This window comes from Falco rusticolus, chromosome 2 (assembly GCF_015220075.1).
Source record: "Falco rusticolus isolate bFalRus1 chromosome 2, bFalRus1.pri, whole genome shotgun sequence".
NCBI lineage: Eukaryota > Metazoa > Chordata > Aves > Falconiformes > Falconidae > Falco > Falco rusticolus.
In genome coordinates this window covers 72,532,337-72,676,113 of record NC_051188.1, presented here as the reverse complement: position 1 = coordinate 72,676,113, position 143,777 = coordinate 72,532,337, and the positions used below count along the sequence as shown (strand labels likewise).

The 143,777-nt window shown below is 42.8% G+C and overlaps 3 protein-coding genes and 1 long non-coding RNA gene across 6 annotated transcripts; 1 reads left to right on the top strand and 3 right to left on the bottom strand.

Annotated features, from left to right (window-relative positions):
- Positions 1 to 3,883: 3,883 nt before the first annotated feature.
- Positions 3,884 to 19,756, bottom strand: RP2 (RP2 activator of ARL3 GTPase). Its single transcript, XM_037377977.1, has 5 exons — positions 19,562 to 19,756; positions 10,534 to 11,199; positions 8,812 to 8,926; positions 7,543 to 7,628; positions 3,884 to 4,309 (listed from the first exon to the last, which is right to left on the bottom strand). The coding sequence occupies exons 1-5, from the start codon at positions 19,694 to 19,696 to the stop codon at positions 4,226 to 4,228; spliced, it is 1,086 nt and encodes a 361-aa protein (XP_037233874.1). The 5' UTR covers positions 19,697 to 19,756; the 3' UTR covers positions 3,884 to 4,225.
- Positions 19,757 to 27,161: 7,405 nt separating this feature from the next.
- On the bottom strand, positions 27,162 to 39,580 carry LOC119142930. The gene is made up of 3 exons (XR_005102511.1): positions 39,503 to 39,580; positions 35,885 to 35,992; positions 27,162 to 27,328 (listed from the first exon to the last, which is right to left on the bottom strand). It is a non-coding gene; the product is annotated as an uncharacterized LOC119142930 (long non-coding RNA).
- Positions 39,201 to 120,277, top strand: SLC9A7 (solute carrier family 9 member A7). Of its 3 annotated transcripts, XM_037376513.1 has the most exons (17): positions 39,204 to 39,567; positions 72,649 to 72,848; positions 74,167 to 74,244; positions 74,945 to 75,021; positions 76,019 to 76,131; positions 77,491 to 77,596; positions 77,886 to 78,027; positions 81,883 to 81,988; positions 82,345 to 82,433; positions 82,545 to 82,658; positions 85,289 to 85,400; positions 86,731 to 86,884; positions 93,844 to 93,903; positions 98,794 to 98,857; positions 101,390 to 101,472; positions 104,867 to 104,972; positions 110,017 to 120,277. In XM_037376513.1, the coding sequence occupies exons 1-17, from the start codon at positions 39,303 to 39,305 to the stop codon at positions 110,263 to 110,265; spliced, it is 2,118 nt and encodes a 705-aa protein (XP_037232410.1). In that variant the 5' UTR covers positions 39,204 to 39,302; the 3' UTR covers positions 110,266 to 120,277. The 3 variants fall into 3 exon arrangements, with proteins under 3 accessions (XP_037232412.1, XP_037232410.1, XP_037232411.1); XM_037376514.1 differs by lacking the exon at positions 93,844 to 93,903 and having other exon boundaries at positions 110,017 to 110,436; XM_037376515.1 differs by lacking the exons at positions 98,794 to 98,857; positions 110,017 to 120,277 and having other exon boundaries at positions 39,201 to 39,567.
- Positions 120,278 to 127,493: 7,216 nt separating this feature from the next.
- Positions 127,494 to 134,208, bottom strand: CHST7 (carbohydrate sulfotransferase 7). Its single transcript, XM_037377218.1, has one exon. It carries the CDS (start codon positions 133,966 to 133,968, stop codon positions 132,571 to 132,573), a length of 1,398 nt encoding a protein of 465 aa, XP_037233115.1. The 5' UTR covers positions 133,969 to 134,208; the 3' UTR covers positions 127,494 to 132,570.
- Between the last annotated feature and the right edge of the window lie 9,569 nt (positions 134,209 to 143,777).

Here is a 143,777-nt window from a genome sequence, read left to right as displayed (position 1 = left end):
TGTCATAGTGGCTTTTACTAAATCTTTAAGAAAAAAGCCTGGGGAATCAACACCTAGAAGATATTATCAGCAATACTAATTTAAATATGCACCAAATGCTGAATGCTTTATAAATAAAGCCTAAATTTTTAAAAGCCAGCATTTAAGAGAAGATATACAGCTACGGAGTTCTCGCTCACACTTGAGTCATTAAAACTCATTTTTGCCCCTATTAGAATGACTGAAGCACATATTCTCTAATAAAAAGCTTCAGGTTGCTTTTCAGAATTAAAAAAAATAACAAAATCTGTCCCGGTTATGTAAATGCAGCCTGGTATGTGGATTACTTTTAAATCCATGCATTTTATGCATGACTATTAGATACAAAAAAAGAAAGTGGGTAAGTTCCTAGCAATTGGGGCACAGATACAAAGCTTCTGCATGTTAGTATTTGAGGATGCGACTGGTGAAAATTGTGGAAATACTTAAGGGCAGCTTTGCTGTGACTTAGATACTACAAAAAAAAAAAAAGATTACTAGGCTACTCAGATCCAACTAGGGTACAAGATTTCTTTTTTAAACAGTAAAATTGTACAATAATAGCTAACTGTAAACCAAAAGCTTTAGTTCTTTAAGGCTTCAAAGTTAACTCAAAAGAAAATTATATGGATACAGTACGTCATGTCCTTAGCAAACATTTACACTTCATGAAAGTTACCCCCTACACCATGTTTAGTTGGAAGATTTTCATTTCTGGCCAGTTTAAAGCTGAGTTTGGAAATTTATTAAATATATACCTGTTTTCAGGAGGTTTTGCCTGTTTTCAGATGTTTAACGGGATATACAAATAAATTGCTTTCTAAATGAACAATTTATTAGTATAACCACCACAATCTTGTTTTTGCTGTAAGCACATCACTAGCATGCATCTAGTACCTAAAGAGGTAAGCACAGTTAAAAGGCACAAAACTTTTCCAAGATAAAATACAAAACAAAAAAACAACCACAGGCACCCATACATCAGGGAGAAGTACTTTGTCTCCATCCTGGAACCTCTGTACAACTTGATACATGAATAACTTCTTCCATATTTTACTAGGAAAACTGCAGTACAGAGTTAATCATATTCTCAGTGACTCTGGGGAAAAATCCCTGCTGTCAAAAATTCACCTTTCTTCAGTTAGATGTAAGTATCTAAAGTCCCCGTCTAAACACTGAGTTCAGTTTTTATACTTAATATAACATAATCATGTTTTGCAATATTTGATAATTTTAAAAAGTCTTCCAGAATCCAGAGTGTAGATTTTCAATGTTTATTATGAATCACATTCACAGTGCAATACAAATTACATAAAAAGCTATACAACAAACATACAAAGACTACATGAAGCACGTACCATTCTGTAATGCATACAGTACCTGATGCTTAGGCTGGAAGTGTTCTTAACACCTGTTAGCAAGAAATGGAAGTCAAAAGATAAATAACCAGACTGAGAAACTCCTTCATTATTTAGGGTTTTTTTTAAGTAAAAAACTCTTCATTGATAGCCTGCTTACTAACATTTAAAAAAAAAGCAACACACTGCTCTTTCCCCTAGCATGTAGAAAAGTTCTTCCACTGTTTCAAGACTACATTAATTTTCAATTAATCATCCTGTCCTCCAGTAAAACTAGTCACAAAAAAATCAATTTAGCACTTTGTTTCCAGAGCAGGTTGGTCATGCGAAAAATAAACTATTAAACATACATATAATCATATGTCAGCACATAAGTTTGGAAATATATAGAAGTTTAGAGACCAAGATGGTCCAATATATGCACTGCTTAGATAAATTACACAATGACAGTTCTGAAGTACATTACAAAATTTTAATGTATTTTTGTGGTATGGACAGTACATTTACTGTATGTGTTTGGAATAATTTCATTGACGAGTTGCACTAGTACTTTGGAGACTGATCTAAGGTTTCATAGCCTCTCCTCACACATATATAAAAAAAAAAAATGCTGGCTGGCTAAGTGCAGATAAGTGGCAATTTCCACTACCAGTCAGATTCTGGTGGCAGTTTGATTTCATTTCACTTTGTCAAATAAAAACATTTCACAGAAGTGACATTTTTCTTACTTTCTATACACCAGTGGCTGAGTAACTTCAGGAGATATTTTTCTTATTTTAACTATGCATAACCTTAACAAGAGGTCCTAAGGATGTATTCTTGATACATAGTTTAAACTAAGGGCAAGCATTTGCCTAGTAGCAACAAAATGACAGCTCAGAATATCTTTTGGGCATGACAGAATTCTGAATTTCAGGAGAACGGATTCTTTCATGTGCTAATTCTAAAAAATTAGGAAAAGATGTGTTTTTAGCCACCCACTTTGGGAGCTCCAGAGCTATGAAACTGATGACTCATTTTCAGTTAAGGTGCACAAAATCTTCCCTTTTGACAGATGACCATAATGGGGAAATTACTGCTTTAGCCCCTCAACACAGCCCCAGTACATTCAATGGATTGTAAATGCTAAACTGGCATGCCACAATTTTAATTAAGAAATTTGGTTTTCTGTGTCTGCATGCACAGCCTGTTCAAGTATTACAGAGGGCTTGTAAACCTGGACATAAGTTTAAGTTCACGTAGAAAAATCATTAAGTATGCAATATGCAAAAATAAATCAATAATGTATTTAATATCCATCCATATATATTCGCATTTTACCATGCACTATATAGCAATAAGCATCCTTACTGATCACTATTCAAATGCATCTCCCAAAATGCTAGTAGCACTTCTTCAGTCTGTTTTTAGAATTAATCCAAAATAAACCCTATAGCAGTATAGTACTTTACAGATTAATTTTCACTACTACTACTGAGTGTAAAACCCTTCTCCTGGGGTCTAGTAAAGAACAGGGTTTTTCCATGCCATCAGAGACCTTCTCTGACTCCTGCCTGGTTGCTGTACAGCCCTTCTAGCAAACAACAAAGGTGCCAGAGACCTATTGCTCCAAATCCAAGGGAACTTAATGTATATCCCATCCATGACTTGGGAATACCAGAGACAGCTGCATCACCGCAGACCCTGAAAGAACCTTAAAGCATCTTCAGCAGAGCACTCATGCTCAGAATTCACCTCAAAGCAGAAGAGCCTGGCGAGTACTCACTTACCAGAATGGTGTTACAATTAGCATAACAGCAGTTATGCTTGCTGCTGCAAACAACTCTGTTCAAAAAGATGCTGAAGCAGAATAAGCCAGATGTGCATTTTAGAAGTCATGCATTATTGCTGAAAGCATGCTATAAGAATTCATTTCAGACTAGGCTTTTGAAACAGAACAAGGTCTTAAAAGAAAAAGATTAGTTAGGATGAGTTTGGTACAGTTCTCTGGATGATGCTCTGTTTGTGTTGAGAATGTACTCTGAATAATTAGAAAAGATAAGGTGGGCACCTGAAGGAGATAAGGAGACCATCGAGTCAGGAAATTGTTGAACAAAGAAAATTGAAAGGTCTACTCCACTTAGATCCCACCTATTGTGAATGGAATGATTAGGTGTCAAAATCAAATGAGTACATATGTAAAGACATTGTGTAACCTCTCATGAAAACTGTATAAAATACCTAACACTTCACTGAAAACTTGGGAGCTAGTTGTCCCATGCAAATCGGCTAGCTCCCCAGCGTTGCACAAAAATGCCTTTGCTGCTTAAAGACAAAATTAGTCTCTGAGCAGTTACTCTGTGCTGTTTTGGCATCACTTTCAGAAAAAGTCAACGACTACAGCTTCCTCTCTGGCCCCCAATGAAGACATATTTGCATGTGGGAAAGTTTTGAACAGCAAGTTTCGCATAAATGCACTTTCTAAACAATGTGTCTGAGTTAAAGATAACAATTGCTACTGCAGCAAATTTGAATCAGCATTGCACTTTTCAAATATGTATTACCATGAGATGTCGACAAGAAACATTCAAGTATCAACAGAAGTATAGAAATCACTGGAAAAAGTTAGTAGAAAACCTCCATTGTTTCTGGAATTGAAATACAAGTTTTAAACACAACATATGTGGGGATCTATGCCATTTACCCCAGTTCAGGTAATATGGTATTAAAACCACCAATAGCTTTACAAAAGGGATATATGAGGAATACAAAACCAAATGACAAAACTTCTCACATACTACAGCCATATTCAAGCCAAGTGTCATCCAAGCGCCAAGATAAACTGTGTGTGAACACCTTCATATTAAACTTCACATTCCCATCTGCATGTCAGCGAAGTTGTAGAAATTGTCTACATCTTGAGATGCTGATGCCTTGCTCTCCGATACAAAAACCTGTTTTATTAAACAAGGAAATAGTTATGCATCACTAGTAAAGAAATTCAAGTAGTCTTTGTTCATTTGGAGCCAGTAATGGTTATTTTTATTTTTGGATTTCATGAGAGGCACATCTCTGTTAGTTTCCACTGTGTGACAGATTAGTCCTAGAATTCTCTCGGCTCTGATGCACCCTTTGTTACCATCATCTGTCCTTATCAGACCTGCTTGCTTCAGTAACCCTTCCAGAAATGGGAAATAAAAGTCCTGGGCTCAATTATACAGGGGTCACACCTTAAGCTAGTGTCCATTTAGATGTGTTTTGCTTGGTATCATAAAGCCCTGTCCAGGGGAGGGGAGGAAAACAAACATGCAAAAACCTTAGACTACCATTTAAGTTTTCCTTTAGCAGAAAGGCAGAATTTGTAAAAATTACTCCCTTGCACTATATTGCCCTCAAAAAAATTAGTTGCTTCTTCAGCAGATGATTTTTTTAAAAAAAACCCTTCAATTACATTTGCATTTTGCAAAATGGATCAACACATGTGAAAGTCCAAGCTCTAGGACAGTCAACTTTGAAAGCTTTCACAAGTCAACTATTAATGCCCTAGGCAATGCCCCAATAATTCAGTAACAGACGGTGTTGTGGCTGTTCATCAGTCTCAACATGCAAGTGATAGTCTCAAAAGCTTAGAGTTCTTACTATCTTACATTTTCTATACCTCAAGAGGATACCATCATTATCTCAGCACATGTGTTGGCACAGCCAACTGAGCTATTCTAGGACTGTAGGAATGGGTTATTCCAGATGACTGTGCTCTTACAGTCACCACTTTTCTGCTTCAGCTCAGAATACCACATGGATGTAAACTATCACAGTTCCTTGAATTGGTTTACTTAAGCTATGTATTAAGATTAGTACCCTGTTATCCAGTAAATTTCCAATTAAAAAAAATAATTATATCATCACTTTGTAGTTTCCTAGACTGCTGTTTGGATGCATGGTAGACTTCTGTTTGAAGGGACTTAAGACCATCTACTAATTATTTGGCAGTTGTTTGGTGCAACAGCAATAGGTACCACAGCCACAACAGCTGAATCTTCTTTCAGCATCCTTCCCTACCAAGATATTACCATTTAAATTTTGCACAGTATTTTATGAATAAGTGATGATACAGAAGAACAACACTAGAAAGCATCCAAAAAAAAAAAGTGCAGAAGGTCACACCAGAAAGAATGTCAGAGGTAAAGAGTGCAGATGTACCTAGTCCACACAAATAGGGAGTCTAACTTAAGTGCACAGCATAGAGCTCTCCTTGTAACATGCTGTTTCTACCAAACAGCTCAAAAAACTCTGGTGGTACTGTTGCTGAAGAGCTTTTCTACCCTTACTATAGTATCCAGAGTTGTTTATCAGATTTATATCAGAAACAAAAACTTGGTGAAATTATGGCTGTTAACAGACAAATTTCATAATTTTTAACTCTGGTTTTCAAACACAAATGTAGCTAGCTGCTTAAAAGCAGATTAATCTTCTGCAAAGTCTTACAGGATACATGTTTTCCTAAGAGCTTTGCTTACTGTTTCTTGATCAGGGATACCTATAATTCTTTCTGAGCACTATAACAACTCTCAAACATGATAAGGGTAGCCAACAACGAAGCAAAAACATTTTACAGAGCATTCCTGAACCTTCTGGAGTAATAAGTATGAAGTTTGTTACTCCCTAAATTGCTTCTAAACTATGACCAAAGAAACACATTTTCTAAAAAAAGAATATGCATGATATTCAATCATCTAGGGATCTATGCACAAAGCCAGTGTTTATCAGAATTCTGGAGTTACATTTTATCTGAATAAAGATATATACTTCTCAGGAAGCCCAAAGTTCTGCTTCCTACTTCAGAGCAGCAAGTATTTAGTAAGCGATGTAGATTTTACTATGGAACCAGGCTGTAAACAGAAGTTTAAAATCCAGATGCAGTAAGTAATTCCGTATTCGGAACTGAACCCAAACCCTACAGATTCTCTCCAAGAGCAATGCTTACTTCACAGCATGGAGTGCACAGTCTGAAGTTTCTGGATACATCTCAGATCAGGGCATTCATAGAATTATAGTAACAGACGTCAGTCATTTTAGTGAGGAAAACAAAATTTTATTTGTTCTTATATTTAATATCACTTCAGTCTTTGAATAGAGAAAAAGATCTAGAAGAACCAGTGAATTACTACCCAGTATCAGCTTTGTTCTGTGTGGAAAAAAAAGTAATATGCTAACCACACTAAAAAAAGCCACTGTAAGCTCCTGGTTTTTTACATTTTTCTGGTGAAACTGGTGGTGATGACTATTGGGTCACAAGAAGAATCAGTAATATCACAACACTGCCCAGACTGTAGTTGTAGTATTCTTCAGAATGAGAGCCAAATTAAAGCCTGCTACATATCAGGTTTTCGCTGGTGCAATAAGCAAACATTAGCTGCATTTGAGATGACTTATTACAAGATAACTGTTTCTCAGAAACTGGGCAGTCTGGTTCTGAGTCAGTCTTTTGAAAGGAACTGAAAGACAGCAAGCAACTGTATGGACACTATGTCTCCAAGCCATTCTAGTCTTCATTGAGGAGCTGCTTGAAAGCAAAGGGTTTGTCATTTCCTTGTTATCAGGAGTGCTCTAATTGTTTCCAGAAAGTTTCTCAAAACCAATGTCATTCAGAGAAATGGGGACAGCAAGCAAAGAGGAAATGTGGTGTAAAGAAGCTACAGTAAAACAAACTGACAGAAGAAGGAGGAAAAAAATGCCTTTCAGGAAGACACCTGTAGTATCTTACACAGCAAAAGTAAACCTTGAAAAAAGTTGAAATCCGATCATATTACATTTATCAAGGTTTAATAGACTAGAACATGACACAGCAGAGTTTAGTATAAGACTTGAGCAGAGCTTTTCCCTACTACATTTATGGAATTTGTTTTTACTATTATATGAAATAAGAGTTTTAAGTGGAAATCTTCTACTCTTCAATGGATATGGGGATTTAGTACTCTTTCCTAGGGCAATTTTTCTTGTCTCTGACAGGCATCTTGAGTTTTTGGGTACAAAAGAAACTAAAACAACAGCAAGAAAATAGCATATCCAGATTTTACTATTCAGAAACTTTAAAAGGTTGTCTAGTACATCAATGCCACAGCTTGAGCATCAAGTATCACAGACATCCTGTATGATTTTCTGCCAATAAAGCAATACACCAGCTTACCTTGGTCCCGCTAAAAACATCATTTACAGTGCTTTGACATCCTTCCACAGCACCATCTCCACTGAACTCCAAAGCAACCACTGGACCTAGAAGAGAGTTTCATCTAGAATCAACACCACTTTCAAACTTGAAACAGTAGATTTCTCAACCCATAGAGAACTGTGAAGCTTGCAAGAAGTGTTTCATGGTTTTTGCTTGAGCAGCCATAACACTGGATAAAGAATTAAAAACACCTAACCATAGCTTCAAAGTACAGTGTTATCTGAGAAGAAAATATCTGCAATTCCATGCTCATTTTTGCAGAGATTCTGGCAGGATTCCAGTTTTACTTCTTGAAAGGCAGCAATGGCACAAAACCACTACGGAGCGCAGGGCATCATGGAAGTGAGTCAGACTACTGCTCAAATAGTGAGCCATTTCACAGACATCTGGAGCAGGACTGAGTCATTCAGGCATTTTTGCCTCAGTCCCAAGATAGAAAACGGCCTGATTTCTAGACTCGTTCTCACCCACTGTTTGCAGATCCCCTTTCTCTGGTTTCATTCTGAACACATTATTTCTTCCCACATGGGTGCAAGATAGCCCTTAAACTAGATTGTCATCTAATAGCTATAATAACTTTTGTCCTATTCTTGCAATGAGTATCACAGACCTCTTACATTACTATCAAACAAACTGCATGTTGCTACTAAGTTTGGGAGCGTGTATTGAGCTTTAGCATGTAACAGATGGCAAGACGTCAGTACTTCTGCAGGAAGAGGCAAAACCCAATTACAGTCAGATCAATAAAAAGGCTTTTGAAATACTCTGACAGTACACCAGTTATAAACAGGAATTTAACACTTGCCTGCTTTATACACATCTATACTGGATTTGCTTAAATATGTATACAGGAACACTGAACATCCAGGTGGCTGAGCAGCAATGGTGCTAAGTTAGAAACAGCCTAAAAGCTTCTTCTGACCATGCCAGACAGATCTGCATCTGCCATTGCTCCTGAGCTTTGCAGCTGGACCACTAGAGGGGGGGCAGAGCCACAAAATACGCATGGAATGGCTCATTTATGATGCCTTCAGGAGTTTCAGCTGGTTTAGGGCCTGGTTTAGGCTTTGGAAGCCTTTGGATGAGGCTTCCAAAACTCATCTCAACTGGCTTTACATTATGCCCTTCAAACACAGTCTTCTCCTTCAGTCCTCTTTGTTCTCCAGGGCTCTCAAGTGATAGCTAGGTTTCTATAGCAAGAAGAGAAAGAAAACAACACAAACTCACCTTTTTCAAGCAGTGGAATGAATTCTGATGCACGCTGCTGGAAAACTCTGTGAGCATCCTCTGCCTTCATTAAGACTTCTTTAGTCTGTACCAGCTGAAAGCCTTTACCAGTCATCTTTTAACAGAGAAAGAATTCATGTTAAAAATGCTTCCCAGGCAGAAAGTTCAACTCAAGTATCCATTTTCCCCACACACATTAAGTCACAGAGCAAAGGGACCCTTTCTGCTTTTTTCAAAGACCGTTTGCTTTTTCTACATTTCTGTTTATTTTCATTCCATTCATCCAGATTTTCTTCTCTGCCCTAGTGCACCTAGACGAGTAAACGTGAATATTTTTGTTTTATATTATGGCCCTGGGTTGTGATTTTTTTCCCCACAATCCCTCACAAGCTGAAACTAATGGGAGTTAAAAGCATTCAGCATCTGGAGTCAAGCAGTTAGTTCTCATTAGTCTGCAATAGCTCAGTCAAGGGTTAGCTCAAACTTCATCTATCCGCTGCTGAAGTTTTCCATTTTGGAAAAATAGTTACAAACTTTCAAACACACACAACTTTTTACTTCAAATCTAATGCAAAACAAAAAGCATATGAAGAAGGAGCAACAATGTATTTCCAAAGCATCGATTAATCCACAGAGCCTTAAGATTTCTACAGAATCTCACTAACTAGTCTTTTAGCATCTTCTTAACTGTAATTTCTAAGGAACTACTAACACAGGAGAACAATCCATTATCCTTTTGACTGTAGCTATTCCTTCTTCATAAAAGAACCACCCATAAGTATCATCTCCCTTCATTCCAGTAGCTGTTCCTAACTCAGTTCCACAAAAACCCAACTGGGCAGTGGGGAAGCATGGAAACACCCTATAACTTTCTTTCCTTGCAGTTAAAAACCCAAGGGAAAAAGCTCCATTAGTTCTTTTCTTGATCCTACAGCACTGGGATCAGCAGCTTTTGCAGATACCTCTCTCAGAAGCCACAGCTCATGCTTACTGGCTCTGTCATCCCTGGCACTCCAGGGTGCTAAAAGCAGCCAGCGACTCCCAGATTTTAGCTCCAGGAAAGCCCAAACTCAGCCAAGCTTAGGAGCTGCTGCCTCACCAGGGGTAGGTGGGGGTTGGGGGAGGAAAAAAACCCCACACACCACAAAACAGCTCCAGCTATTTAAGTAATCCAAGACAGCTGACCAGCCATGACCATGACAAACAAACACTGCCCCTTCCAGAAAAAGTTCCAGTACTGGGTGGCAGGGAGGATATAACGTAACAAGGTATTTTTTAAAAGTCTTTCTTAGTACTGGATAATCTTTCAGGACTGACAGTTTTGTTAGACATCACTTTTAGGGCAGTAAGCTAACAAGTTAATTGGCTATACCCCTTTCACAAGCAATTGCTTTTGCTAATCACTTACTCCACATTTGGCCAAGTTCATCCAATCAACTATGCATTTTCTTCGGAATGTAGCTTTGGTGTGCCATGATGGAAAAGCACACTGGAACCTATTAGAGGATAGACATGCCAGTCACAGGATGTCAGCTATAAACCAACTGTCTGATCAGATGATCTCCAGTCTCTCACTTTGCTTTAAGGTTTTAAACAGTGCAGTTGATCAGTATGGTTAGTAGACAAGCAGAGCCTCTGCATTTTCCTTTCAGGGAGCACCAGAGGCTGTCCAGGGGAAATTTCAATTAGAAAATCAAAAAGCTGAACACGAAGGCCACTTACCTCATCAATTAACTTCCTGGCATTTGCAGTTGTGTAGTCACCAGCAAAAAACACAGCCAAACACGATTCATCACTGCTTTTCTGTCTCCGCCCTCGAGTTACTGGTACTATGCTCCTCATAGCATCAGTAGAAATTCTGACAGCTTTCAGCTCCTCAGAAGCGGGCAAAGGAACATGATCTTGGACTACAGCATTCTCAGGCAAAAGGGCCCAATTATTTTCTCCTGACACAGGGGTAAAGTCATGGATGTTGCTCCATGTGTTATTGAAGATACTCAGTCCAGCATCTTTAAATTGTAAAGCAAGCTCAGGATAATAGTACTGGAAACATCCGAATTTCATACTTGTGGAGGACTCTATAATAGGCTGGGTGGCACAGCACAAGAATACCTCCAGCTTTCTGCAGTCCCGAGTGCGAAACTGTTGGCAGGCCACTATGCATTTACAGTCTTTGCAGTCACGGAAAAACACACTGCCTTTTACTGGTCCTAAAAAGATTCGGCAGTTTACACAGTCATCAATAGTGATTGTAGCAGAATGGTCAAATATGTAGATACTACAATTCTCACAGTCCTGAATGACAAATTGTTGCCCTGCTACTTTTCCAGGCAGTCGACCCACAGTTTCATCTTTAAGTCCGGAAAAAGTGTAATCTTTGGGGTCAATCTGAAAAAAGAAGGACGAAAAAAATAAAAAAGTTAACATCTTCACATACAGAGAATATTACAATGCTAAATGTCAACTTACATGCATTAATTGAGGTAGCACTGAACTGTACAGGATAATTTGCCAGAAAACTCTTCAGAGTGCTAAGAAATCAGAAGCAACTCTTCTAGCTAAACAACTAAACAACTCAATGCACAGTGTTGAGGTACAACAAAGAATTGAATCTACACTTCTGAGATGCTCCAGTGGAAAAAAAAGCTAACTCAGTTAGTCCTCTAATAAAGAAAGGGGGCATGAGGAGCTAGTTTTCTCTGTGGACTGTAAACAGTTCCAGCAAGGATGATGGTCCTGACTATTATCATAATAACCATAATAAATGGATTGGCCAACATACTTACAGATCCATAAAGCTACAGATACACAGTATTTCCTTTTCAAGTAGCTTCCTTGGTCATATTTTACCACAGCTCAACATGTTGTAAGGAAACCCTGCTGCTTTCAGGCAGTATCTCCTTTATTGTGTTTACAAACTACAAAGATTACTGTGATACTTATCTGCATCACAGCATTATCTTGTGCTAACAGCAGCTATGGGATTGTTTTAGCTACAACGGCAGCAGTGGTGCAGGGGGCTCTTCTCCAGCATCCCATCGCTTCTACCCCCCACCGGGGAGGGACACTTCAGAGAGACTGTGGCTTTCCCTGGACTCTCCACTGGGGAGCAGCGACACCCAGGACAGTATGAGATACAGCTGTACAGCATGAATAATACAGCCCATGCTGTCATAACACCAAAGGAATCCGAGCTGGCTCATTTCTAGATATGTGTAAGTCTCAAAATAACTGCAATTCCCCAAGCAAATTCTACTCTGCCCTCTTGTGAAAGCTTATTAAAACAGCACTTAGAAATATACAAGTACCTGAACTAGCCTAACACAAGACCACTTCACAAACCTGGTATTTGATTATCAGCCTGAGGTCCGTAAAGTTTGCTGCACCATAATCAGTGTTAATGCATTACAACAATTTCTGTATAGTCCAGTTTGTAATAAACTCCTCCTGCCCAGCACTGCATGTTTGCATGAGATTTAGAGACCCGAGAAAGGCACAACCCAGGATGGGTTAGTGCCAGACACTCACTAAACCAGCTCAGCCTAGGTAGCTTTTGTCCAGAGCAGCTAATGAAAACCGAAAGTCTCTACCAACCAATAAAAGGTACTCCTTTATATACAACATAGCTGACCTCCGGACAGGAGAGGAGGTTTGCAGCTGATGAATTTCCCACAAAATTCAAGTTGCAACAATGAAGATTGGCTTCCTAGAAATCTCCCCTCAGTCATACTTAACAGCACTAGTACACATCCAGGAAAGTTAGCTGGAAGAATTACAAATAAAACTGGGAGGCTCGAATAATAATGAACATGGAGACACAGCCACACGGTACGATTAGGATTCAAACTTCTAAGGTCTTAAGTCTCATGTAACCTTACATATTTGATCCACATATATTTATACTTATATTCTCTCAAGTTTAAGAACAGAAGTATCAAAATTGTTTTTGGACATGTTCTTCCCAGGCATCTCCTAGAATGCTTATGTGTAATATATATATAACATTTGTTTGCTTGCTTTTTAAATAACCTTGGGAGACAAGCTTACTGCCTTCACAACAGGGTATAGAAGAACAGTTACTTCTCTTCGGGAGGAGGAATTCCTAGCTTCTGGAACTTACAGCTTTTTTGAAAATAGGCACCTAAGCATGTCCTTCTAAATTGCCCTGCTCTAAAAAAGCCTCTCCAACAGCACTAGCTCATCCTACACAACAGCCTTTACAGAAAGATATGTGAAACTTCAACTTCATCTTGCAATTTCATTTAGGCCTAGGTAAAAAACATTGGTTAATCAGCTAACCCACAGCTTACAGACAATTTTAAATGAGTACACTTGAAAAAAATAGTAGTTGAATTTAAATGATTAAAAAAAATGTCAACTTATTACTAGATTCAGGAGCTCAATTTTATTTCCCTGATGTGAATCAAGAGTTCTGCCCTGACACAACTCTTACTTCTTAGTTTGTTCACCACACTAGGGAGTTGGCCAATTTCCTCTAATTTTGCTTTGCAGTTTTCCTTTTAAAGACCAAGAATATTTATTGACTAACACTTCTGTCCACACTGGAGGGACTCAACAAAATAGATTTAACACTCTCTCCTCCCACTGGGTTATTGCTCCTGTGAGGAGGGGGTAATCTAAGAGACTGTGGTAGATCTGAATGTTCTACTTCCCCTGGGTAAAAGAAGCATGCCAGAAAAAGGAGTGTGAAAGCAGAACTACAGTTTTGAGGATGCATCCAACAACTGTTAATATGCTTATCACAGAGTTCCATGCTCACCATCTCTGAAGTCTGCAGTTATCATCAACAGGTTAGTATTAAATCACTGCATCCACCTTCCTTCCCCTGACAGTCAACACTAAGTGCTGCTTAAGCTTTGTCTCAGCAAGGTAGCAAAAAATCAGGCTAGGAAAACAAAAAACAACAGAAGAAGATAACCGTACAGCCACATACAACCATTACCAGGGCTATGTAGATTTTGCTGCCTGTTCATCTGGTGCAACTTTTGCTGTAAAATCCTAAACATGTGATAGGTCAACAAAAATCAGCTGTTCAAAAGCTCATGTATTTGCATTTGGATAAAGCTTGAAAGAACTTTGTCCAAAGCCACCTATCTCACCCGGACAGATGCTCTACTCTCCATCTCTTAATACATTTTGAAATGTCTTTTTTTTCCCCCCAGACTGGTGTAAGTCCAAATGATGACAGTACAGAGACAACTTCTAATGTTTTCAGCTGAATTTGGAGTTTTTGGACCAGGTATGAGTTCTACATTAATAGATATGCATGCAGTTCAAGAGTTGAAACCTTCTAACAGAAGTGCTATGTGCAGGTTCAGGAATTACTCCATAGACAGACTGAAAATAACCAGATAGGATGAAGAAGTAATCCCTGCTTACACAATATTGTTCCTCCTCAGAGGTACAGAAGTCTCAACTTTGGTTATCAGCGATGACCAAGTCTCTTAAAAAGGACCGGAGGACAAATTGTAAGGAGCAGAGATTTTAAAGAACAAAGAAAAGAGAGAAGTGAAGGCAAACAAAAGCCTGTCATGGTTGCTTTGAACTCTAGGAAGTTCTGCTGCAACAAGTGCAAGGTGTATTAAGCAGCTTTCCTTCCTGCAAACACTTGTCTTGCAAGAAGGTCAGAGAGCAGACGTGAAGGCTGCAGATGACGTACATCTCTTCAACTACCATTATCCAGTTTACTGGCACCAAGACAAGGCAGCTCCCATCTGGAAGACGACTTAGAAGTATTAAGCCCTCACAGCTTTTAGCGGTGACCATGCCTCAAATCACCAAGGATCCCAACAGCTTCTTGAACTCTTTCTGCTATGAGTTCATATCTTAACAAGACTTTTCCCTGGGTCCATCCGGAAAAGAGTTTTTGTCAGCCACAATATCCCACCACAAATACAAGACGACACTGCTGTTCTTCATGGATCACAATTCTTCCCACGTTACCTGGGTCTAGCCTGCTGAGAAAAAAAGTAATTTATAAAGTCTTTCTAAACCACTTACACCAAGGTCTTCTCTTCTAATATAATTCTCAAAACAATCATTCCCTCTCTCTCTAAATCATAACTGATGGCAGTTCAGCTATGGGCTTAAATACAGTTGATGACATACAAGAGTCAGCTTCTGACCCAGTGACATTAAAAGCTGCAGCTATAGGGTAGGCACACAAACTTAAGAAGCTTTATGTGCTATTTCTGTCGGTAGGGAATTAACAGAAAGGAAATAAGTAAGAAAATTGCACTCCCAGGCCTAGACACTTCTGCATATTCACACTTGCATGGGTTCAGTACCCTTAAATACTGAGCTGCAACAACCACTGGAGACTTTTGAAGCTACCTCTGGCAGATGTCTAGATTCTCGGGCAACAAGAAAGTGTTGAAAGAGGGACAGTATATGCCAGTTCCAGTCACTAGCATACAGTTTTTCCCATCTTGGAGTATCTCCTGCATACCTTTACTTCAGATGTGGCCAATAAAACAGTCTGAATGCACATTTTATTCTATTCTTCGTAATCTTCCCTCTCTCCCACATACCCCCAATAGCATAAAATGGTCATTCTCACACTTTTCTGAGCAGCAAACTATTGCCAAATACTGCAGATGGAAGAGGAAGAAGAAAGGAAATTACTACATGCCTACATCTGACTTAATTGGAAATATTGTTTAGTAAGTACCTGCTGACTATCAACTATCGGTTGATAGACTACTTTTTGAGACATACAGCAGTAGTTCTGGTGTACTGGGAAGCGTAAGAGAGATGCATTGGATTTAAGGGCAAAATATTTCATTGTTTAGTTAGAGGGAAAAGTGATTTTATTTATATTCCAAACCAAAATATAAAATGACTACCTAAATGAGATCTAGATAGTTAAAGATGCCCACATCAGCTCAGACCATTCTAGCAGAATCCTCAAATCTAAGGTAACTAACGAAAGACTACGTATGATTTATGTAGAAAGCTAAACTTCGGAGGTTTTTTTTTTTTTAACTGTTTGAATACAGCCATCACTGTCTGATATATTGACGATAGGATAGCTGCATGCTGGCTATCAACTAAAACAATTAAGCTGCAAGTCTACTGACGTAAAACAAAACCCTACTTGTTCCTTTTAAAAGGAAAAAATCATCAGGGGGGGAAGGGAAGTCCCTCTTAACTTTAAATGCCATTGCGATCACAATTAATCCAATCCTACTTCTATGAAGATTAGACAATGGCAAAAAAGATAATGCAGCTTTTTATGCTTCTTTTCCTGCAGAGGTCACAGCACGTGGGTATGTCTGCTGTCACAAGACACAAAACCCCAGTTCCTGTCTATAGGGACCCATACTCAAGTTACTGCTGTGGTTATGGCTCTGGTCATGCATGTAAACAACATTAGTCACAGAAGACAGTAAGGTAAGAAAGGAAAAGGGAAACTGGGAGCAGTAATACAATCTTAAATTCCAGGTGGAAACCTGCTGAAGAAGGCCAAGGAGGACTAAGCACCACCAAGTTCCTCTCCCACACTTGGTCAGAAGGGGACTCTTATGACAGCCCAATGACATCAACACATAACAAGTCCTTAGGAGGCAGTGCAGAAATAACAGACTCAATCTGCTTACTCTCTTCGACTAAGAATCCCAAAGCAGCAAGAAACTGAATACTCATCCTTCTCCCTGTTGTTTTCAAGATAAGCTGATCCTTTGGTTCTTTTGCTGCACCGTGAGTAATCTTCACACAGTTCTCGGAAACCAAGGGTCAGCAAGCATTACAGAGATCTCAGCAGACTTACAACGCAATCTGAATTTGATTAATTTTTGCATACCTTAAAAACGCAAACTTCTGTCGTCACCTAAGTGAGGTCATGTAGGAAGTTGACAAGATCCCCAAAATTCATATACTTCCCTTATTTTTAATTCAACTATCAGTACCTTATAGTATTTTGCATTTAAAGTTTTCTACAACATGGTGCATTTTCAGGGCTATTATACAAGAGTTAGATGGCCACTAGGATACTGTCCTGTTACTCTGGCTAGGTCTACACTGGCAGACAGTACCAATACTCATCATCTGTTGCCACCAGAACATAATTAAAATAGACTACACTACTGATGCTTTCCTTCAGAAGCAGAAGAAAGTTTCACTGGAGGAACTCTTCAGGTTCAGAGCTTCTTCCAGCATGGCTGTCAGCTAGCAGTCACTTCACATCCCTAATCAGACAAGCACACACACATTTGTGTGCCCACACTTCTCTGCCTACAATGAGAGTATCAGCATGGTATTAGTTTACAGGAAGACAGCTGGAGTGTCTGAGCAGCAAGACTTACCCACCCATAACAACATACAAGGGATAGCTTACAAGAACTGCAGGCAATTGCCAAACCTGCTTGCAGAACCACACTATAACCAGAACTGCATCACCGAGTAGGAGAGCCTAACGTTAGAAACAATCCCCCAACAGAAATGGTGCATCAACACATTATTAGAAGTAACAGGAAATGAACATCAAAAGACCACCAGCCTATCTGTTGACAGAGTTGAGGTTTTCTGGGTTCAGAATACAATTCAATGCACCTGATGCACAAAAGGGAGTATTGATTTTGCAAGTTTTCCCACTGACTTCAGTCTGTGTGTGAACAAAAACTGTGAAATGGGCAAGTGTAATATACGTGATGCATCAGAAATGAGAAAGCAATAGGCAACTGGATAATATATCAGGGACAACACTTAAGGCTGCTACATTAACACTGATCTAGTACTGCTTATACAAACTGAGTTCAACCAGTTTAGCACACTAAGTGCTCAGTATTCCTTTACCTATGGCCAGGTGCCTCAATACTGCTTTCCTGGATATAATGTACTAAGCATACACCCAAAAGCCCCACGAAAGGTAAGGCTGCAAAGAGCAAGAGAAATGAGCTTAAACATTAAGTAGCTGTTCTTGAGCTGGACAGTACAAAATTATGCAGCTAAGTTGACGGCTTCTGTGGCTCAGTAGCACAGCACAAACTCACTGATTCTTCTAGTTTCTAAGAGGCTTTTATAGAAAAGGAGGAAGTTGTTGTACGTGCAATACATTACACGCTTTTTTTTCCTCCAGAGATAGATTGTTGGTGCTGCAATAGCCTCATCTGTTAGCTTGAATATACTTCCAGCACGTCAACAACAGTCAACTCCTTAGCAACAAGGCTGGCTGTTCTCTGAATCAAGTATTTCTATGTCCTGACCTTCCTCCTTTTAGTTTTAGAAGTTAGTGCCACATAAGCACTATGTAAAAAGTGCTCGTATCTGTTGAGCTTTAGCTGACGAATTTGCTCTAAAACTAAATAACATGGTTTCAAATGCTCATTTAGTAATTTACTTTTGCACAGAGCTAAGACTTGTTCTGCTACTCTAAAATGTGGTTTCAGTACAGCCCCTCTCCCTGCGAGAACAGTCTCCAAACCAGTAACAGGCTGCCACCCTCCCCTTCTCTCTCCAACGTGGCACTACAAATATCCACTAGCAAGTCAAAGCAACAAGCCCAACACAGATCAACCATCTTTATCCTCAAGGAACAGATTCCTCCAGGCCATGCACACACTCTCTCCATTTCAGCTTGTTTTAATCTACTTGGAAGACTTAAGGGACACCCTAGAGCACACAGCCAAGTTTAAAAAACAAGCAAGTTAAGCATTTAAATAAGTTCACACATTTTCTTTTCTATACTTGTAAAACATGGCCTAAAGGTTTGGGAATGTTGTTTGTTAAAACCACATCAATTGTTTACTGCCTGTCCTGTTTTCTCCTTCCCCACCCAAAGGCAGCTGGAGCGGAGGGGAGGCCTGGCAGGGCTTCAGTGTCACGACATTTTGGAAGTGAAACTTGAAATTAAGGTGGGAATAAATACATTTAATCCAACACTTCAGTGCTTTCCTGCTTGAGGCTTCATGATTGCCTTCAGCAGGTCAGGAAACAGCACTGGGAAGGATTTGTCTTCATCTGTCACTTCAGGGACTGGCAAGCTAGTTCTAGTTCCATTAGCTTTAGGAAAAAAAAAAAAGAAAAAGAAAATCCCCAAACCAAACATCTAAAAAACCGCGACTCAAAAAAAAAAAACCCTCAACAACCCCAGCAGCCAAGCGGGAAGAGCAGATACTCCTGACAGCCCGGACAGCAGCCCCAAGCGTTACCCTCCCCGCACGGCGGGTGCGGAGACCCGGGCTCAGCCCGGCACACGCCGCCAGCGGCCGCCATCCCCGGGCCGGGCCCCGGCGCGCACCCGCGGGGCTCTCAGCCGCCCCGCAAGCCCCGACGGCGGGCGGGCACACACCGCCCGCGGTGGCGGCCACGGCCAAGCCGAGGGCCACCACCTGCCTGGGCAGCGGGGGGGCGGCCCGAGGGCGCTGCCCCACCGTGAGCAGCCGCCGCCGCGGGCAGGGCACAGCCCGACCGGGCGCTGGTGCTGGCACAGGCGGCAGCCACAGGACGCGGCGTGCCGGCCCCTCCGCTGGCAGCTGCGGGCGCCTGGTAACCCCCTCGGGCCAAATACTTTTTGTTTTTTGTTAAACAAAGGCACTTCCCCGCGCGGGCCGAGCCGTCACCGCGGCACCGGAGGAAGCGGGCTCCCTGCCGGGGCGCTGCCCCCGCCCCCGCGCCGAGCCCCGCCACGGCGGCAGCCCCGCGACCGCCGGGCGGCGAAGCTGGGCAAGGCGCTGCCCCCCGCCAAGGCAGCCGAACCCCCGCCCGAGCCCCGCGGCCGCCGGGACGGTACCTTGGGTCGCTGGTCCCAGCTGTACTGCGGCGCCTTCTCCTCGCCGGCCGCCGAGTCCTGCCCGGCCGCCGCCGCCTGCTGCTGCTGCTGGCCGCCCTGGGCCGGCTTCCTACGGCGGGAGAAGAAGCAGCCCATGGCGCCGCCGCCGCCCGCCCGGCCCGCGGGGAGAGGCTGGGAGCACGGGAGCGCGCGCCAGCGCAGCGCCTCGCCGCCCCGCCCCGCCCGCTTCCGGTTTCCCCCGTCTCCCGTAACGACGGCGACACTTCCCCCCGCCCCGTCCCGCTCCAGCCCTCGCAGAGCGGCCGCCCGGCAGGGGAAGAGGCCCAGGCGGCGGCGGGAAGGGCAGGCGGCGCACCCCCGGGGCCGCGGGGAAGCGCAGAAATGCGTCTGTCGGCGACCGCCATCGCCCCCCGCCCCGAGGGTGCCCCCACGGCCGGCCCGCGGGAGCGGCCCCGGCCCCGGCCCGACTTCTCCGCCGCGGGTCGGGGGGCGGTAACTGCCCGTGAGCCGGCACCCGAGAGCGGCCCGCGGCCCCTGAACCGTGCGCGGGTTCGGCTGTGGAAGGCGCCGTCAAAATGCCAAGTGCGGCGTGCAACTGCGGACCGGCTGCACCGAGCCGGTCCCCGTAGGTGCAGCCCGCGGTGCCCTGGGCGTGCGGCACCCCCGGCACTGTCGCCTCGCTCGGCTCCGGAGGGGACCGCACCGGCAGGCGCGGCCGCCCTGGCTTCTCGCACGTGTTTCAGGGCACCGGCAGCGAGTGGCGGCACAAGAACCCACCGCGTCCTGCTGCTTTGTGCCGCCCTTCGCAAAGAGTCGGGCTTTCCGTGGGGGTTGTGTCTGGGGGTTTTGGGGGGGTTTTCTTTTGGGATTTTTTTCGCCCCAGAGTTCAGGGGGTTTTGGGTATTTCCGCCCCGCGCCAGAGGAAAAAAAGAAAACACAATTTTTAGTAGACTGTCCAACCATTCAAAGCCATTTCCCCCAAGGTTTTACAGATTCTGTTCCCGGGGGTGCGGGGGAAAGGCTTCAGAATTGTCTCCGAGGTTTTGTTACCCAGTGGTGGGCTGGCCTTGGCCAGCTGCCAGCTGCTCCTCACTGCCCCTCCTGAACAGGACAGCGGGGGAAAACATGGAAAAGCTCGTGGGTCAAGATAAAGACAGGGAGATCACTTACCGGTTACTGTCACAGGCAAAACACTTGACTTGGTAAAACTAACTTTTTTTCCCCAATTAAAAAAAAGGTTGGATGATGAGAAACAGACTAAATGAAAACAACACCTTTCCACACCCTGCCACTTTCCCTGGACCAACTTCACCCCTCCATTTCCAGCGCTCCCACTACTCCCACCGCTACTCCCAAGCAGTGCAGAGGAGCTGGGGAATGGGAGCTGCAGTCAGCCCATAACAGTTCTTCTTCGCTGCTCCTTCCTCTTCACTTTGATCCAGTGTGGGTCCTTCCGTGTGCTGCAGCCCTTCAAGAACTACTCCAGCATGGGCTCTCCAGGGACCGCAGTTCCTTCGGAAAATATCCGCCTGCTCCATTGCGGGGTCCTCCATGGGCTGCAGTGTGGGTATCTGCTCCACTGTGGTCCTCTCCATGAGCCGCAGGGAAACCCCTGCTCCAGCACCTGCAGCACTTCTACCCCCTCCTTCTTCTCTGACCTTGGTGGTCACACTGCTGTTTCTCACTTCTTCCCCTTACTCCTCTCTGTCACCCTGCTACAGAGTGGTTTTGCCCTTCCTTAAATGTGTTTTCCCAGAGGTGCCGCCGATCTGGCTGAGGGGCTCAGCCATGCCCGGTGGTGGGCCTGCTGCAGCTGTCTGGAAGTGGCTGTGTGTGGCCCTGGGCAGCCCCCGGCCTCTCCTCACAGAGGCCACCCTGGCAGCCCCCCGCTGCCAGCACCTGGCCACGTACACCCAGTATATACTCACTTACTTCAGAGCCATTTTGTGTAGAATAAAGGACAGTATTCCTGCTGTAGGAGCTGAAGAGGAAGAAAAGAGGAGAAGCCCTGGAGAAGTAGCAGGGAACTGCTCTGCCAGCTGAGCAGGCTGAAAGGCTTGCCCGGATCAGGGCCCCAGGGACAGCAGAAAGGAGGAAGCAAGACCAGTTGGTCAGAAATGGTCGCTAGGGAAGGGGGTGACACCTTTTCTGGCACCAGCTGTACTGTGAAACCTTATGCCTGGGCAGGTGTGAAGCTTGCTCTGTGGTTTTGATGCTACAGTCCAAGTGAACAGCTCAGCCAGCGCTACACACAACAACACGGAGTACAGTTTTACATCTCAGCTGCAATTTATGAGTCACTCATCTGGGTTTCGTGGGCACCAGCTGGCTGGATCCTGGTCTTTCACCAAGTCTTCTCTGCACCAGCTCTTTCCATGGTGTGTCCAGCTAGGCCGGTTGGAGACAGTTTGCAACCGCAGGCAGTCTAATACACCCTCACCTCCGCTAGCTCACTCTCTTGAATTCTTAACAGTCCTGCAAGACTGCTGTGTAATTTATACAGACTAGCAAAATTCTGAGTTCTTTTGCTAACCAGGCTCCTCTTTCTGTACATCCATTAAAAAAACCTAAAACTTTTTGATAGAAAGAATAAAAATAACGTTTGACACATTTTTGTTAAAGGCTAAAATACCATTTAATTAATCTATGCAAAACTTAAAACTACATTGCCAAAACACTGTTACCTCACGTTAATGGATTATCTGTCGTAACAGAGGACTTCACAGTCCATGTGTGTACAGAGGACTTCTCGCCTCTGCTCGGATGCAGCTGGCTCTACAATGGAAATACCTCATCACTGATGTTAGTAAAGCTTCACAAAGGTATTTAAATGCAAGAAAAGAAAGCAACTTTTACATTTCTAATGAGCAGATGCAAGGCAAGTGCAAGTTTCTGAGTTGGGATTTTTCCACGCTGCCATGATCAACAGACTTGTCTTGCAAAATTATCAGTCCCACAAAAATACAGAATTTTTATATGGCTGCAGCTGATCAGGACGGGCTGTAGGTTTTATCTCTCTGTCACAACAGAACCTCTCAAGCTCCAGGGTGTTTCCCTACACCAAAGCACCAGAATATTTATTCCAGACCAAATTAATATGACTTGTGATTTATGAGCACATGACTTAAGAAATTGCAAATGCCTAGTTCAGTTCTTCATTCCCTATTCATATGCCAGCCATACCCAACCCTCTTGGCTTCTAAGATTTGATACAATCATGGCCTGAAGTGTAGTAATACAAGACTGCAATAATATTATAGTCACTACCAACCATTATTATACTTGCCTTAATTTCAACAAACTGCTGTAATTAGTGATTTCCCTCGTGGGGCTGTTGTGAAATATATCTAATTACAGTCTAACACAAAGCTTTGTGATCCCCAGACAGTAGTTTCTAGGTAACTGAAAAATAAAACATTCTCATTGTAAAGGTTATATTCTACACTTGCCATATCCACACCTTCTGGGCTCGCAAGGAGCCTTTCAGACCTCAGCTGTCCTTCTCAGGAGGGCAGTGAGTCTGTTTCAGCAAGACAGAAGTCCCTCTCAGGCAGATGGGCCAAGTGTGTGCACGGGCTGTGTCTCAGTATGGGCTGGCTGTTATCCCTGCACAGCCTTGTAGCGCCTGCTTACCTGCAGGTAAGAAGATCCTAACTCCCTTTCCTCCTTCTCTCCTTTGACACTCTTGTGCATCACCCCAAAGGCATTGGGAGGGAGCTGCTCTCGGTAAACATGGGGACCTGGAAGTCTGCCCAGGTCTTGAACAGGGAGCACAAGGAAGTGAGAACTCACTGTATGCACATCTGCACTTCTCCTAACAGCAGGCAGAATCAGGCTCACTCTGTGCTGTTGGAAGCTTGCCAAAATGCACAAAGCCAAATTTTCACAATCTTCTTCTTAATTAGATTCATTGTATTCTCTGTGCGTGTCTCTTAGAGCTCTTGAAATCATATCTTTCTGACAAAATCTGAAGGGTGTCCTGTTTAAAGTGGATTTTTAATCCTGTTGGTTATGGAGAAGGCCTTGAAAATATCACCTCTAAGACATGAAAATCAAGAAGACAAAACAAAAGAACTTAACTCCTACTACTTTCTAAAAGCTCATTTCATGTTTTCTATCAGGAAAGGTTCTAAATCCTGTACTTCAGACCATGGCAAGTTATCTAGAATTGGTATAAAGCTTTGAAAGGGATTCCTAGGTTAATATTAGATTCATCTCTGCTCATATGAAATTGGGAATTACAGATGAGACAAATTACATCTGACAGTGGCAATTCCTTACATAGCATTCAACAGAAAGGAAGAGAAGGATACTTTACTGCTGGGTTCACTCTCTGAGGCTATGTTCTGGTGCATGTTTAAGACAGAAGTGTTACAGAAAGCATGCCTTGCCTCCAGCTGCTTATTTAAATCCCCAGCCACCTATGCAGTGGGACAGCACAGATGTTTGTACAGACATGTGGCAAACTGTGTTGGGGAACCAATGAATGTGAAAAACAACCATTTCAATTAGACGTCTGTGCATTTGAGTCTCATACAGACACTCTTTTTTTTTTTGCAGAAACAGATGACAAATATACTGAATAGTATTTTCACACAGCAGTCATCACATACTCTGAGATCATGCTGGCCTTTTTTATTTTTTTGGTCTCTAGCAGATTCTCTACTGCTGGAGACTCTTGCCAGACTGACCACCAACAGGAGCTAGTCTGGAAATTGAGACCAGGCAGAACAAATAATATGGCTAATTTTGCAATATAATGTACTAGAATCTATTTTCAATTGATATTGGTGATTTTGGACTAGTGCCCTCCTGTTTTTCAAGCAATATATGGCTTTCCAGCACCTCCTTGCATATAGAACTTAGCCCTGGCCACCAGTAACTTTGCTGAACCACACTACTACCGGTCAACAAGAGAATTCATTTTTTTGTAGCTGTCTCCGCATGAAGTCTGTTAACTGTGATATACAGCTTTAATGCTGGGGTTAGTTAAGTGGGAACAATGGACAGGTGTGCCTGTGTCCCAGGTTACTGTGAACTTATATGCTAGGACAAGGAAAAGCACAATCAGCAAAACTGAATAGTTCACAGTTGCTAACTTGTTTGTTCAGAGCTGACCTTCCACGTGTTCCCAATGTAAATTACCTTCCCTATAAGAAATTACATCGTGTCCACACATCTTTTTCTGGCACTGGTGTTTGTCACAAAGATGAGAAGGGTTCTATGTGGTGCATGAGACACAGAGAGCATGCTATTTAAAATGGTTCTTAAAAGGCACTACACGGAACTACAAGTCATTTCAGAAATGTTTTACTAGAGATCTAAATAGCCAATAATTTTAAAAAGGCAAATTAAATATTATTGGCCAAATGAAAGAAAGAATCATTTGAAAGTAGATCATAATATATTTTATCCTATATAGTTGAAGTATGTATCCTAGTATTAGCATAATGGACAGCACAATGTATGATACAAAACCCACATTAACTCTGAACTTTGCCACAAGCCATCTCTGTGCCAGAAATTCTGTAGCTGAGAGGGTCACAATCTGATTAAGGGCTGCTAATGTAGTGAGCGCACTTACTCAAACAGAGCACAATTAAGTTTTTGGCTACAAAGCATATTCTTGTTTAGCACTTACAGGTTCATAGAATTTACACAAGAGTCTAGATCCCAGATGCTTTTTCGTGATATGAAGAGAGCTGCCATAACCAGAATGTTGCCCCACATTCAGTTTGCCCAAAAAGCTTGTGTTCTACCTGAGCCTCTAGCTGAGGCAGACAGACTCTTCAGTTTAATGTTAAATGAAAATGTAATGACAATAAAGTTTATGGAGTGCACCTTTTCTGGTTTATGTTTAATAGGGCAGCAGTTCAGATAACAAGCTACAGTGCTGATTCAGCAAGGCATGTATGCACGTGCTAAAACCTACATGTTTCAGTGGGATTTAAGCAGGAGCAAAGAGTTAGGCACACAGCTGAAATTAAGATGAGCTTTAGGCTTGCTGCATCGTAGCCAGCAGCCCTTACTTTCTTCCCTAAGCTTACAGGGCTTTTTTAGTTCTAAAGAGTGTCTCCAGTTCCCTTTGTATCCTAGGTAAAATTGACATCATCTGCCAGTATCTGCCTCCAGTTACTTCTCTTCGTCCTCTATCCAGGTCTCTAGCAACCTAGTGTTGGGGTCCTCAGTGAAGCACTGTTCCAAAGGTGGCCTCTTAGAAAGTTGTGCTCAGTCACAGCCCTAATGTGGAAAAGGAAAGCCAAGGACACACTGAGTAAAGGTTGCTTGATCTCGTCACTTAATACCTTGCCATTTTTAGAGACTAGGTAACTTTTTTACTGTAGAAGAATACAGATTGTTTGGGGTTTTTTCTTGCTTAGTGTCTGCCATAGTATCAACCCTCTCACTTCTCTCACTGTTGATTTGAGCTGCTGCTGTGGCATGGGGGAGGGATAACGGAGGCCTGAGGCAGACACTGTCCTTGTAATTCTGGTACAGCAAACCATCACAGATGGGTAGTTGGAGGTAGCAACATGTTAATTTGCTTTTGCACAATTCATCAGAACTTTTCTATCTGAATCTATTGCTGCACAGTCTATTGATGCTCTTCCAATGTCAAACCCTTAACATTAATTTTGTGGGGTGGCTTTATCTATGGTGCCAACCTGCCATGCACATTGTCCTTGTGTGTGAGAACAGTGGCTGCCTGATGCTTCCAAGGAGACTGGCAAAAAGTGAGAAAAGTGGGATCTCCAACAAAAATGTAGGAGACATCACTTATCTGGACTTCGGTGGAATCCTGGCAAAATATACTGAAAGGCTGCAGCAGTGCTGGACTCTGCCTGCATTAACTTTAGGAAATTACACAGGAATCTGTAGCCCTGGATAATCCCCACACAGGTCAAGATTTTTATCAGACTTCATCAGCATCATAATGAACTGGTGAATCAGATCTAAACTACACTTTTAAATATTCAGTGTAACTGTAAATAAGTCCTGCTGTAAAAGTAAGAAAACACGGGATTCCATTTATTTTGCCTTTTCTTCCCTTTCTGTCTTTCAGCAGAACATGCAATAAACATTCTAGACACTGGTTTTGGAAATATTGCTACATCACTGTAAGACTCTGAGGAATAAATTAGTTAAACTGTTGATAACACAAAATAGCAAGGAATTCTGCAGAGACAGCAGATGGAAAGAAAATACAGAAGTAATTATTTGGAAGAGTGTGGTGGTTTGACCCTGGCTAAATGCCAGACACCCACCAAAACTGCTCTATCGCTCCCCTCCTCAACCATACAGGGGAGGAAAAATATAATGAAAGACTCGGGTGTTGAGATAAGGACAGGGAGATCCCTCAGCAATTATCATCACAGGCAAAACAGACTTGGCTTGGGGAAATTAGTTTAATTCATTACCATTCAAATCAGAAAGAAAACCCCACACCTTCCTCCACCCCTCCCTTCTTCCCAGGCTTAACTTCATTCCCGATTTCTCCATCTCCTCCCCCAAGTGCACAGGGGAACAGGGGATGGGGGTTGTGGTCAGTTCATCACAGGCTGCTTCTGCTGCTTCTTGCTCCTCACACTCTTTTCCTGCTCCAGCCTGGGGTCTCTCCTACAGGAGGCAGTTCTCCATGAACTTTTCCAACAGGAGTACTTCCCATGGGCTGCAATTCTTCACACATTGCTCCAGCATGGATCCCCCATGGGGTCACAAGTTCTGCCCACAAATCTGCTCCTGCGTGGACTCCTCTCTCCACAGGTCCTGCCAGGAAATTTACTTCAGCACAGGCTTCCCACAGGGTCACAGCCCCCTTTGGGCATCCACCTACTCTGGCATGGTGTCCCTCATGGGCTGCATGTGCATATTTGCTCCACTGTTAACCTCCATGGGGTGCAGGGGGACAGCCAGCCTCACCACGGGCTTCACCATGAGCTGCAAGGGCATCTCTGCTCTGGCACGTGGAGCACCTCCTCCCCTCCTTCATTGGCCTTAGTGTCTGCAGAGTTGTTGCTCTCACACAGTCTCACTGCTCTCTTCTGCTAGTGCAGATTTCCTCCCCCCCGCCCCTGCTTTCTTAACACACTATCCCAGTGGTGCTACCACTGTCACTGATGGGCTTGGCCTTGGCCAATGGCGGGTCCATCTCGGGCCCAGCTGGCATTGTCTCCATTGAACATGGGGGAAGCTTCTGGCATCTTCTCACAGAAGCCACCCCTGTAGCCCCCCTACTACCAAAACCTTGCCATGTGAACTGACTACAAAGAGTTTGAACTCTAAAGCTTGCTTGCATGTTAGGAAGACTTATTGCACTAAGACTGGCTTTCAAATAATATAATTTGCCCTGAAGGAGCCAAAATGTCCAGTACAGAAACTAGTAAACCAAATGGTCAGACAGAGGAACTGGGGTGGAATGAAAGATATGTTCTCTTGCAAAATAGACCCATTCACCACAGGGAGGTATGAATTAGACAACTCTGACATGTGGAAAGACCTTCCTCTAAGTCCAGACATATAGAAATACAGATTTGAATATGGTAAGGTGAAATCCCAAGGAAAGTCTGTGATCATATGTAGAAGTACGTATACTCCATGTAACCTGCATATAGTTTAGGCAAATTGATCTTGACTTAATGTCCTGGTTTCAGCTGGGATAGAGTTAATTTTCTTCTTAGTAGCTGGTGCAGTGCCATGGTTTGGATTTGGTGTGAGAACAATGTTGATAGCACATGGATGGTTTTGGTTGTTGCTGGGTGATGTTTATACTAAATCAAGGACTTTTCGGTTCCTTGGGCCCTGCCGGTGAGAAGGCTGGAGGGGCACGGGAAACTGGGAGGGGACACAGCCAGGACAGCTGACCTGAACCAGGCAAAGGGATGTTCCATACCATACGGCATCATGCTGAGTATATAAACTGGGGGAAGAAGAAGGAAGGGGGGGACGTTTGGCATTATGGTGTCTGTCTTTCTGGGTAATTGTTACGTGTGATGGAGCCCGGCTTTCCTGGGGATGGCCAAACAGCTGCCTGCCCCTGGGAAGTGGGGAATTAATTCCTTGTTTTGCTTTGCCTGTGTGTGTGTGGCTTTTGCTTTACCTATTCAATTGCTCTTATCTCAACCCTTGAATTTTACACTCCTTTCTGATCTTCCTCCCCATCCCTCTGGGTGAGGGGGAGTGAGTGAGCGGCTGCATGGTTCTGGGTTGCCGGCCCGGATTAAACCATACACTTAAAAATCTAAAGAAGGGAAGCACAGCCATATCATGTGAACCTGGTACACAGCTGGCCAATTAGCAATGGGAAAACAGGAAATGTCTTAGAGTTAAGGCAAACATTCAATCCTGTGCTGTTTTGATGCATTTCAGTCCTTCTCTTTCCAGGAACTCAGGAGTTATTCAAACTGCAGTAACCTCTCAAAAAAATTTTCAGCAAGGGAGGCATCAGGACAAGGCCAAATCCAAAACCAGAAGAACCAAAGTCTAATATCAATGGCTCACTTTGGGACTCAGACTTTGCTCTGTTTCAGACCTATTCAGCAGGATCTATGTCCCCAGAAAAACAGTCTATTAGTTGTCTCTGGTTTTAATCAGTTATGAAAAAAATTGTCTCTCCTCTACTTCTATAAGTGACTGCACATCTTCAGTACAAACTATCAAAAAGTGCCGGTTTTGTGTGTGTTCGCAGTACTCACTGGACTCCACTGCTGCCAAACAAATGAGATTTTTGGGTACGTTTCCTTAACCCTACTATAGGAGGTCTACTTAGATAGGTAACTCTGAGTTTGTCACCCAAAGCAATCTCTTTGTAGGCAGTGGAAAAAACCTTTGGGGTGGCAATTCATCTTAGATAAGCACTTTTGGATGGTAGCTAACCCAATCTACCTCAACTGTCCCTTTGTTTTTTGTTAACTATAAAGTCAATGAATGGTGATGAACACAGACTTACACATCAAAACTTCAGCTGTCTAAAGCTGTTTTAGGTAAATCACACTTTTTATGTAGAACTGTTTATTCTGGATTATTTCCAGCAGTTCTCTTTCAGTTATAGGTGCTATACATAAATGAACACACAGTCCATGCCAGAAAGGGCTTACATCTGGAAAACAGCTAAGCCGAATCAGCTCTCATGCACATTAAAGAGGTGTCTGCCAGAACAACTCAGCTTCAAACTGCTGGTTAAATCATAGTCACTTGTTAATTATGAAGGTGATGTATCTATTTAGATAAATATACTGAGTAAGTAGCTCTGGATCATACCCTGAAACAAATCCATTAAAAATCTTATACAGGCACATGAAAAGAGGTTCCAATATAAAGTTTTGTAAAATAAGGCAAACACAATGTTAATTTTCTGGATTAAATTGGTTTGTGGTCATTTTTTTCTATCACCTATTTAAAATCATTTCCTTTTAAAATAATTTCCTTTGTAGTTCCTCTATTTCACAGCTATTTACACACCAAAGGATTAAAGAGCAAATAACAGAAGCCCAAAAGCAAATAATTAGAAAACATCAAAAGTACAGCCAGGTGCCATGAATGTAAAAGAACTGCACTGGAGAAAGGCCTCAAACCCCAGGATGTGAGTGAAACTGAACTTAAGTGCAAACAAAACAAAATATGTCTTCCATAATGAGCAGTTGCAGTTTGTCAAAATGTCTGTGCCTCTCTCCCAGTTGCGGCAGAGCACTGGAATACTCTCCACAGATGAGCTGCTGGGAACGGACTCATTGCACACTCAGCATGCCTCAGAGGCCACAGAATAGGATGGATGAGAAGGAAACCATGGGAACAGGCCCCATAACTCTAAAGAACCTAACTCATCTGTCTCGGTGTCCTGCAACCTGCTGGCTGTCCTGCCGAGAGGCTGCACCAGCACCTCCCCTGTGAGAACGCTGGTCTCCTCCTAGCTAAACCCTGTGGGAAAGCCTCGTTTCCAAATCACATAGTCACATTCAGTGTTTTCTGTTGCTACGTTCGTTGCCATTTCCACCTCATCTGTGTGCCAGTAGCTTCTTTCTGACAGCCCTGGTCCTACCTCTCCCTGCTACCAAAGTCAGTGTCCCAGGCAGTGGGGTCATTCCTAGCCTCCTTCTCTTGTTGTGGAGACCCTGGACCTTCTAAGGGGATATAGGCAATGACAGCGTCACCTCTTCAAGGGACTAGGACCCACAAAAGCAGGGAAACAGAACATTATTCTTCTTCTGATGTTAAAAGAAAGTGTTACTCCTCCTTGACTTTCTGAGTTGCTGCAGGGAAGACATTGCCAAATTTACCTGCTGGTTCTCATTGCCATTCTGGCTTGCACTTGGTTCCTTATTATGTGTTGGTTTTGGCTGGGATAGAGTTAATTTTCTTCATAGTAGCTAGTATGAGGCTGTGTTTTGGATTTGTGCCAAAAACCAGTGATGATAACACCGGGATGATTTTGTTGTTGCTGAGTAGCACTTACACAGAGTCAATGTCTTTTCTGCTTCTCATCCCACCCCAGCAGCCAGGAGGCTGGGGGTGCACAAGGAGATGGGAGGGGGCACAGCTGGGACAGCTGACCCCAGCTGACCACAAGGATATTCCATACCATATGGGGCCATGCTCAGCAATAAAAGCTGGGGGAAAGAAAAGGGTGTGTGTGTGTCTGTGTGTACGTTTGGACTGATGGCTTTTGTCTTCCCACGTAACTGTTATGTGTGATGGAGCCCGGCTTCCCTGGGGACGGCTGAACACCTGCCTGCCCATGGGAAGCAGTGAATGAATTCCTTGTTTTGCTTTGCTTGGATGCATGGCTTTTGCTTTACCTGTTAAGCTGTCTTTATCTCAATCCATGAGTTTTCTTACTCTTCTGCAACAATTCTCTCCCCCGTCCTACTGTGTGGGGAGTGAGTGAGAGGCTGGGTGGGGCTTAGTTGCTGGCTGGGGTTAAAGCACGACAGCAGGAAAGATTAATGACCATGTGTGATTAGTTGATGATGAAAGCATTGCTGCAAGACATTAGCTCTGCTCGGTGTTCGCAATTTCTGCTGAACTAAAAACTTTTCTCAATCTTATCTTGGCAGTGAGACAAAATTTGGGCCAGCATAAAGCCGGCAATAAGGGGGGGTAACAGTAGCATAAGACTAGCATGTATGTGATAGTTCCTCTGTAACCTCAGCTCTTCCCCAACCGCATCAGACCACGGGTGTCTTTGACGGTGCCTTGGGCTTAATACCACTAGAGGTCATGCAATGTACTTATTATCTAAGCTGCTTTTGAAAAAATGCTTTAGTACTTCACACCTAATAGAGGTATTTGTATTGACTGCGTTTGCAGACACTGCTTTGGTGTCTACATGTCCCTGCTTTGTACACCTGTAATAACCATGCCACAATAAATACCCCGTTTATTCTGTTACCCAACTTGAAACTTACCTCAAATAGCACATAACTGGAGAAGGATGAGGAACTGGGAATATGCAAATAGTATTATCATGAAAAGCCTTCTCTATAGAATGAAATATCCTATCCACTAAAATAAGGAATAAGCAGGGAAGACATTGCAGTGTAACATCAAATCCTTTATTACAATAGCGCAAGAGGTGGCTTGTGTCTGACCCAACTACTGTGACGCTGATTCTGCTAACGCATCTGCCTTGGACTTTTCCTATCTTGCGGGTACAGCTTCAGATAATATTGATTGCATCTTGAAGCAGCTGACAACTGCTCTCTGTCTTTTGATTTCAAACCTTTTGCTGTCTTTCTCCTCTTTGCCTTTGGCCAGCAGCCTAGCAGTCAACCAAGTAACAAACACCCCTATCTGTATCATCCATATCCAGCTCCACCTCAAATAGGCACGCTTTTAGGGAGCTGCCAGACTTCACATTCTGTCACAACTTGGCCCAGCCCTACTATCACAATTTTTCCAGTAGATGCAGATCTGTTGTGAGAGGGCTCAGCTGTTGCAGCCAGCATGTTTTCCCTTAGAGATTGCCATCGATATTAGCCAGGGTCCATCAGAAGCTAAAACTTGCCCTGTGGCACTGCCCTTACCAGTCCAAGTTTGCTTATTCTTGGAAAAGAACAACCAGCTCTCAGGCATCATCTGTTCCTGTTCTGCACTTATGTTTGATCCTCATCCTTCAGCTACGCAGCCCCTTCTGCCTCCTGACTCAGGGTTCTCCCAGGTTGTAGAGAACTGGCTGCTTGCATAACCTTTTGAGAAACATGTCTCCAAATTTCCTACATGATTTAGCAGACCCTATAAAAAGAGAGCAGTAATAGCCTATCAGTTGTTTCGTTTCTACAGTAATAAAAATTCACAATTAAATTGTTCTCATCCTTTCACAGCACCATTTTCTTCCGCCAGTCTGGAAAACTCTGGAGGTAAGTATTGTTACTAAACTAGGTATTACATTCATAATCTCATCATTGATGATCTAATCTCATTTTATCATACATTGATAATCTCATCAATGTGTATAAATACCGAAAGGGAGGATCTAAAGAGGATGGAGCCAGACTCTTTTCAGTGGTGCCCAGTGGCAGGCAATGGGCATAAACTGAAACACAAGACGTTCCCTCTGAACATCAGGAAACACTTTTTCACTGTGAGGGTGACTGAGCACTGGCACTGGTTGCCCAGAGAGTTTATGGAGTCTCCATCCATGAAGATGTTTAAAAGCCATGCAGGCATGGTCCTGGGCAACTGGCTTTAGGTGGCCCTGCTTGAGCAGGGGGGTTGGACCAGATGACCTGCAGAGGTGACTTCCAACCTCAGCCATCCTGTGATTACTGGCCAGTTATCTGACATTGTCACTCTCTTAGTACGTTTTTTATTATCTGTGTAGGAGGTTGCTTAGATTATACAAACTGACTGTATTAGTATGTTTTTAATAATTCAGCCCTTTCAACGAAGACCCTATGAAAAGATGGCAGGCAAAGTTAGACCTTCTTACCAAACCACTATGATTCTTCCAAAATGCACAGCACAGTATCCAACATGATGGGAGCCATGTATCACTCAAGCCCGCTTCTCTGCGGATGTTTTAGGATCTAATATTTATAAGAGTTTGTTCTCCTATAGAAGAAACTAGAAGTTTCCTGATTTTTTCCAGAATAAAAGCAAAAATAAGTACCTTCAGACATAACTTCCCAAGATAGATCTAATCTTTTTCTTTCATATGTCTAGCCATGCCTCTGGGCTGCCTAATTCAGATGAAGCCAAGAGACTCAACATAACTTTACTTGCAAAGATTTACTTTCTAGCCTACGCAGTGCCTACGGGCACAGCATATTGAGCACAATCAAGATCTAATCAAATGTAATTTTGACTTTCTGTTTCTCTATCAAGAACAGAACAGTGGGCTTTTCCAGGAGATCTTTGTCAAAAGGTTTGGTATAATTGTACAAGTATAGAATAGAAATATTTTATAACCAATTCGAATGCCACAACACTGTACCTGTATTTTTTTCTCCTTTGCACTTTATAACTACATTTGAGGAAACCTTCCACAGGCCACTGTTTCTTGTAGTGGCCAACTGACAGCTGACAGTAACAGGGCATCCATGTGCATGCCTGCAGTTTCAAATGATGTCCACATAACTCCTCATGGGGCTAGACAAGATTAATTTTGTGCAGGTCAAATTGTAATTCACATGCCTCAATCAAGGCTCACTTGCTCTTCTCCAGAACTTTTTCAGACTCTTCTGGCACAAGTTGAGCTGTGGCACCAGGATATTCACTTGTTTAAATATTTATGGACAATGTGGTGGGGAGTGATGAGTGATGTGTATCACTTAGCTACTTTTTTGAGCAATTATAACATTGAAAGCCATAACTATGATTTGCACCTGCAAAGGGTAATGAACTGCTGCCTTCTGAGGAGTAAGAGAAAACCTCCTTTGTCCCTAGTAGAATGACACTTCCTAGTATCACATACAGCTAGAAGGGCAAAGCAATCCATTTGGGTATGAGGGAGATGGCAGAGCACCCTTCCATAGATAAAATTTCAAGTCATATCCCTCTCTGACACTCTGAAAGTTTACCATGGCACAAAAGCTGCAAGATGTGGCTGCACAGTGAGTGACTCTTGTACCTTCCAAATAGCACAGAACAACTTTTACACTAGCTAGACTTCTGTCTACTGGAAAGGCTAATGTTGATTTCTGCATTTGCACTGATGGAAAATGGCAGTTCTGACATGTTCTTGGATATATGACTCCTCTGCAGAACTGGTACCAACAGAGACACGTGTCACAATTGTTAGCGCTTCAAACAAACTGGGGATTCAAACAAATTTGTTTTTCAGTAAAACCTTGACATGTTCTTCAGAATTTAATTGCAGAACACTTGGTTTTCTTTAATTCATGTCTGCAGTAGGGCATGCTTTATGGGGTCCTGGGGTGTGGGGATACCTTACACACACAGGAAGGTAGCTCACAAGGTGATCCCACTATTGCCAGAAGTTGGCTGTAGGTTCAAAATGGGTTGCCATTTTAAAGCACTGTGATGGGAGGTTTTGGCTTAAAGAGGAAGAAGGGGAGGTGGTGAGGAGAGTGGGTGATGTGCTAGCTGCTCTGCAAGACTGACCTGCTTGCTAATCACTTAATACTGCATCCTGGATTAATGTGCTAGAAAATTTGAGCGTGCAAGGGAAGTTGCATAAACATGCCACATATTAAGACAAAGATTTGTTTGGTTTTCCAGTTTGTTAAAAGCAGAGGCAACCGTGAGGCCTTTTTCTATCAGAGGCAGTCCAACATCATGTTACATCAGTGAAAATCTCAAAACTGCTGCTTTTGTCAGCAAAAAGGGTCAGCCTCAACAGACTTGCATAATACAGAAAAGGTCTCAATAGAGTGCAAGCTCTTCAGTGCTGTTGACAGAGAGTGGACAATGTTACTGCCAACAGCTTACAGAGAGAGCAGGGCTTGAAAATAGGGCTTTGCATTTGCCTCACATAACTTTCAAACTCTGGGAATAAGAATAAACCTGAAGTGCGTATCAGTTCATGTGATAACAATGACTTTCCTAACAAAGGAATTTATAAAAATGCTGAATGGCTATTTGATGGTGATTCTGGCATGGTGAACTTTTTAGTAAGAGAAGACTGTAGGCCAAAGGTAATGGGGTAAGCTGATCCATATCTATCTCAACAGTGTTTTGGTCAGACTCATGTGAATCAATCCTACAAGTCAATCAACAGCTACGTGCAAATGCACACATTTATTAGCATTTAATATCAAAATCCTTCTGCATCCCTCCAGGTATGACTGAACTCTGTTGAATGGCTAGATTTTGTCCTTTGCTCTATTTCAGTGTGAACTCATAGCTTTAGTTTTAAGTCTTTGATACCTCTGTTGTGATCCCACTTGGCTATTGCCTTCCATCTCCCGAAGCACACATCACTGTTTCTGCCTGAGGCGTGGCCTCTCAAACAGCAAGCAGATCAAAGACCTCTACCTGGGACCAGAGAGAAAATAACAAATGGAAAGAAAGTGGGTACAGAACAAAATGATAGTTTTGCTAAGCAGGCAGGCTGACTTCTGCAACATACACGGTGGCCTGGTGGCAGAGGTAACATTCAGGTCCCACCTGTAGAGAACATGAAGGAGGTTTAGAGCAGAACAGCTTGGGAAGGCAAGTGGAGGCCTGCCAGAAAAAGTTTGGTACACAAACCATACCCGCAGCATTATTACAGTGATGGAGCTACACCTTGACATGAGATTACTGATGTTCCTAATGGACTGAAAACACCACAGCAATCTGCTAGCTACACCATTGTAAGGAATTGATGTGTGTGAATACAGCTCTCTTAGAAGGATGCAGCCTGGTTTATAGTGCTGTATAGACAAGCTTGACTTGATACCTTTTTTCATATTTGATGTTATATGCTCCAGATGATCCTGTTTAAATCAGTCAACCTATTCATGCACCATGATACCGATCCACGAGTGTAAAGAGACAGCAAACTTTGGCCTCTGTGAACCAAATATACTGTACATATCAAATTCTCTGGCAACCACATCTTGGACAGACACTGAGTTGAGGAGAACTTATTACATCACTATTAAACTTTCACACCCTAAACAGACAGAAACAATCATACTCCCATCTCCAGTTTGTGTATGGGATTTAGTAACATCCATATAGTCCAGAGTAAGGATGAGATGTGTCTGATTGTGGTGAACACACTTTTTTAAACTCAGTAAAAGTATTTTGGGACAGTACCTACCGATGTATTGATTTCAGTGGAGGTGTTCCTAGGATAAGGTGGCACCTGTGCAGAGGCTATAGGGCAAAGCAGCAGTGAAAACACTCGTAAATGTGAATGTGGTGGTTTAAAGCTTGTGCTGATGGTAGCACTGACATGTCAAACTATGGATGAATGCTTTCCTCCACAAACAACATAGTTCAGCTGGGGGGGTGGGGGTCGGGGGGAAAGGTAACACTGAGCTATTATGCTTAACTATTAAAAGAACTGCCTGGATATTTCTCATTGTTGCCTGGAGAGCAAGAGGCGTAGTGCATAGTGACCTGTGTGAATGTTGAAGGGTAAACCCCAGGTTATTGGTGGAACACTTTGCAGAAAGTAACTTAAGACCCTGACTGCAGCTCAGCTGAGAGGTAGATGAAATTACAATATACATGGAAATTGTCTTCTTCAAAAGAGCCACCATACACTTAGTGACAGACTTTACTCAGCACTATGCAGCACACAATAAAAAATCAGAAACAGTAGAGAGCCTGTTACCGCCATTCAGCCTTTTATTTTACAACTTTATCAGCATTACACATACTTAGCACTGCTTCGCATACCTGTAGTCTGCTCTGAGGCCTTTAGGTTGTTATATCCTAAAGATACATATTATGTTCCATGCAGATTGTATATCCTAAAGATACACAATAAACATTTAGCAGCATAATGCTTTCATTACACCAGAAATGTTAATTTTGAATGTGAGATTTAATGTAAGGCAGTCTTGAGGCAATAATTTTTAATGGTTCATGTAGGTTTAAGAGCTAGGTCTTCAGGGCAAATTAATGCTTTTCATCTCTAAGAGGTTTACAAATGATGGCACTATCAATGCAAACTTTCAACCCTGCACAGTCAAATATTTAAAAGTAATTGCACATAATTATACCGGATTCTGAGGGCTGTTGAGAAGTCTGCATAAATACTATACTTAATATTGAGAAGTCTGCATAAATACTATATTTAAAAGGACAACATATAAACAAAAATGTGGATTTACATAGCTGTCATGTTGAAGTGTTTCTAAAAAGGAGTGTCCTAAACAAAAGCGTATGTGACAAGAGACAATTCCTGATCCACTGGCCAGAGGCGAGAAAGTTTGGAAGAGAGACTCTTGTAACTAGAGCACACCAATAAATACCATCTGAAACGGCCAGGCAGCAACGTTAAGAAAGAGGACAGCACTAAAAAAGATAGGATCTGCCGTATAACTAATTAAACATGTGGCCAAAGGTATTCTGCTTTCTTTTTATGCAAAACAATGTCTAAAATACCTGTTAGAAGTTGTATTTGAAAATAATTCTGGGAGAAATGTTACAGGAGTAGAAATGTCAGCGCTGCTCACAGCACCACTGGGAACTGGGAGGGAATTCCTCTGGTAGACAAAGCACACTCCTGCTGAAACTGATAAAAACAAACAAAAAAACCCTCACAAAGACGAGTTTTACAGTGTTCCATATTTCTTTAAACCCAAACATTTTCACTACTCAGAATTCCTTGGTTTTTCTTTCTCTCTTTTTTGAAAGGTCTGCAATTCATTAAAGAAAAAAGCTAAAGGAGAAAGTTCTGATGTTGCTTTGTTTGTAAAAAGCAGAAGTGACTTTTCTTTCCCTCCCCCGATTCGAGATGATTTTAAAACAGTAAGCATATGCTTTGGGTTTTGGTTGTTTTTTTCAATTTCAAATGAAAAATACTAACTAGCTGTATTAATTTCCTACAATTGTCTTGCTTCCTAGAAGCAAATCTCCAGTAGGATGTATTTGGATGGAAACCCCCAAGTTAGCAATTTGTGTTCAGTAAGTTTTCCTGTATCTGAGGAAGGAAAAAAATAATAAATAAAATAATACAAAAATAATAAAGAAAAAGACAAGAAGAAACCCCGCGTGGGAAAACACTAGAGTGAGTATATTCTCACTCTTTTGGGAGGACTTTTGCAAGTTCAGGGACCCCGAGCGACCAGTGCCTGCATTTGTTCCTTACTAGGTCCAAGGGAGACCACCAGCCGCTGGCCCGGCTCGGTCCCGGACAGGGTCAGAGCGGGCTCCAGGACCGTGATTTTCAACACGGCACTGTGTAACAGCTGCTCACCGGCTCACGGTGCAACGGTCCGGCACCGGGACCGGCACCGACCCCACAGCGCTGCCGGCGCTGCTGGCGCCGCCGGGGCGTCACCCGGGGCTCCTGCAGCAAAACCGGCCCCGCGGCGGGATGGGGCGGGCCGGCTCCCACCCCCTCGTCGCTTCACCCCCGCCGGGCAGGGACGGCCGGGCCGGGCCCGGGGCAGGGAGGACATCGAGCCCTCAGGGCGGGCGAGCCCACGCTGCCCGGCCGAGGCCGCCGCCGGCGAGGCTGCGCCTTTAAGGGGCCGGGGGAGGCGACGGCGGGCGGGTTCCTGTGCACCGGGGCCGCTCCCTCCCGCCGTCCCTCCTCCCTCCCCCGCCGGCCGGGCGGTGGGCAGTGCCCGCGGGCCGTCGCCGCGGGTGTGGGACGGGGAGCCGCGGCAGCCCGCCCGCCGCCATGGCTCTGTCCCTGCGCCGCCGGCTGCCGCTGCTCGCCCTTCTGCTGGCAGCCGGCGGGCTGCGGGCGGCGGAGCGGAGCAGCGGCAGCAGCAGCGCCATGGAGGAGCTCGCCACCGAGAAGGAGGCGGAGGAGAGCCACCGGCAGGACAGCGTGAGCCTGCTAACCTTCATCCTGCTCCTCACCCTCACCATCCTCACCATCTGGCTTTTCAAGCATCGTCGCGTCCGCTTCCTCCACGAGACCGGCCTGGCCATGATCTACGGTGAGTCCCGCCGGGGCCCCGGCACCGCGCCTCGGCCAGCGCCGCCCGCCCGCGCCTCAGCCCCGCTACACCCCTCCTCCCCGGGCGGGCGGCCCTTTCTGAGGGCCGCTGAAGAGGCCGCTGTCACCGCGGCAGGTGCCCGGAGGAGCCGGGGGCGGCGGCCCGGAGGCGGCGGCGGGCCCGGGTGCTCGGCCGCGCCCCGCCGTGTCGCCGCGCCCCCGCTGCCTGAGGCGAGGCGAGGTGCGGTGGCGCTGCGGCCTCGCGGCCCCCTCACGGCTGGCGGGTGGCAGCGCAGGGGTAGGCCGCGCCCCGCGGGGAGGGGGAGCCCCGCCGCGCCACAGCCCGCCCGTGCCGGCGCCCCTGCAGCCCCCGCCCTCGCCGGCGCCTTTCCTCGGGCCGGGGGCGTGGAGGGGGGGTGGGTACGGCCCGCTGCCTCCCGTGCGGCGGCGGAGTGGTGTCCTGCGCCAAGGTGCGCCCTGCCGCCGTGCGCCGGGGCTGGAGCGGCCGCGCTGGCAGGGCACGGCGGCTGGGCAGCCCCCCGCCGCGGAAAGCCGCCGTGCTGGGGCGCTGCCAGCGAGCGGCGTACCGGGCCGCGCGGGTGTCGCAGCGGTGCCTTTGGGAAGCGCTATCTGGACGCCCTCGCCGTGCTGTGACACACCGTGTGAAACGTAGCGTGTTTAAACTTTCATGCTCTGGGGCTGGCTGCTGGCGTGCGGCTGTCACCGGTGCCCTGAGCCTGCTGGTTACCGGCTGGCCGCAGTGACACCCGGCGCCCTGGGCAGCGCCTACCGCTCAGCCTATGCTCACCTGGCGGAGCAAGGGCTGTACCGAGCTGGGTTTGTCCTCTGCGGCCCCTCTCCCCCCGGTGGATGCGGGTGAAGGGACAGCGAACCGCGCGGCAGAAGCCGTGCTGTCCCCGCGTTGGCGGGGCGGGTGGCGCGGAGGAGCCGGGCTGTGTCGGTGCCGCTCACGGAGCCGGGGCCGGGCTCCGCTGCCAAGTCGCGCAGTTGCATTTCGTGCGCGCTTTGCCAGGCAGACGATAAGCACTTGCGGTGAGGAGCGGCCATCCATTTTAAAAAACGATTTGTCTGCCGGCGATTGGCTGCTGCTGCGGCGCCGGGGGCGCTTTGTCTCCTCCGTGAGTTGAATCGGTTCCTGCTGAAACACCTACCCCGTGTCGGTCAGCATCAGCACATTGAGGGTAACCACGGATAAGAAACTCGGCCCTGAAGGGGAGGGGGGGAAAAGCGAACAGTTTCCTCCCTGATGAGTACTACAGCGCTTGAGAGCTATGTGATTGCTTGCAGAACACTGGAATTTTCCTCTGCTGATGCTTCTGCTAAACCATCCCGATTTGCTCTTAGTCACCGATCTCTTTGCTGCATTGCTGTGTGTTTCACATATGCTTGTTGCTGAAAACGGACAGATTAACAGTTGGGCATGTATGTTAGTTATGCACTAGTGTGGTGATGCTTAGCAGCTGAATAGTGCTCAGGAGGTCGTAGATTAACTGTATATGTGCTGGTTGGAAGAGACAGGGTAAGGTGGTATTGAAAGTGTTGTTTAGGTATTACCCTGGTGTTGTCACCTTCAGAAAGTTCATTTGTGTCGTGACCATTTCAGTGATTTAGGTGGCTTAGTTTATGGTGGAAATCTTGTGTATGTGGGAGTGCTACTGTATGCAATACAAGTACCAGAGCATCAAGGGCATTTGGGTATGCATTTTGATAAGCTGTGTGGGAAACAAGAATTTGTTCAACGGCACAACTTCTGCCGCCTCTCATTAAACTCAAGTTAGTTGACTCTAATATCCAGTTCCTGATCCATGAAATGGATGCTATGTTCTCAATTTGACATAAAAGTGCTAAAATTGTGTATTAGGAAAAGCACTATACCATATCCCTTTCCACCCCACAGGCAGCACTGCCAAAAGAATGATTGGCTCAAGCCATTGCATGTTCTTGGTGTGCTCTTGCTTAAATAATTTTGTTTTCATAAATCATTCCTCAATACACTCACCTTCTAAATTAACCCCTTTAGTATACCAAAAATGTGCTCTTCTCCCTCCCGAACAAACTGACTCTTGCTGTGTCATGTTGAACATCTGAGGAAACATGTTTAGTGAGTTCAGTTTCTTTCTAGCCTGGTTAGCCTTCATGCTAGTAAAGCTCTGCTGAGACCTGGCTTCACTTAGGCATTTTGCAGACTTTCTTTAGAGCAAAGAAAACAACATAGCAAGTGTCATGGTAACTGTCTGCTATACTTCTGATAGCCAGGCTTTATTCTTCAAATAGGGAGTTTCTCCTCTTCCTTCTTTGTCACTTAAAGGATAACAGTTAAATGGAGAGATGGCTTTCTATTTTGCTGATAACTTGGTATCTAGGAAATGCACTTTTTTCAAACTAGGTATGTGTTTGATCAGTCTGACTTAAACACAAAATCATAGCGCAATATTTCAACCAAAGAGTTTGTGGTCTTAAAAACATAAGTGTCTAGCATGAAACAGTTCTGAGTATCTAGGTGCTGTCTTAAAGATTTAATAACATGCTCTTGGTGTAGGCTCCAAACTCTGCATGCTAGGTAAATTTCACATGGTTTTATGGTCAAGTCTACAGCACTTCCACTATTTACACTCGGTTTTTCTAATGGAAGAATCAAAGTGTTTCTATCACAGCAGTTTTCAATGCTACCTGAGGAGGTGGCTTTTATTTACAGGAGAAATAAGCTAGCACTTCAGTGATGATTATTTTTTATCATGGAGACAGTGACCTGGGAAAAACTGGTTTGTTGCACCTAAAACCCCTCCAAAACCATTGGTTTCAAAGTGATGAATCTTTAGATGATTGCATTGGATCAAATACATATTTGACCTGAGCTGGTTAGAACTGTGGGTCTTGATGTCTGCTTGCTGCTTTTGCTCTTTAAGAAGAGGTAGTGGAGCTGGGTTTCTCTCTGGTTTGGTTTGGTGGTTGTTGTTTTTTTTTTTTTTTAATCTAGCCATGCTAATTTACAGTAATGTATGATGGGACCTCTTTCCTTGGGTTGTGGTAGGCATTGGGTGGCATGACAGTGGCTTGAAATGGTGAGCAGAGAAGCTGCCTCCAGGCAGAGCTTTAACCAGCATCCAGGTTTACTGTGTTTTATATAACCATCATGCTAGCTGCTTTGATTGAAGTTAAAAAGTAATTGAAATCATTGTGGAGTCTTCCTGTGTTTATTATTTCCTGTGTTGTCACTGTCTCTTCAACAGAGTCACTGCTCGTCTGTCTGTATTATTCTGGTGTGTTAAATGTCTTTCTCTGGAAACATCTGTTAACATGTGAAATAATGTGGAGTTTACATGAGTGTTTAATGACTTTCAGTGCTGCTTTTTTTTGTTTTTTGTGGTGTGCAACTTAAAATCATGCTTTTAATGAATCAGTATGAAAGTCACAGACTTCAGCAGTACATACTACTGGCAGCTGCGTACATGAAAGTGGAAGCAACCTAACTTCTTTGAGTGTCTTAAAGTACCTTGTGCCTAAAGCCTCAGGTTCAGGCGCAATGCTGATTTGAATTGATGATTCACTGTGCCATAGCACTGTGATTATCCACCCGCCATTCCACAAAGTGCATTTGGCTTGCCAAGTGCTAAACACAATTGAATTTTGGTCTTGAAACTTAAACAAGGGTGTTGCTCCGTGAAAGATGAATACCTGCAGAGGTTCTGCAGCTCCTCTGAGGGGAAAAGAAAAATCTAAAAACCAAACAACAAAACCGACAACCAAACTTTGGTGGCACACATATTCCAACTTGTGATAGCGATCATGATGCTCTCTTTTCTTTGTGCTGGTCTGAATCCCAAATGTTACATGTTGAGATTTTTTTCCTGAGGAGGTTTAACTGTGTTTGGCAGGTTTCTCCACTCTCTGTTGGGGAGCATCCCCATGCGTTAGGGAGCCACAGGACATGGACCGTTCACCTTGAGAGTTTAAGGATGGCAAATGACAGTGGCTCCCTAGCACTCTGCTTTTTAGGAAGCAGCTATTTGGATGTGTGGATATGTCCCAGCAGCTCCAGTGGTATCACTCCCGTTAGGCAGTTAGTCCCCATGAGTGATAATTTGGGTAACTGGCAACCCACACATCAGCACAGGTGTCTGTCCTACCAGGTACCTTCTTAACTGTAGAGTTGTTCCAGAGCTGTCTGGAGGGCACACATGGTAGCACGGCAGGTAAAAGTAAGAGCAGAACTGGACTTGGGTAGAGAGAAAGAATAACAATGTATGAAAAGGCATATAAAACCTCTTTTACATTTTGTGGATCAGAAATCCAAGGTGAGAGGTAAATGTTCAGGATAAAACAATCAAATTTGTTCTGAAGTACTCTGTATCAGACTAAGTTTCTGAATCCGTGGAGCAGATACAGAAAAGGCTTATTTTTAGCTTATCTGGCTGCAGTACTCTCTTACGGTTCTAGTCTCCACATATGCTAGAGATGATATAAATAATGGCAGTGTTGGTATTTAGTAAGCCACTTTCACATAAGCATTCTAATACTAGATTTAGGAGTATAACTCTAAGTATCCAGTTTTGAGAACATTATTCTTTCTCTGGCAACCTGCTTGTTCTTCCTGGATATTTTTTTTAAGTAGCTTGGTTACAGGCTTTCAAAGTGAATCTTTCTCAGTTTGTTGGCATTCAGGACATTTTAATTATATTGAAAATCTTGTCTGTAAACTTGCTTTGTGGCCTGCAACTGGATGGAACTTATAATTTTATCTTGTGAGAGATTTTGGAAGACATGCTACATCTTTGTAATTAACCTACCCGTATTTCAGATTTGCTCTTCGGGGTGGGGGGGGTGTAGCTGGATGGTTTATAAATTGTTGATGGTTCTGAAGTGTCTTTGGAGTACAATTTGGCTGTAGTTCTCAGAGCAGTGATTTTGTGTAGGGCTTCTTTTGGTGGTTGGGTTTTTGATGTGGTGGTTTTTTGTTTGGTTGTTTTTTTTTTGAGGGAGGGCAGTGGTTTTAGTAGCAATAAATTAGTTCATTTTTATTTAACTTCAGCTTCATGAGATATTCTATCAAATGGGCACCAGAATACCCTTCTGATCACCAGAATGAGCCAAAGAAGAGAGAAATGTCAGTCCCGGACTTCCTCTATGTGAGGAAGCCTTTGGTGACATAACTGGCTGTTAAAGCTGATACTGCTCTACAACACTACGTGGTTGTAGGAACCGGGCAGAGGCTGAAGGGGAAGGTGTTCCTTTGCATGTACTATAATTCTCATCTGAATTAGAAAGTTATCACAAACAGATGCCAGTTCTGTAATAACGAACAGCTTGCACACGCGCTTGCCTTCTGCTCCTGTGTGCGTGCTCAGTGACTGTTTGTGTTGATAGGAGAATGCTGAACTGAGGGTAGGTAACCTATCTGGTGTGCAAGCTGGTGGTCAGACAGTGAGGTGGTCCTGCAGTGTATGACAGATTAGCGTTGCTCTTGTCTGGGCCCTGTAGGAGCTTGAGATTTTCCTTTTCATTTCAGAAGGTTTGTTTTGCAACCATTTCCAATTTTTCTTTGCTACCTTACAATAGAAATATGACTTTAAACAGGTCCTTCAATGAATCTTCCTGAAACAACACAAGGACTGAGCTCCTCTGTAGATGCAGAGTGTCTGCAGCTACTCCAGTAGCTTCTGCTTTTGATGCAGGTAAGAAAACAGAAGGGGATGCTGAGGGAGTGTATAAAAGCTTTCAAGTCCTATAGGATGCCAGAGCTGCTTCCCAGGTACTGATGGTGTTCCCATCTCAGTGCTGCTCTACTTAGTCATTGGAGCTCTGTGTAGTTTTGGGAGGAGGTAGATGGGACAAATCAGGTCTGGGTTTTCAGCTGTCTCCTTTCCGTTTGGTAAGTTAGGCCTTTGTTTTATGGATGATCATGGAAGGGTAATAGGGAGCACTTCCTTGGCTATGGTGACAACTGGCATGTGATCTTATCTCTTGAGTTTCACAATACTGCATTGGCTTATACCTTCTGCAAAACAGAATGAACAATTCAGATAGTGTTCTTTCCAATACTTAATTAAAAAAAGTTATGCTGGACTGAAATGATTCTAGCTGTGCCTTCTATTGCAGTATGTCTTTTATAGACCTTTATCACTTTCTGTGCTATAGAAAGATTAGAGCATCTTAACACTGAAATCACCTTCACCCAAAGCAATTACCCACACAGCAGTAAGTGCCTCTGGTTCATCTAGACAACTGGTCCTGAGCAGCATTTAGGTGCAGGAGTGCAACCTGTGAAATGTATTTCTAAACTACTGCATGTCCTGGGCTCACTAACAGACGTGAAACTCTAAACTTCTGCTGCGTAGGCTCCCAGCACAACTGGAAAAAAGTATAAGCATTACCTCTGATGTGGTGGGGCCCAAACTCTCCCTTGTCAGGGCACTGGCCTTGCCTCCAAACTGGGATGGTGTTCTGTAGCACACACAAATAGCTCTGGAAGCAGGGATGGGAAAGCACGATTCCCTGTGTCAGAAGTGTCACAGTTCAGCTAGTTGTGCTCCTCTTGTGTCCTCTGTCCCCACAAACCTCAATTTGTGGGTGCATAACAGCCCTTTTCCCCCATCCTTCCTTCTGGAAGTCCCTTTACTGACCTATTCTGTAGAGCAGCTCAAGATGACATCTTGAGGAGCTGGTTGAAAACTTTCCCTTGCGTCTGGTAGGGAGATGTTTTCAACACCATGCCCTGCTATCTGAACCACCATTCTCTCCATTAGGTAGAGGTGGCAATATCTACCCCCCACTGATCTAGAAACCAGAAATCTGAAGCAGGGGCCACAGGTCAACCATGAGTAGGGAAAAAAAAAAAAAAAAAAAAAGAAAAAAGATAATCCTCAGAACTATGGTGTGCTATAGGACACTTGCTGCAGTCCAGAACTATGTATCTTGGCCTGTTAGGGGCTAGAAGCAAAAAATAGATTGCAGTTCCTGTCTAGCCCTTTAACAGGTGTTGGGTACCATGGATGCTCTTTCCTTACTCATTTGCTGACTGCTGTGAGTCCAGCATCCGGCACTGCGCTGTTGAACTGTCCCTGTGTGTTCAGGAGACAGCCTCAGTATTTAATTCAAGCCTATTGTTTCTACTCTGACAAGCCAGAAATACCACCTTGTAGGCTTAGTTTTTTCATTATTTTTTTTCAACAGTCCTTATTTGTGACTCAGGATTACTGCTTTATTCCCATTTGATACTGAATATAGCCTTTCTCCCCCTGCTTTAGACTAAATGATGCCTATACTGAAAGAATGCGATACAATTTTTTTTTCAGGATATTTCTCTTGAAGAGGTTTTCATGTTGTAAAAAATACACAGTTGTTCTCAGCAGATCAAATCTTTTCTGTGTCTACAGAGATGGGTAGTTTATCTCAAATCCACTGTAGTACCTGCCATTAAAAAGCACTTCAGCCTGCAATTAACCGAATGGAAAGGGAGAAAAGAGAAATGGTATGAAATGGCCTTCGAAAGCTGTGGTGGAAGAAGCTGGTTTGCGTTGGGTTGGTTTTTTTTTTTTGGTGTTTTTGTTTTTTTTTTTTAATCAAGGAGAAATAGTTGAAGTCTCCCTCTCAATTAGAGTAGAGGAGATGGACTGTTCTTAGCCAATGGAGGTGTGTGGTTTCTGTGCTTGCTTCCTGGCTTCAGTATTTCATGTTCATTTTCAAAGGCTGGCTTTAAGCTCTGCATTTCTCTTGATACAGCTGTGTGTGTGAGCAATGCATGGAAAAAGATTGTACCTGGTAGGTCTATCCTGGCAAAGCTCTTGTAGGTGCAGCACTGCTGCCAGGAGGTGTCTGTGGGCTTGCCTACACCACTACGCAGGATGGTCCAGCAATGGGGTAGCTGTCCTGCCCCTAATGCCATGCTTGCAGTTCTGCTGTAGTCTGGGCTACTTCTCCATAGCTGTCATTTTCTCTGCTTGTAGGTTGTTGTGGCTTTTTTCTAAGAAGAAAATTAATTCTATGCCAGCTGAAATCAGGATGTAAGTGTGGGGTTGGTTTGGTTTTTGTGTTGTTTTTTTTTTTTTTATTTTATTCTAAAATGCCCCTGTCCTGTTGAAATAGGTCTGTAGCAAATGGTTTTAAAGGCAGCTGGATGTCACTGAAATACCTGGTGCAAGCTCTAAGTGCACATAATGAATGTATTATTAGTTCCTCCTCTGTTACCTTGTAAGCCCCTTGGAAGGGGCACTTTGAACAGCAGAGCTGTGAGTCTGATGGACACCTGGGTTTGCTGGCTTTGTGAAAATGTTTAAGTAAATTATGCTTATTCTGAATGCCATGCTTCTCCATAGTTGTTTTCACTTCTCACTTATGCTTAAAAAATATAATTAGTACTGAGGAGGTTTGTGGGTTTTTTTAAAAGTAGCTGCTCTCTGACTTGTTCTGCTTTTTTGTTATGAAGTTGGGGGACTATTCTTAACAAAAAAACCACAAGGGTGGAAACAAAGGAGCATGTATAAATGTATTCTAAAATGCAATTAACATGTCTGTATAAGATGACAGTCTTCAATGTGCTGTGTGTGGATGTGCAGTGTATGCACCTGCAACTCTTACCGTCGGTAGCTAGCTGAAGAGAAAGCTGGCTTGGTGTCCCCTGTGTGTGATATTTGTTCCTGTGTCAGCTCTGCAGCAGGGCAGGCTGCGGCCATGATTAGTGCCAACGCAATGGGAGGGTAGTCATTGCTTCTGAGGCTTGGATGCTATGCCATTAGTTCAAGAATTGGAATAAGTATGAAAACTGATGTTAACCTTTTGCCATTGCTTTGAATATGAGATACTAATAGAAAGATGTTGTAACTGATGATAGTTTAAAAATATCAAGTATCCCACACGGATATGACTAGCTTCTGATTTGTTGTCTTTGAGTCCATTAGAATGGATACTCTGTTTCCACACTAATTTTGAGAAATTATTTTTTCCCCACTTAATGCTTGATATCAAGTCCTTCAGTAGTGAAAGCGGACCTGCATTTAAAGTGTCATATACCTCTCTGCTATTGTTTTTACTGCTGCACAATCCTTCCTATTTGCTCTTTCCTTCATGTCAGATTTCATTGTGCTGACTGATTGTGTAATAAGCTTTCTCCTGGGAATAGTTTCCTTATCCATGAGACAGCTTGACTGTTCTTCCTTAAATTGCTGCCTTAGTGAGTGAATCGTTAGTGTTTAGCTGCAGAATTTGCCCTTTCTTGCACCTGAGGAGCTTGCTTTATAGCCTTTGCTGAACATGCAAGTCACCTGCTATGGAGTTGGACACTTGCCCCATCCAAAAATCTGCTGAGGCTGGAGATCACATTTACATTCCCTGTATATCCAGTACTGTTATTTGCAGTCTTAGGATCTGGCTGTTTTTGTAGTTGAGTTACAAATTGTACTTCTATATACTGTGAAGTACTAAAAAAAAATAAAAAAAATTACATTTGGAGAAGTAGAGGCTTCTTCTGGGCATGTTTGAAAGTGATCGGGTTGGCTTTTTCATATAAAGACAATCATGAAAGACCTAGCTAGATTCTACCTAATTGGTACTGTATTTGCTTGTCTGTGTATAAGCAGTGAAGTTGATAACCTAAAGTATTTGAGAGAGAATACAATTCATGCTTTGTGTTTATTGGGAGATACCATATTTAAACTTGTTATTCTTGGCCTAAAATACCAACTTATTTCAGCTGGCTTTTAGCTTTGCTGTGTAATTGACTCTTTCTAAGCAGCCTTTAGAAGCTGGACTCAATAGAGGAGTTTGAACTGGCAAACAGAGAGCTCCTTGGCTAGTCGGGAGGGATGTACCACCTGCGGTGGAAGAGGGGCATTCATGGGAGATGTGAGGCAGCGCATGGAGTTGGCATCACCTGCTACACTGCAGTTCTGTAGCTGCTGGAAAATACAGGAATAAGCACGGAGGAAGAAAACTAGTGTAAAGGCTTATTCCTGTTGTGCAAGTGCCACCTGATTGATTCCTCCTGGGTTATCTTTTGATATTCTAGTTGAATATTATGTAATGTTATATATTAAGAGCAGAGGAGGGTGACTGTATGTGACCTTCTACAGACATGTCTGACAAGGTTGTCTGTAGCATCCTTTCCTGGCTCACAGAATTGAAGTGGGCACTTCTGCTTGTTTAGCTTGTCTTGAAGCTTTATACTTTAGGAGTTGTGGCTGCTGCGCAGCATAAGAGGTATGGTTTTGTCATACCTATCTGCAATACTGGTGTCTTGCAGGGAGCATATTCCCACCAGACACTGTTTACAGTGTCATTCTTGGGAAGAGGTGAGTATTTTGAAGGTGTGATGATGTGAGTGAAGTAGCCTTAATGCTGGAATAGACTTTCATATGGGCAACTGAGTGTCACTACGGTGTTTCAGCCTAACCGCTATTGCTTTCCATCTCTCTGTGGCAGTATATCTAATTTGGCAAATTTTGTTTATGAAGCTTTTTATCTCTAGAAAATATTAACCTTTTTTCAACCTTGTTCACAATGTGTTTACCTGCTCAGCCCCAGACGCGTTCTTCAGACTTCAGGAGCTTGAATGGAAACGTCGTGTTTCTCTACCAGATTTAATATTTCTCTGAAGTTCTGACTTACCAAGTTCTCAGGGAGTTTGCTACTCCCAAGTCTGTCCTTTTGGGAAGAAGGAGCCTCCTTAGAACACAGACTTCTTTGGCTTCCAAAAAATCAAGTGGGTGATCATCCTCCTAATGAACTCTTACAGAGATTCATGGACATAAAATCTTCTCCTCAGCTCTCCATGGCTGAAGAGTTAGTGAGTGATTTTCTAATGGCGACCTGCTTGTTAAGCTGCAGTGACTAAATATAATTGCAGCATACTCAGTTTTTACGTTTGCCTGTATGAAACAGAAATGTCAACATAGATACCTTGGTGACACCTAGTACTTGATTATGTCCCCCTTCCCCTCAGGGAACCATAAAAAGAGTTTGTTGTTCTTGTTTGGAAGTGCTTGAGTGCATTTATTTCAACATTTTCAGTTTTGGACCCTCATGGTTTTGGGATCTCTTCCAAAATGTAAAACATGGGACAGTTACACTTCTCATTCTTTGTACTTCAGACATAAACACTTAATCTCTTTGCATCAGGTGCTTATGATGTCGGAAGTGTTTTGTCAACAATTATCAGGGATAGGGGAAACTTTGCATTACATTTTGTGTGTACATATGACAGAGCCCCTCTCCCCTCTCCTAGAGACTGGAAGGTAGGGGCAGGAGGTGTGAGCACAATCTACTTTGTTTTTATGAACATTTTTTTTTAGCCTGTGTAAGCTAAGGTCCCGTCTGCCCATCAGGACCTCAATCTTTTAGGTACTGCTTAAACTTATAGTTATGTCCTTAAAAGCAAAACCAGACAAACAAATTAAAAAACTGCCTCTGAAGCATTTGGGTTGCTACCCTCACTGGGCAAAGTCATAAGTTGTCTCTTCTTCTCTGTTACCAGACCACATGCTGTTTTTCTGTTAGATGCTACCTGTTCCACAGCTCCGAGAGAAACTAGACTTCCCCAGAAATTTGGAGGATGGAAAGGAGGTTACCAGAATTCATATAGATACCCTCTTACATGGGGGTGAGGGGTCCCCCTTACTTCATATGTGAGGTGTTGATACAGATAAATCTTGCGCTCCAGTGGTTCCTGTGGCTTTGAGTATTCTTTTCTGGTTTTGTCTTTTAGCTCTCCTGAAAGAAGTACTTTACTTTTTCTGTGAGAATCACCTAAAATTCCTTCCTTGTTTTTTCTCTGCTTCTCTCCAAGGTGCATCCAATAGCTTATCTTAGCACTGACAACCTGGATTCCTTTCTATGTATCAGACCTACCGTTCTTTTTCTTTCCCCAGTCTAAACTAAAAATCTTTGCTTGCTTCTCTACCTCTTGGGAACATGTCGGAATGGGCTTAAGCTCAGAATGGTTGAAATAACTTGTCGTACTTGTCTTCCTGCTACTGCAGTCTTCTCCATTATTTAGGCAGGTTCCCGGAGCACTGTTGAAATTACCTGTACCTTGTCTTCACCTGTGAGCTATTTAAGCTGTGCAGGTTCTTTCTAGGTAACATATATGGAAGATATGAATTCCTATCTCTTTTTACACACCCACAGTCCAGGCTTTCATTGCAACATTGATTCCTTTGACATTCTGCTTCTCAAGGCATGTGAGAAGTATTGCATTCAGATTAAACTTTTGCTGTTTGTTATAAGTAACTCTTCCCTCAACCCTCTCCTGCTTTGTTGCTGTGTTCTCAGCTGTCCTCCTCATTCTGTGGGTATTGGTTTAGATTTTTTTTTTTTAATTAATGCTATATGAATTGGTGGTTTTGTGAAGTGAAAGGTAAAGATGCCACTGTCTCCAGGAATACTTAATTATAAAAAGAATTAAAGTAACATTGTTTAAATTGCTAATAGGCTCTGTCAAAAGCAAGATTTACTTTTCAGTCCCTGGGCTTCCAAAGAAGGCTTAAAGTTTTACTCATGGGCAAAGTACAGATTGCTCGGCTATAAGAAGAAAGTTTGGACCACTGATGACTATTTACTACCAGGACTATGTTACAGCATTTTCTTGAAATGGTAACTGAGGAAATTTGAGTTAATCTGTAACACTGATATAATGAGTTTGTAAAAAATAGTCTTTTAGTGAATCTAATCTTCTGAGATTTTCAGAACCCTTAATTACAGAAAATGGCAATACTTAAGAACAAAAGTTGGCAGCTTTTGTAATGATGGCAAAGTGCCAGAACCCAAATGATGCAATATCTGCATGGTGTTTTCTGAATGCTGGGATCCTTGAACTGGTCACATTTCTGTGCACGTGTGTGCACCCACATACAACATGCACGCCTCAGAGCTGAAATACTGGCTTTCCAGAATAGCCTGTTCTTGTGTAATACTCTGTATCTGAGCATGGGAACAGTTTTCTGATGCTTCACTTGATTTGAAACAGTATTTCCTTGCATTCCATTTAGTATAGAAAATGCACCATTTCACATATGGAAATGGTAATTTTTTTCTAATGACATCACAGAAACTTGTGAACTAAAGACATTTAGGTGCCCTCTTTCTATTGTCCTGAAATATGACCTGACATGAAATATGTTTTATGGAGAACATAAAAGGTCTGTGGATCATATGTCGAAATAAATACATGGTCAATGGCAATCTGATGCATCTTAAGTAATTATTAAGTGTACTTTTAAATTTGACAATTCTCACTATAGGTGTTTACCGTTACATTGTATTTGCCTTACTGGCTGAGAAACTCAAAACAGCTGCTCATTGACAAATACAGATTTGTGAGACGTTTCTTAGCAGGAAGGGGTTTTGCGTGGTTCAGAGGCACTGGGCTAGTGTGAGCAGGGGGTGTTCTGGGGCTGTTAAAAGGGGTTGGGAAGTCCTTACTGATTCCTGTTAATAGCTGTTTGCCAGAGGTCCATTCCATAACGCTGGGCTTCAAAGTTAAGGAGAATTCAATTGAAATCAATATCCTATTTATAAAATATCTTGGAAAAAAGCTCACTATCATGCTGTAATGTGAACTGACCAAGTTCAATGGGCTTGTGGTTACAGCTGGGATGTCACATTTGCAGGACACATTCTGCTACAAGTGGCTGTATTGACCAGGAAAATCTACCTATGACTTGGGGTTTGATGTGCTTGACTATCAAGTGATTTTGTTGTAAGCTTCAGTGAAGAAATCAGCCAGTACTGAAGAAGTTGCAGAACAAATGGCTGGGGTAACAGGTATCCCAAGGAGAAATGCTTGGCTGAATTGTGTCTGTGGAGAGAGATTTAGCCAAGGAGAAAGACAGCGGATTCAGTCAAGCTTATTGAAATGGGCTGAGAGGCTGACTGTGGATGTAATAATGACTAAAATACTATGACAGAAGTATTCTGGAGGGATAATTTTTTTTTTTTTTCGGGGGTGACAACAATATCTGAAAACAGAAGCTTTCCTGCAAGGAATAAAAAGATTCTGATTACTGGTCTGAGCTTTTCATTGCTATTTGGCAGACCTTTCTACATAGTCTGTGGGTCACAGTCCAGTAACCTCAAGTCTCTGAGGTGATAAATAGGAAATCCTGAAAAAGAACACTTTCCCTCAGGAACTTAACTGGGGAGGGTGTTTCTTGCTGCAGCTGGGGTTAGTCTGTTGTTGTGGCATACATTCTCAGAAGTCGATGTCAGCTGCACCATCTCTGAACTGCTAAAACTATATTGCTGAGCCCATAAAAGTGTTTTCAGTTATGCATTTACACTGCTGCTTTTTTCTTTGTACTCCTACTTGTTCAGCACTTGTGAAGGGATGGTATGATAGCAGGGAGCAGGGGAGCGTTTGGGCCAGTGCTCCTTGTCAGACTATCATCAGTTAGGATGCAGTTTCTCTCAATACCTGTGTATATGGATGGATAAAGAAAGTGTATGTATATACAGCTCCATGAAATACCATGTTAGCATCCAAGCATTGTAAAGCCATATTTTTTGCCACTTGAAGATGGAAAATTAGTACTGCATCTGAAGCACCCAACAGAAAAGGCTTGCTCAAGGCTGCTCAGGAAACTCACTGTGGAACTTGGATTGTAAGCTGTGATTCTGTCCTTAGTGATTTCCACCAGTGTCATCTCCTCTCTCTGTGGGGGGAAAGCAGAACCCTCTGCTCTGAAGCAGTTGATGCTGTGCATGCTCTTTGCTCCTGTAATGATTGTATAGGGCCCAAACTAAACATGATCTGACTTTGCATATCTCAGCTGTGCCTGTAACATGTCCGCTATTTTTGCTTATAGTAGCTGTGCAAAGCAGGCAGTCTGCTGTGTGCCTGACCGAGCTGTGAGTGCTAGAGAGCATGTGGGTGCTGGAGTGCCCCTTCCCCATTGTTGAGTTCTAACCTGGTACAAAGGCGTGTGAGTGGCTTCTTGTGCCTTTTTTCTAGGTAACAGTTATAAGGAGACCTGATTTTTTTTCTTTTTTTTTTGGATGGATGTCTGAGTATTGACAAAATGGTTAACTGGGGGTGGGTGTGTCTTGGGCTTTTTGTGGTGTTTTTGATGTTTGTCATGATTGTCTTAGTATTGGGTATTGTGTGCATTACTCATCTCATAGGATCCGCTTAGTCCTTTACTTCAGCTTGATTCAATGCAAGATTTTTAGTTACTGTTGTGATCAGAGAATTGTGGGACTTAGACTTCTGGAAAAGATGATCTTCTGCTTAGAGAGTAACCAAAGCTGAAACCAGTGCTCAAAGCAAATATTTTAGTAGTGCCCAGTCATTATGCTGGTTTCTGAATGTAGAGATTTTATACATTTCATGATGTTACTTGCCAGATTTTTTTTAATTGTTATATTTGTGGTCTAAAACTTGGCTGACTGCAGTCTGAGGAGCGTGTTCTCAATGATCTGGCAGTTCAGTCTGTCTGCATTTAGCATGAGTAATAGGGCACACACCTTTTGCCTGTGTTTTGTTGTTAAAACCATCCAGAAGATGACACTTTCTCCTGCACCTATCTGGATCTCAACTTGAAATGTTATGGTGACAATGATAATGCTGTACTTGTCCTCAAAGTTGTTCTCTTCCAGAAGGAAATGATAGGCTAAATAGTCTGCTTGCTTCCTTATGATGATTAACTCTGATCTTGTATACCTGTGGGCCTAATAGCTAGGTAATGCTTTACTGTAAGAAGCAATTATCCAATTTGCTTTTCCATTTATTGTTGCTTAACTTGCTCATGTTTCATAACAAGTGTTTTTGCTTAAATTGATACAGCTTGTTAAAAGCCTTAAAAAAGGCAATGGATATGTATTTACTGGGTTGTATTATCTATTGTGTAATTTATTTTTAGAATTTGGAAGACAGTTTTTCACTCACACTGGGTTGTAGCAAAAGCACCTTGCAGCTGGTTTGCCTGCTGCTGAGGGAAAGGCTTGCTGAAGAGGTAAGTCTTTCGAGGTCCTTAGCGTGAATAGGCATTGCAGCAGTAATTTTTCTTTTCTCAAGATCTACTTTAATTGCTACAGCTTCAGAACATATCATTGTCAGGAGCTGACATGAACATACTTTCTGTACAGAAGCAGCAGAATGCCTCACAGTGCCTGCCACAGCATTTCAGCCTATCCATAACCTCATTTTATTTTTGTCATTCCTTCTTTCTGTGAGCTTTTGATCCCTAGACACAAAGGAGTGGGGAAAGGTAGTCTTTCTGTGTATTTGGGAGGGAGGGTGCTGTGAAACAACTTTGTACAAAAACACTGCAGGTTGTGAAATAACTGCATTTGAATGATGTAGCACTTCGTAAACCCTTTTTGACTCAGTTTCCACCATTTTCCTGTTTTGTTTTGAAGAGTGTATGTTTTCTAGCTGGCCAATTGTACAGATCAGCAAATCTTCAGTGCATGCTCAGAAAGCTTGGATTTTCTTTGGATGGATTTTCATTATGGCCCTGTTACTGTTATTTACAATCTAAAAGAAAGCTTCCATTCATAAGGATTACTGCATCTGCGAAGGATGAAGAATAAGCGGGGATGATGAACTCCAGCGGTCGTGAATGGATAGATTGTCCCTGGCATTTGTTCAGTTGTCAGTATATTGTGAAGTATTTGGGCTGGAAAAAAATGTTAGCTTTGGGTAACATACTTGTTTTATTAAAAGCACAGTAAAGTACTCGAAGAGAGTGTATTCTGAGACAGCATGTGATGTACTAGCGTATCTTCTGAAGTGTGATTGATTGATTAATTTCTCACTAAAAGCTTGTAACTTTAGACTTTAATTCTATTTTCCATTGCTAACTGCGCTTGTCTTGTCAGACAAGCCTTATCAAAAAGACCTTCTCAATTCTGAGTGGAATGCTGCTTTGTATTGTGCCGGGAGCACTGAAGAAGGAAGACCTTGCTGTACTGGCTGAAGACCAGAGTTGATTTCAGAGTCTGAAATGTTCCCTTGTGTTTGCAAATATAAATAGTACTGTGACCAAGAGTTGTGTGCCTTCAGGTTCCACTTTGTCCCTGTCATGGTATGTGGTAGAAAATGCAGGTTTTTTCCCAGGGTGTTCTGATAAAGCTCATTAGTGGTTCTATCCTCAGTGGTACTAGTCCCTTCTAAATACAGCGTTAATGAGGAGTAAATGGTCCCTGGGCAGTTGCTGTACTCTTTACCTAGCATGCAGCACTTAGCAATGCTCCAATATCACAGCAACTAAATAACATCTCACCTTACCGGTTTGCCCTTGCTAGAACAATCTGATTCAACTATTACTAACACTTTAGATAGATAAAATATTAGAAAGCTAGTACAATGTAATTTGAAATAACAAATTGGAACAGGATTGTTTGGTAAAGCATTTCGCAGGGTATGCATACCTAGTGTGGCAGGCACCGACTGCAAATCAGAACAGACATGTCTCTTGTGACTGACTGGGGCTTCTGATTCCATTGCTACTAGCTGGTCTAGCAACTGCACAAACCAAACATAACTGCTGTTAATATTGTATTAAAAAATATAACACTTGTGTGGGTGTTATTTATTGCACACAGTATTAATATTCTCGTCTGAAGATGGTTTTTGTGCCTTTTGGTTTTCACTATGGAATCTGTTTTGGTTGAGTCAACAAGCAAACCCAGGGACTTCCATACAGCTGCCAAAGCAGCAAATGTTAGTAGTGCTTTTTTGAAGACATCTACAGTTAGAGAGAACCTTTCCTGAGTGGTATTTTGCTAGTGACAGTTTGTTACAAGTGACAGGTCTTGCATAAAGAGCTTTTGAATAGCAAACTGAGCTTGAAAATAGCAGCTATTTGAGATACATTATTTAGAGGGAGGGAAGCAAGGGGGAGAAGATTTTCCCTTGATGAAGACATGGTGCTATATAAGCCATCTAGGTGCAGATTTTGAATACTGTTTTCTTCAGACTTCCAGTGAAATTATTTTGCTTGTAGTTGCCATCTTCAGGATCCTTGGTAGTAGTAGATTTGAGCACACAGTGATGTGCTTTCTTGCAGACCTGTGCTAATGTATGTGTGTTCCCTGGTTTGATGGGAATTGGTGTGACTGTTTCCTGACATGAGAACACCACTCATCAGCAAAAATCATGGATGTCAATTGACTATTTGCACTTCTGTAGGCATCAGTTGTCCAGTTATCTGTCAGGCTGAATTTGCATCGCTATAGTTATGTCACAGATTTTTTTAGTATTTTTTTTTATGTTCCTATTTTATGATTTTGGTAGGTTACATTGAAGGAACTGGCCTGTGTAGAACATTTGTACGAACCTACTTTCATGCTGCCTCTGGCACAGAAAATCGAATAACAATTTCCAATATTATTATATCCCATGGCCATGTGGACTCTTGGGGTATTTAACCAGGTGTCTTGGAAACTGCAAAAGCAATGACTATCACACTCCGAATTTGTACTGGACCAACCTGTGGTCTGCTTGTGTCCACTCTAAGAAAATGCATCATCATTTTCTTGTGTCAGTGTACCTTACCCTGCCTCAGCTTTAGCTGCGCTAGCCCACCTTGTTCTTTACCTTGGGCTTGAGGATACTGTGTTTCTAGCGGCAATTAAGGTCAATTCCTAGATACTGTTGGTAGATGGAGGGTGCCCAAAACAGAAAATGACCTCATGCAGTTGATTTGAAAGGTCTACACTAATCACAGTGTTGTCTCTACTTAGCGTCTGGAAGAGAGCTTGTATGTGTATATGCAGCTGTTACCATGTAACACATCTCTATAAAAGTTTTCTTCCTTCTTTCTATTCTTTGGGAGTATAATTGCTACTCTTGGGGGTTCACACAACTGTTAAATTCTGTGATGTGTTTGCAGGGAAGTGCTGTAACTCCATTTTGCAGGTAAGGAGTTGTGGCAAGGAACAAGATCAAAAGCATTCATTCAGTCTCTTTTAGTTGTCCCTTTTTGATGCCTGTTGTTGGGATTTTCTTCTCTTTATGCTCCCAGATATGCTTTTCCGTATCAGTGAAGCTTGGAAAGCCCACTAAAAAGCAAAAAGTCACTTGTGGTTGTTTGCATCACCCGGAAGCTCTTATAAACTCAAGCCTGGAATCTGACTCTGCAGACAGAATGGCTTTCCTTTAAGGCTTTGTCACTCTTGGAAGAGACCCACCTTGCTAATATCTCTTCCAAATTTTAATAAACTGGACATAGTCCTAGTGCTCAGCAGCTTTCTCTGAGTTGTAGCAGGTCCAATCTTAGAGTAAATCTAAGATATGTGTTGGAATGAGGCTGGATCTCATGTTTGAGCTGTCTAACCCAGTGCAATGTTCTCGTGTTCTGCCTGCTGACTTCTGGGAGCGGTGAACAATTTTCTGAAGCAAACTGAAATAAAGTTTATTGTGCTGCGTGTGCAAAGTGGAACACTTCAGTTTGCCTTAGAAAACTGTGTTCTGTGCAAATACGTATGGTTGGAGTGAAAATAAAGTAATGGTAGCAGTAATGGAGAGAAAAGACAAGTCGGGGGATGCAGCTCAGTGCAGCTTTTGTTACAGCTTCTTTGCACTTTGCTTCTTGGTGAGCATTTTTGTCTTTGCTTCTACCAGCCTGTCATCACTCAGCCTTCTTCCTCTCTTTCTGAGCTTGTCATCACCCAGCCTTCCTCTCACTCTGAGCTATGTCATGGTGCCCTCCTTGCTCCAGCATCTGTGGGCTTTCTGGTGTCCCATGAGTTTGTTTTGTAGTTTTGATCAAGGTAAATATAGAAGCCTAGGTAAATACCGAGAACTTTTTCTAATCTTTCATAACCAATGGCAGAACTGTGGTGGAAGCCTCTTTGGAGAGACTTGTAAGCTAATTCAGCTTTTTCTTTCTAGTGTAGTAAGTGATTGTTTTAACAGCTACAATACAGAGTCTTTTCTCAGTATTGTCACTTGTTTCAGAAGTCTTGACTTTGAGTTCCCTTTTAAAAAAAACTTTTATGGAGGTCTTTAGCTAGTCTTTCACAGCAAATTTATTTTAAAGTACAAGCATTAATAGGGATAGGATTTAAGCCTAGAAAAATAACTTGTCCAAATTTTATTTGACAGAACTTGCCTTGCTTTATGAGACATTTCCTCAGAAACTGGAACTGTGAAATGTGGTAGTTCTGATGGAACTATTTTCTACTCCTTGTCTGCAAAAAATGAAGTTACTTTCATGCAAACATGCTTTCTGCAAAATCTGCAGCAACATTAGATGAGGATACCACAGAGACCACTCAGTCTGTCAGTGTTGGATTGCAAAGTCTTGAGTCTGTTGACAGCTCTGCAATTTGTCTTGCCTTAATATTTAATAAGCCTGATAGTCTGCATTCTCTGGAGCAAGAGCAGTTCTTTTAAAAACCACCTTGTGCTTTGCTGGAGTTCTAGCCAGGCTCTTAAAATTTAGAGATGTGCTTGCAACACCATGTCTGGAGGGTAAAGCAATAATCATCAACTTTACAGCTCCATACTTTTGTTGTATTAAACTTTTAAGCAGTTTGCAGAAATAATATCTTATATAACAGAGCAGGACATTGGTTTTGCTCCTGATCAGTGGGAAATACTGCAAGTCTCGGGCTGCCTTTTCAGGAGGGTGAGTATTAAGAGGTAAGTGGCTTGGCAGAGGCTGCCTGTCCAGGCAGCTCTACGGTCTGTGTAGTCTGGTTGTCTGCTTGATGCAGAGTGGCTCACTGGGATCTAGATTTTTCCAGAGGGAGCTGGTTGTTGAATGCATAGGAGATGCATGAGAGGTGCAGCCCACAACAGCTGAAGCTACAGATAAAGGTCTGATGATGTGCTAGAAAAGAACATCTGGGACTGCTCCATGAAGAGAAACTTTTTTTTTTGGGGGGGGGTCTCCTGACAGAAGCTATGGGGAATCTTGGGGAAATACAGCCTGAGTAAACTGGTTTAGGCAGCATTTGTGAACATAAGGGCTCTTTCATTTCCAAACTTCTGATCTGAGCTCTGGTTTCGTTTTCAGATATGCAGGAGTCAATTTTCAGTATTGCTAACTGTCTGCAGGTTCCCACCAGCTCGACTAACTTGTGGTAGCAGAAAGTGTTCGTTCTCTGCACCTTGCATTCCAAATTTTCTAGCTTGAGTTGGAGGCTGCTGTTGAAACAGCTGCCTTTTTGGTTTTCAGGCAGTCTAAGCAAAGAAGCTGACTTCCTTCTTTCTGCAAATCCTTAGCCAGCAGAAAGTCATGTAGAACTTAATAAAATTATTTGTCACTGCATTGGCATATTTCACTGAGGAAATCCATGCTAAACATGATAAAACTTCAGATTATTTTTATGTAAGAAGCTGTATAGCTGAAATTGGAAAGCATTGCTCTAAGTTACGTGGCTTGGGAGTTTTCTAGAACCCTTCTAAAAAACCCACGGAAGTGGCTTTTTTTAGGTCTTAAAGCAGTTTTAGCATGTAACTTTCAGCTGACATCTAAAGGAAAAAATGTGATTTTTAAATTGTTTTCTCTTTCCCCTGGAGGTTTAAGTCAAATTTTGGTAATTTCTTTTTCTCCTTAGTTACATATGCAAATATCTTTAGCATATATACAAATGCTATGTAAGAACATCTCATTTCTGTCTTAAGATGTCTTTAGATTTGGAACTTGAGCTTGAACTTTAGTATTAGATTTGTTTGTCAGACTTAAGTTGGTGCTTATACTTCAACACTGTAACTTGTTTTGCTCGTGGTTGATTACTGTTCTTTTTTCCTACCCATATTGATGAACAACCTGAAAGATAAATGTGTGGGAGCTCTTGCAAACTATTAGTGGCCTTTTAAAAGGCAAGTCATTAAATCGGAACTCTATTCAAGTGCACCAGGGACTTGTAGTGTCCGTAAAAAATGAACTTAATTTATAGCACTTCTGTGGCTTTTTTAACATGAATTGCACAAAGGAGATCCAGTGTCTACCTATGGGGTGTAAATGAACTCTAATTCTTTGAGACGTACTAAAACAGCTTCTGCGACGTAGGAAGTATCCTGTTGGGCTGGAAGCCTTGAGCCGTGCGATGAAAGGGTAAGTTAGTTATCTTCTGATGTGGAGCATGGAGCAGTAATAGGAGGACAGGTAAGCCTAGGTAGGCTCAGATTTCTCGTCTTAGCTTGTAAGCTTGGTTGCTTGAAAGCCAGTGAGATAACAGCTGTGTTTCCTGCTGGCTCTGGGTAAAAGCCATTCACTTATCCCAGTGGCTTCCCTAAGTGTCAAGGTGTACAGAGTGGTGGTACAAAACCTGAGCTTGGTGGAGGCAAAACAGAAGCTTGCAATGAGTTGCCCTAGATACTTTACCTCCACCGAAGTAAATCTGCAGTCTTGATGTATTAGCTTTTGTGCTGTGAGGTATTAATAAGTGCACGTGCACTGCCATTTAACTTGCAAATTCATATGGTGACAAATCTTGAAATAAGTACTACTTAAAGTTTCAAGAGGTGTTTTTCTGTTTAGATAATCATCCATTTCTATACCACATTGTCCAAAAGCAATAGTACTAGTGTGTAATTTTTAAAAAGAAAGAGCTGCTTGTGAAGACTTGCATGCTCTGAGGGTAGCTCTCCTGATGAGCAATGTTGACAGATGTAGATTGTCTCAGCACTTAAGTGCAGGGTGGTATAACCTGCTACCTGCACAAACCAATGTCTTGGGGTTTTTTTGTGTTACTTTAAACTATTTATCTGATACCAGAGCTATAACAGCCACATTGCTATTAAATGAGGTACTCTTTAGTGGTTTGGGATGGCAGTTGTAAGCTAGACAAAATGCATTATATTGTATTGCATGTTGTTGTCATTGGCACTTGTGTTATCCTGTCAAGCATTTTCTAAGTCTAAGAAAAAAGTATCTTTGGTGAAGTGAAAGTGAAGCCAGAATTAGCTGATGCTGTATTTCACTTGAAAAATCTAAATGGAAAAGTAAAAAGAAAAAGCCATGAAGGCTACATCTGAGCAGTAATATAGCTGATTACTTAAACTCAAAAATGTATGCAAAAATGGTAAAGGATGTGAACGGTAAGCTGCAGTCCTGGGTTTCATGGCCTGATTACTTTCTGTGCTACCTCAGGTGTGTGGGTGTGAGTCCATCCCCTGTCCTCTAATTTTGTGGGAAGTGGGAGTTGTTCATGCTTCTGATGGCAAACGTTTTAAGTTTGCAGGTTTTTATGCATACCACGTGCAGTTAATTCTCTTAAAAGCAAGTTGACTTAAACAATTTTCTAACTGAACTAGTTAGACATAGTTAACTCCTTGCATTCATGAAAATCACATCCTGAGAAACAACCTAAGGAAGTTTTGAGGACATTTTGGTGACGCTTATCGGAAGCAGCCCGGAAAGCATGGGGTGAAATAGAAAGTTCCTCCTTTTGGCTTGGTATCTTCCTGAAAGGGTACGCATCCACCTTCAGATGCAAGAACTGCTTTATAGTGATTATGTACATGTCCAAACCCAAGATTTTTAGTGTGGGGCTGGGTGGTGTTGTGTTCAGACAGCTTGTGTGGGAAAACCTACTGGTTCAATCCGAGAATCTCTTATGTTCTTGAGGTTGTATTTGTTTGAGAGAATATGCAGGGGAAGAGAATGAATGGCCCAAAGACAGCATAAATAGCTTTATGCAGTTAAAATGGCTAGGATAAGAGCAAGATCATGTGCACAGTGGTTCTGCTCATGTGAGATCAGGCTTTGGAAGGATGTTGTACTCTTTACAATTTTCTGTCCTGCCAAGGGGTCTTCCACCAAGACCCTGTGATTTCAGTAGCTGCCCTGGATGTCAGTGGGTCAGATTATTCCATGTAGCATGAATTGGCTGCTCTTTACCTCTAATACATCTGATATTACTAGCGCTCAGCTGGCACCTTTGGACTAGGAAAGGACATGAAATCATAGGTTCCTAACCCTGTCTGTGCCAATAGTGAGACATGCTGGGATTAGAATTGAGGAGGGATGCAGAGGAGAGCCGAAGCAGATATGATTGCTGGGGGCCCATGCTGGCACCGCTGATGCTAAAAAGGCTGGAAGGGATGGCAAAAATGTCAGGCCAGAACAGTGCCTGAGATCTGTCAGGAACAGGCAAGGAGGCATCAGTCTATAGTGGGAGCAGGGCAAGAAGTTAAGAGACTAAGAATTGTAGAGTGAGTTTGACTGGAGTAAGATGAAGTTTGTACCATTTCAGGAGGGAAGAAGGAGAGGGGTAACAGACTGCATAGGAGGCTGGGAATTGTAGCTGCAGGACCTCTGGACAATGTACTGCTTGTGAACAGGCTGAGCTTTTGGCTGTTTTTTTCTTGTTGCAGCTCAAAGTGCAATCTTTCTTCTCTCTAGCTCATGGGAATCAGTCAGGATGACAGAAGTGTCATAAAACTGCTCGTGTATCACAAGCTGTGGCAACAGTCATTCGCCTGGCACCTGCAGTTAGTACTAAACCAACTGCTTAAATTTTACACTGTATGTGAAAGCAAGTAAAGTTGATTTCTTTGATCTTCTGTATAACTGTTCATAAGGTCTTAGAGTATTTCTTGGCTTTCTTGGTTCCTAGTGTGTAAAAGGGGGTGGATGTCAGTAGCTGGGTCAGCAGGTTAAACAGCTGTAGACTGGGACTGGAAGTTGTGGTGGCTTTGTAGGAAGGCTGTGGCCACTGAAGTCCCCATGCTCAGAGCAGTCGCCCAGAAAGGTGAAACACAGGAAACATGTGGCTTCAGCTCTGCTTTGGGAGACACCTGTAAGCAGCAGGTTCTCCCTATGAGATGGGATAGGCCTGCTGTTGAGGCTCTGTGTGTGTGTTTGGCTGTTGCAGTAACAAGACTTACATGGTCAGGCGTAATGATCACAGAAAGCCGGAGTTGTTATCTTGCCACTATTTCTGTCTTTAGGGTTGGTGCATTTCCCTACAAGCCACAAACAGTCTTGTTTACAAGTGCCAGCGGTCTTCTGCCCACAGCTACAGAGCATGGGGCTTGCCTCAGCAAAAGAGATTTCCTTGAAAATTCAGTCAACTCGAAACCTTTGTCTGTTCTACAGGTAGGAGGTTGTGTTGTTAGAAAATAGATGGGGCTTGGCACAAAAAAGACCTTTGGGAAGAGAGAAGTACTAGAAAGTTATCATTGAGACAATTGACAACTTTTCTCATGCAGATTTTAGTTCATTCACCTTGTCTAAAGTTCTTTTCTTCCTAAGACTGCTTGCTCCCCTGCCCTAATCAGAAGCTCCCAGAAACTTGTTGTGTGGTTTGGTGTGTGTTGTTTTTTTTGGGTGGGTGGGTGGGTTGGTTGGTTGGTTGGTTTGTTTGGTTTTGGGGGTGGCTGGGTGGTTTTGTTTTGTTTTTAGGATGGAGGTCTCCACACAAATCCATCACTTTAAATATCCTTCAAAGGAGCAAAGGCCTGAGGCTGGGATGCAGAATGTAGCAAGAAAACAGGCTTATCTGTAGTTAACAGCTCTTCTTGTAGCTGTTGTGGGGTTTTTGAACCCAAAGCCATACCAAGATGGATGTATTTCCTGCCCCTTCCCTCTTCATCTTTTCCTTAAGTCAAACCTTCAAAATGATATGACAGTGTCAGCAAAGAGATTGCTGCTGCTTAACGAGTTTCATTTGGGTTGCAGATTGAAGCCTGACTCCTTGCAATAACAGATTAATAGCTCCTGCTGAAGCTTTACAGCACATTTTAGGGGAGAAATAATTATTGTTTGCACTTTCTCTTTAAAACTGGGAAGCTTCATTTCTTGCTAGTACCTGAGCCAGGGGATATTACTATAGAGCTTCTTGTAACAGGCAGCTTGATGTTATTCTTTTTCAGACTCTGAGGAACTTGTGGCCACATGTTTGAGAGATGCTGAACCTTTCTAGCATGCATATGCAAATGGGGAGAAAAGCAGTAACAAAACACAATGATTAAATAGGAAGTTTTCAGCTATGTAGCCTAGAGTTGCTGCTGCTCCTGCTGCTTGTTCTTCTCAGATGCCTGCCAGTATGGTCACCAGTGTGCCTGGGGGAAAACATCTCAGTGTTTAGGGGGTTTCCTCACCTGCTTTAGAAGTTTTATGTTGAAATAAATGCTTCAGCTCAGTTCCTGCTGCAAGGGACTGGGACCAGTTGCAGCCCTATTAGAGAGTTGATTCTGCATGGGGCAAGGAAAGGAGCCATGCAGGGGTGGAGGCTAGTGTCTTTGTGGTTGCCCATTACTCTTCACGCCTCTAGGAACATGTGTGGTGTCAGTGTGTGTATGGCTTTCACTGCTTTGGGTTTTATAGCTAAGGAGGGATACTTATATTTTTGAAAGTATAAAGAATCTTTTAAAACGTTATGTATAAAATATTTAACAGCGAAAGTTTTGTTAAATCTGTGTTGCATGGAACAATGGTTATGTGGTAAATGAACTTGAAAACACGTGAGTGTAGTTGCAGACTCTGACCTTCTCTGTAATCTCTGGCAAATACCTGCGCCTTTTATAACTGTGGTATCTTATTTCTGTTGAGAGTGTCTCTTTACATTGTCTTCTGTGGCTTGTCTGAGCTTTTCCACTGAGTCACTGCTGAAGTTGGGAATTGGGTCAGAAGCCTTGACTCACAGTCCTGTGCTTGGACCAGATGCCACGTGTTCTTACCACAGGAGAACAATTTCTTCCAGGGCTGAGCCTTCAGTTTAGGCTGTTCAATATATGGTGTGGGGTTGTGGGTGTGTGGTGGTTTTTTGTGTTTGTTTGGGCTTTTTTTAAGTCTGTTTTCCAGATTTTAGATTCTAGGGGAGAATACAGGGAACAATTTTTCTTACTGGTTATTATTTTTCCATTTGTTTATGTTCGTGCTTCTGTGGGTGTCACCTTGCTAATAGTGTCTGTTCATCCCTCTGCATTACTTGGAACAAACTGTATTGATCTGGAGTTATAATAGTCCTGTGTAAATGTGAAGCTATATGTGAAACTTTAATAATTCTTCAGAAACTTAACTTGAAATTCTAAAGTAGTCTTCTGTTGAAGTCTCTTAATAGTTGAATTTTTAAATTACTTTTTTTCTACCTTAAACTCATTCTTTAAGCCCATCATCAGTAAGAATGTGCATTACAGAATAAAGCATATCTGCTTGCTTCTGTAGTTCATGATTTTTTTTTTTGACCATTTCACTGTACATATGAGTATGTGGATCACAATAATGTGATACAATCTGAAAAAGAATTAGTTTCCCTAGGAAAAACCAGAGCAGCAGTTAGAAGGCTTTTTTAACCATCACAGACAGTCTTGTGGGTTTTTTGGAACCCAGTGCTTGTGAGAAGGCAAGGGTGTGCGTGGTGCATGTGTCTGACAGCAGAGAGCCAGCAAGTTAATTTGACATTTTGTTCTGTGCAGTGTCCCAATAACTCCCCTCCCCCCCCCCCCCCCCCCCCCCGAATAATCTGTTTACTTAAGTTCAAAAATATGCTTAGTTTGGCTTAGTTAAAAAGTGAATGAAATGCTTATTACAAAGATGCCCTTTATAGCAGTATGCTGAGTTTGCCTACAAAGAAGAATTCCCAGCTTGTTTACTCTTTTAATTTCCTTATCTAAAGTAGCCCTAAGGCAATGACAAGACGTGACCTTGAATCTGTTGTTCAGCATTTTGGGTTTTGTATATCCCTAGAATTTCCTTCAGACTTCAAGTATCAGCAACACCTGCCTCCATTCCCAGTTGAAAAATGCTCCCCCCACCCCCCGAAATGCAGTGATGACTTGTGTTTACACCGATGAACATTAGCCTAGTCTTTGGCCGTTTATTTCAGACCAGGATTCCCATGTTTCAAGTCTTGCATCTTCTGCAGCAGTGTGACAGGCTGATGAATACCATGCTGGCAGCATTGCACCATTAAGAAAGGAGCTAGCAGATTAATGATGCCAAGTGTGAGACCCTAACGGAGGTCTGGAGCTCTGCAGTCACTTGCTTAACTCTTCTTCAAGGGGTCATATAGCAGAGTTCCTCTGCAATCCTGTACAGGCTGGTACAGTGAATGGCAAGCAAATCGTATAAAGACTGGGTTGCTAGCAGTTTTGGAGGTGGTGCGTAATATTTGGTCTGACTTTTCTTTTTAATGTGCAGCATTACTGGCTCAGTTCTGGATCAGAAAAAGTGCTTGAATTATTTCATAAGAAGTACTGAAATCAGTACTTTGTCATAAATCACTGTCAAATTTGAAGGTGTGGAGTGTGAGGTTCAAGGATTGACCCTGTATTAGGAAAAATACATTGTTGGTGTTTCAGGCTATTTAAAGTAAAACTTTACAACTGTGGTATCTTGATGTACAGAAATATCCCATAGTAAAACAAGTGATAAATACTGTGTATTATAAGTCTTTTGCCCTGAAAATACTTACAGGTCTTTCTTGACAAGTTGTTGTTCATCTTTGTATCTTTGCCTTCAAGCTGGTAAAAAGTTCAGTTTGGGAGCGGGGAGGAAAAATCTAGACTTTCAAATGCAAGAAATCCTTTATACATATTCTTTATGTGATTTTTTTTTTTCAAAAGCAAATGGGTATTTTAGTCACCATTGCCTTGCATCACAAGGAAGCTGGTGTCCAAGTACCGAAAATGTGCTACTGTGCCTATGTGTGGGCTGTGCTAAGGGGAGACAGGCTGTGTGCCAAGATGAGACTGGATGTCAGTTGACCGTGCTGCCCAACTTGACAAACCAGTCCATGGTTTGCTGGAATGTTGCTTTCAAATTTTGTTTTTACATTAAAAAAAAAAGACTACTAACAATGCTTTCTCTGCTGTATCATGATATCTGCTTTTCTGTATTTCTGTGGCATTCGGAGTAGCTGAACATCTCCTGGTCATCACCTCTGCCTGCTTTCCATAGGTTGAGTTGTGGCCCAGGGCAGGGGCAAGTCAGGATGGACTGAGGAAGTAAGACCCTTCCTGGTCTGCTGGATCACTTTGGCTTTATATTACCGTTTCTTCCCCTCTGACTTAATTTTAGAGTCGGCAGTGCAGTCTGTGATTTAAACAACAACAACAAAACCAACTCTGAAGCAACAGAAAACCTCAAGACTGACCCAGGAAGCAACAAAGTGCTTTTAGAGAAATATTTGCAGCATAAAGTACCTGTCTTAGGAGTCCAAATGTTCATGGGAAAGAGTATGAATTGCAGTATAATCTAGGCTGGTAAGGACCTCTGGAGGTAGTCTTGTCCAGCCCTTTGCTCACAGCAGGCCCTCACAGCTTGGGTTGCTCAGGGTCATACATGGGTTTTGGCTATATACAAGGATGGATATCATGCAGCCTCTGTGGACAACCTGTTCTGGTGCTTAGCCACTTCACTGTTTAAAAAGCAAACCTTATATATTATTCTTCCACTACATTGCATAAAGTTTGTTGCCTTTAGTCTTAATCACCATGCACTTTTTGGAAGAATCCATCCCTCTATCTTCCCAGCAGATAGCTGGAAACTGCAATAAGGTCTTTGCTGAGTCTCCTTCAGGCTGAAGTGTGGTTAATACAAACTGCACTGCCTAGGGAAGGACCCTTGGTATTTGGTGCCTGGCTTTTTACCAGGAGCACATCAAAGAAACTGTATCTAAACTGGTTTGAGTTCACAGATTGATCCAGTTCAGTGGTTCACAGTTTGAAATCACTGATTGAACTGCCTGTCATGGAGCACAAATACTTCTAGTTCCTGTAGGCTGCTGCCTGCTGAAGCTCCCTGAAACCTCAGGGCTACATCAGCAGGGAATTGGGCTGGAAACCGTGCAGAGCATGGCTCTGCCCAGGGACAGACACCTGCGGTTGTGCATGCCTATCTGAATTCATATTCTTACTTCGGTGACTTCTGTACTCAAACAAAACCAAAAGTAAATATGCCACTTTAAATGGTGTGTTGTTAGATTGACTATGTCTGAACTCTAATTTTTTTTTTTATCAGTAGTGATTTGTTTTACAAGGGAAACAACATTCCCAGCTCTTTAATACTTAATTTCCAGTAAGATGTTCTTTGTGTACCAGCTGCACAATCAGCGTCGTACAGGCAAGACACATTGAGCAGTTCCAGGTTTCTTTTCTGGTTTTGTTCTGCAGTTGCAACCTGATGTTCTGGAAATGGTTGAAATCAGGTATTCAGAGAGAATTTATAGAAGCTGCCCTAGCCTTCTGTATAACACCTGATGGCAGGCGACTTAGAAGGGCATCCTTTTTGAAGTTGTAAATTAGGCTTTTGGTCTGCCTGAAAAGTGCTTGGGTTTTTTAGTTTTTTGGGACCTTGGGGACTGACTAAATATATAAGCTTTGTTAATGTTGCTTTATCAGGTAAGCTGGGATGTAGAAATCATTTAACAAGTCCAGTAACTTTTTAGTGGGTGAAAGACTTGATATTAATTGAAAAACTGAAAATACTTCCATACAATTTTCTATAAAGATTTTTTTTTTTGAAAAGCATTAATGACTTAAAGATTTCTGCAGCTCACGTCTATGAAATGTGTCCAGCTGACACATTTTACTTTACTATTCAAAACCTGTTATTTTGGGACTATATGATAAATACAGTGGTATGCCTGTACCTTAGTAAGGTCAGGGAACTTTCCCTTCTTCTAATCCATCTTTTGAACTACTAGGTGCCTAGTATTGTTTGCTAATGACACTGGCCATGGAATTTTTGTGGCCTTCTTGGGCCCCTTATGTTTTCATACCTCTTTCCTTTAGCAGCTGAGCCATGGATAGCTTTAGCCACTTGACTGCATCTGCTGGCCTCTCGCCTCAACACTGGCCACCCTGGTCCCAGCTGCATCCTGCTGCAAGACAGCAGCCTGGCAGCACGGATCAGGTATTCCTAAACTGTGTGGTGCTTGGTGCAAAAGTCATCCAGTTTGGTATTTTATCGATAGAAGGTGTATGAAAACAGAAAATTTCCTCCCCATAGCTGTGTTAGCTGGGCTGTGGGACACTAAGGGCTGAAAAATGTTTCACTTCAAATGCTGTGTATCAGTTATGGATGTAATTGGTGTATCTTTAAAACTTGTTTTAAAATAACTGTTATATCTTGTTATGGGGGCAAAATGCATAAGTGGATTATATCCAGTTGTGTAATGCAATCACAATCTGCTCTCCAGTGCCTCTTACTAATGCAATAGCAACGGGAGTTTCCCATCTGCTTTTGGAATTAATTCACTAAAGATAGTCTCTGAGCCTATGAAGCTAGTTACATCAGTGTCTCCTTCTCTATTCTCAGTATAGTATCAATATAGATTTGGCTTTGTGCCGCTGCTGTGCATAAGCTCATCTGTACAGTTTTCATTCTGGCTTCTGATTTACTACAGGATTTCTGGCTGATGGTGATTAGGTGGGTTTTTAACATAGTCAGTCTCCCAGATACACTCTGTGAGCCTAGCCCTTCCTAGGTGGGATGGGGTGAGAGCAGCAGGAAGCTTTGGCTGCTCGCCTGGCTGGGCTGGTGAAGATATCTCTAGCCATAGCTGGTAGTGCAAGTGGCTTGGAGGTGACTGGCTGTAACCTGTCATGTCATGCAGAACTGTGTTTCTGCCGCATCCATCACGTGTAACTGTAAAATTCTCCAGGGTTCTTAAGAGCATGCTTCTATAAACCTCTGTATTTAAATTGTCAGCATCTGAAATTCCAGTAAGTAGATCTATCTTGCTGAGGGGATTTCTTCCCCTGTGTTATCTTTGAGTATGTATTTCTCTCTTTTCTAAATAAAATAAATCTTAATCTTTCAGTTACTTTTTAATGATCTTGTTGCTGCTGTGTTATCTTGATCATAGAGAAAGAGGGCCGGAGGCGAGCCACCACTAGTGTCACAGCTACTACCTGCTGTACCTTGTCTTGCATTAAAACTTTTTCCACTCTGGACTTGGAACAGAATGAGGTGTGTTCTTTTGGTTGGCTTTCTTGGGGTACAGTGTAGTTACTCTTTACACTATGCCATAAAGAGAAATCTGTCTTTTTTTTTTTTTTTGTGGTGTGTGGTAGGATATTTTTTGTTTGTTCTCTGATTTATTCTCTGGTTATTATCTGTCAATTTCATTTACCACCTGGGGAAACAGACTTGTGGATGCAGAGACACAGGGAGCAAAACCAGCATTGACTTGTCAACAAAAGGATCAAACATCCATCTTCATCTGGCAGTTGTCTGGAACAAGGATAAAAAAAAATATTGCAGCTTATCCTAAGATGACAGGGGAGCCTTTAGTTAAGTGTGTATCAGTTTGTTTACTTACCAGACCAAAACCACTTTGACTGTTCTTACACGTTCTCTGTGCAGGACTGGAGTCATCTTGTTCTCTTACTACATTGTAAAAGGAATGGTGCTCAGCTAAAACCTTGTGCTTCGGCCTCCTGGCATGGTCTTTACATTAGGTTACAAATTACTACTTGTCATTGTGTTCAATGTATCCTGTATTGATAGTGTTTTCTGGTTGGATTTTATGTAGGCTGGCTGAGTAATTCTTGTATTTCTGAATCTCGTGCCACTTATGATTGCTCATTTTTACCTTACTCTATCTTTGGTTTTGTGAAATGTGGAAAATGCTTGCAAAAGATATGTGGCTGGCTTCTTTATGTATGTAATCTGAATTTTAGTTGCGATGTTTGCAAAGTATGCAGGGGATCAAGCAGGCAAACAATGCTTGTTGCACAGAATTACTAGACCTGCATCCTTGCTGCAGCTGTAAAATATTATGGCAAACATCACTCTTTCAGCTCAGTTATGGTCACATGTTTTCAGCAGTCATTATTTGCTGAATGGTGTATCTATGATATGTATACTATGCAGTTCTGTCCTTAGGCAGGTGAAAAGTATTTGATGTGTTCTAGTGTTTACCCACTTGTGCAACTCGGGGTTTATGCGTTAGAGGTGAGAGTGAGGGTAAGGAAGACAAAAAGCCAAATGGAGTCTTGTTTGTCACTTCAAACAGATACCAGATCTTATAAATTCATCGGTAGTTCTGAACATGATCAGGGCATCTCTTCCTCTACAGGAAACGGATAGTAACGATTCACTGCAAAATGTTTATGATGCATGTACACTTGTAAGGCTCATGCATTATACCTTGGATGTTATTTGAAACTAGAAAGTTTAGTACAGGAGTAGCAAATCAGCCTCATGGATTTTTAACTCTCTTCCAGGACTCATAGTTGGGGTGATCTTGAGATACGGGACTCCCTCTACCAGTGGCCATGACAAGCCGTTCAGCTGCTCGCAGGAGGACAGGCCGTTTACAACCTTACTGGTCAACGTCAGCGGGAAGTTCTTTGAGTACACACTCAAAGGGGAAATAAGCCCTGGGAAGATCCACAACGTGGAGCAGAATGACATGTTGCGAAAGGTGGGGGTAGACTGTTTCTTGTGCTTGGTTGAGTATTTCTCATTTACCTGTGCTTCCCTCCCTCCTCTCACCTCCATCCCGTTAGAACCTGGGGTAGTATCAAGTGTCTGTATTCCTGATAGTGACAGTACTTCAATGCTTAATTCAAAAGCACCTTCTGTATTATATCACTGCTGGTGAGACTGTGCTCTGTTGCATGTATGTAGTGCTTTCCCAAAGCCCTGAATTGCTGTTTGAGCACTCAGTGCACATTTCTAATGTCTGTGGAATTCACGAAGACCAGCTGAACAAAAAAACTGTGATGCTGCCTTGTATAATAAATATAAGGAAAATGATTGCTTCTTAGTTAAAAGTGATTGTTTCTTAGCATTTTTTTGTCTAGGATTTTTAAAATCTGTTTATTGTCAGGAAATAGTTACTGCTTACATCCTTATAATCCACAAAGTGAGACAGTCTGGTATTGGAAGTGAAATTTGGCTGTCTCCTGTTACTCAGATCTGCTAATTGGCTTCTTACTCTATTCAGTGTCAGGGGTTAACCACCTTTTATGCGTATCAAAGCTAGACTTTGAAGTACAGGATTGAGACATAAAGATTTGTAACCTAAAAAGACTTCTTTCTGTGACTATAAAGATAGCTTAGTTGTCTGTCTATATGTACGTGTCTACTATAGATTTTTAAAGTTTGCTGAAATTAATCCTGTTCTGGAATGCACACCTGGGTTTGTATTCTAACCTGTGCTTAGACAGGAGGTGAGGACAGCCTAGTTATTCACACGTATGCAGGTCTTCTGTTTTGGATTTTAAATGTTGTTTTTCATTCCTTACTGTAGTGTAGTCTTTCATGGGATATCTGGAGCTTCTACTGAAATAGATGGAGGTGATGTATGAACCAAATTCCTGAAAACCAGTTTCACATCTGACTTGCTTGGCTAACAGTAACTGTGCAGTGGCTAGACTCGCAAAAAAACATAAGCTAAAATAGCATTTCATCTTCAGGATACATGACTATCACTTACCACAATAAGAGAGATCTTCTCCAGTGTAATTTCTGTTAGGATTCTTTAATTTAAAAAAGGAAACTGGGACTATTGCAATATTTATCATTGGTGATGGATATAGTGCCTGTTTTTTCCAGATGCTGTTTACCAAGAAGAGCAGCAGCTTTTTGCTGCTGCTTATGTATAAGGCTGGCTAGTATTCTGGAGTATCAACTTAGCTATTTCAACGACCAAAAGTAGTAGTTGTCAGAAAATAAAAAAAGACCTTACAATTTGTGTATATCTATTTCTAATTAAAGTTTCATATTTTTTTTTTTAGGTAACATTTGACCCAGAAGTTTTTTTCAACATTCTGTTGCCTCCCATTATTTTTCATGCTGGTTATAGCCTGAAGAAAGTAAGTGTAATAATTTCTGAGGAGAATGGCTGCTTTTTTTTTTTTTTTAACACGAGACTACTGATTTGTTCAGGAATGCAGTCTCCATTTCAAGCATTTTTATTTTTTTTTAATGGCAGTAAGAAAAATCTCATTTCCTTCATAGATGGTGGATAGGTCATATTGGTTTAACAGAAAATGTACTTTTTACAATGAACACATTAAACTATTTAATCTTGCTGATTTGTTTTTCTTTGAACTTTGCCAGATGTTAATGTCAATTTCATTTAAAATAAAAGATGTCCTGCTAGGAATTGGTTTGGTTCTTCACTTAATCATGCTGAGAAGTGGACCCAAACCTGAATCCCAGTGGGGATGTGCCAGAGTCTGAATGGCAGAAGTACTCAGATTCTGCTCTTGCCTGAAGATACCATGAACTGGTGCTGATCTTCAGTTCTGCAGCTATCTCTTACATCTCTTATGAAAACATCTGTGTGGAAAGCTTCCCATCAATTAGCCACTCGTAGGATGTAATACGTTTCAGATTTGGTGTATTCAATTCATTGAAGCTGGACAGAATTTACATTGCAGTAATTGAAGTGTTTCTCTGAAGTGGAGTAGTGGTTCTGTGTATTAATGCAAGTGTAGTAGTGCACTGTGTGTTTTTGAACAGGTGATATAACTTGTTTTAAATAATTATATAAACCTTTTTCCTCTACAGAGACACTTTTTCAGGAATTTGGGGTCCATTTTGGCTTACGCCTTTTTAGGAACAGCAGTCTCTTGTTTTATTATTGGGTAAGTGAACTCTGTGATACCGGTTCCTTTCTGTACTGAAGTTTATGTTGAGCCTTCCAGACTGAGGCAATTTTGTAATTTGTTTGTTTGAGGATTTTATTTGTGTATCTTCCAGACAAAATTCAAATGCAACTTTTGCTGAGATTTATCCCTTTCCAAACAATACTGCCCCTTGAAATGATGTTGTCAAGTCTGAATCACTTGACAAGTCCACAGTACTGAAGAGCAGCAGTGAGTTTTTTGATGTAGTGGTCCAGTCCAAAACAAAACCTGGTTAGACTCTTGCTGGAATTGACTTTTTAAACTTGAATCATGAACACTGCTTGTAATAGAACTTTAGCTATCAAACTTTTAGAGATGTCCCTTCCAATGCCCACACATGTGCATGTGTGCTCTCTTTCCTCTCTCTGCATGTGTGTGTATATATATGTAATTTCATGTGTATATGTACACACACATTTAGTTTAAGATAGCTCGTCACATTAGTTTACTTGCATACAGTCTCTTATGCTGCTGATTATTACTTTCTGGTGTGTGGATGTTCTGAAACACAGAAATCCTGAATTGCATAGGTGACCTGGGTTTGCCTGGAAGAATTTCACTAGAGAAACACTTTGAAGGCTATTCTTAGCTCAGAGCTTTTGGCCTATGTGTTGTGTTAAGAGAAGCAATACTGAAGGGAATTTTAAGCAGGGAAATATTACCTTTGGTGGAAAAAGAAAACAGCCTGTAGATTCTGTGTACTAGTTGTGTGAACAGATTTCATGCTTTGCTTACTAGTTTTAAATGGTATCTTCTGGATCATTTATCACTTGACTTCGTTCATAGGGAAAAGAGGAAAATTAATTTTGAGTACTTGGTGTTAAACTATGGCAGTGTCCCGCAGAGCTGTAGCATTACCAAGCCTGCCTGAAATCCTGTTCCTTCTGCTTTTCTTTTGCCTGCCTGAAATGCACCAACTTTTTTTGACTTGGATTTTTATCCTCTTTCTCTTCAGGAATCTCATGTATGGGGTTGTGAAACTAATGAAGTTGGTGGGTCAGCTCTCTGATAAGTTCTATTATACAGACTGCCTCCTCTTTGGAGCGATAATATCTGCCACTGATCCAGGTAGCTTGCTGAGTGTTTTTTAATAACCTTCCAAAATAATCCTATTGCTAGGATTTTTTGCTGCATAGCACAAAGATATTAACAGCACTTCATGTTTGGTTACGTTATACTAGTATCTGTGATCCTTTTCTCTAAAATGCATGCTATCTGTCGGTTTCTTGCTGGACTGATATGAATTGATGGTTTGTTTGAGGAAAAATGGAACTTTCCTGCTGATATACTTTAAATATACATATTTCCCCCCACCCCCCACAGTAGGTTCTTTGTTTAGTATGCTTCAAGTTTAAGACTGCAAATGGATGAAAATGTTACATTGTCTGGATAGCAGGGTTTCCTTTTAAATACACTGCTTAGGACATTGGATAATTTAAGAGCAATATTTGAGGCTTTTAGGCTCTTCAGGGGTGGGGAACTTTTTTTTTCTTCTTCAAATGAACTTAATGTTTTACACGTTTGAGCAGAAGAATGCTCTTCTGGCAGTAATTTAAGTCTTTGTCAAAATAATCTAGTCATCCTTCAGAGTCCAGTAGGCTGACATGGGTGTCTTTGCTTGACAGGTCAGTCTGGAGTGCTGGTGTGTCAGGGGCCAGAGCAGGGAGTGGTGAAGTATGAAGCTTGGCGTTTAAAACAGCTTATTTGAGGTGCTCAGCGGTGATCTGTGTGAAAATAGGAAGTAGCTCCTGTGACTGAGCTGAGCTCTGAACAGCTGGTGCTTGCACATGATTTATACAAAAAATTACCATGTGATTTTTGAAGCTTATATATGGGAACATCTTTAAGATCATGGTCTTTCATTTCAGACTGCAGTTTCTCGAAAGGACATTTATAAATATTTAGCAGTCTTGCCCTTTTCAAATTCTGCACAAATACGCACTCCTATGGCATAGTGTATGCTTTGGGGAACACTTAGGATTATCAGCACGGTTTTACAATGCCTGAAATAATAAAGCTATGTCAACAATCCATGCAGCCTTTAAAAGTAGCAAGAGCTGCACAACGTTTTGTTGATTATCTTATATGGAGCATGTTCTAAAAAAAAACCCCAAAAGCCAACACAAAACCAGGGCTTTGGTAGATGTGCTTCGTCTGCCCCATGCCCCTTGATCATGGGGGCTTTCTTGTAAACACTGTGCAGGTGGGAGGACAACAGAGCCACCTCCTAATGGGGCTGCCCTAAAACTGATGGTGGAATTGCTTTCCTACAGATAAATACAACCAGTCTGTTTCCCAGTTTAACGTTGATCCTGTACTTTGGTTCCTGGTTTTTGTTGCTTTAAGCAAACTGGCAAGTCTGCTCCGTCAGCTCATGCAGTCATTCCTGAAGTCAGCCAGCATGGTTTTTCTCTTTTCTTTCTGTAGTTACCGTGCTAGCAATATTTAATGAGCTGCATGCTGATGTCGATCTCTATGCCCTTCTGTTTGGGGAAAGCGTGTTGAATGATGCTGTTGCCATCGTATTATCTTCGTAAGTAACTACCTGAATTTCTACTCTGGAATTACTGAATTGTTTTTGGTATTTGTCTAAAATTAAATGCTTTTTCTGCCAAATGTAATTTTAAAATCAAATGGATTGTCTTGAACTGAATTAATAAACACAGCAAGCATTTGCCAAGATCCCTCATGCTTATATATACCGGAATGGCATACTTGCCTTCAGTATGGGATTGTCTCTTCTGTTGCTCAGGTGTTGCTGTTATGGAATAAAACTTTTCTGATGCCCCTTCTAACTTCTCATTCTGTCACTCTCTTTCTAGATCTATTGTTGCTTACCAGCCAACAGGTGAAAATACCCATGCTTTTGATGCAGCAGCATTTTTCAAGTCTGTTGGTGTTTTCCTGGGAATATTCAGTGGGTCTTTCATGATGGGAGCAGTGACGGGGGTTGTGACAGCTCTGATATCCTTTTTCATGTTTAGCTCTTCCAGACTAGATGCCACATTCAGGTATTAACAAGACTCTCCTACTTCCATTTGTAGCAAAATTGACTCTTAACTTGTTTCAATCTGAGTGTGAAGATGTGATCGTTATTCCTGTGACCTTTGCCTATAGAAAGGCATTATAGATACACACAGAAATATGCTTTTTCCTATATAAATGTGGCGACACTAGAAGTTTTAGTAATGTTGCTGTACACTGGGAGCCAAGGGGAAGCCCTAAATGGGCATGTCCTAATGTCCAGGGTTTTTTTATGAAATGTTTATTATTAGGCTTGAAAGATATCTTGTATGATAACCAGTGTTTGATTCTGTCTTCAGCAAAATCATTAATAGCTATTTCTGACCCCACAGAGTTCTTTGTCCTGTATTTAAACTTTATGCTGGAAATCTGATGCTGTATGTCTTGAATAAGATTGTATCTCTACCAGAGTTAACATCATAACGTGATCATTCTCTTGAAGCTTGCTGCTGCTATTTGACTAGAGTTCTGAGGTACTCAGCAAGCAATCTACGTAAGTTTTGTCTTAGGCTCAGACAGTAGACCTTAACCCTGACCTGCTCCAGAAATCATGATGCTTCTTCAGGAACCATTTAAACTTCTTTGCTTGCAGACTAGCTAGTATAACCATATTTGTACATGTCTCAAGTTGCTTTGATCTGCCTAGACTTCTGAACATTGACCTAAAGGGGTAAAATATGATAAGTTATACAATAATTGTGAACCTGTGAGTCTTCATCTCTAAGCAATAATGTATCAACTGTATCTTGTTTTATATATATACACACACTGTGCAGATTTGTCTGGTATGTCTGCATAATGGAAACCCTTCAGGTATAAGAGGGAAGATGTGCTGTTGATGCTTTAATATTTGGTCTTCTTGTTCCACTGTTCTGCAATAGATGTGACCCAGAACTCTGATTCTCCATCTGGCTTTTAGGCTACTGGCCATCCATAGCTCTAGATACTCAAATGCTGTTGCTGTGATTTTTGGCTTGCTGGCTGGTTACCAATTACAGCTGAAATGCATTCAGATCCATTTTGTAAAATCACGCTTCTGAAGCAACAGTTGGTTCTTGCTGTTTCTAATGTTTGTGCTTAGGAGGGTGATATGAGACTGGGAGGGAGGAGGCTGCCCAAAAGACAGCCTCTGTGGTGGTTTTCGTGTGTGGTGGTGGTGTTTTGGTTTTTGGTGGGGTCGCCAAATTATACAATTTTTAACTATTTTCTTTTGGAAAAATACTTAATGTCATGCAGTACTGTAGAAGGAAACTGTAAATTTGGATTTTACTCTTCATAGCTGATTAGAATCCATAACTTAAGTAATGAGTGAAGTTAATAGACTGTTAATCCGATAGCTTTGAGGAACTTATAACTGTGCCTGTGAGTCAGGGGTTTCATGCAGTCATGCGTTGTCCTTTGAAAACAGACAGAATACTTAGTTTCCAAATCTATGCAGGTAAAACACAAGGATTTGTTCTGGCTTTCAGCAAGCTGTCTTGACCTCAATATCTGTGGTTATTTTTGTAACAGTTAAGGTATTGGACCACTTTGTATTTTCTTTCTGAATTGCAGAATCTGCCTGGTTGAAATGAAGTGAAGCAGAAGACCATGTCTAAGGATTAAAGAAAGAAAGTTAAGAGAACAGAAATAATTTAATTTGAATTACACTTCAATTTGGGTCAGTTATATGAAATAATAAAACCTGTTTTCTTAGCTTTCTCTCACATTCATCTTCCTCCAAAATGATGGGCATTTCATTTCAGATTTAATGAAATGTTTTGCTATGTCTACCTATGACAGCAATGGGAATAAAGGATTTGATTCGTAAAGCTGCTGGAAACAACTGAAAATGAGGAACTGGTTCTGATGAGGGCCTTTGCCTAACTTCAAGGGAACAAGGTTCAACCTCTTTCTTGTGCAGTGATTGTGGCTATCCAGTTTCTTAAGCACCCATGAATGCCTTTTGAGCCAGGCACTGGGATAAGCTCGTGGTGGGGTTATCTGAGTGCCCAGTGGGAAGATGGGTTCTAATTGTTGCTGTGGTGGATGTTGCCACTTTAGAAGCAGGATCTTAGAATATAAGTAGTCTGGGGGTGTGGTGGGATTCGGCTGAGTGTAGCAGTACATCCTTAAAAGTTTTAAGAGAGATGTTTTATGTGGAAAAGTGACTGTGTGGAAAATTAACAGCTGTTCTAAATGCTGTACTGACAACTGTCATGGAGAATAATATTTTTTTTAATGACTGTTTGGGCTTTTGTTTTGAGGGCAGCCTTCTGAAAAAGTAAGGTCACAGCCGAAGGTGTGGCTGGAGTATGTGTTTTGGAGCCCTTGCCTTCCTGCAAGTTAGCAGAGAATGCCAACAAACGTAGGTGTAGGTGTGGAGTGGGTGGCTGACCTCAGGATTGCTTTGTCCTAACCAGGCTTCCACTGGAATGCTGCCAGCTGTTTGCCTCAAGTGTTTAACACTTGTGGGCTACCTGACTGCTGCTTGCTGGAGACCGTCAAGAGTGCTGTGAGGCCCAGACCTCCCAGGACTGTGAACTATCTGTAAAAAGCAGTGCTGCTCATTGCTTTTAGCATCCCTATCCCATATTGAGCTATGATGCCCCAAGCAGCAGTCCTGGCATTAGCTTTAGATTGTGTAGTGCTGCAGAGAGCTCAGGATGCAGCTGTGTTACGCATGGAGAGCAATGGTGGATGATGGCGCAGCCTTCATGCGTCCATTGAAGTACCAATTGCCTTCATGTGACCAGGGGAGTGTGCTATCACCTTACTGTTTCAAGTGTCCTTGCTGTCTTCCCACTTGAATTTCAGAGAAGACTCTGCTAGTTGTTAGCTTTCAGAAAGACCAGGGATCTCTCTTCCACCACTGTTAGCACATGGTTTCTTTTTGTGTCTTCTAGAAGAGCTGCACCTCTGGTACAGTGAGCTGTTCAGTGTTTGCCTGCTGCCAGAGTAGTGATAAGGGGAAAAAAAAACCCCACCAACCCCAAAATTCTATAAGTATGTTAACAACTTTTTTGTAGTATGTGAAGTACTATATTTAATATTACTGAAATCTGTTCTACTTCTTCAGTAGCTGTATGAACTATTAATTTGGTGTGTGTTTGTTCCTCAAGTTTTGCTCCTCTCTGCATGATGAACCTGTTTTTCTTCCCATTGAAAGACTGAGCTGCTTTGAGTTGGCTTTTACTCTTACATCAATACAAGTAGAGGAGATATATTTTGTTGTAGACAGAATTCTTCTTTTGCCTCAAAAGTGGAGAAGCAGACACGCTTGCTGAAAAAGACAGAGCAACAAATCTGAGCAAAAAAAATCTGTCAGCTTAGGGTTGCTGTAATCAAGAACAGTCCTGTGTATTAAATGCTTCTGAATGTATCTGATACTTATTCAAAGATGAGGGGGGTATCTCTATTTGGGAGGGGGCAGGATGGGGGGGGGGGGCAACCCCCCCCCCCCCCACACACACCTGAAAAAACCAAGACACACAATCTAAAATGAACACTAAGTATATATCCCTTCCCTGCTGGCACTTGCAGGAAAACATGGCATAGAGTAAGGTATTACTTCAAAGAGGTGGAGCCACAGTTATGCCATGGATATGCAGCAAAAACAGACAAAATTGACTGTTGAGAGAGGAGACCTTGATTCTTAAGTTTGTCTTGATGTGATGGAATTGATGTTTTTCAGCACTAGAAGTGTTCTGTTTTCCATCTAGCATTGGTTGTTAGCGCATAAAAGTGTTCTTCATAAATACTGGGTATAGAGAAGCCAAAGGGTTTGTTTTTTGATCCCTTAACAAATGACTTAACGTGACGAAGTTTACCAAGTTGCACTGCTTCCCCCTGCTGGAAACGGCTCTCTTCTTCTTGATGTCCTGGAGCACTTTCTTGCTTGCAGAAGCTTGTGGATTTACTGGTGAGTTATTGGGATTCAAGCACACGGAGACAGAAGTCCTGTCCATCTTAGCAGCCATTTTTCCACTTTCTCATAGAAACTTTACTATGAGAAACATGATGTTGGTACTTAAAGCTTTTTTTACATTCCGTACAATGTCACTGAAGGTGCAGCTCACTGTGTAACAAAGGCTTTTAAGACCAGTGGTTTTGATTCAAACACCACCTCCCCAACCTGGAATCTAACGCACTTGAAAATAAGGTTCATAGAATCTCAAAGTTAAGGATAATGTGTAAATATAATAGATCTTGGGAAGGGAAAATATGTTGAGCTCACACAGTAAACGGGCTGATTTTTACATGTGGTTTTGTTCACAGGTGTGGTTGCTGTCCTCTTCTGTGGAATTACCCAGGCGCATTATACCTACAATAACTTGTCAGTTGAATCGAGAAGTCGCACTAAGCAGGCAAGACTCTTTCACCTTTTACACAGTGTACTGCTGTAGTACTTCATATAGTATTGTTTTTGAAAAGCATCTTTTTGCTTGGCCTTTAACATGTGATTGTTTTCTCCCTAGCTCTTTGAGGTATTGCACTTCCTGGCTGAGAACTTCATATTTTCTTATATGGGTTTGGCATTGTTTACTTTCCAGAAACACATATTCAGCCCAGTTTTCATCATTGGAGCTTTCGTATCCTTTTTTGCTTTGTGTGAGGTTTCTTTATTAACTAATGTGCCTGAAAACTTGTGGCTTCTGTTGGCTTTACCAAATAGAGGACGGTGGCTGATCTGAGTTACCCTGATGCCTTGCAGGTGCAATTATTTTGAGAACAATCTTTGCTTTTCCCTTACATCAAAGCCCTAAAGCAGGGGTCCTCAAACTATGGCCTGCGGGCTGGATACGGCCCCCCAGGGTCCTCAATCTGGCCCCCGGTATTTACAGACCCCCCAACCCCCCAGCAGGGGGGCGGGAAACCAAGCAGCTGCAGATGGCTGCCTGCCACTGCATCCGTGCGCTGGCCCCCTGGTTAAAAAGTTTGAGGACCCCTGCCCTAAAGCCTCTGTGCTGCACAGTTGTTCCCTCTGTACCTGAGCAAGTGCTAGAAATCTTATAATTTCAATAGATAAATAAATTAATGTGCTTTACTGTATGTCTTGGCTATTGACAGCCAGCAGCACTTGTGTTGCTCTTCTATTCTTTGGAGGCTTAGAAAAGGATCAGTTTTTCTCTTTGCTTCTAACGATCCCCCTTGAAGTAAGCAAACAAACTTCAAGTAAATAAAGAGGATTGTGGGTGAAGAGATGGTCTTTGAGCAATGCCCCAAAGGTGTAGAGGTCAGGATCACAGGTGATGGGAGAACTGAGCTGTAGTGCTAGACCGTGACATGAAGGGTACACGCTACTGCAAGGTGCTGCTGTTGGAGATGGGCATCCAGTTCCCTTGTTCCTGGCTGACTTGGTACCTGGCTCTCTAATGCCCCAGAACTTGAACACTTTTGTAGTAGTCGCACTCATGTAAGCTAGGAATCACTTGACTCTTCTCTGCACACTGCCTCTGTTGAAATGGCTTATGTAACTATTTATTCACTATATTCCTGGCTGCTTGAAACTTCAGAGCAATTAAGGGTGCATGAAGCAATGGGAACTCATCTTCCAGTCTTGATTTCTCTCTGCCTGCTGCAGGAGAGGAGTAGGGCTATTGGCAGTGGAGATAAAACAACCCAGTGAAAGGACGTACAAAGATGGCCTAATCTGGAATGTACTTCTTTTCTCTCCTTCTTTCTACTGTTTTCTCTCATCTCTGTACTACTTCTAGAGATTTATCACATTTGTCTTGATTTTTCATTTGGTCATTTAGTTTTTTCTGAAATAGTAATGAATTTTGTACTGTGTCTCTATGTCCGTTCTTCTGACCTAAAAAATGCTCTAGAGCCCTGCAGCTACTGGATAAAGACAGGAACAGAATAGTTCATCTTGTATGCTAAGCATAGTAATTTTTCATCTTTACTGTGGCCTTCCATCTTGTCACAGGTTATGCTATTTGTCTTAGGTTTGTTTTTCAGTATTTACTTTGTTCCTTTCTCTTCCTACCCACCTATCTTTTATTACACTTTCCACACCTTTTTCTACCACTGCACTTAACCTCTGTTGCCTCTTGAGTGTCTTTCTGCCTTTGTGAGGTGGGCAGCTAGTACTGGCATCCACGTTTTGCCTCGACAGCTACTGTCCCCATTAACACCTTGTGGTGGTGAAATTTAGAGGCACCATTAGCTGTTGAAAGAGGAAGGTTGGACTGCAATGGCAGAGCTAAAGCCTCAGCATCATTGACAAAATCTTGCATATGTTGGTCGTGTATCATCACACATGATATGGCTTCTGATGTCTGAGTTCTGCAGTCCTCAAAAGGACTGCTATAAAAGTTGTTTGGAGTAATTACACAAAGCTTTTTGTTCATAGTAATAAAAGAAATCTTAATCTCCTAGAGACATAATTTCCTGCAGACAGTATTGCTTTAGTTATGGCAACAACCCAGTGGTGTCTAGAGCTCTTAAGTGGTTTTATTCCTTTTCCATAAGAGAGCTATTTCATTCTTCTGATGATGTTATCCCAGCAGCAAACGTTCAGTGTTTGGTGGGCTTCTGGTTGTGTTGGTGTTCTATAGGATTTCAGCACATCACTCTGGTTTGTCCCCAAGTGTTCCTTAGGTGATGGAGGGTGTATTCAGCTTGCTTGTTCTTCACTGGAACCACGGAATGTTTTACACTACAGTAAGGGAGGGAAGGAGCTCAGCACCTACTGTAATGAGTTTCTGCAGTACTCTTTTACTGCTTTTTTGAACTTCATTCTAGTGTTCACAAGTGTTTTTTGGATTTATCATCTTAGTAACTCTGTACTCTGTAGTGCTTGCCAGCCAGTAGGAGAGTTTGCCTCTGCAGCAGCTATAATGGAGAGGCTACTTGCTGGTCTTATGTTTGTTTTCCTTCTGTACGTAGGACTGCATTTCTGTTGGTTTGAAACACGTAATCAAATGGGGGTGGTGATAGTTGTTTAAAGTGAATTTGTGAAGTAAAGTCATCTTCATTTTTGCAATTGATATGTGCATTATAAAAACTTGGTTACATTAGTTAAAATCTGCATTCTGTGCAATGAACTTTGTAGGCACATAACTGGTGAAAGTCTGTTTTATGTAGACAGGGATAACAAGAACACTTGGTATCATGATGTAAACCTCTCACTAAAACAGAAGCTTGGTGTCAGAGCCAGGTACTCAAGGGTGCATACCTCAGGAATGTGTAATCCTTAACCCTCAGCTGTGAACAGATTGCAATCTTTTTGGGCAGAGCTGCACACATCTATCCTCTCTCATTCTTGTTGAATCTAGGCAGAAGGCATAAGATCAGCTGGAACTTTCAGCACATGATGATGTTTTCAGGTAAAAGCAAAAATGTTTGGAAAAGCAAATATTATTTTTAACTTATAAGCAATTTATAGTACTGCCTTCTGCTTTTATAACCCACGACCATGCATCCTGAATAGAAGACTTAATGGTCATTGCAGCATACCATCACGGATCTTTCAACCTTCATGGAAAGTGTGTCATGTCATGGAAGAGTAATATCTTGAAATGCCAGCTGCTGGCAGCAAGCAGTCACCTCATGTTGGGAATAGAGTATTTTCATTTGATGTGCATCTGAAGGGGATGGGGGAATTGGGATGTATCTCCTCCAGAAGGTTATTTCTGGCTGAGATGGCATACATGTCATGCAGAAAAGATAACTGCTGAGAAAACAGATATGTATTTATGGATGCCCTCTCCCACTTAGTTGAGAAAGTGAGGTATTTGACTTAAACTTCCTTATGATTTCTGTCACACAGATAATTTAAGTTTGTCATTTAAAGCAAATAATAGAGTGTGCATCCTCAAGAAGTGCCAGGGATGCCTCTATACACAAGAGGGTGTAAAGAAGAGGGAGCCAGGCTCTTTCCAGTGGTGCTCAGTGACAGGGGCAGTGGGCACAAACTGAAACACAGGAGGTTCCTTCTGAACATCAGAAAATACTTTTTACTGTGTCAAAGCACTGGCACAGGTTGCCCAGACAGGCTGTGGCATCTCCATCCTTGGAGATACTCAAAAGCCATCTGGACATGGTCCTGGGCAACCTACTCCAGGTGAACCTGCTTGAGCAGGGGAGTTGGACCAGATGACCTCTACAGGTCCCTTCCAACCTTAACCATCCTGTGATTTCCCCTGCTTAAGAAGTCTGCAGATGGCCAAATGTCATGGCTTGTCCTTGCTGGTGGATTTTCATAATCAAGAGCAGGGGAGGGGGGAAATACAGTCTGCATGTGAACATGTTATTAACTAGAATATTTTCCCAGCTGATAAAACTTCAAGAACTTGGAACCAACTGGAAAAGTGTGTGTTTTCATTTGGATTCAGAGAGCTGCTTGATCTCCATATGTTTTGCTGTTGTCTATAACTTGTTTGTTTCTACATTTATTTCCTGTTAGTTTCTGGAAGTACTTATGCTTTTTCTTAGCAGGTGTGGATTCCGTAAGTTACAGAAAACTCCCAGGGCAAATTACATTCTAAATCATCCCAGGGCATAATTTATCAGGGAAAGTGAGGGAACTTAAATTTGCCAGAGCTCAGTGCTTTCTGTCTGTCACTTTCTGTGTGTGTGGCAGGGAGGGAGCAAGGAAAGATGCTGTGTTATTGCGGTTGCACTTCTGAAGCTCTGCTATTTCATTATTTTGCATAGGTCTCAGGGGAGCCATGGCATTTGCTCTGGCTATACGAGATACTGCTACCTACTCACATCAAATGATGTTCTCAACAACCCTTCTCATTGTCTTTTTCACTGTGTGGATTGTTGGTGGAGGTACAACTCCCATGCTGTCATGGCTGAACATCAGGTCAGTATGCAACTGTGTTCTGGGGAAACGTCACTTTTCAAATGGCGACTGTGCTGTTCAGGCATAGTCCTACAGAACTTGTTTGATGCTTGCTAGAGGTGTTCTAGGTATTTAGAACAGTATGTTTTATAGAGAAAGGTGCTAGTGCAGGCTGGTGAAGAAAAGGTACTGATGCTGCTGGGATTCAGCCTAAAGTTCTCTGACATGCTGCAAGGAGGTATCTAGGTCCTTGTCAGCCCAGTAGGATATGGAAGAGTGTGGCCTATTTTGAAAGAAAATAATTCATTTATCTAGTTACATATAAACTTTTCTTCCTATGCTAAGACATTTCTCTGTCTTTTGGCTCTTGGTAATGGCCCTGTTATGTTTAAGTTAAATGAAGTCCTTGGTGGTGCTAAACGGAATGCACTTTAAACATCAGGTTTGGAGAGATGTTGTCTAAACAACCGGGATGAATGGGATCCTGCTAGTCTTCTGGGTGTGTTTTCTCTTGTTTTGAGGAGACCTGTGAAAACAAGTTTGCCTCTAAATTCTGGCCAATACTTGGTTCTTTTGGTCTGCAATGCATTCATTCATATTTGAGGATGCTTATCAACAGAAGTGCTAGAGAATCATGAATCATTGTTAAAGACCACATAGGTTATCATTCCGTGAAAGTTCTGGCAGCTGGGGGAGGAAATGTAAAGAGAATGGAATTAAAACAATACATGCTGTACAAATTTTTCAGTGTGGATTTCATATGTAAATTATTTATGCTTTTTGACATTTGAAAGCTTACTATATCTTGCTTTCTAAATGAGCTAACCAGAATTTGTACCCCGTTGTCTTGTGGTAGGATAGGAGAAAACAATCTTGGGGAAAAACCAGTTTCGGTCTTTGGAAGAACTAATCATTCTTAGGGACTGGGGCTGCTTTTGGAAAACCTGAGTGAATTGCATGTGGCAACTGGTAGCAGGTGCTTTCTAGGTTAGCAAAAAAAAAAAAAACAAACCCCCAAACACAAGACTCCCAGAAGTGCTTGTGAACCTTTCTCATTGAAGGTAGCATGCTTCCAGCTGGAGACAGGTATTTCAGCAGTGATTTACAGTATCTCAGGTCTGACTAACAGCAAATATTGGGAAATCACAGTTTCTTTTTCTGGTGCCAAATGAATCCATTCCTGTCCTTTAAAACTGTCTTTAAATGCAAGTTCCAGGTGTTTGGCTAGCACACCAGAAAGAAGCATCACTTCCATGTAGTCGGGCTTTCTGAGGGTTCATGTTGCTAACAAAAGGTAATGCAATACCTAGTGTAAAGTCAACAACAAAACCAATTCTAGTGCAGTTGTCATTAATGATTGTGGGATGCCACATGCTAATGATATTCCTAAGCTCAGCCTGACCGTTTCTTTTCCCATGTGACAGCTGTGTAGCAATTTTAAAAACATACTTGGAATCAGTGCCATGTGCAGCTTTTCATTTGGCACCTCTGACAAAAGAAGATTTCTGTCTGATGGTGGTATACAAGGAGCAACTGTACTAATACACCTCTGCAAGCAGGGCAGGCACAGTGTCTGCATAACTGGCAGTATGCACAGACTGTCTAAGGTGTGGGGTGCCAGGGAGTGGGAGATGAGTTCAGGCCAGCAGTGAAAATGCTGCTTGCAGACTGCTTGCAATGGCTGAATGAAGTATGCCAAGATCTGCCTGCAGCCTCTCTGATGGCTGATGTGAGGATACCCCTTGTCTGATCTCCCCTTGAGTGGTTTCCAAAGCATCTTCCAAAGCGTGGCTGCAACCAGGTATTCACAACTGACTCCGACAGGTCTCAGCATAGGTGCTGGCATCCTGAGCCTGCTGCCTGCACCTCTGCTGTTGAGGGAGTATAGCTGGGTGTTTCTTTCAAATCTTGTCGTTCAGCCATGGACAGGATGTGCTGCTAAGTGAAGAGGAGCTGTGTTCAGTCTGCCTGTATCAGAAGGCAGCTTCTGAGTGTGATCAACCATTACCTCTGCCACAGGGCTCTTTAAATCGTCAGCAGTAGGACAGGACTGAACTTCAGCATGTGGTCCAGCTCCTGACCAACTGGAAAATAGCTCTGAGGTAACAGCTTTCCCCCCTGCGTTGAGCCTAGGAAGCAGTTTATGGAAGCATCCAAGAATATGCACTTACTCCTTTAGCAGGACTATATGTGGTTCAGTAATGAGATTCCAGGAGCCTGGCTCAGTTTCTCCTGAACAGCTAACACCATATCCATTCCAGGCCTGCCCTTCGGGTGCGCTATACTTGCAAAAATCATTAGTAACCAACAAGACCCAACAGCTGGAAAGCCTATGATACCATTCTTAGAGCAGTAGCTGCCAAAAGGCAGTTGGCCAAACCATAGTTTTGAGTGTTCAGCTGTAGTTTTTGGGGAGACTTACCCACCCTTGCTGGTAAGCAGTAATTCTAACTGTCATTTGTTTGGGATGGTTGGCAGAAAATAAATGGTTAACTTCCCTATTAAGTGAACAAGGGAACTCTACACAGGAAGCATTTTAGAGAACTGCATGGGTCTGCCTGCAGCTGCCTAGATAAGCACTGCTCTGTTAATGATGGAGACGGCGCTTTTGAGACCACATGGAATCAGATTTGTGCCAGGAGGTGGCAGCTGTGTGCAGCTGATGGAGAACTAGAAACGGCGCTGGAAGGACCCTCGGTGATTGAGCCCTTTCAGCTGGAAAGCGAGAAGTCCTGTCTGACCTTGCAGATTTAAGAAAGGAACAAATTAGTTTCCAGCTGAATTTTAGAAATATGCTGCTTTATCTTTTCCATCGCTTGATACCTCGTGGAAGAGGTAGGCAGGAGGAGATGAGGATGAGATGCTGCCTCAGTGCCTTGTTCAGCAGCACTGTGTAGTGCTAATGCAGTACTGAGGCTGTGCAGTAGGTAGCTTGTGCCTGGGGTGGCCTGGCATGCTTTCTGAGCCTTGGCACCTGCCCATTAAGTTAAATTGCAAGAGGCTGGAAATAAGTAATGGTCCTATACAGGATTGTTTAGCAGAAAAGATTAAAAGATAAAAGGTGTTTGCTTCCTGTGTAAAGTGAAGGGACATAGGAAACTAATGCCATTTAGGTGTGGGCTTAAATGTCAGGATTTGTGTGGGCTCCTAAAAGTCCAGTTCTGGTGTGAAGTTAACACCAGTTGTATCCTGGTTGACTTTGGCCTTTGTGGAAGGAAAGATGGAAAGCCTGTCAGCCATTGCAAAGCCCTCATGAAGTAGGTGGCCTTGCTGCAGTGTGAAGGTGAGGAGAAAACAAGGGCCTATTTTAACAAGGAGTTGACCAGGCTGACTGACCCTTTAGGGTGGTTTAGCTTGCCTGGTCATTGTGTGGCGGTGTAGGGTTACTGTAATCCTGTGGGTGCTGGTCTGCCCATCAGTGGGGTTCTGGGTGGCCCCTTCAATAGTTCCTGTGGGCTGTGGTGGGCTGAGCTTCTTCCCCAGGAACTGCAGGTGCATGTCTGTTGTACTGGGCAAGTCAGAGGAGCTAAGACAGATGTCAACACCAAGGTGTTTTATTTAAGGTAGTGCCTGCACAACTGAAATAGAACAGTACCAGAGAGCTGACTTTCAAACTTTCAGCTGGCTTGATACCGCTACGTTGATGGGGAGGCAGTTGTGTGCATGCAGGGGGCAATGCCTACGGAAACCCAGAGTTGCTTTGCATGTGCCTTTGCCTCTGGCTGCACCATTAATTACATAGCAATGGGATGCGTGCTTTGTTCTTTACTTCTGGGAAGTAAAGAACTTCTCTCATGATGTGAAATGTGTTGTAAGTAGGTGAGGAATGGAGAGGCTAACATGAAAATTAAGCTCTGGTAAAGTAGAAAGCAATATAAGGAGGAAAATAGGCAAAAATGCAAGCTGCCCCTCCTTGCTCTATTTTGAACATCTTTGGTAATCAGAAGAGCAGATATCTTTCCAGATAAGGTATGTTACCAGTGTACCAGGGTCCACTGATCAGGCTTAAATGTACAGCTAAGCAGAGGATCTATGGTTTGTAGCAGAATCTTAACTTCAGTTTACTGCTCAACTGGTTGGGAAAGTAAAGTCATGACAGCAAAATCCAACGAAAAAATAATGAGGTCTTTAGATGCTTTTTGGTTTCTGCCACTTGATGTTGAGCAAATTAAAAATCAACACCAGAAACTGGAGCTAAAACCACAACATCATGTGTTTGAATTTCTTTGCTGTCTATCAGTGAGACATACCCAAGCATGTGAGTGGTAAACAGTTACACTTTTCTAGCAATAGGGTTTTGTTTTTTTCCTTAAAAACTAGGGCATGACTTGGATATTAAAAATATAGTCTCATCCTTTGAGACTAAAATAAAGAAACAATTTCCTGTCTCAAGTTTTAACAATTTCAGCAAACTCGGGAGCCCTGTAAATCAAAACCGCTGGCAAAGTTCCTCTTTTCAGAAAAGTAACTGACTTACTATTTCATTTATCTTTCTCAGGAAAAAAGGGAACTCCTGGCATTTGTATTGCAAAATAATGTTTTTTTCCTTTTTTCATTAGAGGTTATTGACCTGGTTCTTTTCACATTGAGTGAAGCAACACGTAGATTAATGGCTTCCTTTCCTTCATAGTCTGTTTCAAATGAGGAAGTTCATGTTTATTTTAATGAAGTAATTTCAGTTATACCTAGCAACCTTTTTCTAAATCTTAAAGCATTAGATCTTTCAATTTAAAATATTTTAGGTATTTTTCTACCATTTGCACAGGCAATGTCAACTTAAATATTTACTGCCTTATGTCTGACTCTGCAAATACAATCTTTTTAATAGTTTTCTATTTAGTGATTGGGTTTTTTCTTTAAACGAGCAAACTGAAAAATCTGCAAACACTAACTTTCACATAGCTCCTATGTGACCTACTGAAGTATCTGGGATGGTTGTAAAACTGACGGCTTGGTGGCAGTCTCATGTTATACTCTACTATCTTACCCAGGGTGGTCCAACAATAAAATGTGTATTTTATAAATACCATGCCTCAGTGTGCTGTGGCGGCAGGAGGCAAGCGTTGATGCTGGGATCCAGCCTTGTGTGATGTTATGGACTGGAGTGGGGGATGTCTGATAGGAGGTTACATCCTTCTGTTTTGCAGCCAGTTTCCATTATTCCACAGGTTGGATCCTTCACTGCATTCTAGCTGCTCCCTGCTGCCCTTGAAAGCCAAGGCACTGTCCCTTACCCTCTATTGTGGGGTTTTTCCTTTCACCAGATCTTTTTCTGCGCTGTTTTCTCAAGTTGTCTTCCCCAATCTAGTTTCTCCTGTCTTCTTCCTTCTTTCTCAGTCTCTAGTTTCTAATCATCAATCTTTAATCTCCCAATGGAGGTGCAGTGCAGCCTCCAAACTTCCAGTCTCACCCCTCTGGGCCTTTCCCTTGGTAGGAAAGTGATTGCTTCTTCTTGTGGATGTCTGGAAGTAAGCATGGGAGACGTTTCCTTGTCTCTGTTCTTGTGCTCTGAAACACAGCAATTCACACCAGAGGGAAAGTGTGGGCAAGGCCCAGACCCCATAGGAATTGTGTTGAAATGTATCTAGAGCACACGGGTGATAGGGGTTTAACTGCCATGCTCTGGCAAGCCTCAGCAGGCAGTTTCAAGATTCATTATCTAGTTAGGTCAAGTAAAGAAATACCCAAAGACATCCTAAACCCAACCTGAAACAACTTTTCCTAATTCCAGGGGTTTGGTTGTTTTTTTTTTTTAGTGATTTGGGTTTGTATGCTTTTTTTTAAACATGGTGATGGTAATGCTTTTCTTCTTTAGCCATCTTCTAAGAAACAGTTGAACTTTTCCAAAATAGCTAAAATTTTCCAAAAATGCTGCACTTATTAGACATCTGGGAAAACTTCAGTATACTGACTTGGCAAAGATACAACAAAGAGAAAGAAATCATAGAAAGGAAGTTATTGGGCGGTTTTTAATTTTAGTTTTTGCTGCATATGCAGTGTTGGAGCAAAGCGCTCTGACCTGGAGTGTATGTTGGTACGGGAGAAGAGCTGTTGAACCAGGAATCCAAAACAAATCTATCCAAAGTCTGGTATTTACCTCTGCCTTCAAGGATTAGATGAGTGCATACTCCTCATAGCGCAACCTTAAATATTTGGTATGTCAAGATGTCAGCCTGCAATCAGGGTGTGTACACCTGCTCTTTGTGAAGTGAGACCTCTATGAATTTCTGAGCATCTGGGCTTTTATTTCACTTAAGGAATATATAGTTCATGTAGCATGCCTTTGTGGAAAAACAGCAGGGGGAAAAAACCCACAAGCTGCAAAGGGATTTACATGGAAAATATTAGAAACCAAACATGCTTTCACTTGTGTTTTGTTGTTGGTTTTTTTTAAGTACAACTGAAAAAGACAAAGTAAGGAGTAAAAATGCTTTGCTATGACTCAAGATCAATTATGTTAAAGATAGCTAATAAACAGTTAGTTAAACCAATGGAGTGATTTAGTATGTATTACCAGTTGTTTTGGACTGCTCTGAAACTAGCCATTTATTGATGGTCTTTTTCATCTATGCATAGCTTCTTGTGATTACTTTCTCTAATGACTTTGTCTCTTTTGGGTGATGTACAGGTCCAAAGTGGTAGGAATTGTCTTAAATCATCTCTGTCTGTGTGTAGCAGCTCTCTTGAGAGCTCTTGAATCTAATTTTCTGGGGGAGGTAGCCTGTCATGAATGCAGGTGTTTTGCCAGCCTGAATCTGAACAGATGAAGACTATCACTGGATCTCTTGATCATAAAGTTCTGCTGTTAATTTTTGTGAATTTTGTCACTTTATTGTTGTTTTGCAATTCTTATTCTTGTATGCTTTGTCTTTTTTGATTGGGTAGGGTGTTTTTTGTTGGTTTGTTTTGCTAGGGAGCTCTGTAAAGCTACCATCTCATGAGCATTTTGTTACTCACATTGCATTCTTGTACTGTACCAGAGTTGGTGACCATGTTCCATCGGTGGAAGAGATGAGTGAAAGCCGCTGGCTGTATTTCAGGTGACACTGTGCTTTCCTTGATAGCAAATTAACCTGGTGCTTGGCTTTCTTCATCTTTGTAACACTGTGTGCTCTTTTTCTAAAATATGGCATGCTGCTGCTGCTTCTCCTTTTCTACAGAGTGCCGTTGATGTTCATTCCTCAATTCTGAGTCTGTTCTCTTCTTCTGAACTGGGAGAGCGTGGATCACACATCATGTCTTTAGCTTAAAAAAACCCCACAAAACACCACATCCTTTAACTCTGTGTAGGGGTAATTAATGAAGCAAAACTAGCATCTCTGGCCTGGGAAGACTTGAAAGCTGAGAAATCATGGATATGATCTTATGATCCTTAATCACACAGGTATTCTTAAGCATTCCTTGAGGTTATTTCATACAACTGTTCAGGTTGGAAGGGACTTCATAAATTATTTAGCCCAGCTTCTTCGGGGATGTATTTTAAAGACTAAGGGTTATCACGTTGCATTGTCGGAGGATGCTAATAAGAGCACGGATAAACCAGAATCCTAATCTTCTCTGGTTGGTGGTCTCTAGGACTGATACATGGATAAAGAAAGAAGAAAATATGAGAGAAATCTCTTAACTGGCATCTATAGAGGAATGTAAGTGTGTATACATATATATGTACCTATAAAGTGTACAGAACATTTATGTAAAGAAAACTCTTTGGGGTGGGGCAATGATAAGTTTTTCATGTATCCTGTCACACTAGAAGGTTCCCAGCAAACTACTAAATTTGCCAGAGATGCAGTGTATTAGCTTGTATGGAGAATCTGAGATCTATTATCTGTTACAGTCATTCTTGGCTGTTGCCACAGTAATTACATATGCTGGAATGTATTAAAGCCTGGTATTCTGGTAACTTGTCATTTATGTGCTGCAGGGCCTTGGAAGGGGTTTTGAAATATTGGAAGAAATGGTTCCACCCATTTTTAAAATAACATAGTGGAAAACTTGAAGTAGTTCTATCTGGTGTTTTTTTACCATTCCTTTCTGTACGTTTAGTTTCCACTTTGCATTCCACATTTTGTCAACAGTTTTCTACAACATTGTTTATATTAATGATTTATACATAGGCTTAGCATTTGAGGGATCAAAACTGAGTAACTGGTCTCCTATGTGTGGTGCTGGAGTTGTAGCTGTAGAATAAGGACCGAGAGGGTCAGGAATCAGTTAAGAGCAGAAACATAGTGCTTTGATATTGGGTGTTAGTAGCTCAGTGGTAGTCCCTTTGCTATTACAAAGCTCTTAGAGCATGAAAAGCCTTTTATGCCTTAAAAAGAGGAAAAAAAATAATTAGGAAGGAGTGAAGAAATATACTTAAATTGGATTAATTTTTGCTGTAGCATATTCTAGTCTACAGATTCCAGTAACCTTCCTAAAGCTGAAATAGATGGCTGAACTTAATGTATTACTGAAGTCTGAGTATTGTACTGTAGTGAAGTATTAAAATATCTATCAAATACCGAATTGATGCCAATGGAGTAAATAGATGGGTTTTTCACAAGTTTTGGGATATGTATGTATTGTTACAGCTGAAAGACTGCTCATTCCTCATCTGACATCTGCTTTTTGAGAGTTACTTATTTGAATTGCTACTGTACCCCCTCAGGAAATCCACATGCAGCTGCTGCAATGGACTTTCAGAAAGGATGGAGCGGAAAACAAAGATGCTTGCTGGCATCTGGACTGCCCTGGCCTTGGCTGTTCCGCAGCTGATGTACCCCTCAGTCCCCATCCCATAGGCTGTGCCTCCTCAACAAAACACTCTTTTCAACCAGAGCTCACTCACCTGCCTTGCTGCTGGGGGGTTTGAGCAAAACACCAGAGTCGTTAGCAAGGCTGCCCTCTCTGTGCCTCTGATCTCTGAGAGGGGATCTGTGTCAATCAATCCAGTAATAATTTTTCTTAATTTAAAAACTGGTTAAGTAAATGACAACTGATACTGGCATTCACAGCACGTATAAATTACGGGAAGCTTTTTAAATGTACTTAAGGTGTGAGATTTTTTTTTTCTCTTAACTACCAGAAAAAAATTATGCTTAAAACTTACATGCATCAATTTACTTGTACTTTTAATTATGGAAGCAAGTAAGGGTGAAGTAACTAAATGTTTTCTGTGCTTCACTATAAAGGAGGTTGGAAGAGACTTGACTGGGTTTTGGTATTGTTTTGTTTCAAGTGACGAAAGATGAAACTTTCTTATAAATTTGGGGGTGGGGCCTGCAAAAACATGGCACTTGTCATGAGACCAGGGTGTACATACCTTGAAACTTAAACAGGCAGAGTTGCTATGAAAAAATAAAGCTTCTTATACAGTTAATGCTGGAGTGAGGATAAGATACACAGTATGCTGGTTGAAAGACACAGAAAGTACTTGTGGGAATTCAAAAAGCAGTATATTTTGTGTTAATCTGTGAACTGGGGAACACACTTTGAAACATGAACTTAATAAAAAGATTTATAGAAAAGAATTAACTAGAAATACTCATAAATTTATTTGAATAATAACTTTAAAAAAATGGTAAGTCTGTGTCAATGGACTATTTAAATATTGAAAGAAATGTCTGTAGTAAGAATTTTTTTCCAAATGTTGAATCATGTTAATATAGAAAAGCTCCCTTTTTCTCTTCAGCACAACAATGAACCCAAATACCTGGCCTATGATATACTATGACTTTTCACTGAACTGTATAGTCATCCTGCTTTGGTCCTCCACTAAGCCCCCTTCCCCTGCTTAAGGGCAGTTAAAACTCCCAAAGCAAATGCACAACCTTGGAAGTCAAGTAAAAGCTGAGACATTCTGAATTGTGTGGTTTTCTTACGTACTGTAAAGTGAATGGGTAGCCCAGTGAGTTGAAACTATTTGAGGAATGTAAGCTATGTTCATCTTCTGGAATGAGCTGCTTGAACTCCCTGTTCATACTGCCAGCTGCACAGCTAACGTGAGTGTATTTGCTCTGCACAGTGCATTGAACCTCCCCAACATGCAGCTGGAGTTTGGAAAGCCACAAATCTTTCTCTTTTATTTTTGTGTATTTATAAAGGAATGCACAATCTAATTTATATTGCCATACTGAGTGGGTTTCCTGAGTGGGTTTCTTGTCAGCTTTCTGTATGAGGCTTCATTAGATAACTAGTTTGTCTGCAGAAAACCCTTCTTACCATGTCTTCACTGTTTAGTGATAGCCTAACCAGGAACATCTAAGCCCGTGTAACCTTTCAGAACTTGTTTGTGGCATTTATTTTAGCATGTGTTACAATCCAGTACCCAGCCTGTCTCTCCAGTGTCCCTTAAACTGGTGAAGCCTTTTAGACTCGAGGCTGGTCAGTGCCAATGAATTCCCAGGCCAAATGTGCCTAAGGGTTGGGGTGACTATGTGGAAAGAAGAAGTGATGAGGAAAGAAGAGAGACTCAGGAAAAAATCCAAGCTGATTTTTTTTTTTTTTTTGCGTCAGCACTAGCTCTTTATAAGGCTACTATGGGCTGTCTTGGAATGGCCTTCTGGATTTTCCCTGAACTACATTCAGTCACGTGAGGCCTTGGATTGGCTGTGAGTCCACAAGGATGACTGAAAACTTCAGTTCAATGCCAACTTTTCTTCTTCTGTTATTCAATTAAAAATAGAAAATGCTGCCCTGGAAGTCATTTGAAGGTGTTCCCTTTTAGTTTAATCATGTCTAGATCACCGCTTGCCTTATACAAGCATGTGTTCCTGGGGTACACAAATGGTGTGGTCTTACCAGCAAGGTTCTGTTGGTTTCTTGTAATCCTCAGGGATGTTGCATAAGCACTGTGGCTAGAAATAGCTGACACGAAGTCTAAGTGACAAAGAAATTGCATTTAACCAGCTTGGTCCCCTCCAAGACAGGGGAAATTAAGAAGTTAGCTACTTCAGACAGTATGTTTTTGTTAGTGCTTGCGTTTTCCTACACTCATTATGCAACATGGTAGGATGGAAACATAACATGTTTGAGACTCACAATCTTACCTAACATTTGAGGCTGGAGGCCTGAGTTCTACGAGGGAGCACAGATTAAGGCATGAGTAAGATTAAAACTAGACAGGTGCAACCTTAACAAATAGACCAGAAAAACCTGAACATAATTACAAAGATTAAATACCCATCTTGGACAGGAGCACTATGTGAAAGGCTGATTCAGTAATAAGATGCTTGCTAATTATGCAAAAGCCAGTAGACAGTTTCTCATTAACATATTATTCTGTACACATCAACAGTCTCATTATACAGACCCTCCCTCAGGTGGGAGGCTGGACTAGACAGACCTTGAGTTAATCCACTGTGGCTGTGTTGTCTTAGGTGAATGAAACTTGCAGCAAACTAATATTATGAGTCTTTATAAAGTATTTTTGTTGCTTCACACAGTGCATTAAAACTTGGGGGTGTGTGTGTGGCTTTCTAAAATCATGTATTTGAGCTATTCTCAGGCCTGTCTGGCAGCTAAGTTATTTGCTGTGTCAAATATTTAGGCTGGGCTTATCCTTAGTATGTGGTTTCTTGCTGCTGGACATGAGGGATGTTCTCCATTGAAGAGGATGTCACCCACAGTTCACCTTCTAAGCCAAAAATAGTATTTGCCAGTGTCCTAAAAGAATTGGCAATAAAGGTAAGCAGTTAAAGTTGATGCTGAGATGGAGTTAAAGCTGTTATCTACAGGTAGTTGCTGCTTGAGTGAAAAAGTATCTGGTTTATAACTATGTAACTGCAGGGGAATAATGGACAGCTCTTCCTCAAACTATTCTTATAATCTTTCTGAATGCAGCTTTGCTGGGTGCTTAAAGTGCTTTCAAAATGCATTCTGCTGAACTTACAGTATTTGCCACCCTCAGTAACACCACTTGCTTTGTTTTCCTAATGTTTCTGTAGGGTTGGAGTTGACCCAGATCAGGATCCTCCACCTACTAATGACAGCTTTCAAGTCTTACAAGGAGTAAGTAATGACGTAACTTCTCTATTAGGCTGATCTTATAACCGAGACAGTAAAGAACCACAGAAGCTACATGCACGGGTAAAACCTTTCTCTCCTAGCTGGCAAGTCAGTAATACATTTTACTTTGTTTTTCGGTAGGCGCTACTTGAATATTCTGTGGTGTTGGGTGTAATGCTGCAGCATTCAAATTTTTCTATGTATGTATATAAGGCATCAAAAACCTTCCCAAATTTACTAATACACTCTGTTTAACAATGTGCTTTCCTCTTCCCTCACCCACCCAATATGCTTGCTTTTAACATACTACAGCATAAACAGTCTTCCCCAAGACTGACCTATAGATAATCTTCTTAGCTTCTGTTCAATAATTAATACCAAATTTTGGCCCTTGGACTTGCTTAGAATCAAATATTAAGTTTGCTAATCTGATTTCAGCTGCTGTGTACCATACCACAACCCAGCTGGGTCTTGCCTGTACTTCCTACTACCTGTATGAGGCAAAGGAGCACTGGAAATTTGTCATTTATTTTCAGCAAACTGTGCTGTGAATCTTTAGTGCAGCATTCTATGCATCAGTAACAACCCAAGAGTTGACTTTTTCCTCTGCAATATGCTATTGGCAAACAATGCTATTGAAAGAATCTGGTTGCTAGCAGAAGTTTCAGGTTTCCTCATCTATAAATTTGAGTGAATTTACAGGAGGAGCGAAAGGTCTGGGGAGAAAAACCAACATGCCCTGGGGTTTAACTGGGAGCTTCTTCTGCCCAGGCCTTCGTTTTCAGTCTCCCAGGGTACCGCTTGGCACTAATTGTTCAGTAGCACAACTGGTTGCTTATGTAGGAACCTGCTAGAGAAAGTTGAATGACAGGAAAGATGGATGACTTTGGACCCAGAGGATGCTTACGGGTGCAGAAGTGTGTGAACTCTGCTTTGTACACCTCAGGTTGTATGATGCTGGTGTTCAGTCTGGTCACAGATATGAGCATGCGATGCTTGCTGTATTTGGAATGAGATTTCTTATTAGTGGTTTCTCCTACCTTGTCTTTTGTTTCAGTCACAGGTTGTACAGGTAAGAGTTGCTTGCTCAGGAAGGACCTCTTTCATTGCAGAAACTTCATTAGGCTTCTCTGTGTTCTTTGTAGAAGCCTGTGTCTAGCATGCAAAACAGATTCTGAAATGGTGGGTCTGGGTACCAAAAAAGGTGAACCTGGTTTAGTAGCTATCTGGAAGCAAGAAGCCAGGCCTCAAAACACGTTTTACAATGAAGGCCACAGTTACTGCATAAAACCAAGGTTAAGAAGCGGTATCGCAGTAATATGGCTTTGGCCAGTTCAGGCTGAACTTGTCAGGATTTGAGGAATTGCTCTAATGAGAAACAGAGCATGGGTATTCTGTTCTCATTCAGTGTCTGGGTGGAAATATCTTGTTTGGTTTTTTCCCATGTAAACATAAAGCACTTACCCATTTGTTTCTCTCTTTAGCTGTGCGTTGCATTCCTTATGGAGTCCATTACTCTGTTCCCTTTGGATTCCTCTTTCTTTCAGCAAGCCAAGATTAGCAGCAAGTCACAGTTAAAGAAAATATATCATTTGGGATGGGGAGGGAGCTGAAAATGTACTAGGCTTTAACTCTTGGTGGATCCTGGATTTCGTGCAAATCAGAAGTACACAGGGCAATCCTGTCTTGTTCTTTTCCAGTAGTTTGGAAGATGATTCATATGAGGCATTCTCACTTCATCTGTTTTCCTGTGTTTAGCTGTTGGTCTGTGGCCAAAAAAAAAAAAAAAAAAATCAAACCCAAAACAGTAACAAAAGTAAAAACAAATGCAGCTGCAGACCAGCTGGTGCCATGGCTTGCAGCACAGCTAGTAAAGGGATTATATTTAATGCTGTTAGCACTTCTGAGGTTGATCTAGCACTTATGAAGTTTGCATGACCTTCATCAGTTGTGATTTTTATATGGATTTGCTGTTAAGCATGTTTCTTTTAAATGTGATAGATTTCATCAGATTTGTGCAAGTTGATCAGGCATGGTAAATTCCCTTGTTCGTCCAAGGAAGTGATAGGCTTAAGGAAAGAACATCAAATAGACCTAGAGTTAAAGGAGCCAACCAAGCAATGACTAGGAATCAAATCTGGACTATTCCAGCTCATTTATTTGGGGAGGGGGATGGGGATGAGACATCAATGAGGCTTATTTGTCAGTTTTGGACTTACTTATATATCTGTTACTGCATTAACCGTGCAATAAGCTTTCAGACTCAAGGCAACGTAGTGGTAGAGGGCTTGTTAAGGTAACTTGAGGACAATGAAGAGAGCCTAAAATTCTCTGCAGTCATTTCTGGTCTTTCTAGGGAAAGTAACTTTCTCAGTATAAGCATGTCTCTAAATAGCTTTCTTCTGCAGTCTAAGTGCAGTATTGAAGTAATTTGGCTTGTTTGGACAGGAGATTATAACATGAATGGTTGGAATGTATGATCTAGGGTTTTTTTTCTGCATGAAACAATTTAATATGTTTTTATTTTATTTTTAGGATGGCCCGGATTCTGAAAGAAGGAACAGAACAAAGCAGGAAAGTGCTTGGCTCTTCAGGCTATGGTATAGCTTTGACCATAAGTATCCTTTTGAAAACACAGCCTAGCTTCAAGGAATGAAATGTTCACTTTTTTTCCTTTCCATGTACCCATATGCCTTAAGCATTTGAGAGAGTCAGACAGGAGACAGATCAAGTATTTAACATGTTCAAGGCACAGAACTGAAGCTTCAACTTGCTGACTCACAAGACAGACATTTCTTTTCTCTAATGCACGGTATGTCACACTTGCTGGAGGAAAGAAGGCAGTCAGTTCTAGGAGCTGAAGTTCCTTCCTAAACAGTAAGACAGCCAATTAATTATTTCAGATCCTTTGATTTGTTGCATTAATCTGTTCTCATCTTCGCTGATGCTTATAGCACAAACTGGTTTTCCAGTTCATTGTACATGTCTAAGCCCCAGCTCGTTGCCCTGAAGAGCCATCTGCTTTTGTGATGAAGTCCTGTTTGGAAATCCATTGCTGACACAGGAAGTTCTGGAACTAAAAATCTACATGTCGTCCAGCTTATTCCCTTCAGTACACCCAGAACTTCCTATGGGCGTTAAAGCAGAGAGTGTCCTTGTGTGTGTGTATATGTATATATAGTCCTGTACAACCTTGCTGAAGCTGCTATTATACTATGTATATAGCTTTGCTTGAGATTCTAGGCAATTTTTATGTAGCTGTCCTGTCTTTCATGCTTGTTTTTTAAATCTAATTAGCATATTCTTAATCAGTATATCATACAGTTGCCCCTCCTTAACAGTTTACACTCACTTAGTGGAAAAAGCCATAGGTGATCCTGTGGCTATGGCAAGCTACTTATACCCCCAAATTCAAAGAAGTTTCAGTTCTCGTTTCCGAGTAGTTTCTGAGGCAGTTAAACATACTTCAATACCTGCGACAGGGCCTTAATCTTTTGCAGCTTGTATCTGAGCAGTGAGCCTTTTCACTGGGGTCTTGGCTGTTGGTTGGTGAGAGATCTCTGGCCTGACTGGAGCACAGTAGTTTCCTTCCATGCCTCGTGCATCGAGATTTCCCACCCAGGGAAGCCCAGGTATAGTGTTGAAAGCATCGGGATCCTACTAGCACTTGCCCGTTCAGGACAAGATCTTTAGTGACTGATTCTTTCAGAAGCAGTAGTGTTGGGCCAAAGCCCAGAAGGGAGTGTATGTGCTAGTTTAAATATTCATAAATGGTAGTAATTTCAGGTTAACCCTTTGAGTTGTAGTAGCTGGTGTCAAAGTGTATTGAGGCCAACTTTTTTTTATTTAAAAAACCCCCCATACTTCTGTGGTAAGAGCACGGAAGGATCTGGCCGTCGCTGATGGCTTCTTCTCTGTCTTTTTCAAGAAAGAAGCAGAGCTATCCTCTTCCCCTGCCTTTAAAAAAGGGATGTGCCGATTAGAAAAGGAGCAGTTGGCAATGCTGACTTCCCCTTGGCTGACGCTAGCATGACTGCAGTCCCCAGCAGCTGCAGCCAGGGCAGGGGGAGTGCTAGCTGAAAATTGCAGCTTAATTGGCTGTTTCACGGAAACGTAAAAGGGTGCGACAGTGCATTTGCTTTCTCAATGGTAACTAGCAATCTTTGGGGAAGGTTTCTGTGAAGTTTGTGCTAAGGAAACTGACATCCAGAGGCAGAGCTGTCTTACTCTATCTTAGAAGTAAAAGTCTGCTCCTGTTGCAAGAAGGTATTCAGATAAGCATCTGCTGGGTGGCCTTAAATTGCATGGAAGGGATCATCTTTACAATTGCCACCTCTATACCCATGGCTAAAAGTCACAATAGTTTTTGCTGATGCATTCACTTGGTTTGTGGGTAGAAAGGCAGATTGTCTCAAAATTCACTCTTTGCAAGGGAACTTGAAAAAGATGCAAGTATGATGCACTCGGCAGTGTGCTCCAACGCTGGCTATTGCCTGCAGAGCTCTGTGTGGTTGGATAACTGGGAACTTCATTCCTGTGGAACGCAGAGTTCATTTAATGTCATGGGCTGTTCCCTGGGTTCCCCCACAATTGTTAAACACAAAGAAAACTGCAACTTTGATGAAGCACCAGATGCCTTTTACTGGGTTTGTTTTATTATGACCGAGTTACTGCATGCCTGTCTGCCACAGGGCAATGTGGAGGCTGGTAGGTTAACATGAGGACGAAGTTTATTTCTCTCCAGAACTGGGTGTAGCTGCACTGTTACTGGAGGAGGGAAGGAGGAAACATAACTCTGCAGTGGCATAATCATACCATTATATATTCAAGTAAACACTCTGCTCCAGGCCCTGCTAAAGGGGAGGGATACATCTCTGCTAAAACAGCCCCTTTTTTAACCCCCTCTTCACCCTAAGCACCTTGACCTGTTGAGATGATCAGGGAAACTGATACATGCACAAATGGACTTGATTCTCTCTATGCTTAGAGGACTAAAAAAGTAACTAGAATACCTGCAATATGTATTTACATTTAAAATAATTAGACTGACTTTAAAAAAAAAATAATAAAACAAATAGAACCCAACCAAAAGCCTGTGGTGGTGATTTCAGACAATATTTGGAAGTCTTAGCACTCTCCTCCTGAGCTCTGTTCTTGTGCCAGTCAAGATCAGCACCTTGCTCTATAGCGGGGACACCTTTTTTGACTCCTGAGTATTTATTTCCTCAGGCATACCATCGGTCTAGAGTACTAGTACGAACAAATACGGATTTAACTGGGGGCAGACCTATGAAAAGAAGTGTAAAGGTACCTTCCTTTCCCACCCTGTGCCGCCCCAGTGCAATGTAGGCAGTATTGCTTTCCTTCCACACTGTGTTATGTGGTTCTTGCCATGCAGTTTTCCCTTTGCCTTTCTGAGGCTCTGCATGGTATGTGTGTGTGCACTGCGCAGAGGTGTCCGAGCCTTACCAGAGTAAGATCTGTGGTCGCATCTCTGGCTCAGTGACCAGCTAGGAGTTCAAGTGGCTGCATTGCTTTGAAGACGTTGGATGGACGGTGTTTCTTTATTTCCTTGTGTTGAGCCACGTAGGTATTTCACCCAGTTATCTCTACTTTGCAACCTTGACACCGTGCTCCCATCTGCAGAGCAGAAATCCCCTTGGACCTATTAACACTAAAGCACTTGTTACCTCTGCTTGCTCCTTTCCACTCCAGAGAGCCCAAAAGCTGGAAACATTGCAACTGGTTGAAACTGTTAAGAAGAGAGTTAGCTAGTTGCCCTTGCAGAAAATGTGTGAGTAAAGAAACTGCCCTTGAAAGGATGAAGGGGGAAAAAGTTTGGGGAGGATTTTTTCATTTATATGTTTATAAATGCACATTTTTTCTAATGGATGTTTTATACACAATTATTGAGTAGCACACAGATCAAAGGCAGAACCACGTTTATGTACAATTGTCTTTATTTTCAGTAGTGGTTTTCAAGCACTGACATGTTTTCCTTAACAACTAAAGTTATTTAAAGCCAATTCTCACTCACAGTGGCCCCCCGTTAACCACGACTCTACCCAGCTGGTGTGGTCTGATAGCCCGCTGTCTGACAAGTCCCCAGGTTTATGACGTAAGTAGAATGACTTAATACTGCCGTGTTTTGATTTTTATTTATTCAACTTCAGCAAAGCAAGGGTTTTTCTTTTTAGGCAGAAGTTGGTACGTTATACACACAAGAAAGGGCTAGTTTGTCCTAGGCAGAAAAGATCAAAGATATTCTCCCTTGGTGCAACAGCTTCTATTGGTAGAAATTGGAGATGATCTTATTGTTCAATTACTACATTAACATTTAAGGACATTGGAAAATTACAGACCTAGTCAACAAACCAGTTCAGTGAATCACTTCAAAATATTCAGTCCCTTCTCAACACTTTTAGACAAGATTCTTTCCCTGTTACTTCTAAGGTTGCACTTCTTCAGAAAGCACAGGCACATTTACCCATGTCAGAAAGAAATCTGGTAGAGCTTCCTTTCATTGTTTCCACTGTGAAATTTGAGATTGTATTTCAGAAACCGTTAATGAGTTACTTATCTCAGTCTGGCAGGTTACTATACTGTCCTTACAGCCATGTCTTGCAATAATTGATGCTTCATTCTCTTATTACTCTTGCAGGATCCTGATACATGTCATTCCTATCTGTACAATGCTTCTGAAGTCTACCAACTTTTTGCGTCGATAGTAAACAAAATCATAGTACTGTGTGGGATCACTCAAACTTGCAGGTTCTCTGGAATGGTCACATCTCTGCTATGTTCAAGTAGTCTTGGACTAGATGGCTCTTAATCTTTCCCTAGAGAGTTATGAATTACACTTACAACTTGGAAATACTTCTCTGCTTATCTTTCTGGAATCATTAGCATCTTTCTTTTACCTGATAGTAAAATGTCAAAGAAATTTGAAATGCCTGCTGCCTGTTTAGAGCTATTAGCAATGCAAGAAGTTGGCCTTGTTCCCGTCTTCGCAATGCCACTGGAGATCTTAACAGATCTAGGCTGGAAGGCAGCATCCATCAGACCAGTTAGCCTACTTGCGTGTTTCCCATGTGTCTGTCTATATATGATCTTATAAGATTAGTTATTCAGTAACTGAGGATCTAACCAGAATGAAGAGGCAAGCTTTGCCTTTCATTTTCTCTTAACGGTTGGTGTCTTTTTTTCCCCCTCTTTATTTCTCATTCTTAGCTACTACTACAAGTGGAAACTTTAATTGGATTGGTTCTGTGGTGCACACACCCACCCACCCCACACTTGGGGTGTTAATTTCATAGTTAAAAATGCTTATAAGGCTGTGTACTTTGTTAAGGTGTATAACATGTAACTTTCACATTGTATTCTCTTTTACTGTTCCTATTTTGGTGCATTGATGCATTAGTCTTAGGAAATAATATAATTTTGAGACATTATTTTTGTTTCTTTTCAAGATTTCTGAACTCTGCAATTGCGTTAATACTTGTTCATTCTTTGCATGGCTGGCTTTGCTACAGCACTTTGCTATACCATCTTGTAACTGGCTAAAAAGCTGTGGAATCTTTTTACCTTCTTTTAAAGTGCAGGTGAAGCAAGTGAGTGTGCCATGTCTTTGTGGGGACAGAAACTGCTGGGAATAGTTGTGCTTTTGTTAGGTATTTCCAGGAAAATTGAATGGTGCAACTGAGAGAATTAAAGACTGAAGGCTTTGAATTAAGCAACCAAAAAAAGCCTGTAAATACTCAACAGAATGTAACATAGCTGGAAAACGTGTTTCAAAAAAGTAGTAAATCCTAGATCTCATGCAGGTGCATGTCTGAGCAATTACAATATCTACACAGAAAAGAAAGAAAAAAAAGCATACAAGTATGTGGCTATACTGACTGTCTATTTGTGTATTGGTTTCAGCTTTTGTTGTTTTTTTTGGGGTGTCTTGGGTTTTTTTGTTGTTTTTTCCCCCCTCTGGCTTTATTACAACCTTATTGAGAATTCATTTTCACTTCTCTGAGTGGCAGCACATATTTTTCATCAGATGCCACGGGGTGGGTTTTAAAGTCGGAAACTCAAACAACCTAATTCGTAGTCTACCTACCCCCTATTCCTAAGTATGAGCTCATGTCCTCTAAGCTTGAATTTGCATGGCGTACATGTGAGGTTCTGAGTCACCATGCAGGAGCGAGGCACAGTTGATTTTTTTTTTTCCCAGAGCTGTCGTCATTATTCCTTGCTGATGTTCTCCCGCTGCTTTAAGATTGTGCCACTAGGCTCACCATTAAGTGTTTCCCACCCAAACGGAATCCAGCTTGGAGCTTAAAAGCATGAAATGTTGCTGTAGTTAGCGTTTAAAATGCTGTTTTAACGTCTCCAGCATGCATCCTTAGGAGCATGAGCAGATTTTATCACAAATGAGACAGAATGCTGTGAGGTCCCTCAGGGTTATGGTCAGCATGTCAAAGCAAAGTTCAGTCTCTTGTAGGATTTTGGATTTAGGTACTTAGCCATTCTAATTTGTCACTTTAAGTAGTGAAGTTCAGACCTATGGTTTTTGAGTGAATTGAAGCTATTCCTACAGAACTGTAGGGGATTGCAGAGGCCAGTTTAGGGTTATTCTTGGAAGAATTTCAAGTCTCTAGGGATCTACTTGGATACATTTCCTGTCTTGTCTTAAAAGAATTGTTCATGCTGCATGAAGCACAGTAGGTTTATTCACCCATCCTCTTTCCTTGCAAACACAGCAAATCTGTATACTACATGGGATTGTTCATGGATGTTCTCTGGGGAAATGTATGAAATTGCCTGCTGCTTGCGGTGCTGTTCAGAAGTGAAATAAATGAGTGGAACTTGGCTTGTACAAAGCAATGTTTGTTCACTACGTTGAGAGAAAGCTCAGTGTTTTCTCTGGAACTGATCATGTTTACATACATGTAAGTATAGCCTGGGACAAACCAGCAAAGACTGAGTTAGGATTTGCCATATAGTATGAAGTCTGTGGCCCTCTCCTTTCAGTATCGTGCTTCCAAGAGCTTTTCAGCCTTCTAGGGAAGCTCAAGTGTAGTGTGTGTTCTCACCAGTTTCTTATCTGATAGGTGGCTGCAAGGATTTGCTGTTGAATAGTATTGTGGAGACAGGAGACGCTTTGGGAGCTTTGGCCTTGGTATCGCAGTACCCTCCTGGTGTGTTGTTAAGCCCTGCCTTCCTCCCCCTTGGTGCTTCTTCAAGGGCAAACACCCTGAAAGGAACCTGTGCTAGCGCTTCTCAGCTTCTCTGACTTCTTAAAACATAACCAGTCAGCAGTCACAAACTGCCGCCTCCTTGCTAATTTTTCTGGTTTTCATCTTTATTCAGATGTCTCTTCTTCAAAACCAATATATAGAGATATCAGATTGTCTTAAGCATCCCATTATTTTGTGTACCTTTTCTAATCATCTTGGTCTTGTCCCTCAGACTTTTACTTTTTTTGCAATGGAAACCTTGTAAAGGCTGTTTCTGCCTACTATAGATGAACCCTTTAATCTCTGCCTTTTTTTCTAAGATGGTGACAGTACTTCAGTGTTTTCTCTGCAATCAAAGAAAGCAAGTGTCCTAAACGGTATTTGCTCTTTGAGAACAGTGCTCCTATCACAGTAACCCTGTCTCTAATAAGCAGTGCCAAATTTGGATGTCATGGAGGTTCTGAGATTAGCATTCATTCTAAGTAGGGCTTGTCTTGCACCCAACACTGAACTGCACCATTTCTTCCATTGGTTTTGGTAAACTCCTGACACCTTTTCCAGTCCTCGTTAGTTACATATTCTGTATCCTGTAGAGGCTTTTGCTGCTTTATTTTGGCCAGTTATCATTCTGAAATAATGACAGGAAGCTTTCCCAAGAAGTTTTATTTAGCCAGGCACTGCATTTTTCATCATGGACAGGTTAATTGGCATGTTCGATCTGAAGTGCCCTGAATTCCTGTTCTGCAACACAAGTAGGGCTTTCTAGTCGGGCTGGTCACAGGCATCCTCTCTCACATAGCCTGCACCCTCCTTCCTTTTGCTGAATTTTTTGAAAAAAAAATTGCTGAAGAAAATTATGTATTTTGAGAATGTAACCTGATTGGTGTCCAGCCTACTGCGGAGGACAGCAATACGCAAGCTTACATTTCAGCTCTTGCCGAGCAGAATGGAGCTATTTACATGGGGAGATAATTGCTTTCAGTTGCAAGAAATCAAGCTTGTAGTACTGATAGGATTTTCCTCAGATATGAGGAGGCCGCATTTTCTGACCAATTCAGCTGTTTTGTTTTTTACCAAGATCATGTTAAACAGGAATGAAACCTGGTACAGTTGCTTGCTGTTGTACTGTGCTGTTCGGGGAAATTGTTTTGTTACACTTCAGTAATTTCTAGTCTCTGACCATATATTTCATCCCATCTCTGCCAAAATAAATTCACAGGATTTCATAGGCCATTTTCTTAAAAGACTTTGAAAAGAAAACATACCAGAATTAGTTACAAAACTATGAAGCAAGTGCTTTCTTGTGTCAGTCTTTTGTACTTTTATGGCTCAGGAGTTTTCCGAAGAGTGAGGTCAAGTAATTCTCCATTTAATACCACGTAAGAGTAAGCAGATAGTTTAAAAAAATGTGATTAGTTTTTGATCTGTAACCAAAATTTGTTGAGAAAACCTTTATAAAGAACCTGGGCCTAATGAGTTCTTACCAGTTTGCATGTCTTTTACTAATGAACTTGACTAATTAGTGACAGATGCAAGTCTGACTTTGTATCTGGAGTGACTTCACTGTGCTTGGTCTCCAGTCTCTTGCCGGTACTGCCTTCTAAATTGTTACATAAAAACCAGTGTATACTGCTCATCTCTCCTATATTTCTGGTAAACTTCCAGTGCTATTAAATCCCTAGTTACTGGTTTCATAATCTAGTTCTTGGATTCAGCTCCCCCTCATCTCTCCACAGTAGCAGTAGTTATACAGGGAGCGCTAAGCTGATTTGCAAACACCAGCTTCGAGGTTATTTTTAACATTCCTTAAGGTGGAATTCTACCGCTTACTGCTGCTGTATTGACATCTAGGTAAACTCTTCTGTTCGGTTACCTTCTTGGCAAAGACCAGATGTTGTGCACTGTACAAAGATTTTTATTCTTTTTTCTTTCCAGAATCAAGAACAGCTTAGAGAAGAGGATTCTGATTTTATTCTGAATGATGGTGACCTTACTGTGACATACGGTGATACAACAATAACTGCAAATGGTTCTTCTGGCCCCCATACAGCTACCACTAGCCTTGACGGCAGGAGAACAAAAAGTAATTCAGAGGAAGCACTGGAACGTGATTTGGGAGCAGCAGATCATGAAGTTACAAGCAGGGGTACCCGGCTAGTATTTCCTCTGGAAGACAACGCGTGATTACTGACTCAGTAAAAATAACTCTTCCTCTGTGGATGGATCAAGGAAGACTGCAGGCCACTGTGTCACTTGAGGTGGGGATGTTTATTTAAACAAGTTAACATGCGTAAGTGGTTTACTAGGGTCTGAAGATGTCACCTGTTTTTCTTACTCAAGATGCTGACGGTGGGGTTTTCTAAATGTCTGAAAGCAGACAAATGAGAAAACTGGTCGTTCTCCTCTTCTCAACCGCATATTGAATCCAAGTATAACTAGCACGCTGCAATTGTCTTGTTCAGCTGCAGCAGCTCTCTCTGAAGAGAGGTACATGAAAACATTGTCCATAGAACTGAGCTTGTCTTGGCTTAGCTTGGGAATGCGGAAGAAGAAATATAAACGTGATTAATAATTATGAGATAAAAAAGGATGCGTGTGTATCTGAATGTGGAGAGATCCATTGTTAACTTCTCTCTGAGGCTGAGAAACTAAAGTAAAACGGGACAGTATACATTAGGACTACAGATTCATGAATGCAAGACTATGGGGAATCTGTTACTGCAAGCTGTACTTAATGTATTTCAGGGGGAAAGGGAAAAGATTTCTTCGCTGGCCTTGTGTTTAAATAGGAAGGCAATGAGAGCTACTTGTCCCTTTAGCTTTGGGCAACTTGACTATTACTTTTAGCCTAACTTCTGGTGCCTCAAAAGGAAAACATCCAGCTTCCTGTGGTCTAAGGTGTACCTGACCCAACACAAGTCTGGAGCCAGGCTCCCTTGGGTAGAAATCACGAGGTAAATCTTTCTGGCCCTTAAGGTTCTTGAAATTGGATGAAGATAGTTGGAAACTTACCTTGGGCTGGGGAAAACGGCAGACAGGAGTGGTGGGGGCAGAGAGAGAGACAGTATTGAACTTGCGTGGAACCATGAGGTTTCATATTGCTCAGAAGAATCCATGGACTCTGCTTACAGTTCTTGTGTGTGATAAACAGCAAACATCTAATTAAACAGACAAACGAATACTACTGGCTTTACCATTTGTGACTATCCTAAAAGAAAAGTGTCCACTCTTGTTCTCTTTCACAGAGTAGATATGAAACTTCAGTGGGGCATTGCACAACAACATATAAGCTACAGAAATGATGAACTGTAGTATTATCTTAAATGTGAAGAGGGAAAAATCTTTGCCTAGTATTTAGCCCACTTAACGTAGGCTAGCTTTAACTTATTGCTAAATGCTTTTTAATTTCCAAATGAGGAGATAATCAGTGTCTTTGCCAATAGCTGAAAAACTATGCTTTGAAGAGCACTTCAGCTATTTAAAGCATGCTAAAATGTGACTTCATTCTCATGTCTCAAAAAGTTTATTTTTTTAAAGAGTTCTGTGGCCCACTAATGTGATGTAATATCAGTTTGTCTAAAAAGTGTGGTTTTCTTGCTGCCATTTCAGTTGTTCCTCTCATAAAATTGTGCGTGAGTAAATACCCACTTTGTTTTTCCTTGATATTAAATTCACCAGGCTAACTTTGGTACAAGAAGTCACTGCTGCAGAGAAACATTGCAGTCATGTTGTCGAGTGTGTTTTCTTTCAAATGTGTTTTTTCATGAGTTATCTACCTCCTTGTCTGGCCCTCCAAGGTAAATTTGTAAAGGGCGTTGATCTGTAATGAGTGTCTGCCGTTATTAAGAAAAGAGACACGAGGAAACCAGAAGCCTTTTTGTGGAAAAACTGGAAGACCAATACAGTCTGAGCTCTGTTGTTAAATGGTGAAGAGTAACAAACCCTGATGAAGATACTTGAGCAGAACTCCTTTTCAGTTCTCTTCTGCTTTCAAGGAAGACCAAGCAGATAGCAGTGATTCATGCTATATTTTTTTAGATGCTCTGGCAGTAGAAGAAGTAGTTTCCTCCTAAATTACCAAAACAATTGCATTCATTTTGGAGAAGTCTTTGGGACCTATACTGTCAATGCTGAGCGAGACTTGAGACTTCTACAACGCTTAGAGTTATTATCTCAGTCATATGAACCAAATTTGGGCTTGAGCCAGTGAAATGTACCCCAAATAAATGGACTTAATACAGTGAGGCAAGTCTCTACAGGCAGCTTGAAGCTGAAGCTTACCAAATAGCTTTGGCTGAAAAAGAGAGCCTGATGCAGGGAGAGATTTGTTGGAAGAAAGATCAGGTACAGATTCTGGAAGTGGAAATTCTGTTTAATTAGCTTCCTCAGGAAGACTGAAGTTCTTGAAAGCATCAATAAACCGTCCCAGTGCGCGTGCTTCTCTGTCTGTGTTTTTAATTCCCATGGCAAAAATATACAATTGAATAAAGTTCACCAGTAAGCCTAAAATGTGATTCTGAAAGAGCAGCCAAAATAGGCGGATCATTGGTGCAAGGTGAGGAATATAATAGCCTAACTTCACATTCAAAAATTACTTAAAATGCTTATCCAATATGGTGAGGATAAGCCCATATACACAAGCTTATTTTTTATCCATGTATTACAACAACAAATCTTATTCCATGATTTTTATCCATTTTCCATTTTAAGTCTCCTTCCAAAATTGGACTTCACTGCCAACAAAAGGTAAGCTAAAACATCTAGAAAACTGGCATTTTTGTGCTTTCCTTGCTAGTTAATTCAGTGTATGTGAGAAATGGTCATATTTTGAGTCACCTGTACAACACTGCACATTTTGTGCGAAAGAACAAATTCTGTTAACTTGCATAGGACTACAGGCACTTTATCAGTTAAAGATGAGTACCTATAAGTAGAACCTGTGACTAAGAGCAGTACCATAGCAGCCTCACTACAAACACAGGCATAACACCAGATTTTTCAGGATGCTTTTTGTGAGAGGTATTCAAAGTGCTGCTTACACTGACCTCAGCAATAGCTCTGATACTCTGATCTCAAGTGATCAGAAAGGTGGAATGCTATGACAAGTGTTTATGCTGTACGTTACATGTCTGCTATGCAGAGGAAGGGTACAGTGTTAAGCTACTTTTTCTGATAAAGACTGAACAAGGGTAAAGTCAAGGATGCAAGGTTTTGGCGCCTTTTTTTTTTTTTTTTAATTACACTGAAGGATGAAGGAATTGCCTTTGGAAGGGACTGCAGAAATTTTAACGGGGGGTGGGGTGGGGAATCTATACTTTTTTTGGCTGAACTTCCAAAGAACCTGATCTAAATCAAGTGCATAGCAAAGGTTAAAATAATGTCTACTACTAAATGATAGCTATTATGCTTTACTCCTGGGGGAAGGAAAGACCTCGTAGTAAGAAGTCTAGCAGCCTAGCAACCTTAATAACATGAGGAGCTTACAATAACTAGGAGGCCAGGTCTTGTGATTTTAATCTTTATAATCAGACAATTTGTAGATTCGTATGGAAAGCATGGTCCTTCTTGTATAATTTCGGTTTAACTTGAATCGCAGTCTCTATTCAGAGAGCATTGGTCAGAGGAGCTGCTTTGAGTCCATTTCTGAGCAGTAAACCCCTAGAAACTAATACACTTCACATGCCTTTCAAAGAAAGGTTCAGTGTTTCTTTTAACTCTGTTTGAAGTAGCTCACAGGAATAACATGCTTGACCTCAGCCTTGGCAGACATGGTCTCTGCTTCTGCACGAGTGTGGGAATGGAATTTGAGTACTCGGAAGCCTCAGCTTCATGTGCTTTTCTTTAAGATGCAGGGGGAGGACCTTTTTTCGGGGAGAAACCAGAGAACTTACAGATGTATCAGCAGGGAGTATTCCCCTCCAAAATACTGAACTCACAACCTGCTGAAACTTAGAGGCAAGGGGAGATAAACTGCGACCGGGAGGCACAGAGCATCCAGCAGGAAAGCAGGCGGGAAATACCCCAGACTGGCCACGTATCATCTCAGTCGTAATCAGAGCCACAGAAAGTAGGACAGGGCTGCTGAGTAGCTTGAACACATTTCTAAGAGAAAAAACAAGTAGAATAACAATTTCTAATGTCCCTATATTGAAAAAAGCTCTTCGTAAGAAGCCGCTCATGCAAATGTTATTTGCAGTGCAGGAGGAGGGCCTCGCTTCCCAAGTTTGGGGAGGAGAGTAATACTGCCCAGTGAGAAACCACAGATACTTCTTGGACTGGGATTTTTGGGAGTGCCCTTATGAAAAATAAATTCCAGTAGAAATAAGCATGCAAAGTGAAAGAGAAGGAAAGTGTGGAGGAAATAGTGAATTACAAAGCCAGGAAATGGCTTAAACAGGCAGCTTCACTGTGGGAACAGCGTTGTAAACAATTGCTACCCCCTTAATCTTGCAGTCTTAAATGCTGAGAAGTTTTGTAGGCATCTGCATATCTGAACCTAAAATAAGGGCAATGGGATAATGCAAAAGTGAGTAAACTACCCCATCCTAAGTCATCACAAAATCAAAGGCTTTCACAGGGAAGCACTGACTTACTTCTACTCCAGGGCAAGGAAAGTAACTTTGAAGGCTTTTTAAAAGTTACCTTGTATCACTACTATGTTTTCTTGAACCTAAAAAGCCTTTAGTAATTTTGAAAGCAGTTCTAGGGTAACATTAGTCTGATAAATGTGGAGGTGCCTTACAATGTGTGCACACCTACAAACGTGTAATGTGTAATTACGGGGTGTAAATGCTTGGCCAGGCATATTTGAATCTGTGTTGCAGACTCAAATGAAATTTCATATTTTCATTTGATACTTGCAATGTATACAAGATCTTGCAATAGAAATCAAATAGTTCTCACAAAGCCATTAAATACTCAAATCAGGCAATAAAATAATCTGTCTGGTTTGGATGGTTTGTCCTCTATACCTTTATCCTATGCTACTTTCTTGATCATAATCTATTTTGCACCACCCTGCATGAACTTGCAGACCTCCAAAATGCCGTTGGGTTTGAAGCTGCATCTAGGGACTTGAAACCACTGGGAGAGACAGCTCGTAATAATTTATGCTGGAGTGAAGGGCTTCATTGGTTGCCTGCACTGTCTACATCAGGGAACTTGGTGTAGAAAGATGCAGGGAGGGAGAGAAGCCCTGGCTTTTTGAATACCTGGTTGTGCCGGTGTGGATAAAGCCAGTGCCCCTCCCAGGTTCACGTACAGTAGTACAGAGCAAGAAAGGATTTATACTGGTGCATGCAAAGGAGCAGCAGCAATCTTTTTCCAAGGGAAATTAAAGACGTATGGCTAGGTCTAACTTTTGGTAACATAATGCTTTTTCACTTAGTTTTCTGATGCTCCTAATTTCCTGCATTTTTTTAATCTTTTGGAGCCTTAAAGCATCACATACAAACACATTGGTTACACATTTAAAAAAAAGGGGGGAAGGAACAGTCAGACTTCACTTTTGTGCCTGAGCACAACGTCAAAGCTATGCTAAATTGCTAGCTTATACAAATTCGGTTAATTAGATGGCAATAATTTGAAATACTGCAATTAAAAGTAACTTTCCCACTTTCATTCGGAAAAACACCAGATTTGCATTCCCTCAGAGAAAGTGAATGCTCAACTTAAAAGGGTTTTGCTACAATGTTAAAATACTTAACTTCGGGCTATGAGAAATAGATTGCATTTATTTCTTTAACTAGTAAAGTCTCTGGAGTTGTTATTACAGAGGCAGAGAGAAGTAGGTCATGCAGTTCCATATTATAACATATTTATGGATTTTGTTTCCAGATTTTTGTTTAATCAAGGAGGTTATCATCCACTGTCTGATTCTGAATTTCACTTCTAAATTGCCTAGCAGAATGTCTTGATGCTGACACAGATTAATACCAGAAAGCAGAATACCAGAAGATATTCTTCTGGATCATATCAGCTGGTTAGTAATAGTCATTGTGAAATAACAGCTTCCAGCCCGTGGGGTCACTTGAGGTAAGTTTGTCTGATTTTTAGTTTGGGATGGTTTCGTTGGTGCAGGGAAATCATAAGCCAGGATGTCCCAGATTTGTTCCCTTCCTTTAAGGGGACAGGCTGCCGTGCTTTTCCTGTGCAGTTAAAGGATGCGTGCTACAGGTTTTCTGTTTGTTTTTCCGATCTGTTCACAAAGCACAAACAAAGCATAAACAAAGCAGTGTTTAAACTGACTTCCATCAGTCTACCACTCTCATAACTCTTACCCTCTGGTCACTTAAGATACTTAAGATATGAGCACATCAATAATGTTGCAGGAGGTGTCTTAAGGTTGCTTCAAAAATAAAAACGCACCAGGTATCCAAAGCGTATCATGCTGTCTGGCTTAAGACTGCTATGGTAGATGGTCTTTTTGAAATTCTGGTAATTTCTGTCTGTCTGTTACTGAAGCACCTAAAACGTGCGTGGTATGATAGGTTTGAGCTGGGGGTGGGCCAAGCACTGTGTTGGGGCAGGCCATAAGGTATATTGAATCCTGTCCCTCCTAGGGACGGTTTTTGTCTCTTGTCTGCAAGAAATTGGGTGCTACTGCACCAAATGTCTTTCACAATGCTGAAGTAATTACTGTAAGCAGAGGTTTGTAGAACTGGAGGAATATTATCCCGTATCCCCTGATACATCCTCTTCATAGTGTTAGCTGCAGCAGCAGCTGTCTTTCCAATATTTGCAGTTTAAGCTGTGATGAGGATTTAAGGAGGACAGCAGCTCATTGTGGTGTCGGGATTTGGCTTTTTTGGTCTTCAGCACTGTGGGCAACAATGGTGTGCAGGTGCTGTGAGCCCTCCCTTGGGAGCTCAGTACCCTAATGAGGTTAAATGGCAAGAGATGATTGTTTAACTGCAACAGTGGGTGGGGAAGAGAGAAAAGGCAAAATATTTTGTGAGCTGTCCGTGTTGTGGGGATGGTAGTAGCGGAGGAGGGGGAATAAACACCTGCTGGGCTTTCTGCCACTGGCTGGCTTGTGTACATACTTAACTAAGCACTAAATCATGTGGACAAGATACTGCAGTAATTTTATCTTTGAGCGTGCTGATTTAAGGCTTCATCCATCCATACCCTTCTCAAGAGAAGAAATGCTAGTGCTGCTTGGAGCTCCTGCTCTGTCAACAAGTTTCAGGTTAGGTATGAAGATGGTGTTACCATTCTAGGTCAGCAAAGTACTTTGTCTTTCCATTTCTTCTTGGTATTCCCTTACTTCACATAGACATTGGAGTCACGGGGAAGTAGCAGGTGCAAGGTATTGTTAGCTTTTGTGGAGTTGGTTGCTTTACATTGACTTATATAGTTAGCTGCACTAGAACAAATAATCATATTTGTCATCTGTGGTCGTCAGAAATGTCTCATCTCTTCTTATTTGATAATTAGTCGTGCAATATTTGCTGTGGCTTGATATACATATAAACTCTGTAATTCAGCTCAGAAGTGAAAAGGGCTGATACTGGCAGGTCTTCCCTCAAGGCAAAACTAGGAACTCAGCAGCCGCCTTCTTACAGTACAGAACTGATCTGGAGTTCCCTTCCTTAAAATGTAATTAATGATTCCCACGGGGGAGCATCCAACAGTTGCTGTGATATACTTTTATTTTAGGAAGGGCTGCAAGCAGCAACTAAAAGTATACATTATTACATAGAGAAATAAAATACAGATTTACATCAATATGGCTCTGATTAGAGAGGAGTTACAACTTCTAAATCTGTTCTTAGAGTGATTTTAGAATGATCACGCAGACAAAGGAGGTCTGGGTTATATACTTAATTTTACAAGATGATACGTGGAAAGTCCTTTTGCAAGAGGTCTTAGCTAATGCTGTCTTAGTCACTGTAGGAAGAGGAATATATTAGGATTAATAACTGACCATTGATTCTTAGTTCTGTTTCTTATCTTTTCACCAGTTCTCATCATGGAGAGAAGTTGCTAGCAGTGTCATGCAGAGGTTTGTGCTGCTGGATTTAGAGGAGGGAGTGAGTAGGAAAGTGAAAAATATGTGGAATATTCAGTTACTCAGGATTATGGAACTCAAGGTTGACTGTAGAATGTGAGGTAGTGTTTAGTGAGAAGCACCTCCAGCTGTGCAAGTGCAACAGCCCATAAAATAGCTGTTTTCTTGTAAGAAAGTGCTTGGAATCATTCTCATTAGTGTTCACAAGATGGCAGGAATGATTAAAAAGATTGTGTTGGGAACTGAGGAACTGAAGTCAAAATCACAAAGCTTCTGTTGCTGTAGACACCCCTGTGTCCCTGCCATCAGCATCCCATGTGGCTTTGGTCATCTTTGAAAGGACATAAAAAACCTGAAAAGGCACAGAGCAGGGCAAAAAGGTAACCAGAATTATGGTACAATTTTCATGTGATGAGTAAACACCTGGGTTGTTTCAGTTGGGTAAAAGAGACGACAAAAGAAGATCTGATAATTCTGTAAAATTAAAAATGGTATGGCAAAGGAGAACAGGGAATGGTGATTCACTCATTACTAAAAAAAAAAAAAAAAAAAAAAAGAGGGTACCAGCTGATGTGAAGCAGCAAAACAAAACCAAAGGCAACGTTGTTACTCTAAACAAATAGTGAAACTTGCTGTTCAAAAGTGTATCAACAGGTTCAAAAGTCAGCGTTTCTGACGAGACCAGTTGCACCGACAGCTGTTCAACACAGTCCGAACCTGGCCTCTGCCTTAGGCACTCCCTGAAACAGCTGAGGATTTGGGGGAGGACCAAGGACTTTTTCTGTTGCATGGCTTCCCCTCAGCGTGCCCTGCTAGCCTGTGTCAGGTACCATTGCTGTGAGGCTTTTCCCCTCGTACACACACAGCGAGCTAGTCTGGGTTTTGCAATAAAAGAGATGAATGCTGGAAGGAGGTGCCTTGTGTTAACCCTCTGCCATACCTGCACAGAGCCCAGGCTGGGGAGCTGGGGGTCTGGTCCAGAAGCTGCTCACTGGTACTGGCCAAAGCAGCAGCGTGCAGGTGGCTTTGCCTGTCCTCTGAGGGGGCGTGAGGCGGAGCTTGGGCAGAATGCTAATGCCAGGGTGAGATACCAGTGGGCAGTCTTATTTATCTTACATTATCTTATCATGCGTTTTACACCAAAACCACACTAGCTGCATACAAATTGAGAAATCTATTACTGTAGTGACCAGTTAGCACTGGGATTATTTTTCAGTTTAATGAAAACAGGAATTTACACCTCAGGATAAATATTTCCCTCACACCTTGTACTTCTTCCATAAGAACACTGAAGAAATGGGCACTTTTTGGTGGCTTATGAAATGGCTGGCAAGGCTTCCGCTCACAGCGTGACCATCTTTGAGCAGGGACAGTCTTTCTCTTCCCAGTGATGCAATCTGAGGGCTTTGCTGGGCTTTGCATGCGGTGAGTCACTTCTTTATTTTCTGATGGCAGTATGATCCAGAGAATCAGCAAATCTCAGCACAAAATATTAAGGTTCCGGTCAAAGGAGGTGAAACCCATCTTACACTATTTTTGTTGTTTCATTTCCTTACTAATAGCTGGAAGCAGAGCCTCTGGTTAAGAGTTGCTGCATTTTGACTGTACTTTTCCATTCTGGTCAATGATGAGGTTTTTAAAGAGATTGGAACTTGTTTTAGGAAGAAGTTCTTGATCCCTTCCAGATGGAAAATTTGAAGTGCACAGGTGCTCCCCATTTGGGAGTGTGACTTTACCAGTTCACTATCAGACCATGTATGCAAAGTGTGTGCTTGCTGACAAGGCAGTGCAAGTACTCAGCTGGCACTCAGCAAGAGCAGCCTGCCCCTGCACCGGTTTGTCCTGCAGTCAGGAAGGGAAGCTCTGCAGTGAGCCTGCAAGTGAGAAGCGTGTTGGGTTTTACGGTCATAAGTAGGTTATAGCATCTGTGGGAGGACATGAAAGCTTGTAATCAGGTAAGTTATGAAGGTCACAATTGTTATTTAATGAGAAAGGGACTCTTCTTCAACATTACCAGCTGTTATCGTGGAGAACTGAGATCTAAGAAAATTACAGTTATTTCCTGCCTACAATGACAGAGCCCCTTTGTTTGGGAGGCCCAAGAATCGGTGCTTTTAATGCTCCTTGTTTTCCACTTTTTTTTGTTTGTTTTTGTTCAGTCCAAATAAACCATTCTTCTTTTGCTTTTGTAGTCTGTTTTCCTCAAATAGGTGGGAGCTTCCTTCTGAAAATAAGCTTTTTAAGGGTATTCGGTAAACCATCAGTACGCTAACTGCTGAATATTTGAACTGTGTCAAACAAGGGAGGAGTCAAAATACGGATAGGAGATGGTGATCAGAATTAAACTGTGCTTGAAGAGCTACAGACACTCTGCATATTTTCTTTCCCCCAGCCATTCTATGTATTCTTAAATATAACCAATAAAGGATATTGAGGTGTTTATCAATCTGACATAGCTTCTCTTCTAGCGTTAACACAGCAATGATAGGACCGAGCTCAATATTCTCAAAGCAACTGAACTTTGTTAATCCATTTACCTTCTGTTTTCCCTAACCAAGAATGGGTTCACGAAGTAAAAGCTATTCCTGCTAAACTAATCCATGCTCCAAGACAAAGTGGTTTCTGTAAGCACTTAAGCAACATAAGTCATGTATGGTTTTGAAGTTAGGACCCATTTTCTATTTCCTTTTTTTTTTTAAGAAAAAAAAAGTGACAGCTTACATTCAGTGTTGTGTAGCATAATGCTTAAAGAATGTGACTTTTTCTAAATACACTATGTGTTCTGAGCCATCTGATTAATGAAATAAAACTATCGAATCCATCTCTATTAAAAATCTTAAACAAAACCAAGTCTGTTCTCTTGTTATAGGACAAGAAATAGTATTTAAATATTAAATAATTACATACATTCTGAAACAAGTAATCATAACCTAAGGTAAGACTACAGCTATCTTGAAAACAGGCTTTATTCTAGAAATTATGAGTAATTAAACACATGCCCCACCTACAGCCAGAAACTTGGTTTATGGTGTGAAATTTCAGTACCAACCCCAGTACTGAAATGTACTTGTCTTTCTCTAGAAACTCCAACCTCATTTTTCCAGCAGTGCTTTTAGTTGTTTTGTTACAATGAGGAGAGAGCTCTTCTCCATGCTTAACCATGCCCCACCCCTCACTGTCTGCTAGCCATCCTGTACAGGAAATTGTTTCTGTCCTATTATACTGGCGTGTTTGTCTTGTGTGGCGAGTGGGTTTTAAAAGAGCAAACAAGAGTTGTGCTTGGCAGGAGGCTGAGCTTGCCTGGTGTGCTCTGCTGTGCCAGAGGCAGCCTCCTCCTGGAGGCTCCACAGCCACCGCGGGGCTGGATGTGGCTGTGGAGCTCCAGCTGCCTGCTCCCACCCGTGTCCTCATTTACCTTGACCGTCAGAAACCAAGTGCTGGCTGGGTTATCCAAAGAGTGGGATTTCAACTGTATGGACCTGTGGGGCGGTGTTGTGGTTTAACCCCAGCCGGCAACTAAGCACCACCCAGCCACTCACTCGCTTCCCCCCACAGTGGCACTGGGAAGAGAATCAGAAGGGGAAAAGTGAGAAAACTCACTTTTGGGTTGAAACAAAGTTTAATAGATAAAGCAAAAGCTGCGCGCACAAGCCAAGCAAACCACGGAATTCATTCACCACCTCCCATCGGCAGGCTGGTGTTCAGCCATCCCCAGGAAGGCTGAGCTCCATCACACGTAACAGTGACTTGGGAAGACAAACGCCATTGCTCTGAGCGTTCCCCCTTGTTCTTTTTCTTCCCCCAGCTTCATATGCTGAGCGGGATGTCTTAAGGTATGGGATATCCCTTGGTTCAGCTGGGGTCACCTGTCCCAGCTGTGCCCCCTCCCACCTCCTTGTGCACCCCCAGCCTCCTCGCTGGTGTGGCGAGGAGCAGAAAAGGCACTGACCCTGTGTGAGCACTGCTTGGCCATAGCTGAAACATCCCTGTGTTATCAACAGTGTTTCTGGCACAGATCCAAAACGTAGCCCCATACCAGCTACTATGAACAAAATGAAGCAGCCAAACCCAGCACAGCTGGGCTTTTCAGGCAGCAGCAGGAGTTTGGGGTTAGACCCCAGAGAAGCAGCAGTGCTGAGCAGTTTAAGGCAGCAAAAGGGAGGGGAGCCAGGGGTGCGTAAGTGCAGTTTAGTCTAATGAACCATGGAAGGAAGTCTCCTCAGGTGCAAGACGTGTTGGTAAAACCCCACTGGAAAAATAAACAGGACAAGACATGATTTACCCTGGTTATTGGTATTTAGAAAGGGAGGAGAAGGGAATACCATCAAACTTCTGTAGTTCTCTCCTCACTGGGAAGGAATTAACTGTTGCAATGTTATGGGCAAATGTAAAGAAAACTACCCTCAGGTTACTAAAAGCTATCAATAGTTGCATACTTCAATAAAGATGGTATATCTGCATGGGGCAGAAGCAGCAATAAGGAAAAAAAAAAAAGCTGAAAGACCACCAGGAAGGTGGTCTGTCCTGGGCCTTTATCCAAGAAAATTCACAAAGGTGGATGTGCATTCTTTTCTTGTAGAAGTTCACACTTTATTTGGAGAACAATACTGTGCACATATAAAAACACTTGATCACAATGATCAGCCTTATTTTACGTTTTGGCAGTTATTCCAAAACCTGACTGTCCAAAGGATGTAAACTTTGCTCTGTATTAGTTGCACTTAGGGTATTACAGGTATTCAGATTACTGCTCACAGTTAGATGCTTCTAGTACTACAGCTGGTTTAGTTTACGGAGTAACCACCACCTTCTCTAGATAGTTCTTACCTTTACTGGTTTAAAACCACTCAATATTGAAATAAATGTTTCATGAGTAGAGCAGTGATGAAACCCTGCAGACATTCAGAAATAAGTCTCAGGAATTATTTTGTAGGGTCCTATACTGCTTCTGCATTCTTCAGATCAAAGCATCGTTAGAAGATGAAGAAGTTTTATTAATTAAACATCTAGCTCAAAATTATTCCAGCTGTTCTGTAACAGATCACGAGAGACTTCTCTCCCACTTATCCCTGGACCTTTTTCTCCCTTGCAACAGTAAAGATTTTTGAAATAGACTTCATTGAAGGCACAGCCTAACTCTTCAGAACGGTGGGATCTGCGCCATGAGGCATGGGGCATCACCCACCTGCTCTGCAGCCAGTAAAGGGGTTTCACTCTGCTTCCACCCACTGAGGGGTGCTCCAGGGGCAGCCCTGGGGACCTCAGTGTCTCAGAACTGGAATTAGTCCTGGAAGAATCTGTGGAGCTGTAGGTACAGGCATGACCGGACATGCTTCGACAGCTCCAAGCAACTTGAAACTCAGTTTAGAAATAAGCCAAGTTTATTCAGCCTTAAAACTGCTGACTAGCTGTTTCCTTCAAGGTTAGCGTTACCAGTTCACAAGCAACACACTAACCTACAGCAGAGAGCTAAAAGCAGCAGGATGGCCACTTCCCAGTGCAGAAGTATCAAGGCAGCTACATATAACCTGTATTGCTCCTTTCCCATTTCTAAGAAATATCGGCTAGTTACCTCCAGTCTGAATGTAGCTGCTTTAATTGGAAGTTCTTAGAAGAGCCAACTAACAGAACTATTTTACTAAGAATTTATGGAGAATCAATAGGAAGATATGGTTTCCAATTTACAGTTTAAGATGCAAGATGAAATTTATGCTAAAGTGACTCCTCATTTGCTGCAGAGTATAACCAGCTGTCACTCACTTGATCAGAAAGAAGCAACTTGAGGCTGGGTCCTGCTGTCTATTGGTTTCCACATCTTAGACATAAACCCCTTTGTGAACTGCCAAGACCAATTTTCAGGTAAGCAAAATCACCTCTTTTCATGCAAGAAACTGAGGTTATATAAATGACTTACGACTAAATGGTTATCTGCTCTAGTGGCGTTAAGGCAGAACTGGGGCTTGAGTCAGGTGGAGTATGAAAGGATGAACGAACCAAAGCACTTTATCAAAACAAGAATTGTAAAACCAAGACCTGAATTAGAAACTAACAGGCTTGAAAGCTGAGTAGTTGGGGTTTGTTGTTGTTGTTACGTAAAAAAGAATCCTATAGTCACATGCTTGTGATAAGGCCGAGGTAGCACAGAGAAATGGTAGCAGGCTGTTTGCTGCATCAAGCAAGAGAAGCAACAGGCTTAAACTGGATCAAGAATGATTCAACTGGATGATTGAGAGCACTTTTTAACAGTGAATGTATTGACTTAATGGAGTAAATGACCACTGGAGGATATAAAGTCTCCGTCCTTAATGATCTTAAGAACAGCTTGGGACAGGGGACCAATGTCCCATCCTCTCATCTTTAACTCCATTTGAGATAAAGCTAAGTATCACTAACTGTACTTAAACTGGTTTTAAGGGGAAAAAAAGAGAAAAAAAGAAGGGGATGGGGATGGGGAACACAATTCACCCAAGTGATCCCTGCTCAAGCAACAGCTGAAATGATCGTGAAAAGCCAAGGAAAGATTTCCACAACTTCCATCAGAAAGGCTTTTGCTGTACTTAGGCTGGTCTCCTACAGCCCTTTCCTATTATTTTAACAAGTGCACTTGCATCTTCGCTGCACTTTAAATGCTATCCAGGGCACACCTGAAACTAGTACTCTTTAGTGTATGTGCATAAATAAACAAGAAGTTAGTAATTTCACAGATCTATGGCAATACATTAAAGACTGCTTTACCGCAGCTAGGGTAGTGCTAGGGCTGTGTGGCCCCACGCCCTACACTTGCTTACACAGCCGGGATTTCTATCCATCGCAAGTGAACAACCACACAGCTTCTGCTTACACAAACACACACCGCCTTGCCTTTCCCCTCAGCTCCCGTCTTCTCAAACAAACACGGGGCAGAAATTACAGAATTAATGGTGTGGGGGTTGTTTTCCTCTTGATTTATTGTACAGCTCTAATACATTTTATTCAAATACTGGCAAAGACAAAATTACCAGATTTCCCCCTAGGAAAGAGTACTCCATAACAAACTATTTTACAACATTTCCGTGAAGGTCAGCATTGCCTCCTTTTCACAGAGCAGAACCAAAATGTACAAAGCATCTTTAAACTGGAGCTCCGGTCTTTTTGTACATCAAAGCTGATTTTTCAGGAGACTTCAGCACTCTGTACAGAACTTTCCATGGATCACGGGGCTCCTGGACTACATAGCTTTGTACCATGCTGTAACAGGGTTGTCTACCCTATCAGTTCCTTTCTATTTCTGAATTAGTGGAGTCGTCTTTTAAAATGAGTGTCTTTTTTCCCTCCCTTCCTGCCATGCTGTTCTCATGGTTAAAAAAAACACCGCCACCTTCCAGGCTGAAGTGATTCATTGCTCATATACAAAAATCTGTTCTTATGCCAGTATTGTTCGTAGCTTGATTACCTCTCTCCCACAGTGCTGCTCACGCCACCGTGCACCGCTGTCCTCTTTCAGCCTTGACTTTGAGGCTAAATAAGCCACACGGCTTGCTCTTCTCCAAGACAGAGGGCTGTTACTTCACTCGACATTTCTCTTTATCTGTTAAAAATCTGAATTCATCCTCGTGGGACTTGGGTGGCTAGGACAGAGAACATGTCATTTTCCCAGAGAACTGTACATTTGCCCTTTTCACAACTAGCTCGCTCAAGGGTTCGGTCACCCCCTGAGCCACCGGTGCTTCCTGACCAGGCACACCTGCTCGCTGCCTGCTGCTCTACGGCGGTCCTGCAAAGCCAGCTCCGGCAGACCAAATGCATCACTCAGCTCCAGTGAGCCTGATACGGCCTTGGCCTGTTCAGAAAAGCTAGCTTATTTGCCTAACATCTCACAGATAGTCTGGCGCCAGGGGCTGAGTCCAGTTCCTCTGAGAGCTTTTGAATACCTCAGCCATGAGACGCTGCCCCCATACTTTCTCCTCCTTCAGTCTCCTACTGGATTGCTATGTTTTCCAACTCCTGACACAGACCAGGCAATGCTCCTGGTGCCAGACACGTTGCACAACCCATTCCTGCCCCAGCTGGGTCTAACCTTGTGTGCTGACCAAGTGCTGCAGAGGAGAAAAACTAACCACCTGGGAGATGAGATAGATATAGATATATATATATATATATGACTGTCAAGGAGCACGGAAGGGGAAGCAGCAGATTTCCTTCAGTGCTTGACTTTGCAGCACACACATCGAATGTCTCTGTAACAGTGTGCACATACAAGAGGTTTCCCGGAATTTTTAATAACGCTCATACTGAAAACAATAGATGTCAGTGATACACACAAGTCACTGCTAGAACCAGGACTTTTAAACCCAATGTGCAAACATCTGTCACTTGAACCAAGGACATGGACAAAGGCCTCCTCCAGACCCCTTTTTCTGGCAGCTGGTGGCAATGCCCGCTGCAGAAGGGACCACAAAGGCACCTCAGGCAAAGGCAGCTGGATGAGACAGCTCTCACACCATCTTTTGTACTCACAAGCTGGGCCTGACAGTATTGGGAGGCAGGGGATGACCATTTTTACAAGCTTAAGCTTTACGAGCACTTCCTCCCACGCCTCCCACCTCGATGCTGCTAGGAGAGCTGTGGGGCCGTTAATAAAGTCCTTATGCAGAGGGAAGGGAGGAGCCTGGTTTGCAGAAGTGTGTTTGTACGGGCTGGGAAAGGGACAGCAGAAGGCAAGTCACTGTTGCCCCGTGGACCAGCACAGTGGTCTGCACAGCCACTGGAGCAGGGAAGAAGCAAGACCTGACTTGGAGAGCTACCAGTTTTTCCACTACAATTCAGATTCGGCCTCACCCTGCTCTCCATTCCCCTGAACTCTCCTCCGCTATCTCCTGGGAATGACGCTCTTGGGGCAATTCCCAGTGCCCCACTGCAGCCCCGCTCTTAGTCCCTACATCTCCCAGCTTGCTCTTCCAATGTCCCTTCCTTCCCTCCCACGTGCTCCTGGATGCCTTTTCCAATTAAAGCAGTTAAAGCTTCCAGCTGCCCTCCTCATGAAAGCCCAGTCCCTCAGCCTTCTCACACTCAAGCCCTTTGCCCATCTACTTCTCATGACTCAAAGGCATTCCTTTCTCCTGTCCCCTCGTGTTTACCTCATCCATCATCAGTGTCCTCTCCCTCTCACCTACAGTCCTTTCCATTATTAAGCACTGGAAAGCTGAACACTGGATTCAGGAGTCTTCCTTAGGCCTAGCAGCAAAGGGCAAGAGGGACTAGAGAAGGCATTGGTGGGAGCGCAGGGACAGCAGACTCCTCTCTGCTCAGCACCAGCGCTGCAGCCCCAGCCGTAGTTACATGGCTTTGATTCCCACTGCCGTTATGTCTTGTACCACAGTGAGCTTTCCTATGGGAAAGAAAGAGGTGTGAGCATGCTCACTGCAGATAAAACCAATGCAGATTTTATTTGCTATAAAGATAAACACACATACCAAAACCACTTGAGCACATGCTATATTTTTTTTTACAAACATAAACTTATTTGGCCAAATCAGAATAGAAGGCAAAGGTAAAAACAAAACACGGGGGCATCCTCTACACAGAGGCCGTTTCCCCTACCCAAATCTGAGTTCCTGTCCCAAGGTACTGAAGCAACAAATGATTTCAAAGAAACATCTCTGAGAGTATTTGAACATAGGCAAAAAAGCACCGCGTCCTACGCCTGGGTTCCAAAGAACATGCATTGTTTTGACTGCAGTTCCCCAAAGAGACTCAAACCTTAAGCCCAAGAAGTTTCTGTGTACGTATGGCTGAAGTTTGGCAAAGCTGGACAACTAGAAACAGGGCAACAAATTTGGAAATGCTGGGGAAAGACCCGATTCCCATTTACCAACAGCAAGCAATAGCGCTGCAGGCGCTGCAGGTCAGCAGCAGAGCTTAACGCCTCAGTGCTGGAAGCAAGAATTCCCCAGTACTCAATACCCAGACAGACTGTAAGTACTAAAACGTTAATCAGCTTCCAGCCTGTTGTCCAGAGCCAAGACTGCCAAAGGTACGTCTCAGCGACAAGTGACAGGTCCCTTAGTCATTGAAACCCACCACCTCAACAAGTTTGGATTTAATATTAATTTCTTTAAACCACAGTCAAGAGAAGGACAACCTGGACCCCAGCCCCTCACTCACACACAGATTGCCCATGAGGTGTTGAAAACTTCTACTAGTGCAAGATTTGCTTTGACAATCGTATTTTTCTCATCTCCTCCTCCGCAGTGCCAGGTGTCGTGTCAAGTTAGATAGGAATGGCAAAATAACAGCTAAGGTAGTCCCAGTGCTGCATGGATTGCAAGGTGATTCTGAGAAATAACATGCACCATTCTTACTGTCCCCATACTTCAGCTACCATCAGAGTCTCAGCAGCAACTCTTCGTGTTCAAGAAAGGAACAGAATGCGCTGTCAGGCTTGTTTTAAGTGTTTCACGAACTCGTTCTTCACCAAAGTGTTGCTTAATTGTATTACCATAATAAATCCAGACATTTTGCACTGGTTTTTTATCATCGGGCTTACAGAAAGTGGCGATACTGAGAACTTAATGGAGAAACTCAGAACTTCTCTTGATGTGCGGTCTGATGGAGGTGGGGGGTGGGGGGAGGGCTAAAATGACCCATGCAATAGTGAAACTGTTAAGTAACTCCACGACCATTCTAACACTTCTGTTAGATACTGCAGCTGAGGGAGCTAGTAAACCATTTATGTTGTATCTGAAATATGTATGTATGTACCACAGGTATCTACAAGAACTCCACCAGTAATATTCTAGGGAGAAAAGGAAGGCGGTGCTAAGTATTTCTTTGCTCTGGACTTCTGGACTTCCAGTGTTTCTCCCAAGTACGTCACTACAAGTGTCAAAAAGTTGTTTCCCCAAAAGCAACAATTTAAATACAGACAATCTTGTAAGAGAGCAATCCCAGCGTGGAAATATTACAGCGTTTTACGTACAATTCCAATACTCAAGTTTCTACCTTCCTTAAGGCAGATACATGATGACCAAAAGTAAAAACAGACAATGGAAATAAGTCCTGTGAGCATTTGTCGGGTTTGTTCCCATTTCCTACTATGTCTTCTTAATACATGAAAGTTGTTAATTCATTATATGTAATGTAGCACAACTAGGCATTTTTCCCAAATCTCAGCCTGAACTACTAAAACTCCGTGGCTTGGTCCTGCTCTCCGATTCTAAGCCTGCCAAGTCCAGCTTGGCTGTAAGATGTGTTTATTGTTCCCTTGCTTATCATGCCATCCTCTGTTCTAAAGGATGCATTATGGTTCGGTTTTCTACATCGTTTAGCAGAACTGGGACTTCACTTCAAAGTCTCACTTGAGCCCAATTAAAGTAAAAAAGCTGGTGACCGAGCCATAAACATCCAGCTGCTCTCAAAATGCAGTTTAACCACAGACATCCCGCTTTCAGCAAATTCTGCTTACTTCCAGAGACCTCTGCCAGTGAAACTCCACGCTGGGTGTCCTAATCAGACTTGTTCTGTCTTTTCAGGGAAGTACCACACTGACATTTGACAGTACATTTTTTTTTCTTCAGGGTATGAGTTTCAAGGCCAACAAGTATATGCTGTAAACGACGCTCTCCAACACCACCAAAACACCTTGGAGAGAAAAATGGGATGCATTTATTGGTGAGCCTTAGTTGTCCTCCTGAGGCAGGGGAATTCTAGAAAGCCTTCTAGTGACTGTCACATGTCACAATTTCAATCATTAAGCAACTGTCATCCAGTCTTAGATGCTCTTGCACATCCTGCTCTAAGATCCCACTCTGGGCTACTTACTCCTTTTTCAGCTTTGGAAATTCCCTCTGAATTGTTTTTGCAGAGTCTTCTACTGAACTCAGGTGCCCTGAATGCAGCCCACGAATTGCACTTGCTGTATTTTGTACACATTGCCCAACAGAGCCCTTTTCACAGTATATAAAAAAAACCCTACAAGAGCAGCTTGGGATGAGAAAAAAAATTGAATCACTAATAAAGAGCAATTGTGTTAGTGAGCAACTTCTGTTGAGAGAAGCCTTGATACAGAAAACGCATCTACATCAAACACAGAAACTGCTTCAGAGAATACTAAATAATTTGCAATTAGTGGATTTCCTCCCAGCTGTTAAGCATCAAGTTACACTAGATGGTAACACTTCTTTCTTCATCATGATGAACCAGCGTAAGTGAAACTAAGCGTGGATTTCTAAAAATTTCTTATGAGGCATTTACCACCTGAAACAGCAAGATGAGACGCCCTGTCAAGGTGAAGTGAATGCTTAACAGTTGCACTGTACAAATCCGTGACTGCAACTTGCTAAAAAGATCATCAGGGTACACTGGATTTCAATCTCCATCTGACACAAGAATGTAAGTACCGTATCATCTTTTGGCATGCAAGAAAGTCTTATTTTCTTCCCAAACCTGTCAGTGCAAGCCAGGCTGGGTGTATTCCCAGAAAAGCTTTCCAAAATAGGTTAGCCAATGCAGGTCATCAAGGCATAAAGACAGGTATTGTCCATCTATACAAATACAATTATTAAATACCACTAGAACACCCAGCGACAAATTTTGGTCTCACAGCGCCTGTGAAAGAATACAGAAACGTCCCTTAGATAATAAGAAAGGTTGCTCCAGCACAGAACAAGCCCCTGTAATTTTTACTTCAAGCACAAGCCAAAGGACGCAGAATTGTATGAAGCATGCTGCCGTTAAATGGACAGATTTACTCAAAAACATTTTTATGACTACATTTTCCTGTCAGATAACAAAAGAAACGTGTGCCAACGCATTGTCCTGTGGGAGGGTCAAGGAAGAAAAAGAGCTTAAATAAATGAAGGTTCATCCTAACTCACTGACATGTTTTACAGCACAATATGCAGAGCACAAAAACCTACAACGCAGTTCAAACATTTCCTCCACGAGAACAGAATGTCTTTGACCTGCCTTTATTTCCAGCACTTTTATACCTAAATATTGCTTTCTTCCTGATCCTGGAATATCCTCCATTTGAAGTTCATGTTCTCAGTTTGCATTTGAGGACTGCACATAAACATCCCTATAACCCTATATACTCTTGCAGGGACGTTTAAACACAGCCAGACTGTAATGGACTCAAAAGCAGTCTCTAAGTACAGTTACAGTACCGCATCCCTAAATTACAATTGAACCTTCTATCCCCAAATTAAGAAATAAAGAAAAGGTATTTGTACATGCACCCACACATGCACACCCTTCTCATACAAGTTGCAGGGTATCCACAGGAAAACGGCATTTAAAATCTAAAATAAAACTTAAGGTTTTCTTTTCTTTTTTTTTTTTTTTTTTAAATACAAGTTTTTATTTTGGAACGTCACCATTAATTTGTCTTAGCCTCTTAGGAAACGCTTGCTTTTGTCCAGGAGTTACCAGCTGAGAGGATGTTATTGTTCGGAAGGGATGTGACCAGGAGGACCCTGTGCACAGCACAATGTGTCAGCCCGGAAGCAAGGGAAGAAAAGTGATTCTCTCATCTGGCTGAGAAAACAAAATGGAAATACTGAGCGTTCGCCTTCCAGTTACAGTCACTGCTACGCGTGTCCCCAAGAAAGATGTTAGTCACTTGTATCTCACAGGAGCATCACTGCCTAACGCTATCAATATATTAAAAAAAAATAAATCCTACTTTAAAAAGAATTACAGATTTCTTCTGAACAGCATTTCTGCTGCAAACACCTTTGACAGATGTAAGCCGGCCAACGCTTACTGCCTCTGCGTAACCACTCACCCTGCGGCTCTGGACGATGGATGCAGCCAGTCGGACACGGTTCCCCCTCCTGCAGCTGGCACCCCCTTCCCCAGGGCGCCAGCGGCCCGGAGGGCACCTCCTGCCCACCCAGGCCTCCACTGACCTCTGCAGCCACCTTCACAGAAGCCCCCCGCAGGTGTTCCAGCAGGGACAGGGCAGAGCCCAGCCTGTCACAGCGCTCGGCGGCAGCGATGCTCTCACAGCAACACCTTTCCAGCGCCCGGTGCCTTGCTGGGAGCCTGCCTCGGTGGGATTTTTAAGCTTCGGCGCAGTTTTCACGAAGAACCCCCCAGGCGCTGCACGTGCTGTCCCGCTAGAAGGGCTCCGAGCTCGACGCCGTGCCCACAGGCACCCCCGAGCGACCCTCGCCCCGCCGCGGGGTGCCCGCGGCCCCCAGGGAGGCCTCGGGGGGACACGGGGGGCCGCGCCCCGCAGCGCTGCCCGTGCCTGAGGCGAGGTGGGTCCGCTCCCGCCAGGGCCGCCCTCCGCGGCAGCGCCCGGCCCGTGAGGCCGACGCCACGCCGGCTGCGAACCGCCGCGCTCGGCTCTGCCCCACAGCGCCCGTCCTCCCGCCGGGGCAGGGCCGAGCCCCGGCGCCCACCCGCCCGCCCGCGGCGCAGCTCCGCGCCCGGCCCGCGCCCTCACCCTCACCCGGCGGCGGGCTCTCCCCGCCGGCCGCGGGTCGGCGGCGCTACCGGGCGTCGCCGCCGCTGAGGGGGTAGGCGAGGAGGCTCATGGCCTCGCCGCAGGCGGCCTCCACCTGCCGCACCTGCTGGCGGCTGAGGCGCTCCCGCCAGGCGTGGATGGCCTCCCGCGCGTCGCGGGCGGAGATGAGGAAGGGCCGGTCGGAGGAGTAGGCGGCGCCGCGGGTCATGTTGAGCACGAAGGCCTCCAGGGCGGGCGGCACCGGCAGCCCGGCGAAGCGTAGCAGGCGGCGCAGCTGGGCGCGGGGCTCCCGCACCAGGTCCTCGTAGCGCAGCTGCGTGTAGCGGCGGCGGAGCCAGGCCGGGGCGCGGCGGGCCAGCAGCAGGTCGCGCAGCCAGGCCTGGCAGATCACCTCCAGCGCGCCGCCGAGGAAGAACTCGGCACGGTGCTGCGGCTGCGGCGCCCGCCCGCCCAGCAGCCCGGGCGGCAGCAGTAGCTGCTGCTGCTGCTGGCGGGGCGGCCCCCGCGGCTCGGCGCGGTGGCGGCTGCGCAGCACCTGGATGCTCTCCCGCAGCAGCGCCTGCCTGGCCTTCAGGCGGGAGTTGTGGACGGCGCGGGGGTCGCGGAAGAGCTGCACCACCCGCAGGTTGAGGCCGGGCTCCCGCAGCAGCGGCAGCAGGGCGCCCAGCTCCAGCAGCCGCACGTCCTTGATGACCACCACCGGGTACTTGCGGCACTCGGCCTCCAGCTCCCGCAGCGCCCGCGGCGGGCACGTCTCCTCGCAGGCGGCGCCGTCGACGAGGCCGACCTCCCGACGGGGCCGCGGGGCGGCGGGGCAGAGCGGCGGCGAGCAGATCACCTTGTTGGTCCGCCAGCCGAAGATGCCGGCCGTGGTGAGGTTGGCGGCGGCGGGCGGGGCAGGGGCCAGCGGGTCGCGGGGGCCGGGCGGGGCGGCGTAGAGGCGCAGGACGGAGAAGTCGCATCGGAAGAGGGCGCGCAGCATGTCGCGCAGGGCGCCCTGCAGGCTCAGCGCGTCCCCCGGGTAGAGGGCCTGCCACAGGTGCCACATGGGCTCGTAGAGGTAGAAGACGTCGGGGTGCTGGTTGAAGAGCTCCCCCAGGAAGGAGGAGCCCGTGCGCCAGGTGGCGTGCAGGTAGATGTGCCGCTTCCCCGCCGCCGCCGCCGCGCTGCCGTTACCCGCCGTGCCGCCGCCGCCCTCCTCGTCCTCCTCCTCTTCGTCCAGCGGCGGCTGCCGTTGCTCCCAGCCCCACTCGCTCAGCGCCTCCTCCAGGCTGGGGCAGCGCCGCAGCAGCGGCTCCTCGTCCGCCCGCCCCCGCCTGGCCCCGTAGTCCAGCGCGTAGGGCACCAGCAGGAGCAGCAGCAGCGTGTACAGCACCAGCACGGCGGCGAAGCCCCGCCACCGCCACCGCCGGCGGCCCTTCATCGCGGGGCTCGGCTCCGGACCGCCGGGGCTCCGCCGACCCTCTGGCTGCCGGATGGCGGCTCTTCGCGAAGAGGCAAAGTTAGCGGCGGCGGCGGGGGGTGTGGGCTGCGGGCGGCCCTCCCCGCCGGGAGCACGCCCACGGGCACGCCGGCCAGGCTCGGGGCCGCCAGCCCCGCCGCCCGCCCAGCCCTCGCCGTCGTCGCTGTCGTCTCCTCCTCCGCCTCCTCCTCCGCCGCCGCCGCCTCCTCCTCCTCGCGGCGCGGCAGCCCCCGCACCTGCCCCCGCCGCCGCCCCCAGAGCCGCCGCCGGCGGGGCCCGGGCTGCCGCCGCTCTGCTGCGCGGGGCTCCGGGCCGCCCCTCGCCCGCCCCCTCCTCCTGCCCGCCCGGCCCCCTCCTCCCCTCGGGCAGGGCCGGGGGGCGCTCGGCACCGCGGGACTCACCCCGCCCGGCAAAGGGCGCACCGCAAGGGAGGTGCGTTAGCCGGGGCAGGTACCGGCAGGCTGAGCGTGTGCCGAGGAGGAGCGTTCGGCCCGGTTGCCTGCCGGGTCCCCAGAGAAAGAACAGGCTGGGGTAGCGGAGCGAGTCGCGAATGCGATTTTGGGACGGATGGCAGCTGTTAAAATCTGCAGGGAGTTTCAGGGATACTGCAGGTTGGCGCTGTAGAGAGCGGCGGGATTGCTCAGCCGCGCTTTTGTCTGTGTGTGTGTGTGCTGATGGGATACGGACATCTCGATCGCGACTCGTTGCTCCAGTTTATTAACCTGAAAGTTTTGTGTCCGTCTGAGCTGGTCACCCTTTGCAGTTGGTAGGAAGAAATGGGCGCCCACGGAGAAACATTCAACCTGTCTTGGATGTCCGATAGCCTTCTGATAACCCTTCTCGTTATTAATTGCAGCGGCAGCATAACATTACCGGCTCAGACTTAAGACTTCTAGTTTTTTTAGATGTCTGAGATTTGCCTGAATAAATCTCTCGTGGGATGAAGAGCCAACAAGAGGTTGGCTTCAGGTGTTTAAATTAGAATATATAGTCTCAAAATGCCCAGCCCCTGGCTGACCTTGGAAGTTCCTCACAGAAAGTGATGGACCACGATCCCAGGCATCTGTTTGGCAGGAAAGCAATGTCCCCAACCTGCTGACTGTGTAGTGAGGGCTGCTGACTGTCCTAACCTCTAGGAAGTGGATGGAATCCTCTGTAAAACGCTACTAATATTTGAGTATGGTGTAGAGTGAAATACAGCGAGGGTAACAGAGTTTTCACCACCAGTGTGTGATGCTTTGACTCTCAGAACAGACCGTGCGGTATGCATGCACCTGTGGTAAGGCACGTGACACAACCTTGGTCAACGATACCACATACAACAGGATGCAGAAATGACCCGCTAGTTACACAGGTTCTAAAACTGCTCCTTCTATAGTATAGATATATAGATACGAAGTCTGCAGCTGCTGCACACAGTCTGAATGTCTAGCTAAAGAATAATCTCATTTCAAATTTATTGGGCAGAATACAGGGAGTACAAAGTAATGTGAAAGAAAAAGCATGCTTCTCTTCTGTCCAGGTGGCGAGCCAGCAGTCTGCCTGCTAACACTTTACTTGACCTCTGTTAAATAAGTGTTAAAGACTGGGCTTCCTGCCGTTTATGGTGTGCTGAGTGAGTAGATGGTGCCAAACAAGACTTGAAGGCTCCTGAGCAGAAGAATTTAGAAATGATGGCATTGGAAGGGAAATTCTGCCCCAACATACATGTCACTGCTTATATTTGTTATGGCTTTGGGCTTTTTAAGTAGCAAGATACACCAGTGTGGGTTTCAGCTCTGGCTCTGTAAAGGCCAGCATTTCATCCAGACCCTCAAGCAACTAAAGGCGGACAACAGAATAAAACCACGCTTGCCTAAACCAGGCCACAGACTTGACAACAAATCTTCCCCTATCCAAAGAACATGCATAGCTAGTATTTTGAGAGGTATCTCTCCAGCGTCTGTGGCGTCATGCAAAATAGTAATTTTGGAAAAATTACCCAGATAGGATCCTGAGAAGTGCGGATTAGAATGGATAACTGAGCTGCTGGGCTTTCCCCTTTGTAAGATAAAATATTGGGTTGGCAGTAGCATCAGCACCATCACTGACGAAGGAGCCACAGTGCAAAATACATGACCTTAAACTAGTTTTGTATTCGTTTCTGTGACACGTTTGTCTAAAAATGAAAATTAAGGTCTTAAAACTGCCTAACTAAAGCAAAGCTCTCTTGAAAAGAATGAAACATCTCACAGAGTAAGACAGCCGGTCAGACAAATGAGAAACCATAGAAATAAAACTACATTTACTACTTTTTATGCCGATTTTTTTGTCAGACAATGAAGCTACAAATTTCTGTGGCAACTGTTCTGGAACAAGTGAAAGACACAAATCACTTTACCACAGGCTACATCTTTACTAAGACAAAAAACATAGTCAGTTGTTAGAAGATTATCAAACCAAAAAAGAATCACAGTAAATGTTTTGTTATGCACCCTCACATCAGTTCCTCTACTGAAAGAGGATTAGGCTCTAAGTGTTTACTTCAGTTGTTTTGGGTTAGGGCTTTTTTGGCATAGGGACATTCCAGTAAAGCTGGTATTCATTCTGCCACCCAGCAGGCGCCTGAGCTAAGCTAGGCTTGAAATCGCCAAGCTTCAGCCTTCCTGAGGGGTCATGAGAACTACCCCGTATGAGCGTTGGGGAGTAGATTGCTGGTCCAAATGGAGCTGGGAAGAGATCAGCTTTCACTTCTCTTGCTTTTCAGTTCTGTGTTGATTTGTTCTCTCCAGCACAAGCGAAGGGGATGATTTTCCCCCATTTAGGCTTTTTCCATGAACCATAAAGCACCATTTATATATACAGATGATCTTCTGGATCGCCTTCCAAGAACAGGACAGCTCAGGACCCAAGAGAGGCAGGCAGGTTCTTCGCTGGTCTGCAAAGCAGCCTGGCCGTTTTGGCATCTAGCTCCTGCCATTTCCTGGTGATAATTCTGTGTTTTATGTTGTTTTATAAAGGGAGTGGGGGTGGGGAAGAATATAGGCATAACGTGTTCTGCATAGTTTAGTATAGCAGTATTTCCTTTCTAGTTTCCAAGCTTGTCACTGAAAGTACTGGCTGCTTTTAATCTAACATAACATTGGCTTCCTGTGTCTCTAACTCTCTAACTTACGTTTTGCTCTTCTGTCTCCCATGGTACTTCTACTGACAAGAGAGACAGTAAAAGCTGGAACACCGCATTTCAGCCTCAGAATCATTTTTATCTTCTCAGCAGAGGTTTCAAAATAGAAATAGTTGCCTCTATATCTAGCCATCTTTCAGCTCTCGCATGCTCTTGTCGTTTTCAAAGAGCTCTTTGTGATTAAAAATAGCTTGATTAGCTGATAAATATTAGCAGAGGGGAGCACTGCCCTCAAACATCCTGGCTGTTAATGAGCTCTCTGTTTGCAGATATTGTCACTCACAGACTTCAGCCAAAAGGAAGTCCGTGGTTAATGGCAGCTAAAAAAGCTTCAAGATGCCAACAAACTAGGACAGTATTTTTATTTTGAAGTTGTGTTGTCATCCGATGTTTGAACATGTGCAATACCACGTTTCCCATATGAGACCAGTCTTGGTAGCTCACATCTCAGAAGGAACATTTTGAGAATAGCAGGATGGAGAAGCTGTTGACTCCAGCTGAGGTGGCCAGCACAGAAGGGGTTTTTCACAGTGGAGTTTCCCCCAAAGCAGAACAGAGATTGAGGGCCTGCAAAACATCAAAAATATCACAGAAGTTTTGAACGACTCGGCAGAAATTTAGAGGATCTGAAGAAAGTGGAAAGTCAGACAAAAAGGGAGGAGACTTCTGACCCAGGGGCTGGCAAGCTGCCGGGTGGAAGGGGCTTCAGATGCAAAGCCACATGAAGAAGGTGGTAATTTAGCTCTCTGCACGTACATTCAGTGTCACTCCTCAGTACCTGCAAGAAAGACGAAATGAGGCAGGAGAACTGTGACATTCACAGCTGTCTTGGTCTGTGTAGTCCTTCTGCTAGTCAAACTGGCACAAGTCCAGACCTCTGAGTTTCTCTGTGGGTTGATTTGAGAGAAGCCAGGTGTACAGATTCAGGTTGTGGTTAATATAATCAAGTAGACACCATGCAAATCATACCATCCAACAGCCCCCTCCAAAAAAGCCGGGGCAGTAGGAAGGCGCGAGCCCCCTCAGTGCCCCTGCAGGCTGAGGGGAGCTGGCAGTTGAGTTTGGGGACAAGTAGCATGTGTGGAGTTGGAAGGGAGGGGGTGTGTTGCTCCCTTCTCTCTGCTGAATTTCTCCAGTCATTCTTAACTAAGAACTGGTAAAGTTGTAGTTAGGCACGCTGCTGCTCTCCGCTGCCTGACGTGAGAGCTGGGCACAGAGCGTGGGCTGGGGAAGTGGTTGGATGAAGCCAGATCCAGCACTGGCAGCCTGCTTTTGGGCTGAGGGATTCTTGATGGCACAGTCTGGCATGGCTGAACCGACTGCAGCAGCCTGATGGGGTACCCATCCAGGAAAGTTCTTCTGTACCCAAGGGAAACATACACATTTCATTTCCACTTCTGATTTTTTTTTAAATGAATCTATTACTAATATATGACATAGTGTCAGAGTAGGGATTGTCTGTGGTTTTCCAAGATGTGGCTTTTCCAAGAATGTGAGATCTGGGTATTGAAATGGGAAAAAAAATAAAAATTGAAAGCAGGTGTTTGTTTTGTTTGGGTTTTTTTATTTTTTAAATTTAAAACATGGTCTTTTTTATGACATCAGTGATCTTGTGAGCTCCTCTAACTTCCTCTACGAAAGGAAGATAATGCCGTTACTGAAGGTGATAGAAAACGCTACTAGGAAATGCAGCAAGAAAACGCAGGAGGTGAAAGGCAGAGCAAAGCGAGTTTATGTATTTGTTGAGGTACAAGAGAAAGTGTAACAGTGGAAATTCAGGTGAATCGGTAGCAATGAAAGAAGAAAACATCTATTCCACGATCCAACTCAATGCTAATGTAACTTGAGTCTTTCTAAGTTATCCCAAGGATGACTCTAACCTGAAGTCTTTTAGCCTTTCCCCTGCGTAGTGTGCTCTGTTATCCCATTAGCAGTGAGACAGCCATCTCACAACCCAGAAACGGGCTTACGCGACACTAACAGCCAGCACCTCCATCGAGCCTCCTGCTGCCCGGCAATTTACAGTAGCTGCCAAAGAAAAATTACTCCAATGGTAATGTGTTTGGGGTCTCACAGCTTCGAGTACAAGTGCCTCAACACTAAAATGCCTGGGAAATAATTGTTTTTAATGGCAGAAACTATGAATCTTTTTCTGTTTTCTCTCATTGTCACAGATTTACTCTTGCTGCGCTAGAGATGCTGATTAAGAACAACAGCAAGCGTTTGCAACTCAACAAGTTAAGCCATTGTGTCAGTATAATTAGGGAACTAAATCTTTCATAGCTCAGTCAGGCGAAGAAATGAACTAGAAAATTTGAGACCTATTTTTAACTGGGGATTATTTTTTTCCCCAGAAATACCCTCTGACAGCAATTGTAGCAAAATACTTACAGCTCTGCTGTGCCTTCATAAGGCGGCAACACTTTCATGCACAGAATATAGTTTTGGGACTGAGAATCTGTATGCCTTTTTATTCATTTCAGTCTTATGTGCAAATCTGTACTGGCATGTGCAAATGAAAATGCTGAGGGCTCAAGCACTGCACCTACTTTATAAATTCGTCCCATCACTTTTTCTAAAGATAATTTTGTAAATTGGGAGTTTCTGATGCAAATGATTTCCAGGACACATTACTGTGCCTGTATGGGAGAAAGACAAATGCCAGAACGTATAACTCATTTGAAATTTATTCTTGTGTATGGTTGTGCCTGATGATCTGACTTTGAAGAGGAAATTGTTAGCCGGCAAGAAGGTAGCAATTCTGGGAAACTTCTGGGTTCCTGGAACCTCTGGGAACCAGTTTAGCTCCCTGGCTGTCATTACTGGTTATTAACGAGAATGTCTTCCCTCAGTATGCTACACTGTTAATTGGGGTTTCCCAACTTGACTGGTAGTCAGCAGTCTGTAAATGCCTTTTTCAGTTGTCTAATTAGAGTCCAACAGATTTAAAAATTGGTGGTAGCCTCTTGCTTTGGGCCTTCACTACAAGCTTTACAAAAACGGGCCAAAGGGATCATAGTTTGTAGGGAAATCCGAGTTACTCTTTTTCACAGTAGTTTGGCTTTACTGACTTCAGGGGTTTGGATGATGCCTAGGGATTGCTCGGTGCTGTCCCTCTTCCCCTGGGGAACCCTGACGGTTATTCTGCAAGGAAGTCAAACAGATCAGTTTGCTTAAATATTTTGTCCAGGATCTAGGATGCCCTGTGTCTGTTTATTTGGTTAATTTATCTTTATCCTGTTGGGAGTCCTAAAAAAAAATAATTTCTCTTTAAAGGCTCCTGTGAAAGCAGTTAAAGTAATTCAAATTACTTGTATTTGTGTTAGGTGACCTGTTTTCCTTCTCCATATGGCCCAAATAAGAGCTCCCTGTGATCCGAGTTCCAGCCCTACATGTTCCAGGATGGAGTTTTACTGCTTCAACCACAATTTCTTCTGCCCCATAGCATGTTCAAATAGAAAGCATTTAACGTCTTTTTTGATTTAATTAGCGATGCCTCCAGCTGACCTGTGATGAAGGTAAAACTGGCATCAACACCAAGCTGTGTGGCTTTGCTGAGTGCTGTCTGTCTCAATTTATGCTGCCACTGAATGAGAACATAGGGAAGAAAATTAAAAGAGTTTGATATGTTTAATAGATGATAGTGACATATCTCAAGTTTTCAAATTATGGATGTTCTTAAGTCATCAGTACTCTCATCAGCAATCAGTCGCTAAGTTTTCAGCTTCTCAGCTGAAAAAATACACAGGTTTCCACTGTAATCCAGAACATCTGAAACAGTATTTACAGGAAATTAAAAGTGTGAAAAGATTTTAAAATTCAGTATAGGTTTATTTATTTCAGTTTGGGAAAAACCCAGACCAAATAAAACAGCACACGGCTAATATTTCAGTTCCAATTAATTTGCCTATCGAACTAGACTGCTGCTTTCTATTACCATTTTAAAACGCATGATTTTGCAGTTCAGGAATGAAAAAGAATTAATTTTCTCAGTCTCCCTTTGAATAACATAGCTTTTATAACAGACTAAAGGGTATTTTCTGTCTGTGCCTTGTAGTTTTCCTACTCATACTAACTCTGCTCTTCACAATATCGCTTTCTGCGTCAGCCTGCATCAGTACAGAAGCAACATCCTTGGAAAGAGACTCTGGATGTGGCTGCAAGAATCATAAGCTTGTCAACACAAAACATTTATAGTTTCAGTTTGGTAGAGTGGTGTACTCATGTTACCTGTGTTACCTATTGATAGAAATGTGATTTATTATGGTTTTCGACGTAGAAATCTGTATGTAGAGGTTGAAATGCAATAAAATTAAGTCAAGAAAGGATGACGCCAAAACTACACTACATAATATAATACTAAGTTGCAATAAACCCAGGTAAAGCATAAATGAAATTAAAGTCAGGTCTTGATTTTATTTTATTTTTTTTAACTATGCTATTCTCAGTACAGTGAGTTCAATATCAGAATGATTCTGTTAATACCAAGATTACCTTTTCTTATATAAACTCTTAAAAAATGACTTTGTGTTTGATCCAGAAGTCTAAACTAGGACTGGAGAATTTTACTGAATAAATATAAAATGTAGCTGAACAGAAAAACAGAACTATTCTTTTTTGAATCACAAACTCAAGCAGTTACAGAGCTCCCTTTAATTTTTGTTATGATGATGGGATTATTCCTATTATTCTCACATTACTCTCACAGAACCTTTATAATACAAACATTAGCAAAATAGTTTCAGTAGGACTCCTAACAACCCTTAATTAATCAAGAGCACACAACAGTCTCAAATCTCTATGTTATTTTAGGTGCACAGAATAGTTCAGAGACTATTGAAATACTTAGGATCGTGTTAAATCTGGGGAAAATTTTCTCACATACACTCACCTATCATTGGCCTTACTGACAGCTTTTTTTCTCTCCCCCGAGCCCTACAGCCTTCAGCTCTAAAAATCACTCTGTGCAGTTCAGGACCTCCCTGCAGCTCTGACTGGAGCGCTGCTGGTGGCCTCTTGCGCTTCTGTACTCTGAACCTCTGGTGGCCCACACCATTGCCTGTCCAGGCATCCTGGACAAACTTACAATGGTTAGTTGGACTAATGCTTGCTGGATTTACGCAGGGTGACTGTGGGAGCCCAGCGGATCTGCATATTTGCAGCAAATTTGACATGTCTAAAAGACGCTGAGACACGGTGGCCTTACTGCTAGTCTCTTTGGCTGTGTCTTTGTGGCTGCTAAGGTTGACTGGGCTGCGTATAGCTGTGTGCCTCTTACACGTGGCACGCACAAAGCTGTCACTTCCCTTGTCACAACATTAAAAAAAAAAGAGAAAGAACATAGGGATGGATGTCCCTTTGGCAATAATAGTAAGAGAGTGAAAATAAAAGGTGGGAAACGCCAGGGGCTCACCTACTCTGGTTCCCCAGAGCTCAGGACTCTGGAAGGGCAGAGCCTGGCACTGCAGGCAAGGAGCTCATCACATAAAATGATGTTTTCTCACTGCTTCAACGGGAACTGAGGAACATCTGGGAGACAGCTGTTGATATTGGGCTGTTTTCTTTTCACATGCTTTTGTGTTTTGGAGAGTCTGGAAAGTCAGTCTTTCCTCAAATATCAGACATCTCCGATTCACTTGATTCTTTTTTTAGGCATTTGGCACACTCCAACCAAGATTTACAAATCAGTTAGGTATGGGACTCATGGCCACTTGAATTTGAAGTAGGTCACTAAAAATGCAGGTATTTCTAAACAAGCTACTGAAAAAGTGCTCACCATTTTCCACATTGCAGACCCTGCTGTTCTGATGTTTTTCTCCAGAAAAAGAGTATGACATGTACAAAGCCAGGTTTTTATATTCTCCAATATAATGGTCTTAAAAACATGATGCCACTGTTTTAGTGGAAGACACTACAAAAATTGCTATTAGGAAAAAAACCTCTAACACAACAAAGCCAGCTGCTCAAACATCAATTAAGTGGAAAATTACAATAAAGAACTAATGATTAATTTAACCATCTCTGCTATTCCTTAGTATTACCTAAAACCATTTGACTATCCTTGCTCTTGCTAACATAGCAGGTGGGATAACTTTCCTGTTTAGAACTGGCTCAACAATCACCTGACTCATTTCTGAAATCTCGGTAGAGGAAAATTGCATGAAATCTTACCAAACGGAAACCATTTGACATATAAACATATTTCTAGGCCAGCTTTTCTCTTCTCATGTAAGCCTGTGCCTCAGCAGCTGCAGGTGATGTAACATCACCCTGCTGTGGGACTCAGTAGCTCACACTGCTTTTGTAGCTGGTGCAGGCTGTCACTGGGATTTTGTACCTGACGTGGTACAAGTCTGACTTGGCTGCGTAGCTTGTAAGCCCACAGAGGGGTTTGAGGGAGTTACGCTGGTCATTTAAAAGAATTACTAAATTAAAATCCCACTGCTCAGGTTGAAAACTCCCCTGTGCCAGTAGCTTTCTAATTTGTTCAGGCACTTTGGCAGAAAACACCTGGTGGAAGTAGCTGGCATAAATGAGGGAAGGTATCACAGCAGACTGCAAAACATCACCTGGTACAGCAGGGTGATATTTTTTGCATGTTTCAAAA

Coding starts and splice junctions, on each gene's coding strand:
- SLC9A7 (XM_037376513.1), top strand. CDS start 39,303: ATGGCTCTGTCCCTGCGCCGCCGGCTGCCGCTGCTCGCCCTTCTGCTG. Junction 75,022..76,018: donor GTCTCTTGTTTTATTATTGG/GTAAGTGAACTC, acceptor CTTTCTCTTCAG/GAATCTCATGTATGGGGTTG. Junction 77,597..77,885: donor GTTGCCATCGTATTATCTTC/GTAAGTAACTAC, acceptor CTCTCTTTCTAG/ATCTATTGTTGCTTACCAGC.
- RP2 (XM_037377977.1), bottom strand. CDS start 19,696: ATGGGCTGCTTCTTCTCCCGCCGTAGGAAGCCGGCCCAGGGCGGCCAG. Junction 8,927..10,533: donor CCAGGAAGTTAATTGATGAG/GTAAGTGGCCTT, acceptor CTCTGTTAAAAG/ATGACTGGTAAAGGCTTTCA. Junction 4,310..7,542: donor ATGTTTTTAGCGGGACCAAG/GTAAGCTGGTGT, acceptor TTAATAAAACAG/GTTTTTGTATCGGAGAGCAA.
- CHST7 (XM_037377218.1), bottom strand. CDS start 133,968: ATGAAGGGCCGCCGGCGGTGGCGGTGGCGGGGCTTCGCCGCCGTGCTG.